Genomic DNA, 144,179 nt, shown 5'->3' with positions numbered 1-144,179 from the left:
ATCTCAAAAACTTTTTCAGATACACCATATGAAACAAGCTTATGGAGAAGACCAGCATGCCAAACTTTGTTTAAAACTTTAGATATGTCAAGAATAATAGCCCTAGCCTGTTGGAGTTAAACAAGATTCAGTCACTATGGAATAATAGAGTATATGGAGTTCACACTCTCCTTCATCTCAAGATTGCACTCTTTTCAATGTTTTTTCTGATCAAATTGACTGAGCCCTTTCTCTTTATCCTCCAGAATATTGTTGTTGTTGTTGTTGACTTTAATGCTTATCAAAATTAGTTAAATATATAATATATAATAGTTAAGAGAGAACTGATGAGAGAACAATTTTGTAATACTATGTCAGGAATCTTGTCAGACCACAAGTCATAGAAGAGTATTATTGAGATATAACTTTAGCAACAGAAGCTTGAGTGATTTGAATGGTCTAACAATAGGTTAACCTGTTTAATTGGAATGGAAAGAAAAGAATCGCCATAAGATATAAGAGTTGAATTAGAAGAAAAGTTTTTAGCAAATAGTTCTGCCTTATCCTTGGGAGAGGTAATAAGATCAGTCCCATGAATGAGAGATGGTATTTTAGACCTATTCTTGTTAACAACACTTGAAGATTTTCCTAAAGTCTCTAGAGCTTAACTTCTAAGATAAGATATGAGATTTAGTGAACTGAGAATAATGGACCTTAGCATCTGACAGCACCTTTTTACATTGATTTCTTGCAATAGTAAATAACTGTTTGTTCTCAAGAGAGTTGTTCTTTTGAAAAATATGAAAATAATGACAATGATTAAATATAGCAGCTGCACAAGAGGGTGAAAACCATGGAGTAGAATGAGGCTTGACTTGAAACTGATGAAAAGAAATAAAAGCTTCCATTCCTGCCTGATTTCAGGAGGTAACGTAGGAGGCACATTTTTCAGCTGAGAGAGTAAAGACAGTCCAAGGACTGATGTCTTTTCATTAAAAAAATCATGAAAAGAATCCCAGTCAGTTTTAGGGTAGTAGTAAGTATTGCGATGATAGGGTGAGTCCAAAAAGGAAGTACGAGATGAAAAATTTAAATAAATCATTGCATGATCACAACCACCTAAGGGAATAAAAGGAGAAACTAAACATAAGCTAGGATCAGAGACTACACAATGTGAATGGTTTGTTTTTAATGCCAAACCATCAAAGGATAGTACCTATCAACACTGAGATCTGAAAAAGGAATGGCAGAACTTAAATTAGTCTTACTAAGAGAAAGCAATCCTGGTAAATTTTGCAAGGGGTAAGATTCAACTGATGGCTGGTTGCTTTGCAGACTACAAATATTTGTAAAAGATATATTAAAATAATCAGATGTTAAGGTTGTTTTTTATGTTTAATATATGTATATTTTTTGGCATGATTTAAGTTTAAAGAGAACTTGACTCTTTCATAGATAAAGTACAGTCTCCTAAGCAATGAGCTGTGCAATTATTTTGCTCCTGTTGATTAACCCTAAGTCATAACATAGGGCTTTTTATGTTTCCTTGACAATGCGCACCAAATGCATTAACAGGGATACCATCCATGCACAACATGGCACTGTAAATACTCTGATATTTTGCAGCTGTTGATGGAATCAGCTTTTCTGAGAGCTACTACATAGTTCAGGAAACCTTACTACCAGCCACATAAGAACCATTAAACCATTGGATCTGTACCCTCATTAGGGAATAACAGGAAGAGTAGCATAGCCACTATAAAAGAGGCACAAACAAAAACCTATGAGTAGAATCAAGAAGATTAAGCATTCTTCATCCAAGGCAAGAAACAATATAACACAGGTTTTTATCTATGCCAGTCAATAGATAAAGAAGGGGTATGAGGCTGGTAAGGAGAATTATTCTGCTTACCCCTAAAGTCTTTGCCTAGGAGGCCTCCTACTAGACAATACCTGGATGGAGAGTAGTTAATATCTGCCTAAGATGAGTATTTTTATTGAGACACCATCACTAGCCTTTACGCAGCCAAGAGCCCTATGGCTCTTGCATAAAGAATATATATTGTTTCTCCAAGCCTTTGCCTAAAAAAGCACATCTTCCAAGGCAATAGGATATAGCACAATTAGTACTGAGTTACATGATACCAGTAGCAGGGTGATTGTGATGATCCTGAACCTGACTTGATCTGGCCTGGAATATATATATATATATATATATATATATATATATATATATATATATATATATATATATATATATATATATATATATATATATATATATATGTATATATATATATATATATATATATATATATATATATATGTATATATATATATATGTATATATATGTATATATATATATATATATATATATATATATATATATGTATATATATATATATATGTGTGTGTGTGTGTGTGTGTGTGTGTGTGTGTGTGTGTGTGTGTGTGTGTGTGTGTGTGTATATATATACACACTCCTATTCGGCGCTTATGGAGGCATGCTTCTTTTGTTCCCATTTTGTTGTTTTTTTTTTCCTTTTTCTATTCTATTTTTATCATAAATATAATTATTTTTTAATTTTTATCACAAAAAAACAATGCTTACGGAGACAAAAAATTAATGGGTACACTAAAATGTCCCTGATAATACTAATGTCCCTGTAAGTGTTCGTTTTTTTGTAAAATCTGTCCCCGTAAATAATACTATAGGTGTATACATACATATATTTATATATACATATATTTATATATATACATACATACATATATATACACATATATATATATACACATATATATATACACATATACATATATATATATATATATACACACATATATATACATATATGTATATATATATATATATATATATATATATATATATATATATATATATATATATATATATATATATATATATATACACACATGAAAGCTGTAATAAACATAATATATTTTATCAGATTATATATTATTTCAACAAAACTTAAAAATGAATATTTTGAATATTCAAACAAACATTTAAATAAGACAAACACTTTAAATAAGAAATTATTCACTAAATAAATAATTTAAATAAGAAATAAGTAAATAAGAAAATTAAAAAAAAAAATGCACGCTGTTGAACAAAGCAATTATAATGTTTAAGCATTAGAAAAAAACACCTCACTCAAGCGAGGCGTTTTTAAGGTCATGCGATGTTTGTTTACAAATAGTTGTTCATGTTATTTTTTAAATAGAAAACTAAAAATGAAAGTTGAATAAAAACTATTTCGATTTACAAAAAATTATTTTATAACTTTTAACTTTTGCTATATGCATATTAAAAGTTTGATAATATTGCATGTTTTACAAAATAAACATAATAAATAATTTATAATTAACTAACAAAAAAAAAACTTTTCCCTTAAAAAATTTTAAGACAAATGTTAAAGTTTTATAAAAATATGTGGTCAAATGACTTAAACTTAAAAATCAAGCAAATGCTATTTAAATTTTGTAACAAAGTCATGCAGTCTACCCATGATGGTTTTCAGCTTGTGTTTTTGAAGAATTTTCACCCCCCCCCCCCCCTAATTGGAATCCCGGTAGTTCATAAGCAAGATCTCGCCTTGGCAGATAATTTTACATATTTTACAGATTTAAAAGAGAGAGAGGTTTCTCTGTAGTTTTTCTATCCCGGTTAGGCAGATGATCTTCATCCATATGAACAGCCCCTTACTTATTTTACTTCAAAGTAATGCTATTGAAGAAAGTAATCATGTTTTCTTTAAATATCTTTGAAAATTTTAGTATTTTAGTGTTTTTTAGTATTTAATTGTTTTTTTATTATAAATATGTGTTTTTTATAATAAATAAAAAAAACTATCAATCACATGATTATTTTAAAAAAGTTGTTAATTAGTTATGTAAATAAAATGTTAAATAATATAATTTTAATTTTTAAAATATAAAATAAAATGTCTTGAATATATTTTTTTAAATAGGTATCTGAAAAAGCAATCATACATTGATCCAAATAGGTTTGCAATATGGGGATGGGTTAGTTAATTGTTTTTTTAATTTATTTTTCATACAAATTTTTGTTTTTGACTTTGATGTTTTTGATTTTGATTTGTTTTTGACTTTGATATTGCTTATTTTTAGTCATATGGAGGTTTTTATGCAGCAACTGTATTGGCAGATTCACATGGTGTAATTAATACTGCAGTCTCTGTCGCTCCTGTTACTGATTGGAGATATTATGGTATGATTACATTTTTATTTTAAGTTCATGTTTGATTTACTGGTTTGCAGAACCATCCAATAAATCTTAAAAATTTATTTTTCATTGTTGTAGTTTTTTTTGTTTATTATTTTTTAATAATTTCAAATTTTTTTTAAATAATGAACCTAATTGTTAGGTTAAAATTATAAATTCTTTTTTATTTTTAGTTATTTTTCAAAAAATTTATCAATTATTTCTTACTAACAAGGAAGCAACTAAAAATAGGATTATTAGTAAATATAAATTAATTATATGATATATAATTAAGATTCTTTTAGATTTAACATGTCATCTTAATCAACAATATAGTGTCTGAAATACATTATACAATATAAACTTAATCAATTAAGTTATGCTTGCTTACAGTGTTATATTGGCGTTAAGTTAACAATATAAAATAACTTCATAACATCAGTTGCAAAGTTCCTTTTTAAAATGAGTTATAATTTGTTATAATGTTTACCAAATAACTTCATCTATATAGTTATTTTGAAGAGTAGAAATTTTCGTATGAGTGTCATAGCATAGTCTAGCTTTAAGATCTAAATTTTTAATTAATTTAATTAAATAACCAATTTTTTAATTTGATATAATGAGGAAGGCTTACTTAAATAAATTAAACTGTTGAAAAACTTAATAAGAAACTTATTTTTTTCATTATGGTTGTCAGTCTCAATTTGATCAACGCATAAATAAATTTTTATATCTGCCTGTAGATGTTTAAGCAGTTCTTTATTGATTGATAATGAATCCACATTAGCTTGTGTTATTGGTTGATAATGAATCCACATTAGTGTGTGTTGTTGATTGATAATAAATCCATATTAGTGTGTGTTATTGATTGATAATGAATGCACACTAGTGTTTATTAAAATAATACATTGATCATAATTGTTTTGTTCAGCATCTCTGAATATCTTTTCAACAGTTGTTTTCCTTAACAATATACTGATTCTATGGTTTTTAGAAGATCATTCTTTGTGACAATCTTTATAAAGCAAACAAGAATGACATATATTATAAGTAGGTAAATATGACAGTTATTTCTCAGCCACTTTACATAAGAGTTTATAGGTTTTTTTTATATTGCCATTATCTGTAAAAATAATAAGAGCTTGTAGGGTTTTTTATATTGGTATCTGTAAATTGTGAAGCAGATTTTGTTTTGAATTGTTTTTAATTTTTAAAAAACTTGTTTTCAATATCTTTTTTTGTTCTTAATATCTTTCTTTTTTTATATTTTGTTGGTTAGTTTGCTTCTGCATTTTTTATCTTTGAGCAAACAAGTTTTATTTCTGACTGGAGTGTTAATCAAGATTTTTGTTATTAGTTGCCTACAATGAAATGTTATTTTTTCTAGCAGATGTTTTTAAGTAATGTTTTTAAAAATTTCAGGAAAGATAATAGAAGCAACGCTTGTTGCTTTGTTCGAAATAGTTGTTTTAACACTTGTTTATAGTAAATTGCTCACCATCTTTAAATATTTCGTTTTTGAATGGCTTTACTCTAGCTACTTGAAATCTAATCTTTATACTAGATAGTGAGAAAGCTTTTGTCTATGATTCTAGAATATTTCAAACAATACCATAGGTTTGGGGTTTGTGGCTATCCATTATTTTTATAAGAAGAGTATTTCATAAAATATTTTATTTATTTTATAAAAATCTTGGAGCTCATCCGAGCAGAAGGATTCGCAAATTCTTTTTATCTATTAGGACTTTCCTTTATTATGTATTGCAAAATTTTACCCGAAGAAAAACAGATAGTGAATGAGTAGAACTTTCAATTGCATTCAAAGTTTAACATGCAGTTACCAATGTTACCTCATTCTATAGGTTCTTCCCAATTGTTTACAATCTCTATCTGCTAAAACTTTTACAAGCTTTTGTACAATTGTTTAGTCAACATTATATAAACAGTGATGAAGAAATTTATCTTGACTTAAAACTTATTGTTTTAGGTTTTGAAAACATTTTCTTACAGAGTATTGGTTAAAAGCAGTTAATTGGGCTAATTGTTTCATGTTATAAATCCTAAAAAATCCAGTCAAATTTTGAAAATGAATATCTCTTGATCAGAGTTATCAATTTTAAAAGCATATTAACAAAAAGTTTGTATTTTACAAAATAAAATCAAAATTATTTGTTTATTAGTCCATTTGGCCAAACACAGTTATCTCTTGTAAAGGTATTTGCCCTAAGCCAAAATTGTATGCAATTTTGATCAAGTTTTTTCATATGATACTCTTCTTGACTTTTTAGTTAGTGGAGATTTTTACCTTGCCAATTGTCTGCTTACACCAATCTTTTAATTTCAAATCAATAATCCTCTATTGAACATAATTCAGGCTCATCAGCAGGGTTAATGTCTCGGCACATATTCAATATTTTAGCCTTTAAGGTAATCTTGTACTTTGTTTGAATAGTGTGCGGAGGCTAGATCAGGTCAGAACACAATTTTGTCATTTTTATGAACCTCATTGATGAACTTTTTTAATTTAACCAGACATTTGTAAATGTACGCATCCTGTCAACTGCTTGGCCAGTAGGAGCGATGTAATGTTTTGAGACCCTTTTCTCTGACAAGGCTATTCAAACTAATAATTTTGGCTCATATTTGCTTTTTCTTTTGAGCTTGACCTTATTAGGAGTTGCTTCGGGATCAGAATATATAGTAGCTTTGTGATGCACAAAGGAAAGTACGATTCGTTGTCAGTTATCACAATTTTTTTCCAGAAAAGTGCAACCAATTTTCAGCACTTAGAATGCACAACAGTCTTCTGAGCCAATGTTCTTTTTGGTGCTTAAGTTTTTTTATTATATCAAATGCTTGTCTTTTCATTGATAATTTTAAATACATACTGCTGGAAAACATTGAATTTTTTGGCTAAGCTCTGCTGTAAAACACAGACCTTATCTATCAATTTTTGTAGGCGATTTATCTGTTAATTTTGCAAAATTTTCCTAGCAAAAATGAATAAAAATAAACAATTTGTTCTCTTTTGGATGCAAATCCAAAAAAACATACACCCATTCATGGAGTGCCTCTTGATTATTCGATCTTTTAGACATGTTTAATTAAATTCTGAAGAAAAATAAGACTATGGTATATTATAGAAGAGTAAATTTGCAACAAAGTCGGTAAAATTATAAAACATTGTTAGACATAAATTGAAGCTACAAAGTTTGGATTTTTAGTTGTAACATTTTTTTAATTGTTATTATATAATTTGCAAACTAACATTAATATTGAAAACTATTATTTGTTTAAATATAAAATTAAATTTTCATATGTACACGTTGTATTTAAACATTTTAAGTCTTATATAGGGAAAGCAAATTTAAGAGGAGAGTATATTCCACATTTTTTCCGGATATTTTATCCAAACAATTTTTCAAATTTTTAAAATATGACCTGGATGATCTATGTTTAATCAATCATCCCTGTAATGATTAACATGCCTTCATAGCTATAGCTAAAATATTAATGCCAATAGCTTTTATGCGATCAAGTAATAAGTATATATATATATATATATATATATATATATATATATATATATATATATATATATATATATATATATATATATATATATATATATATATATATATATATGTGTGTGTGTGTATATATGTACATATATATATATATATATATATATATATATATATATATATATATATATATATATATATATATATATATATATATATGTATATATATGTATCTATGTATGTGTGTATATATATACACACACTTATAGAAAATATATTTATGCATAATATTATAATGTATATATAATATGATACACTCAATGCATATAAAATCATAATAAAATAGTTGTAAATTGTACAGGAATCTAATAATAAATTTATTAGTATTACTTTACTATTTAAAAAAAAATTGTGCTGGTGGTTAGAAACTGTATTTTCATTTCTTTTTTTTAATTATACTGGTGACCTTATGAAAAAATATTACAAATAAATAATTAAGGACAGTATAATGGTTTATTAAATTGCAACTTATCTTTATAAAAATGAGAGTATGAAAACTAAAAGATTATTGTTCCCCAGTTATTAATGGAACCCTATTTTTCGCTTAAACGATATTTATAAACCCTATTAATGCATTTAAACGATAAAAAATGTAATTGGAATTTTTATTTAAATTAAACTACTCTTAACTACTGTCTTTTTTTGCTACTATAATAATTTACTACTATAATAATTTGCAACTATAATTGTTGGTATAATAAAGCTGGTTGAGAAAAAAATATTTAAAAATACATTCATCATATAACAATAATTTAGCATCCCTGTTAGCAATTTTATTTAACATTTGAAAATGTCACTAAAACACAATACTTTTCAAACATTTGAAAATGGTACAAGAAAACATTCTTTTTTAACATTTGAAAATGTCATAAGAAAACTATTTTTTTTTTAACATTTGAAAATGTCACAAGAGAACAATTTTTGTCAATCAAAATCATTTCTTGCTTTGTCATTATGTCATGTCATGAAATGAGTTTTAACGAATGTCATGCTGTTTTTAACTCTGAACTCAATTAAGCCTGTCATGGCTTATTTGAGTTCAGAGTTAAAAAACTCAAATAAGCCTTTCATTGGCTTTTTTTTTTAACATCTTAACTTCCAACAAGGTTGCAAGCAACCACTATTAGAGTTGGAAGTTACTGGAAACAAATATATGAAGTTTATAAAGCAAGATAATAATTAACAGATGACTTGAAAGATTGCAAATTATATGAATCAGGAAAACAAGCTGAAGGAAGCGAATTCATAAAGAACTGATATTTAAGGAAAAAAAATAATGAAAAAGAATTTTTGGAGCACTTAGGAACTGTCACAGTAAAAAGATGAGACTTAATTGAATGACAAGTAACATGAGAATGAATTTTAGTAGATGATACATAAGATGCTAGCTCTTTAGAGCATTGCCCATCAGTATTTATAGAAATAAGTAAGAGAAGCAACATTACAACAATGTGATAATGGTTGAAGGTTGGCTGCAAGAGCAGGTCCAACTATGTTTACAATGCGTTTTTGCACCCTTAAAGAGAAAGGGCATAATTTGAAGATCTACTCCAGATATGGCAACAGTATTCCATATTTATAGAGATAAAGAATCTAATCAGGAGTAAACAAGTGGTGAGTACGATAAAGAGATGCAACCTTAGCAAATTTTGCAATGGATTTGATATATGGTTTCCAAAAAGATTGGAAGTAAGAGTTAATCCAAGAAGACAAATAGTAGATAACTCATCAAGTACATTACCGTTCATAAATATAACAAGATTTAGATTATTGCAATAATGATTAGCTAAAAAATTAAGTATATTAACTTGACTTATTTGGAGTCTTAATAAAATTGTTTAAATATGTAGTATTAGGTACTATGTATTTGAATACATAGTACCTAGTACTATGTATTTGTACATCCGAATACTTAGTACCCTTGTACTAAGTATTCGGGCAATTCAGATAAATTTTCAGGAAAGGTGGCTGTTTTTTTTAAATTTAAATATGGTAAAATCTCCTTGTGTATAAATTGTTTTCTCATTTCTTGTTATACATGTTTTTTGTTAACAATATTGATGATATTTTTACTACCTTTTTACATTGTTTGCTAAATTTTTTCTCTAGAATGGACTTGAAAGTTTATTAAATCTTTTTTTTTAATGTATCAACAAGATATTAGTCATTAACCATGGTCACATGCTTTTTTGTTGTTGTTGTTTTGTTTGTTTGTTTTACAATTTTATTTCAAAAAAAATAAAAATTTTCGTTTCTAAATAAAAAATTTTATTAATGATTTTATTTTTTATTTTTTTAATTCATTCATTTATTTAGATACTGTTTACAGTGAAAGATATATGGGACTACCTACTGTAGCTGATGATTTAAAAGGATATGAGGTAGTTTATGATGTTATTCCCTATGGTATTATATTTTTGTATCTTGAATTTAAAAACATCTCAAGCATTTATTTTAAAAAAGGAAAAAATATTTGACTTGTTATAAGCAGATTTCTAAATATTAGGAAACTGCATTGATGTCAAAAGCCTCTCGATTTAAAGACAAAAATTTTCTACTTATACATGGAACTGCAGATGGTAAGTAAATAAATATGAATAGATTTTTATTTTATAATCTTTATAGTATATCTAGTTAGAACAGCTGAACTCAGCAATTGTATTTGCAGTAATATGTTTGTGTGTTAAGTTCCAAAAACAACCTTTAGGTTTTCTAGGTATTATTATTACAAACACAATGGCTAATACATTTCAAATACATTAAAAAGAAGCCATCAATGTTTAACTTAAATATAAGCATAAACTCTAATATTATCATGGGAGTATTCAAAGGATTATTATATCATGCAAAAGGAATATTCTCTCAAAAACACATCCAATCAGAAATTAATTTTCTGATATACATATTTGTCAAAAAATGACTATGACTGTACAGTCCTAGTGATATTGTCAGAGACTATATAAAAGACGACTCAAAAAATACCATATCTTAACTATTGGATAAACAAACATTTATATAACTTCTGTGGATACCCATTGTTGGTCCCAAAATTATTATTTTAATTAGAAGTAGATTAACATCGGCGTCTAGTTTAAACTATTTTGCAACAAATAATTTTAACTTCTTCCTAACTCAAACCCAGGTATCGACCAGCTAAAATGCTCATACAGTTGCATTTGTATTGGTGAGACTAAAATGATTGTTATATCCAGATGTGTTGAGCTTCAGAAAAGTAGTAAAAAGGAAAACGGGCTAGTTTTTTTGTTACTGAACATGTCATGGTACCAGAATATAGAACTAGGAAAATTAGGGAGTCACTTAAAATAAGTAGAGTCAGAGTTTTCTAAGAGTTATGAAGTCGCAAGAATATTTTTAATTAAGATACCAGTGATAACATGACAATAAAAACATTTTTTGAGGGTCAATTTTTTACTAAATTTAACTGGCGTTGGCATTTGAAAAGTTTTTTACTTTTCAACGGTGCATTTGGAGCATAAAATAAGGTATAGCTGTATGCGAAGTGTGAAATCTATTTTAAATGCATACAATTACCACATAAACTACAACAAAATTTTCCACTAAAAATAATTGCAATAACAAGCATTCGTATAAAAAGCCTCTATTAAACCTTTGCTTTATAAAATCTCAAACAAAAAAAGGGGTATATCAACAAAATTTAAGCTCCAATGATCTTACTCATCTAATTTGGTGTAAATAATGACATCTTTTAAAGTTAGGCGTGCTAATCGTATAAAGTTTTTTTAACATTTTCATGTATAAAAAGGTTTGGAAATTAAAAAATAAAACTTGAAACTGTAACAAAATCATAAGTTATGCATAAGTAAAAAAAAAAATTTTTGGCTTTTTAAAAATTCAAATTTGATATCTAAAGAATGTGAAATAATATTTGTGCGCATTCTAAAAAAACTATTGTGTGTGTATGCACGTTTACATATAAATTTTAAATCAAGTTAGTTTAGTTGTTAATTTTATTCAAAAAATTTTTTATTTCCTTTAGACAATGTACATTTTCAAAATTCTGCACAACTTGCAGCTGCCCTTGTTAAAGAGAAAGTTAAGTTTACCACACAAGTAAGTTCTTATTTTTTCTAAATTTTTAAGTTTTTATTATTTTGTATTTTAAACCCAGCTAAATGATAAACATATTTTTAAACCTTTTAAATGATAAAAAGTATAAATAAAATAAACATAAATGTCAAATATCTAAACTCATAGAAATAGTAACAATATTAATAAACCTAGTTACAAAATGGTGGTAACAAGATTTGGTTACAATAAACCTGGTGACAAGATTTATGGTGTTAAAACAGTATTTTTTGAGGGTAAATGGATGTTCAATAAAAATCCGTGAAAATTATTAATTGCTATTACTTCCTAATGTCTAAAGCTACAAATTAAACAGAAATATATATATAGAGAGAGCAACTTATTCCTTTATTTGTTTGAATTTAAGTTTCTGTTAATATATTCTGATTTTCCCAATTTAAGGGTGAGTTGATTTAGCAAGATCTTTCGCAAGACTCTTGTTAACTTTCTTGAGGCAGCTATTTATCCTAATACAAATTTATATCAGATTTTTAGCCTGCCAATTCGTTGCTCACACCATTCCTTTAATACTCCAAAAATTCTTAATTAGGCGACATTCTAAGATGTTTACCAGACTTATCACTTTGGCCACATGATTAATGGAATTCTGTTCAAAGAATGTCATTGTTTAACTGTAATGCTATGAAGCTATGAAGTTAATCAAAGGGACAAGATGCAATTTTAACACCTTTTTATCAGAAATAAACAAGACAATTTTTACTTAATTTTGCAGTTTTATTTTGTTTTATCCAGACAGGAGTTTGTTCAATGTAAAAACCATCATTGCCATTGATTGAGCCAAAGTGAAATAAGACTTCCCCTCAATGATGCACAGCTTTTTTCAATGGATTTGCCCTTTCTCTTTAGGATACCTTAGGCAAAATCTTTCTTGACGGCTGTCATTTATCATGGTTATCTTTTTCATTTTATGGGAACTAATCCTTGTCTTCTTTTTTTTAACAGTTAGAGTTGTGATCAGGGATGTGAGTTGTGATCAGTGATGTGAGTTGTGCTACATTCAAATTTGCTAGCAGTCTGTCAGACTCAATTACAATCATCCAAAATAAATTTTTTTAATTATTTATTCATTTTTCTAGAGCACCACTTCCTTTAACTCTTTTATAATCAGAGCATTTTCAGCTTGCTAATGTTGAAGATTGTTTGTGTAGGTCTTGGCTTTTTATTTTAAAGTGATCTGATTATATTTTTTATTTTAAAGTGATCCAGGTTCAGTTTTTTTCATAAGATCAATGTGTTCAATAAAATTAGTAAATATTTTTTCTGTTTTTTTTTTTTTTCTTGTGAAATCATTTTCTTAAAAATGTGCAATTTTTGTACAAAACACATATTTTGTAACAAAATCAATAATATCTGAATTCAATAAAACTTGTTGTACTTTTTATTCTAAATTAAACTTGAAAAGTTATTTATTAAGTAACAATTTACCTATAATACAATATAATATTGTATTACAATACAGTATTACATACAATATAATATAATATTGTATTAAAATACAATATAATATTGTATTAATACAGTATTACAATACAATATAATATTGGATTACAATAATGATTATATTAACAAAACTGTTTTAAATCGCAAACATATTTCATTTATTTCATATATATTTCAAATATATATTTCATACATATATTTTAATTATAAATTTTAGTTTAAATTTATCAGGACATAATAGCTAGGATTAATCAAATCAATAAGTAGAATGAGTATTAATCTAAATATAAACAGGTTTCTTAGACATTAAAAAAAAAAGTTAAGATTATAAAGTTTTTTTATGTCACATTGTTGTTAAAACAGGAATAGAATATTTACTCATCACTAATATATATTATATACTCAAATACGAGCTGCAAAAATTAGTCTGATAATCAGACAGCAACAGAGATGAAGTTCTGTAAAGGACTTTGGTTTTAAAATTAACATAATTAACATAATTATTATTTTTAATCTTTGGTGTCTCTCAGGAGCTCAAAAAACGTTAAAAGACTTATTTAATAAACTTTAAAAAATTTAAGGCCATTAAGCCTTTAAACCCATTTTTTTTTGCCCAGTGTTCTGAAGTCTTTGAGTCCCAGGCTGCCATTATACACAAGGTCTCCAGGTTTAAAATTAATATGTTTCACTACTCTAAATACCCTAATTTTTTTCTACTTCCATAACGATATTTCACTCTTAAAGAACATAGAGGTTCTAATTTATTGCACTGATCATTTTTCTCATTCCAAACAGTTGAACAACGATTTTCACTTATAAATTTATTGCTCAAATTTTGTGCATAAATTAAAAATGTGCTTATCTTTTTTTTTTTTAAATCATGTATAAAAATAAATACGCAATAAAAATAATAATAAAATTAAAAGGTGTTGATTAAACTTTTTACTTACCAAAACTTTTAACATATAATTACCATTTTCACATATTTAACTAAAATTTTAAACATTTGACCAAAATTTTAAACATTTGACTAAAATTCTAAACTTTTAACTAAAAATTTACAACATTAAACTAAAATTTTATTCATTTAAACACAATTTTAAACATTGAATTAAAATTAAATATATAACTAAAATTTTAAACATTGTACTAAAATTTAAACAATCAACTAAAATTTTAAACATTCCACTAAAATTTTAAACATTCAACTAAAATTTTAAACATTGAAAAAAAAACAAATTGATCTTTTTATATTATGTTTAATCGCACGCTTTAGTTTTTTACTGAGAAAGATCACAACATTGATAGTGGTGACTATGTATATACGCTGATTTTGGACTATTTACTGAGCAAATTAAAATCTTAACGCAAGGTAGGTAACTTATTCTAATACCCTTTCCCTTACTACTTTGAACTTGGTCATCATTTCCATCAAATAATTATTATTCAAGTCTATATTTTTATTAACAATACTTTTTTAGTAAATTACAATAAAGCATATTTCTCATAAGCAATGATTTTTATTTTAACTTTCAGTTTTGTTTGTAATTGTTTTTCTCTTTTTCTTTTTTTAGTTTATTACATAAATATATTTATATTTTAAACAAAAGACAAATAATAATACATACATTTTAGACATAAAAGTACGTCATTAATAGGTACTTGAAATAAGAGGTTTTCTGTTTCCGCGTTGCATAATTTTTTTACAAAATGTATAAAAATGATTTGCATGTTTTTTATCAAATGCGCATTAAAAATTACATTCATGACCCAAGTAATTTGTTTTCAAAACACCTTAAACTACTCTAAATACGTATCTAATACACATTATATATGTATTTGTGCTATCTAGGTAAGTTCGGTTTTTCTCATAATGGCTAATGGCTACTAGAGGATGCTGAAGTTACCCTGATGTTCTGCTATGTATGTAGACATATTGGTAAAAAGCAGGTGTTAAATAAGATTGTAAAAGGTACCATGTAGTGGATAGCATTCACAAAATATTTTGGATTACCCATAGGTGATCAGGACAAAACTTGGGCCTTCATGTGATTGTAAAAACCTGCTAAACTACTCCAGCAGAATGGTTATGAGGTAGAAGAAAGGCAATGCTTTTTGTTGTTCCCAGAGTATAGAGAAAGTTAAAGAACCATCATTCTGACTGTTACTTTTATATGATTGATATTACGAAGTACAGATAAGCTAAAGGAAGATAACCTCTTTAATATCCAGACTCCCAATCAACTGCAGCACCTATTCCACATATTGGCAGCCTACCAGTACCACAACAAACAAAAAATGTAATATACTTTTATCATACCCTCAAAAAGTCTTCATTTAATTAAACATAAAGTATTTACTACATATTTATTTTGTAATGAAGTTTTGCTATTGTTTATTTATTTATTTAAATGCAGTGAGCATATGCTCACTGAGTAGTAAAATACTTTTGCAGCAAGTTTAAAAACAACAGTTTAACATTTCAAGTCACAAAATAAAGTTTTTCTTTCAAGTTCAATACTGATTTTATTTGACATCAAACGATTAATTGTTCCAAATTGGGATGACGCACTTATTAATACTATTTCTTCTAATTGAGAGTCTACTGTTCTCAGAAAATCTTTGATTATGGATATGTTCACAAATACTTTCAGCTAATTCTGTTGGTAGATGAAAGTTCCTTAAGAAAGACACCATTTTAAACCTGGTATAAATTATTAATACATTTAAAAAAGATAATTAAGTCACTTCTTTCTCTTCCCATTGATAAGATTGTTAAATTCATGAAATGGCTTTGAGTTTCCTGAAAAAAGCCTCGTTGCTCTATTCAACCCTCTATGCTCTATGCTGTACCGTTTCTATAAGAATATCTTTTTTCAGAAATGGATTCCAAATAGCAGAAGTATATTCAAAATACTAGCAAAATGCTATCAAAATTTAAAAAAAAAGGCGTACTAGCAAAATATATATCAGTTGAACTATATCAGCATTTAAAAATGAAAATGTGTGTTGAATAAGAGCTAAAACTCTATTTGCTTTAGAAACGCAAATATGATATACTTAATACACATGATATAAAAATGATTTATTGGAATCATATTCCAGATCGTTTTTTAACATGACACCATAATGTTTATTTATGTTGAAGTCGTTATTCAGTTCATTCTTTTACGATGGAAGTTGCAGTTAATATTTTATCTCAAGAGTTATGCAAATAAAAGTAGCAAAGACATGGAAAAAGCTTTTGTAACAATAACCACTTTTCAGTCTTCAAATCAGAGTAAGCTAAAAGATTTAATCAGAAATTTAGATCTTACCAAGTCAGGATCCTCTTTCATCAAGGCTGGTGGTATAGAAATTATTAGGCAAGAATTGCAGAACACTTGGTACAGAAGAAAGAAAGCTACGATGATCATCACAAGAAAGTTCATTGCCCACCATGATTGGAACTTAAGCCAGGATTATTTAATGTTCCTAAGCAGCCTCCAGTATATTATTACAAAGTCTTATTCTTACACCCATTTTTTATCAGACTAGAATTTGTAAAAAAGTTTGTAAAAGCATTATATTTTAGAGAAGTTTTACAAAAAATTTGTCTCAAGTTTCCAAAGATCTAAGGTAATATATTTGTTTAGCCCAAAATAAAAGCAATATTGAAGTCAGAGAAATAAAAGCAATATTGAAGAGCTTGAAAAAGCAATGACAGAAATTGAAAAAGAAGCTTAGTGTGCATTTTGTGATATAGTTCTTGGATTCTTAGGAAATTACCCTATTCACAAACAATTGGTTGCAAAGCATATTGAAAAATTCAAGGAGCTGGCTTGTTGTACGTGCATGAATATTCATGTTCCATTCACATCTAGATTTGTTCTCCAAAAATACGGGTGGTGTCAGTAAAGGGTATGTTAAGGGACTTTATCTGGACATTGCAAAAATGGAAAGTGGATATCAAGTACAATAGGATACTGTTATGATGGGAGATATGGTCTCTAGTCAGAAAAGATGAAAGTATGCGCTCAAAAAATGGCGATCATAAAAGCTCTTGCAAAGCTCACTAAACCTACTTGTTCTTTGTGAGACTAATTTAAATTCAGCTGTCTCATCTTGTGATCTTAGTGTTGATGGCTATTTTCCTTTAATTTTTAAAGATTCCAATAATCGCATGCTTGGTCGGGGCATCTACATTCATAAGAATTTACCTATTAGTTGGGAAACTAGGTTTGAACCCACAGACTATTCTTTTATTTTTGCTCAGTTTCTTCACATTTACCCTTAGGTGCTACTGATCACAGTTTGACCTCTCTAAAACTATTATCTCATTCTTCTTCATCATCTAAATCCCCCTATCATTGTACCTCTTAACTACCTTAAAGCTGATTGGGACTCTTTCCATGATTTTCTTCGTGATGGCCCTTGAGTAGAAATCTTTCGTCTTGGATTTAGGCCGGAATGGAATCTTTTACTGCCTCTTGACCATTCCAGGTCAAGCCTCATTCTTCTTCATGGTTTTCCTCACATTGTGCTACTGCAATTGCCAATCAAAAACGTTACTTCCATATCTATCAGCAAAATAATTCTCCAGAAAATAGACACCTGTTTATTACTGCTAGAAACCATTGTTAAAAGGTTTTGTCTAATACCAAAGCCCGCTATTTTCAAGTCATGATATCTCGTAACTCATCACAAATATTAGGCTCTTGTGACTTCTGGAGAATCTTTAACAGTATCTATAATAAGGGCAAATCTGTTGCTCCACCTCTCTTATATGGTTCAGACTTTGTCACCTCACTTAAAGACAAAGCTGAATTTTTTGCTAAGAACTTTTCATCAATATCATCTCTTGATTCCACTAGTTGTGTTCTATCTTATAGCGTCAACAAAGAGGTTGATCCATTGTTTGGCATTCGTATCACTCCAGCTTCTGTATCTAAAGTGAATTCCTGCTTAGACTCTTCCACAGCTTGTGGCCTGGACAACATACCTGTTATAGTCTTGCAGAAGTGTTCACCGGAGCTGTTGTCTATACTTTCAAAACTAGTGCTTATTCCCATTAGTCTTCTTCCTATCATAAGCAAGGTTTGTGAATCTTTAATTAACAAACACTTAATCTCTCATCTTGAATCTAAAAACTTTCTGATCATCAATATGGATTTCGATATCCTCATTCTATGGTTGATTTGCTAACAATAAAAACCTATAGGTTTTATTGTGCATTAGATAAAGGTGGAGAGGTTAAGGCCATTCCTCTTGACATTTCCATATGCTTTCTTCTTATGGTGTATCTGGTAACATCTTTAAGATTATTGAATCCTTCCTTTCCAATTATAGTATAAAACTTGTTCTTGACAGCATTCTTCTTCATATCCTGTAACTTCAGGGGTTCCTTAAGGTTCAATCCTTGGCCCTATACTCTTTTTAATTTATATTATTGATCTTCCAGATTTTTTCACATCTAAGGTGGCATTGTTCCCTGATGATACAACCATTTATTCTTGTCTTGATAAGAAGCTCTCTGATTGCTTGGAGGGGTATTTGAGCTTGAAAAGGATATCACTTCTGCTTCAGCATCGGGCTGGGGAACTCTAATCTCAGTGCCTGGTGAACTTTAATTCAGATAAAACCTAATTATTTTCAGCCAATTGTTATCGCAATAATTTAAATCTTCTTATATTTATGAACGGTAATGTAATTGATGAGTCATCTTCTCTTCATCTCCTAGGATTAACTTTTATATCCGATCTTTCCTGGAAATGTATATCAAATCTGTTGCAAAATTAGCATCCTAAGTTTGCATCTTTTTATCGAGCTCGACACTTTCTTACTGCGGATTCTATTCTCTATCTTTATAAATCTCAAATCCGGCCTTGTATAAAAAGCTGTTACCATATATGGGGCGGATCTTCTAATAATGTCCTTTTAGACAAGTTGCAAAACGCATTGTAAACATAGTTGGACCTGCTCTTGCAGCCAACTTCCAACTATTATCACATTGTCGTAATGTTGCTTCTCTTTCTCTTTTCTACAAATACTATAATCGGCACTGCTCTAAAAAGCTAGCGTCTCTTGTGCCATCTACTAAAATTCATTCTCGTTTTACTCGTCATTCAATTAAGTCTCATTCTTTATTTGTGACTGTTCCTAAGTGCTCCAAAAACTCTTATTCCTCTAGTTTTTTTCTTGAACATCAGTTCTTTGGAATTTCCTTCCTTTATCTTGCTTTCCTGAATCTTATTATTTCAATCCTTTAATACAGTTAAAGTTGTCTGTCAATCGTTATCTTGCTCTACAATCTTCATTTTTTCTCTTCCAGTAACTTCCAACTCCATTTTATTAGCCTTGTTGGAAGCGAAGATGTTCAAAAAAAAAAAAAAAAAGGCACTTCTAATCTTGACGAAAGAATTTATAGTAAAAAATTATATTGTAATATTAAGTTTAAAAACACTTATTATAATGAATAGTTTTTTTTTTTGATTATATGAAAAAGTGTTATGTAATTATCCTTTCAATATTAGAATACATTAATACAACATACTGATTTAGATTAAGATAATATGCGCTTATATCTAGAAAATATAAAGCATAATAAAACACTATCGATATTACGTAAAAGCGATTTTTGAGTTATTTATAATCATTGAAAAATCTAAATGGGCAAGACCTTTGTTACATTGTATTAATATTTTTTTAATAATGTTTTATTACAGCTCTTTCGAATTTTTTATAAAAAATATTTTGTAAAAGATGTTTTGCTGTTAACATTTTAAAAAAATACATTCAAATTCATAAAATCTCAAATCGCAAAATTTTTTTTTTTTTTATAGTTTTATACAGATAAAGATCACAGCATTAATCCACGCTATCATTTATACGTTACTTTAGCCACATTTTTGGAAGACAAACTAAAGTTAAAGACAATTTGAATGCTTATTTTCTCTTTGAAATAAAGAGAGTTTCTTCATTAAAACAGGTTTGCTCTTTCAGTTCTGCTTTAAAAATCTTAAATATAAAATTAAAAACAAAACTAGTTTAAAAATTTGTGTTTAAAAAAATGTGGCTTTTAAAAATCACAAATTGTAAATAGTTATTTTGAACTGTAATAATTTTTAACGCAAAATTATTTTATTGACTAAAATTTTTATTATTTTACTCCTTTGTTGAATCTTGAGAATATTTTATGTAATTGAATCGTATATACGAACTATTTTTATTAACTTATCTTTGTTACGTTTGCATATTTATTTGTATATTTTTTTTAATTTTGTACTATTTTTATTTTAAATTTGTATATTTTCATAATTTCGAAATATCTTTAAATTGTTTTACAAAGTTTGAGTTTTCATTAAGAAAATTGTTTCAGAAAACAGAAATTGGTTTTGAAATATTTAATATAATATATTATTATATATTATATTAATTACTCTCTATTTTCATGGTAACTTTTCTTGTTATGTTTTCAAAGGCCTTAAAAAAGCAAATAGTTTAAATTATTGATTAAATTAACTCTAAATATTGCGCTGAGCAAAATTTAGAATTTTTTAATGTAAAATAAATGGATTTAGAACATGATGAAATAAAGAGGAAATTTATATACGTAAAGACTTTTTAGGAAACTTTAAGGAATTTTTTTAAACCTAAAAAATCTAAATCTTTGACTGACAAATTTTCCCAAATTTCTCTCCTATTTAAAGGTATCAAAGTACAAAGCTTTGAAAAAAGCAATGTTTTTTCGGTGCATTGATTCCAGCTTTTAAATCTCCCATAGTGCTGTGGTGCATAGTGAGTGGTGGTAAAGTTGACATTTTATTGCTTTGTGCATAAAATTGATGTTTTAATCACAAGGCCCTCATAGTGACAATGATAAAATATGTTATAAGAAAAACGTTTAAATTAGATTTTGACAATACTTTCCATATATGGATGCAATTTGTTTAGCACAAATTCAGGTTTATCTAAAAATTTTTGACTGTATTTTAGCTTCCACTCTTCGAATAAAGTCATTGAAATCGTCTATGTGACTCGGGTTTTTTTCTATCTAATAATGGAACAAATTACAACATTAAGGTGCGATCAATATCTAAATATTTCAGTTTAATCTTGTTGATCAAAAACACTAATTTTCATACAGTAAAAAAAAAACATCAATAAATATCTTTAAAAAGTTCTTGATGGTTTGGTAGCTAAATTGTTTAAAAATTTTATTTGGAAATATTTAAGCATATATTATTTTTATATATATATATATATATATATATATATATATATATATATATATATATATATATATATATATAATTTACATACATACATATACATTTCGACTGTTTTGAGTATAATAAAAACCGAAACATAAAAAAAATTTTTACAAAGACTTATTTGAACAATATCTATAATAAGTTTACGGGAACAATACCTATATTAAATTAACCTACAAGAATTTACCTATTTATTAACCTACAAGAATTTACCTAAATTAACCTACAATTCATTCATCTTCCTTAATTTATTACATTTTAACCAATTTTAATAAGTGCTATAAAAACGTATTGTTAAAACAGATGTTTCAGATCACTTTCCTTACTTTTTATTTTTGTATAAATGCAAATTATAAATTAAATCTCCTGAGTAAAACAACTTTGAAAAAGCTAAAATAATTTAAGATCATTTAAGGAACATTTAAGGGTTTTGAATCAAAGCTGGAGCAGTATTAACTTTAATGGCGATATAAACCTGATCTACGATTCTTTTTTTAAAACATTTAAAACCATCTATGACGTAAACTTCCCTATTCGTGAAATAATCCTTAACGTTCTTGGATAGATAACTAAAGGATTTAAAAAATCATCGAAAGTGAAACAAAAACTGTATATTGAATATCTAAAATCTAAATTAGTCAATCATAAAAACAACTACTTAACTTATAAAAATAAATTCGAAAATCTCCACTAAAATGCGAAAATAAGTTACTACTCCGACTTGTTTGCAAAGCACAAATATAATTCAAAGCGTATTTGGCCATTAATGAATTAAATTAATGCCAAATGCACTAAAAATTAAAAATAAATTATTTAATGACCCTAATAAAATTGCCTTTGAATTTAATAAATTTTTTTCTTCAATTAGAACAAGCTTATCGAATAAAATTTGATAAACATCACCTAAATCAACTTTAATTTTTCAAACCTAACATACAACAAATTTGAAGCAGTGTTAAAATAATTAAAACAAAATAACTCAAATGGGGCTGATTGCTATAATGGAAATGTTGTAACAGACTCCTTTGACGTTTTGAAACATATACAATTTAAAATTTGTAAAGCATCTATTGCTCAACGATCATTTCCAGACTCTCTAAAAGTAGCAAAAATAACTCCGATTTTTAAATCAAATGGCCATACCAACATTAAAAACTATCGTCTTGTTTCAGTTCTTCCAGTTTTCTCTAAAATATTATAAAGAATAATATATAACATGGTCTACAATTATTTTGTTGATACTAAGCTTTTATATATTAATCAATTTGGCTTCCAGACAAACGATTCTACTGAACACTCCGAATAACATGCAGTATTTCTGATTCTTTTAAAAATTCTTATTATACACTGGGAGTATTCATAAAGTTGCTTAAAGCTCTTGATACTGTCGATCACCACATTCTATTAAATAAAATTAGAACTCTATGGCATTAAAGATAAATCCCTAAGCCGGTTCAAAAATCTTAGTAATCGTAAGCAGTTCATTAATATCCAAGACTCTTCTTTGCCGTTATTAATGAACGTAACATGTGGTGTCCCACAGGGATCCATAGCTTGGCCCCTATTATTTTTAATAATAATTTTAATAAATTTTTAATCATAATTTAGATAAATTTTGATAATTTTAATAATATTATTTTTAATAATAACTTTAATAAATGACCTTTACAAAGCCTCTAACTTAACCACTAGAATTTTTGCTGATGATACAAACCTATTCAAATCTCATGAAAACATAAATACATTTTTTATTTATATGACACAAGAATTAAATTAAATTACAGATTGTCCCTCAATATTGATAAAGAAATGGACCCTTTTTTACCCAATATCCACACAAAAAATGCTTGCCAAATATGATGCCCAACCTCTTTATTGAAAATACAACGTTAAAAGGGAAAGTTACAAAACTTCTTGTAGCTCTTGTGGACGAAAATTCATTCTGGAAATAACAAATTGATAACATCTCGAGAAAAGTTGCTAAAATTATTGGAATTATATATAAAGTTCGACATTTGTAAAATAAATAACATTTAAAACAAATATATCATTCCATTAACCACTGTCATTTAAATTATGCACTGCCATTTAAATTATGCATTGCTAGTTATGTTATGCAAATATTGTATGAGGAAGCGCGCACAAAACTAAACTGAAATCAGCATTAGAAACACGTAGCTCGCTTAATTAATTTTGTAACTCATTTTTAAAATTCGAAACCACTTCTGAGAGAAATGAAGCCTTAAATGTATAAATGTTTATAATATTTTATGTTTCATGTTTATATGTAAAAATCATTCATCTCCTAATGTATTTATAAACCTTATAATGTACAATTCATAAACAAATTCAATCTTCGTAATAAAAAAAGTTTCCAAGAATCTTTTTTCATTATGAAAAAAGATTCTTGGAAACGGTCCTTATTTATAGAATAAAATAGTTTTGCCTAATTTTAATTTAAAGTAAATAACTGTGTTTTTATTTCTAATACTGTTACTTATACTTTCAAAAAAATCTAGGTCTTATCTGGAGTAAATTATACTTTTGCAATACATTCACTGATTAATTAACAGATTCTTTGAAATTAATATTGAAAATACTCCTTTTTTTGTTGTTGTTGTTGTTGCTTTTTTACTAGTAAAATTGTTATTATAACTATGTTATCTTACGTCATAGATGTACCTAATATATTTTCAATATGTATATCCAATAGACGTTATTAAATCTCTTGTTTTATAGTGGCTATAAAACCATTTTATTAGATCAATTTTTAGTTTACTTAAAGGTCGTTCACCTTTTGAAGCAGGTACTTGCATTGCGTTAAAAAATCGAATTAGAATGTATATAGATTGGAAAATAGGCTGTTGACCCTTTGAGTGTACTTTGTTTAAGAAATTCTAAATTGTTTCTAGAAGTGAAAAATGAAGGCTACTTCAAACTAGAAAATATCTTCCATTTAATTGTCTTCTATTTTATGCTTTAACTTTAAGTCTTGATCCGCCACTGTAATACACCATTCTACAAGATTTTCCATAAACAACTTTGTTGTACCAAAATCTTATTCAAAACAGAGTTCTTATTCAATTCAACATTGTTGTCGAGAAGAATATTTCACTTAAATAGCCGTCCATAAATTACGTCACGCAATTTTTGACTGTTTCCAACCCCTCTCCCCCTCCCCCTTCCCCCCCTCCTCCTCCGTCATAACTTCATAATTCTTTAGTAACTAGTTTTGTATGAGTCGTCACAAAACACAACACCCAACCGCCCAAGAGCCTGACGTAATTTATGAATGACCCCTAATGAATTTAAAATTAAATCAGAGCGGTGTTTATTACTCACAAATTTTGATTTATCTTGTTTTAAGTGTTTCTTTTAAAATAGATCAATAAAATAAAATCATTTAAAACACTACATCCCAGGGCTGACGGTACGGGTTTCGAAGTAGAGGGGCACAATCGTAAAATTTAAAAAAAGTTCTCTTTATCTAGAATTTTCTTTAAAAAAAAAAAAGTTCCGTCAAAAAAATGTGTGTGTGGGGTGGGATGTGGGCACGTTCTTCCACGGTGTCGTCGGCTCTGACATCAACTAAAAAAGTAACTTATTTGATTTATGTTAATCTTAAATTTGATTAGCCTCTAAGTTCAAAAATTAAATTAAATAATTACTTACATTAATCATTATCATTAACCGCCTTTTTTTACACTTTTTAGTTTTTTCCTTTTTTTTTTAAAAATTTTTTGTTTGTTTGTTTGCTTTGTTTTTGTTTTATCGAATTTATTTATTGTATTACCTATTAATTAAGACGATCTTATTTTAATGTTAATATTTTTGTAAACATCTACTTAGTTTATACTCTATGCTCTTGGAAAAAATGTTGTAAAAAACATATATTGTAACACGGTGCTGGGCGATAAGACAAAAATATTATCTTCTCCTTGCTCCGGCTATTAATTTTATTTGTAAATTTATTTAGATTGTAACATTTCTTCAACGGCAAAATATAATGTCCAAAAAAAATTGCAACGCATATTATCAAATAAATTTTCTTTTATACCTCATCAATAAAAACAATTTTTTTACTATTTTGTAAATATGATTTTTTTTCTGTCTTTTGTCTTCTGGCGCCCCTAATATCTTGACGCCCAGAGTATCTATGCCTTTTTTGCCTCTTCCTCTCGGCGGCACTCGAAGGCTTAACGCAGGGCCGGCGCGATAAGGTGTCTTGTGGGGAGAGGGGGTGCCATTACAATTTTGCCAACAACAACAACAAAAAATCTACAACCTGCCTAATATTAGACTGGCGATCTTTATATTTTTGATAGAAAATGTTTTTTTAAAAAGGATAGTAAATTAAACTTACACAGTGAATTTTTTTTTTTTCCATATTTATTTATTAAAGTCGTAAACCATAATATAAATACAAATAGCAGGGGCAAGAAGAAGACATAATTGATCTTATCACCAAGCCCCTTAGTCTATACCGTAAATATAAAACAACAAAAATTAAAAAACGTTACACTATATAATATATCGTTTTTCTAAAGACTTTATAAAATAAAAATCATCGATTCTAAAGTCCTACTCAACGCGGTTAATGCATGTACTGGAAAATACACGAATTTTGCGTTTTTATAATAAGGTTATGTTTCGCTGCATTTTTTTAACCCAAAAAACTTTTAGAAAAAAAAGTTTTTTTTCTCCTAGCGCTTTAGTTGGTCTAAAATCAAACAAAGTTAGATTTTTTTTTAATTACTCAATTAGATATAAAATTTTGCTTTATAGTTGATGGACCATATCTTGGTATAAAATAGTGCTGCTCTCAATGAAGATAAAACATTAAACTGAGAAAACAACAAACAAGTTTTCAAACAAGTATTAAGTTATATGTTTAATTTCTAACCAGTCATATGTCTGCAAATATATCAAAGGTCGAAAAAAATTAGTTATTTCAAGTTTAAAATCTGTTTTTTCCATTTTATATGAAAGTTTTTATTAGTATGAGTGTGAAGAACACACAAATTGACATACGACTAGTTAGACTTTTAAAGTTAAACCTCTTAAGGTTTATTTAAAAGTCTAAGCTCAAAATTCAAACACTACTGTGATATGAGCCATCCCTATTTTATAATGCCATAAAACAATTTAACTAAAATTCCGGTCTTTAAATTATCATAGAATAATATATATTTTTTATTTGAATATACATATTTTTTATTTTTATGTAGAAAATATATATACATATTTTCATACTCCATCGCAAAAGATATGTTAAGTTTTAAACAATATATATAGATATTGTTTAAACTTAACATATCTTTTAAAGCTTAACATATCATATTGTTTAAAAACAAATGTTGCAGACCGGAAAAAAAATATGTTTGTTATCACCAAGAACAAACAAGACAAAAAAGTTTGAGAACTTGCATTAACGGCGTTGAGTACTTTAACTTTTTGTTTTTGGTATTGGTTAAGAAAAATTTAAAAAAAAATAGAAAAAAAGAGTAATTAGTACAAAGAAACTATATTACTAAAAAGCATGCAAGCAAATACGCATGATCCTGAAGCTTTCCTTTTACATCAGTATACGCCTTGAAATATGTGAATAATTCTTATAAATCATAATTTTTTATATATATTTAAAATAAATTAAAAAAAATGAATTGAAGCAATAACAAGTGGCACAATCCTTTTCTAAGATCGTCAAGCCGATAATGACTAACCTCTAATTGTTGGGTAAGTTTAACAGTAGCAATCATTATAACTTCAGAAAAAGCTGAGCGCTATGAAGTTTATCAATAGTCGTTCATCAGTAGTTTTTGCTTCAATTTGTTCTTAAACTCATTAAGCGTAGCAATTGTTTTAAGTTCATTAGTTAATATGTTATTCCATTATTTTGGCCCTCTAGTAAAATTGAAAAGTCATTCGCCGCAATTTACTGCAGGATATCTTTAAAAAGTATACTTTTGATAGTTTAGATACGTGGCTAAATATCATGATTTACTTTTTACTTTTGGTTTTTCAAAATATATTTTGTTTTAACAGTAGAGTTCGTTTAGCTCTAGTTTTTATTCTCAAAAACATTTTCAAGGAGTCAAGTGTAAAAATGTTAAAAGAAGCCCAAACTGGGAAGCTCTTTGCGGACCTCATGTTCGACTTTCATTAGAGGTTTATAATAAACGGGAGAGTGTGTAGAAGCAATTTATTTTATAAAATTGTGAACAAAAAGTTTCGTTTTTTCAAAATATTTTTTTCAGATTTGAAAGTGTTGTAGTTGATTGAAGTTCGGTATTTTACTTAGGCAAACTATGTTTGTATCTTCAACCAGTTCAGTTTAGTACAGTATAAAAAACTGAGAGTAAAAGTGGAACCTGAGCTGATCAACTTGACGCCTTTTTTATTGAAAGAATTTCTAGAAAATTACAATGAAGATAAAATTCTATCAAAGCACCGTCGTTGTACAGCTCAAAAAATGACCAAGCTGGCTAGTAAGAACACCTAGATAGTGCCAATTTTGAGTTTGAGCCCTATTTGTCAAAAAACATAATTTTCTACACATTTCTGTTGTATATAAACATAGCAATCAAAATTTTTTATAATGCTTACATTTTTTACTTGCGTATTCATATTACAAGATGCGGACTAGTGCTACTTATAGTAAAGTACCGGAAGAGCGGTAACGGTTTCTGGTTACCAAAGATGCGGAAGGTAGCGCTTTCAAACATTTGGTAGTGATGTCAAGCGATGCAAGTATTAAATATTGCATTGAACTTACTTAGTGTTGAATGAATGAAAATGCCAAGAAGAAAGCATGATTTTCAGCCAAATGTTGAAGCAAGTCAACATTTTTCAAAGGCTTTCAAGAGTCACTTTCTTTAAACTGCACTCTATGAAATGAATTTTCGTCAATGTTTACCATTTTTGGCATTCTGTTGTTGTTGGTCAGATAAGACTAAAGTTTTTGAAAAAGTGGTTTACCACACCATGAAGCAAGTGAAGCTCCATGGGTGGAATGAAGTCTATAAGCTTCTTAGATGAAGGAGAGTAATTCTACGTTTCTTAGTTTAGAGTTCCTCGAGAGACTTTCAAAAAACCATTACTTTCATCCAATACTTTAATTTATATTTTTAACTTTAATTATATTATTTGATTCTGTGCCCCTCTTCTCATCATTTGGAAGTCGTCATCATTTCTCTTTTCTTTTTCTTTTTTTTATTGTATCAATTACTAAATATACAGATTTTCTTCTATCGGTTGCCGACATCTTTGTCAATTAGAGGGAAGTTATCAGTCATGGCGAAAGCTTATAATTATAATTTTAAAAAATTATAATTATAAGCATTCGGCATCAGTCTTTCTTATATAAGAGAGATTGATGGCGAAAAAGAAGTAAAAGAATTTTATCTGACTCTTGCAACCAACGATTCTTGCTTTTATCTCTTGGTCAAGTTTTCTTTTCATACATTAGTTTCAAAGTTGCAAGAGTGGTTCATATTTGTCAATGGTTCTCTTAATACATTCTGCCCTGAATACTTTTGTGGAGAGTTTCTTCTGCTTTTTAAATGATTTAGAGTCTCGTTCTCGTTAATTCTCGTTAAATCTCGATGTTCTCATTAATGTTTCCAAGCAAAATTTCTCGTTTAGGTGGAAACTTTGCAAGCACGCATATTTCTCCAACAACACTCAAGGTATCACGCACAATGTCACTTTTTGTAGTCAGCAACTTCACGGCTAACTAAGGGAATGCCATTGACAGTGTATGGCAACAGCTTTTGGCTGTTAAGCAAGAATTTGAGCCGATACTCCATATTTCTTTCCCATCATATTATATGCACCATCATAGATTTTACCGAAAATTAAAGTTAATTCTAATGAGAATATCTTTGATAAAGTACAATAGTATCGCTTTTAGTAGTTTTCAACTGGTAAAATTCTATGAAGTCTTCAAAAGGGTTCAATCTTTATCTACCGTTCAAATAAAAAAGGTACCTTCATCGACAATAACAGAAAAAAAAATTCTGTTCTCGCATGGTATCTTTATAATCTTAGAGTAGCTAGTATATCTTAAATCTCATTTAGCACTTCGTTATGTGTATACTTGTAACCAATTTCTCCATCAAGACATTCTACAGTTTTGTTGTTGTTTGTACCAAGCAGGCGCAATAGTTAAATAAAAATGTCATTCCTATCGTGACCTTGCAAAGCTATTCCTTAACGTCCAAAGTAACGTAAGAATCGAACGACTTTCAAATAATATTTTTGTTCTTTAGATCTCTTATTGGAAATCTGCTTATCCATTAACTCCACATATCTTGACATTGGACAACGTTAAGCTGATATAATGAGACTGTTTTGTGACATGCCGAATCTTGGTTAATCTGAAAACATTTTGGAGCTTTTTTGCATAAAAAGAAACCTTTGGTAATATAAGCATCTTCTTTATTTCTCTGATTTCAGGTTTCCCTTTTTCTCTTAAATAACACAATAGTAGCAGAAGACACTGTCAGTTCTAAATAAAATGCGATCATTTTATCGAAGAGTTAGGGTAAAATAGCAGTTTTTAAATAATTTGGATTCTTTAAACTTGACAAACAAATCAAAAGTTTATGTATCTTACCTTTCATCATAATGTAACCATAGAAAATCCTTGAACCAATTTCGCTGGCATGAGCGATCATGACTTCCCGTTTTTATTTTGAGAAAACCATAATGTTTGGGCGGATGAAAAAGTTCATTTTCGGTGTGGCAAGTTTCTTCTTGTTGAACTTCATTTATAAAAGAAGATTTTTCAGGTAGTTCACCAATAGTTGCTTCACTAGAAGCATTTTTATGAGTTCGCTTTTCAGGTAGTTCACTAATTGTTTCTTCACTAGACGTGTATGGTACATATGGTTTCCGCTTGAAATAATATGCAATTGTCTTATTCATGTTGTTCGGATTGTTGAATAGTAAGAAAGTATTTGACAAACTAATTTTATTTAGATCATAGGTATATAAGAGATCTTATGATATAATGTAATATATAAATATAATATATAATCTTTTACGTCCATGGTTAAATCAAGTGTTAAATAAGATATTTTTCATACAGTAAATTGGCTTCAAATAATTTATCTTTTTTAATTAAGACTTACTTGCACGGACTTTAAAACAAGCGTTTTTAAATCCGTGCAAATAAATTTTTTGTTTTGTGAATTATAAGCTTTATCGTCAGTCAATTCTTTTACATTTTATTCGACTCTTGCTCAGTCAAAGCAGTGACGGATCCAGGATTTTTTGGAGTTTGAGATAGCAAACTTCCAGACATGGAGAAAAATCCAAACATTTCAATCGTGAGGGGAACAAGTTTATAAAATACTATTTATACTTAACTAGTATTACATTCATCAATAAATTTTAAGTTGCATAGTATTATCTCTCAGCGTTAAAAAACATGACCATATAAATTTTGCAACGCCCTCAATTTGAGGGTTTACAAATTTTATATGGTAATAATTATTGAACGCTGAAAGATTATACTATGAAACTTAAAATATATATATATATTTTTTTTAAATATTTTAATAACCATCGATAAATAAAATTCTAGTTAAGAATAGTAAAAAATATATTTTATCAACTTGTTGCTCTCACGCTTGGGGCTGGAAGAACAAAAAATTTTCGTTCCCAGGCTCCAATCATTGCATTTTTTTGCTAAGCATCATTATTTGAAATAAGTATAAGCATAAAAATGTTTGGAGTTTGCTCTATGTCTGGAAGTTAACAACCTTAAAGATTAAAAAATGCTGGATTTGTTTTTGCTAATCGGCACACATGAATAAAACTAGATGATAATGGGCACACATGAATAAAACAAGGTGCAAAATCGTATATTTGAAAAAAAACAACAAAAATAAACAGAAACGCCTAAAAATTGAAATCAAAAATTGCTTCAGAAGCTAACTCTAATGTCTTAAAGTAATTTACAAAATAATTGCTGTTTATTGAATGACATTTAATAAATAATTTAAAAAAATAAAACATTGTTCGTTGGATGGTGTTTAATAAATAATTTCTAAGATAAAATGTGTATTGGAAAGGATTTTATAATTTTTTATAATAATTTAGCTCTTAGAATAATCAAATTTTTTTATAGTTTATTTTACATTATTATATAATACTTAAATTTTACAAATATGTTTTTTGAGTGCACTTGATGAACATTATCAAATACTTCATTATACACTTTTTCACAATCTAGTAAAAAAGTGTATAAGGAAATTTTATTTCTCTATACAACTTTAATACACATATATTATTTATCACTTCGTAGTATTTAAAATGCTATAAGACAATGAAGTCATACACCAACTAATGCCAATGTTATTTTTACCTATTCTTATTGTAGTAAAGTTATACTTTGAATGGATCATTTTATAAAGATATCAACATACTAGAGCTTATTTTGTCATTTTCCAGAACTTATTTATTTTCTCAAATTAGTTAGTTTTCTCGATGCATTTTTGACAAGAACAGCTTTCAAAATACGGCACGTTTGTTACAGTTTTACGTATTTCGTTTCCAGCTTCATCTTTACAATCTAAGACTACTTCAATCATTTTTCGATTTGGTTTGCAAATCCGACATCCGTATTGCTTTGGTTCTAATGAACTATATACAAAAAACGAGCTGCACATTCCTTGACATTCGTTATTTTTTATTTTTTTAGTAACACAACCGGGTTGTGAGACTTCCATTTCAACTTCTTTTAGTTCACATACCTCCTTTTCTTTAATGTTGTTTGGTAAAGAATAAAATCGATTGACACCAAATATCAACAGCGCAAACAATGTAAAAAATAGCTTAACCATCTAAAAAGCAAATCTAATTGAATATTGATTTATACACTTTATATATTCATAGTTTATTTTTATTTTACTTTTTATTAAACAACTGTGTCCATAATCATTTAACACTAAAAATACGTAAATCCGAATAAAAAGTATAAACTAACCGTGGTAACCAAATTTTAGACGAGACTTCCGAGTGTTTTAAAACTCACGTAGTAACTTCAAGTACTATTCAAAAAATAATGATTTCTCGTTAGCAGTCATTTGATTGTCAATAAAACTTTTGAAGTAGTATTAAAAAATGCATTCAATTTTTATTTACACTGTTTTAAGTATCCACTTAATAAAGACGTTGGTTTTTGTTACTTTGCTGAGCACAGCTAAATTTTTTTTTTAACTAATTTTTTAATTAAATTCTGTCTTCATACTACTTTATTAACAATACAATTTAGTTTTAGTTATAAATTGTTTTCTAAAACACAATTTTATAGAAGCACAGTCAATTTGAAACATTTTTATAGAGATAAAACAATTGTTTTACTCGATTATTATGCTTATTTATTTTTCAATGACAAACAATTTAAACAAGGTAACTGAAATGAGATCACAAAGATCTAGTAATCAGAACCTTATATAAGCCGTTTTTTTAAAATGCAGTAATAAATTTCTTAAATATATAAATATAAAAGATAAAGATATAAATATAAAAGATAAAAAAATAAAGATAAAAGAAAATAAACTTTACATAGGTTAATACAAAAAATAAGGTAAACTGACTTTATATAAACAGTAAAATATAATATTTCTTAGTCATAATAGAATAATTCTTAGTCATAATAGAAAGTTAACAATTTAAAAATGCTTCTATTAGTAGTATATAAGTACCATGTCCATGGAAAGTTGTCTATGGAAAGTTGTCCATGGAAAGTTGTCCACGGAAAGAATAAGACTTTTAAGTTTAGCTTTAAAAACAGCGAAAGATAATGGTAAATCATAATTTTGCAAAGTAATTTTTTTCAAAAATTTTCAAACATAATTGTTTTACTCATTTATTATACGCATTTATTTTAAGTCAAACATTTGTTTCGAGAACTTTGTTTTTTTTTATGTTTTCAAGGTTTATTTGGAGTTGTAATGTATTTCAGGTGACAAATTTGATTTTAACTATTAATAGTTATAATCAAACTGGACGCACCTACCGATAGGCCACAGTTAGAAGATCACAGTAAGTTATTAAATTGACCACATTTACTAAAGATCATAATTAGTAAGATCATGTACAAAGCTTACCAAAATGAATTAGTAACATTTCTAATAGTTGCAAAATGGTAAATACTACATTTTGCACTCATTGTTTCGGTATCATTTTAGGTATTAACATTTAGGCATCCGATTGAATTTTGTATTTCTAAAAATACGGTACATAATAAATTTTTAATAACTTAACATTTGTTGGCTGGGTTTACTTTTAAATAACTTTCAATTTAATGAAAAAAAATGAAATAGCTCAAACCGTTACGCAATAAAAGTTTATCTTTTTTCTTAGTTTATTTATTTAATATCAATACTTAATTGCCATTAATATGGCGTCAAAAATCTTCAACAAACAGTCGATGCACTTTCACTATTTTTTTAATCTCTAACTAAGCTTGTTGACAAAATATTATCATTTGTTCTGGTTAACTTCAAATGCAATGCCATTTCATGGACAACGACACGGGTTTTGAAGTGGAGAGGCACAATCGTCAATTTCTAAAAAAGTCCTCTATATCTAAAATTTTCTTTAAAAAAAAATAAGGTTCTATAGAAAAAAATTGGGAAGGGGGAAGGGTAGGTGCCCTCTGACCCCTCCCCTCCTCCTCAGATGGCGTCGGCCCTGAATTTTCAATTTGATTTTGTTGCTGCTGACAAAGTGCCAAGTAATATGTTCCATTTTGAAAACCTTACAAAGAGTTTTTTTCTGTTGCAAAGTAAACAATGTTTTTGTAGTATTTTTCATTCTGATTTTTGTTATTCAATCCTTTTTTCTCTATCGCATATCCAGACCTTTTCTCTATCGCATATATTTAGACCTTTTCTCTCTCGCATAGAGTTCCAAATATATTTTGGTTTAAGTCTTTAACATTTAGAATGAAAATCCCTTATACTTTTTTTTTTAATTGAGTCCAATAAAGGCGATTTTTATAGAAAGTTAAAAAAAAAAGCGGTGTTTGTTCGTAAGAAAAATTTTGAAACATTGAAAAAAGTTGTTTTAGTACTTTCTAGTATCTAGAGCTTTTTCTTTTTTTTGTCAACAAATTTTAGATAAAAGCGTTAATGTTTTTTAAAAATTCTATTAAAAAAAAAACACGCTATTTTTAATACCCAGGTTGACAAATAATTAAATAAAACTTTTTTGACAATATTAAGAATTCTACTTCAAATATTATAGACTTGAAATCTTTAGTACTTGACGTTAAAAATAAGACGGCATTTTTGAAACCAGATTGAGAAATACTATATAAAAAAGCATATTGTTTGCTCGTTAATATAAAAAATTTCTTTTTTCTTTTATTGACCTGTGATATTAATGTATCATTTGCTGTGTTATTTGTGTTATCAATGTATTAGTATATCACATAAGTAAAATAAACTTTAAACTCTTCTGTCTAATTCCGTTTAAATTAAAAAATATTTTCAAATACTCTGCTTAATCGAGTTTAAATCAAGAATAAACATCGTTTTAAATACTAGAAATAGCAATAAACTAAAAACCGACAAGACTTTATTTTTCAAAACCCTAATCTAATTAAAACTGTGCTTAAATTATGAATCTGCCAGCGCAAAAAACATATCTATTACGTATTCACCTAAGTATTCACGATAAGTAACACCGTTGCATTACAACTTTAATAATATGTACGCGATGAAAACGGCGCAGGCTAAAACGATTAAAGACTTATTTTGAAAATGATATTTAAGCAAACCTCAGGTTTTGCAATTTCACCGACAAACTATTATTTAATCCGACTGAATTCTTTTACAGGATATAAAGTTTGTCTAATAACTGACAAAATTATTCTAAAAGTTTTAGTAAAAGATGGATTTCCACTTAAAATTTCAGCGGAATAGAACCGAAAGGAAACTGTTTAATTATAAATTTTTAAAATTGTGCATCTATTGTGACATAACTCAATAACATTCTTTTTTAAAAATTTCTAATCAGTGGAAATCCGCCTTAAGTAGCTTAACCTACTTTATTTAGTTATGTAAGTTGTGGCTCTGGGTGTATAATAAACGGGGTACACACTTTGTATTTTTGTGAGACGAAATTTTTATATAAAAGTTGCTAGTTATATATGTTTTAGCTTTAGTTGAAAAAACAATTCTCTTTTGCTTCTGAAGCAAGCGCGCTACCCACTGCGCTACGGCAGCTTTTTCGGAAATATGAAACCGATGCATTCCATCTAGTGCAACTCATATATTTGTTAGGGCACTATATAGAAATCGAAATGAATAAAATGTAAATTGCGATTGTTTTCAAGTTTTACTTAGAAACCTGTACAAACTATAAATTTACAAAACAGCGATAGCGATTGCAATACCGATTTATTGGGGAAGACGGGGCAAAATGGCGAACATTTTGAAAACCCTGAGTTTTTAAAAAAAAAGTTTGATAAATTTGTCATTGGTCACGTGACCGGGGCAAAATGACTTATTATGCAACTTCTGTCTCTAACTTTATAAATTTTTTAAAACTACTAACTACTCTAACTAAAGTTACACAAAAAAAACTCGCATAACAAAAAAATGTTTCTATAAAAGTAACACCCGAAGCACACCGTCAATTAGCAATAACCAAAACCAAGGTTGTTTTTTTTTAAGGCTTTTAATTGCCCCTATTTTCCATATCAAAAAACCGTACAATACAAAATCATTTCCTGTTTTGTTCGCCGTTCATCTTGCCTCGTTCGCCGTCTTGCCCTTTTTTAAGCTCTTTAATTGCCCTTATTTCCCCTATTGAAAAGTCATTTAACATTCTTTTTAAACAAATAAAATAATAATTTAAAAATTAGTATAATAAATGGAGGAGTATTAATAAGCTCTGGGTACGGGGAGGAATAACAAAAAAATTAAGAAACGAAAAATAAAGAATTCGGCAGGTGAGAGCAAGTACCAAGGACATTTGGATGTCGTAAATTTTGAAGCGCATGATTCAATTAATTTGAATAGGTTTTAAAAAACAGCGTTTAATTTACTAAAATTAAGCTATAAAGATCAAATATTTTATTGTTACGGCTTAAATCATTCGTTAAAAACACCATCAGCTTAACTTATTTAAAATATTCAAGTTCATTTTTATATGTTCGAGTTACAAACTAGTACCCAGTACTAGTTTGTAGTTAGTGTCAAAAAAAACTAGTAACTAGTACTAGTTTTTTTTGACACTAATTTTAAGGACTTTGGAATTGCAATTCTTTTTTATTCGATTAGTTTTGTTTTTTCAATAATTATAAGTTTTTGCGATATTAAAATATCACAAAAAATGCTATGCTGTATGATGCAAAGATTGATGATATTGTTGCGATTCCTTTTTTTTTTTCTTCATTCAGTAATCAATAAACAGAACTAATACAGTAAATCTATATATAGTTTAATGAAGAGGTGCTACACCAGGCACCTCTATGCTAACGAAAAAAAATAAAAATAGATGCAACAAACAAAAAAACAATTGTTCCCCTAAAAGTAACTTTTTTATGCTGTCACTGAAAGCATTGATTGATATAACTCAATATAAATACTTCCAGTAACTTCCAACTCTAATAAGTGGTTGCATGCAGCCTTATAAGAAGCAAAGAAAAAAAAAATTTCGATATATTGCGATACAACTCGACGTAATATTAGCAACATTAGTATTAATGCTGCGAATATACCACCCTTAGTGATTTCATCTAAAATCATACTGAAAACCATGCTGTTTTCAGTTTGATTTTAGATAAAATCACTATGGGATAATCGTATAATTTTCCCACATATTTCCAAAATTTCCACATTCCCACATATTTAATTTTATTCCCACATATTTAGATAAAATTACTATTCCACATTTTTAGATGAAATCACTAAGCGTGGGATGATCCTAAAGGTGGGATAATCACGTCTTCAGTATGATTTTAGATGAAATCAATAAGGGCGGGATAAATGAATTTTTTAAAAGAAGCCTTATTAATTGAAACTACAATCATTGTTGTTTCAATTAATAAAGTTTATTTAATAAAATTTAGTTTTAAAACTTAAAGCTTAGCAAAACATAGTTAAGTATTTACATAAGGTTTATAACACGAAACATCCTGTAAAAATATTCGTCAATAAATATTTTGGAAACATGACGTACACTAAATTGATACATTACATGATTTTAAGTTGAAATTATTTCGTTTATTAAAGAAATTTTACATTTTAAAATTGCTTCTAAACTCACTTTTAAAACACTATAAAATATATGACTTGTTCATGTGCGTGTACGCGCGTGTGTGTTCGTCTGTGTAAAAATGAATACAAGTTTTTTAAAAATATTTTTTTATATATTAAAAAAATCCAATTAATTTTGCTTTTAAAACTTTTTTGAATATGTATCTTAATGTTGGTGTACGTGCGTCTCTGTAAAAGTAAATATGAGGGTTATTATTTAAAAGTAGAAAACAATTAATAAGGAAGTTAAAATCCATGAATTACTAATACTAATATAAAACCTTTCGATTTCGGTTTATATTTATGTTATACTTCACAATAACGAACCGTCAGCAATTAATTTAACAACATATTTTCATTATGTTTGTTTTGATATAGTTTACCGCGTATATTTAGATTTAAAAAATGACATTAAGGGAAAAAGATGACAAATATGACCTCATGATTAAATTGTTATAAGACCCATGACGTTAATTGCTTTTGAAGATTAAATTATGTAATAACACTTTATTAAAAAATTAACACTTGTACACGGAATCTTTAAAATTTAATACTTAAATTAGTATGTGTTATATTTACTATGCAAACTTAATAACATTTCAAGAAAACGTTATTTCTTGTTAAGTTTTGATAAACCGCTGATATCTGTTCATTTATTTTGAATAAATTGCTACTTCACAGATATCAGTTTACTAGCATCCGACACGTGTGTTGCGTCGAACCATAAAAGTCGTCAATTAGTTCAAAACACGCTCTCATTCAAATAAAAATATTTTATGTTGCTGGTTTATCAATTCCAGTATAGACAATGAACAAAAGGTATATTTTTGCGTCATAAAATATTTTTTATTTATTAAAGTGATTTTTTTACTACTTTAAATTTCAACTAACTCAGTTCAACTACAATGTGTTTTAAATAAATTTCAAGTGATACCTTGTCTAAATAATAAAATTTTAATATATTATATGAACTATAAGCTTAAAATAAATATAAAACGACCATTTTCTCTACTCCCAAAGTCATTATTTTTAAAATTGTTGAAATTCGCTATTTTTTTTTCTTTTCTATTTTTTTATTGCTATTAAAAATTGACGTGACAACATAACTAGTTTGAATTCCCGAATATTTAAAAAACGTCATTTAAATTTGGTGCTATTTAATATTTAAATTTGTTGCTATTTATTATTGACATATTTGCTATTACCTAAATTACCTAACACCTGCCTTTAGGTACGGATATTAATTGCCTTCAGATATTCAATACATTAAATCTAAACTTGATAACCTTATCTTTATTTATTCAATGTATTATTTTATAATACTTTCCTTTTTACCTTTTTAGAAAGTTAAGTCAAAGTAACCAATCTTTGCAAGAAATGACTGAAAGTATAAGTAAAAAGCGTTTCCAAGTGCCCATTGTTCCCTTAGAAACACATTCCGGAATAAACGCAGATATTGTGAATAAAGTAACAACAGTGGTTATTGTTGATAAAAATAAAAACAGATATTTTGCTTTATTTCATGGTAACTTGAAAGGGGACTCTCAAAATCTAGCTATTGTGGAACTCTTGCAACAAACAGAGACACCTAGTATATTCCGTCAAAAAGAGGGAAGAAGAAAACTGATTGTAGTTTCAATGTTGGAAGTGTTAGGTTTTATAGACTTAAATATTATTAAAGAAAATAAGGTGAACCTCGATACTTAGTTACAAGAAACAGCTTATTCATTTTCTGCAGTTTTATTAACCATATTGCATTTTTTATTATAAAACGTAAAAGGCGTAAAAACACCAAAAATATAACATAATAATAATTTAAACTCAAAGAATGTTAAAATTAATATTTATGATGTAATTAAAGAATCGTGTTTTGTACTTGATATTTATGTATATATATATATATAATAATTTATAGATATATTGTTATAGAAAATTTTTTTTTTTTTCATATTTGAAAATAAAAAAAACATGTTTAAAAATATGCTTCAATAATACAAAATAGTTATGCAACAAGGTTCCTAATTTAGCAGAAAGACAAGTAATTTATTAACTGTGGCCAGTATTTCTGCGTAGCGTTGAAACCTTTTCTATCCCTTGAATAAACCGCTTTTAAGGCGAGTTTCCACTCATCCGTTTTTTCACGGGAACGGGAAAGGAAATGAAAAAATAATCACTTGGGCATGCGTGTTATAAGTTTCAATTTGACAGAAGTAAAACAACGCATGCTCATGTGATTATTTTTCCCCTTCCTATCCCGTTTCCATAGAAAAACGGATGAGTGGAAGCTCACCTTTAAATTAGTTCAGATGTTTATTAATAGATCTGGTACTGCTACTAAGTATCAGGTTATCCTGCTACTGGTAACATATAATCCAGTACAATCTGCTTCATGCCCCGCTGCCTTGTACAATACGCCTTTTTAGACAAAGGCTAGAAGATGCCAACTCCAACTTAAAACACCTCCTGCCTCGAGGCTATTGGTTGAGTAAAGGCTAGAGATGGTGTCTCGATAAAAATACTCATCTTAGGCAGATGTTAAATGCATCCGGCTACTGTCTTGTAGAAGGCCTCCTAGGCAAAGACATAAGGGGTAAACAGATTCTATCTGTTGACCAGCCTCGCACCCCTTCTTAATCTATTAGGCTGGCGCAGATGTATTTTTAAAACATTGTTTCCAGTTTAGGATGTTGAATGCTGGATCTTCTTGACTCAATGCATGGTTTTTGCTTGTGTCTCTGTTTTTATGACTAGGCAACTCATTCTATTATCTCCTAATGAGGGTACAGCTCTAAAACTCAGTTTTATGGTTTTGAGGCTGGCTGGTAGTCAGCTTTCCCGAACTCTATTATAGCTCTCAGAGAGGCTGATTCCATCAACAGCTGAAAAATATCAAAGTATTAACAGTGCCATGTTGCACATGGATGGTATCCCTCATAGTAATGAGTCAATTGTTTGGGCTATTAAGCAGTGTTCCGAGTGCTATCTATGCTTTGAGTCAAATTCTTCAACAAATTTGAAAATGAATAAAGTACCAAAAACTTTAAAACACAAAAAACCATCATCATCACCAAGTTCTCTAAACTTATCATTCACTAATATTCGTGGTCTTCGAGGTAACTTTTGTTCTGTTAAGTCTTATCTCTTGAAAAGTTTACCAGACCTACTTGCTCTTTGTGAGACTAATTTGAGATCAGCTATTTTATCTTGCGATCTTAGTGTTAATGGTTATCTTTTTTTAATTCGTAAAGACTCCAATTGTCACATGCTTGGCCTGGGCATTTACATTCGTAAGAGTTCACCCATTTGTCGTGAAACTAGGTTTAAATCCACAGACTATTCTTTCATGTGCTTTCGTTTAGCACCAATTCACTCTATCGCCTTTCTATTTGTTCTATATCGCTCTCCTTCATCTCAAGGCTGCACTCTTTTTGATGTTATTTCTGATCAAATTGACCAAGCCCTCTCTTTTTATTCATCAGCCTATATTGTTGTTGTTTTTGACTGCAATGCTTACCACTCTGAATGGCTTGGCTCTAGTGTCAGTGACTCTGCAGGCATTAAAGCACACAACGTTTGCCTTTCTTAATCCCTAACTCAAACAGTCAACTTTCCAACTCGCTTTTCAGACAACCCGAATCATTTTCCTTCTCTACTCAACTTATGTCTTGTTTCTGATCCTAGCCAGTGCTCAGTTTCTCCACATTCACCTTAAGGCGCGTCTGATCACAATTTGATCTCTCTAAAACTAATATCTCATTCTTCTTTTTCACCTGAATCCCCCTATCATCTAACCTCTTACAACTACCTTAAAGCTGACTGGGACTCTTTCCGTGATTTTGTTCGTGATGGCCCTTGCATATAAATATTTCGTCTTCCTGTTGACAAATGTGCTTCCTACATAACTTTGTGGATTTAGGCTGACATGTAATCTTTTGTTCCCTCTAGACAATTCCAGGTCAAGCCTCACTCTCCTCCATGGTTTTCCTCACACTTTGCTGCTGCAATTGCCAATCTAAACCGTTACTTCTATATCTATCAGCAGAACAACTCTCCAGAATACAGACGTCTGCTTATTACTGCTATAAACCATTATAAAAAGGTTTTGTCTAACGCCAAAGCCCGCAATTCTCAGGTCATGAAATATCTCATCTCAAAAATTAGGCTCTCGTGACCTCTGGAGAATCTTTAATAGTATTAATAATAAGAGCAAATCTTTAATTCCACCTCTCTTGTATGGTTCAGACTTTGTCACCTCACCTAAAGACAAAGCTGAATTGTTTGCTAAAAACTTATATCATTATTATCTCTTGATTCCACTAGTAGCGTTTTACTTGATATTGCCGACAAACAGGTTGATCCATTGCTTGGCATTCGTATCACTCCAGCTTCTGTATTTAAATTGATTTCCTGCCTACACTCTTCTACACCTTGTGGCCCAGGCAACATACCTGTTATTGTCTTGCAGAAGTGTTTTCTGGAGCTGTCGTGTAAACTCTCAAAACTATTCAACAAGTGCTTATCAGAGTCTTGTTTTCCAGCCTGCTGGAAAGCGGCATCTGTTATCCCTATCTTCAAAAATTCTGTTGAGCGATCTGATTCATCTAACTACAGTCCCATTAGTCTTCTTCCTATCATAAGCAAGTTTTTTGAATCTTTAATTAGCAAACACTTAATCTCACATCTTGAATCTAATAACTTACTTTCTGACCATCAATATGGATTTCGATCTTCTCGTTCTACAGCCGATTTGTTAACAGTAATAACCGATAGGTTTTATCGTGCATTAGATAAAGGTGGAGAGGTAAAGGCCATTGCTCTTGACATTTCAAAAACTTTTGATAAAGTTTGGCATGGTGGTCTTCTCCATAAGCTTTCTTCTTATGGTGTATCTGGCAACATCTTTAAGATTATTGAATCCTTCCCTTCCAATCGTAGTATAAAAGTTTTCCTCGATGGACAGCTCTCTTATTCTTATTTTATAACTTCAGGGGTTCCTCAAGGCTCTATACTCTTTTTAATTTACATTAACGATCTTCCAAATATTCTCACATTTAAGGTGGCATTGTTTGCAGATGATACTACCAACGCTCTCTAATTGCTTGGGGAGGGGGAATTTGAGCTTGAAAAGGATCTCACTTCTACAACAGCATGGGGCCCACAGTTGCTGGTGAACTTCAATACAAATAAAACACAATTTTTTTCAGCCAATCGTTATTGCAATAAGTTAGATCTTCCTATATTTATGAACGGTGATGTACTCGATGAGTCATCTACTCTTCATCTTCTAGGATTAACTCTTACTTCCGATCTTTCTTGGAAACCATATATCAAATCAGTTGCAAAATTTGCATCTGCTAAGGTTGCGTCTCTTTTTTGAGCTCGACACTTTCTTAATTCGGATTCTACTCTCTATCTCTATAAATCTAAAATCCGTGCTTATATGAAATACTGCTGCCATATCTAGGGTGGATCTTCTAATGATGCCCTTTTTCTTTTAGACAAGGTACAAAAACGCATTGTAAGCATAGTTGGACCTGCTCTTGCAGCGAGCCTCCAACCATTATCACATTGCGTAATGTTGCTTCACTTTCTCTTTTCTACAAATACTATAATGGCCACTGTTCTAAAGAGCAAGCGCCTCTTGTGCCATTTACTAAAATTCATTCTCGTGTTACTCGTCATTCAATTAAGTTTGATCCTTTTTCTGTGAATGTTCCTAAGTGCTCCAAAAACGCTTATTCGTCTAGTTTTGTTCCTCGAACATCAGTTCTTTGGAATTCGCTTCCCTATTCTTACTTTCCTGATTTATATAATTGCAATCCTTTAAGTTGTCCGTCAATCGTTATCTTGCTCTACAATCTTCGTCTTTTCTCTTCCAGTAACTTCTAACTTTATTTAGTGGGTGGTTGCAGCCTTGTTGAAATCGAAGATGTTTAAAAATTTAAAAATTTAAAAAAAATGCAGATTTATATTTTTCGTTAAGACGTAACACTTTTTTTAAACTTACCAAATCGGACACCAAGCTAAAAATATTCTTTTTTCAAGGTGTTTAATTTTTTTGTTTGATGTCTAATTTGGTAAGTTTAAAAAAAAAGTGCTTAAAAATGATTGTTGTAAAAAAAGTTGACAGCCCTTAAACCGTTATTGTTTTATATTCTTCGTAGAAACTAGACATAGATTAAATTATGGAGATACTTTAAAATTAAATTGCTTTTACCTGTAAGAAAATTTTTTTAATAGATATAAAATTTTCCATATGTTGTTATATAGTCAATATTTATAAACAGGATGAAAGCAGTGACAAATGCATTTCCTTAATGTTAAAAAATTTAGTTAACAAGTTATTGATATTTTTTTTTGATAAAACTAAAACAATTCGGTCATTAAGAAATAGAAGTTTTTTCAAATCTTTACCGAATAAATCAAGTAAACTAAAAATTTTTTTTTCATAAAATATGTGTCTTCAGCATCATGAAAAGATGACCTGTTAGCATTAAAAAATCAAGAGTATCTGCAATAAAACCACTTAGTGTACTTAACAAAGCATGCAATTATCCAACTTGTAAATGAAATTTCAAAACCTTTTGAACAATTAAGATATACATTAAGTATCTTTATCGTACTCTTGAAGGCTGTCAATACGGTTGACCATAATATTTTACTCAAAAAGCTGAAATACTATGGAATAAATAAACAAGGGGTAAAGTGGTTTATAAGTTACTTATCAAATTAAAAATGGTAATGACGCCTATCAAAACAATTGCCTAAATATTTCCTCAAGTTCCACAAGATTCAATCCTTGGACCCCTACCTTTCTAAATCTATATAAACAATCTAAATAAAATAACTAGCCTGATTAGCAAGATGGTTGCAAATGCTACTAATTTATTCATCTCCAATAGTGATACAAAAGAACTTTTTGCCACCATAAAATAATTTATCCTACAGGTTCAAATCCAATAAGTTAACACTAAGTACTGACAAATCAAATAAAAATCTTTTTCATTTGAACAGGAAAAAAAATTTTAACTTCAAACTTGTCTCAAATTTTTTATGAAAATTTGATGAAATTGAAAAAAAAGAAGATTCCATCACATAATTTACAAAAATTGTTATTCCATAGTATATACGCGGTTTGCCTGAAGAGAAAAATAACAAATAAAAAAAAAAGTTTTTAATTGCGAATGCAAAGTGAACTTGTTAAAGAAGTTTGTGTAAACGCGTATTTTACGCGTGTTTTACTAAAAATTGTTTAACGTACTCTTAGAAGTACGTTAAAGAATTTTTATTCGAGTAATTGCAAACCTGCGAAAAGCGTAAATTTGTTCCAGAACTTGCGTAACAATCTGCATAGGTGCTTATTAGCGTACTTACACTGACATAAAATGCGACCTATTAAATTAAACAACATAACAGGTTTTTTTAATGGTATTTTTTACTCAGATACGCAATCCCGCAACGAGTTTGTATTTACGCCAGAGTCTGTAAAATTGTTATTCAGTCTCCCCAATAAAATCACGACATGTCGTACAACTAACCACTTTAAAAACTATTAGACTTTATGGCTTTTAATATCTTTTATATAATTTATTATACTTTAAAAACAATTTTTACTGCCATAGTTAATATTTTGTTATAAGCATAGTTACTTATACATCACTCATCAGGATACCATTTTTTTAAACATTTTTTATGAGATTCGAAACCAAGTTGATCGTCACACTAGAAAATAATGAGAAAACAAAAAATTAATCATTAATTAAGCACAACAATGTTTTAACTTAAAACCTTTTTTTCTTTTTTTTTTTCATATGCAAAGTTATTTCTTTATTAAGTTTTACTAGCAAACTATATTAAATAATAGTTTATTTTGATGTTTGATAATAAATATGAGATTTTTTGACACGATTTAAAGGACCGTGACGTGCCTTTATAGTTACATAGCTTTTCCCGTTTTACAAATTCAAACCAGATTTTATACACTTATTTTTTTAATTCTATCTAAAGATTATGTGAACATTATACATAGTTCAAAAATACATGTTATGGATAATTTTTTAATATTATTTAGAGGGTAAAAAAACTAAATAACTAAATGAAACTGGTGAAAAATGTTATTGCCAGTTTTTTACATTGGAACTTAAATTTTTACTTTGAAACATTTGATAATGATTTTAATGCACCCCCAAAAGCGGATCCCTAAGTTAAGGAGGAGGAGGTAGGGGGGTCTAAATGCCCTATATAAAAAAAGCATACCTTGTCAACAAAAGTATCAAAATATTTTAAGTAATTTTATTGAAATTATATTTAAAAATAACTATTTGACGAAGATTAGATATTTAGTTGTTTGACTCAAAATTTATTTAAAAACTTGACTCGTTGATTATTTAGACAACTTAAATTTGTTTATTTGTTTGGTTTCTTCATGGTCAACAAAATTTTTAAGTTATTGATATAGAGTGGCACACCAGGCCACTCTGTGATGAAAATACAGTTTTTAGATTCAGCTGTAGTTTAGACGCCGGCGCAAAGAAAGTTCGTATTTTAAATTGTTTAGGTTCTTTGAGTCCACCGCGTTTTGGGTTAAAGTATTTCATGGTTTGATAACACGGTTGGTGTTAAATTTGTTTCTTTATGCGCAGCTTCGTACAAGTTGCGTTTTCGGAAACTCTTTCAGGTGTTGTGCATGACAGCTGATGAAGTTTGCATGCCAAGTCATTTAAATAGTAAATTTCAGTCATTTTTTTGGTGTTGCTGCGCTCAGTGTGGATAATTTTGCACTTATCGATATTAAAAGAATTGAGCAATAGGTGCAACCACTTCACTGCTTTGTTTATATCAGCTTGGGGTTTTATGATGCCATGGTTTGATTTGATAACTCTGATTATTTTACAGTCATCAGCATATATTTTAAAGTGGTGTAGTATTTTGTCAGGTAAATCGTTATATGTAGATAAGGAAAAGGAGTGGTCCACTAAAAGTCTTGCATTTTTTTTTATAGGAACAAGTAAACAATTACAACGCACATGTTTTAGAAGATCATGATTATACAACATAATGACTTATGACATTAACAAATCCAAGTTGATTGTGATTTTTCAAGTTGAAAGAGAAAAATTATAATACTGAAAAAATCTGTGTCTCAGAACAGAGTACTTTTGACTTATGACATTAACCAACACCAAAAACCAACAGCTCTTTGAAAATTCATTTTGTCTTACCGGGATCGGGTATCGGGTATCTTGTATCGGGTATAACGGAACTTAGTCAAGTCAAAAAAGTTGAAGTTGCTGATAAATTGTTTGGAAACATTTCAAATGAGTCCTTCTCAAATGAGGAGAGTGTATATACAATAAGCGATGACATATTGGTCGCAAAGAGGGGACATTAATTTTATTCATATTAAAATATTATAACTTTGATTTTTTGTAAATCTTAAACACTGTTATATATTTTTTAAAGTAAATGTTATTTATGAGTAGAAAAGTCTTTATAACTTTTTCTTAACCTTAAAATTTGATCAACAAGTTAATTTAGTGATTTGCATTGTTTTATTGAATAACTTGTATGTTTATTGTCAAAATATTCTTATTAGATGTATTTAAAAATTATTTTAAAGCAGTATAAAGAAATTTAATACAAAGAAATTAAAAGTTACCCTTAATGCAAGTATAACTTTGAACCCTTACTTAAACTAGCAAATTAAGAAAACTGATAAAAATCTTAAAAAAGGAGATCGTCAGAACACCCTTTATACAAAAGTACACTTGTTATCTGGTTTGTAAAAAATTTTACGAAGAGTTCAATCTTGCGCAAAACATACAATACCCGGAATGACTGCATCTAAAACATCGTAAACAAACCACCATAAGGGTAGCAACTTTTTTTTTATGAAAAAAGATTGATTTTAATTTGCATAACCAATAATAACATAAGTTTGAGTAAAAAACTGTGTTCCATAAATGAAAATAAAGAAAATAGAATTTTTTTTTCTGAGATTAAACCAAAATCAATTATAAAGATTGACTTTGATGGTAAATATTGGAATGACGCAGTACAAGTATCTCAAAATTAGGTAGAGCCTCTTACTACAATTAGTTTTTTATCTGTTGATCTGATGAACACAAAAGAATCTGGAGAGGTTTTACCACTTACGTATCTTCCTTTCAACTCTTGATCAATTGAACGTGCTGTAAAGTTTGTAAGCGAAGCATCTAAGCTATGAACTCAAAAAAAGGCACAACTTTATTCTCACTAAAGATCAGAATAGAAAAAAATCACAAAAATGTTAACAAAACCAATTATTTTATCTCTAGAAAATGATAAATTGATTGGTAATTAAAATAATAATAAAAAAAATTAAAATGTTCTTAGACTGATGTTTTGTTTTTATTTCATCAATGACATAAACTCCTAAAGTTTACACTTTTTTAACATGCATTGATCTGAGAGTTAGTCTCTTTTAGCACCTCCATTAGACCCATATTTTATAGGTGACATCCAAAAAGATTTAACCTTTTATATTTGTATTAATTCTTTACATTTTAGCCAATTTTTGCAACATGCCATATTCACGTGTGAAGTATATATGTTTGAACAATTACCCCCAATTTTATCAGATTTTAAATGTTGAAGCACAAATCATTTTTATTTTTTTTTTAATTATTTATTATAAAAATGTGTTTGGTTTTGCATAAAATATTCCACACCCGTACCAATTTTTCTTTTCAAAAAATTTTGCTTGGTTGAATTGCCCTAATGGCTAGTGGCCATGTTATGTTTGGGTCACCGGCAGATTTACGAGGAGAGTGGCGGAAGCAAACAAAGCACTTGTCTTTGTCAGCACCAATAAGGTCGAGCACTTTGTTAATTTCAGTTTAATCGTGTTGCTTTTGGTTATTCTGGTCGGATGAGGTTAATTTGCTTATTCCTTCAATGACGATATTCTTTGATCGGTTTTCGCGTTCTTTTGATTCTTTAGCAATGGTGCCAATCATGTCAATTTGTTGTGGGAATTTTTTGGGAGTTTTAGAGCTCTTGCTGACTACCTAATTCCATATTGTGGCTGTTATTGTTGTGGAATTAATGATGGAGTTCAAGTTTTCTAGTTCAGTCTCCTGGTTGCCTATCTGACGTTCAGCGGCAATGACTTTTGCGATGATTGACTCTTATGTTAATCTCAAAACAAATAGACACTATTTTTATTGAGAGCTCTTTTTTTTTTGTTTACTGTTGTATTGGCCATAGCAGTGAGTTTACACTTTTTTTTGTTTTTTTAATACGCTAGCAATTTCTGCAGGAATGGTTTTGTTTTGTATTTTTAAGATAATTGAATATTAAAAATTTAATTTAAAATTTCCCAATTGAAAACGTCAATCACGTTTTCAACATTTAATGAAATTTCTCTTTGCAAATTAAGTAAGGCTAATCCGACTAATCTGTCATTTGTTTTCTCTGCCAATTTTTAATTCTTTAGAGGATTGAGAAACTACGTTCAGCACTAGTGACAAGTGCAGGACATGACTTAAAAAAACTAACTAAGTCCAAGAATGACGCTATACATATTACTGATATCAGAAACATTTCCATCTTTATGATTCAGTGTAATAATATTTTTTAGCATCAAAAAATAGATTTAAAGACATTGTAAGTTTTCACTAAAAAAACGTGTATTAATATCCAATATTATCACATCAGTAAACTGACCACCTGAAATATTTTTCAATTGTATCAGAAGATATATTTTCACGACAACTCTGTTGTTGCACTATTTTTTTGTAGAAAACAACCATCTTTTTCAATTATTCAAAAGTTTCTTGTATTTAATGAAGATGTTTTGCCATTCCATTTAGATATATTTTCTAGTGCACCAATTATTTGCAAGATCTCAACACTAAACGTCAGCAAATCGTCATATCTCTCAATTCATCGCGTTTCGCAGAGTGAAAGCAGTTGAGAATTTTCCATATTTTTTATAATAAAATTTTTCTATGCAAAAGCATTGAAAAAAGCATAAATTTCGCTAATAACTCCTAAACAATTTCTTATTGCTTGTACGTTCGAACTCTTGGATAAAATTAAATTTAATGCATAACTATAACAAGGACACCAAACAGGATTTGATGCAACTTGTTGGATTTTAACTTCCACTCCTTTTCACAATCATGATATTACACTACTGCCATCGTGTGGCATTGAGACAAATAAAAAATACTAGTACGACATTTGGGATCAACAGTTGAAAAAATATATATTTTAGAATGACGCCATTATGTGCCGACATAATTATTCAAATTATAATCATCTTTTGTTTATTTAACCTGAAACGTTTGGTACAAGCGAAATGATTTCAGTTAATGTCTTTAATAATTGTAGCAACACAGAACCAACGACACTTGGGGTTAGGGTGCACGTCCCCCCCCCCCCCGAATTTTTTTTATTAAGGACCTTTTTTTTTCTTTTTTTTTGTTGAAGAAATTTCTAGATATAGCTGACTTATTTTAGAAATTTACTTTATAATTAGAAAGGTGAAGTTCATGATATTAATAGTTATAAAAGTATTAATACAATATCTCCATTAATACAATATCTCCATGAATACAATATCTCCATTAATGCAATATCTCCATTAATACAATATCTCCATAAATACATTATCTCCATTAATACAATATCTTCATTAACGAAAGTATTTGAACAAATAATTGCGAAAACAATAATTGTATGCTTTAAACAAAATGATTTATTTAATGATGCCCAACTCGGCTTCAGATGCAATCATTTATGTAAAACCGCGTTGCACATTCTTATCTCTAAAGTAAAACTAAGCAACTCTAAAAAACTATTTACACAACTAATATTTATTGGTTTCAGAAAAGTTTTTGACATTTAGTAGATTTCAAACTACCGATTTTGAAGCTAAAATATTATGGTTTTTCAACTGATACTTGGAGTTTAATAAGCAACTGTTTTTTATAATAGAAAAATATTTAAAAGTTAACGATGCATAAAACGAATACCAAGTTAATATCGGTATACTACAGGGTTCCATTTTAGGACCTTTTTTTTGTTTTTCATCAAAGATATACATAAATATCTAATGCTATTTAAATCAACATTATATGCAGATGACACAATCTAAACCATATAATAACAAAGAGTGAAAATTTAATGAGTGGTAATATGCTAATAACGCTAATAAACTATGCTATGCTAATAAATGCGCCGTCAATTTGGATAACTCAACCAATGATCTTAACAAATAAGGGTAAAACAAAAAAAAAGTATTGCCAACTTCAATCATATTAGGTAATAAGACCGAAATTGAATTATTTAACAAATTTTTTTTAGCTTGGTATCATTAATAACAACAAATTACATTAAACCAAACACCTAAAAAAGATAACAGCAAAAATAAAAAATTGTTCTCAATAACTGATATACTTGTTCTAGCCTTTAAAGTTCGTTTACAGTTCTTCAAAACATTCATACTACCTAACTTTTTACCTTACTGCTTATGTCTAACAACTAGTAAACACTAGAAAATACATACAAAGCCTTAGCAATGCATATTGCATGATTTTATTTTTACAACTCAAATTTAATATTTAAAACAAATACATGTTTCAAATCAATCAACGACCTAAAGAATACAACCTACGAAGTTTTCATCATCAATTTTCGGTAGAGCACTACAACTATGCCATAAAATAATTTATTACCAGAAACCAATAAACTCATTCAAACAATGCGACTTTGTTAACCTTTAACCTTATGCTAATCCTTAACATCAAGCACGATACTAAAAATAAAAACTTTTTAAACATCAAAGTATCCAATAAACTGAACAGTCATTTAATACCTTCATACCTTCATACCTTCATAGCTTCATACCTTCATACCTTCATACCTTCATACCTTCATACCTTCATACCTTCATACCTTCATACCTTCATACCTTCATACCTTCATACCCTCATACCTTCATACCCTCATACCTTCATACCTTCATACCTTCATACCTTCATACCTTCATACCTTCATACCTTCATACCTTCATACCCTCATACCTTCATACCCTCATACCTTCATACCTTCATACCTTCATACCCTCATACCATCATACCTTCATACCCTCATACCTTCATACCTTCATACCTTCATACCTTCATACCCTCATACCTTCATACCCTCATACCCTCATACCTTCATACCTTCATACCTTCATACCCTCGTACCTTCATACCCTCATACCTTCATACCTTTATACCTTCATACCCTCATACCTTCATACCCTCATATCTTCATACCTTCATACCTTCAGCGATATAATGAATAAGCATTGCAAAAACAACATCAAATTAGCACCAAATGAGTTTAATGATCTATTTTTATTTAACAAAATCAACTCAGTTATAATACCTACAATTATTAACTACATAATTCATTAAATATCTCGAAGTTTTTTTATTTGTAATACCGCACTTTTACATAGTTTTTTTACTTATGTTTTAGGCAATTTTGTTTTAAAACTTTAATCTTATTTACTTACCTTTTTATGATATTTGTAAGATGTCATTAAGCAGGTGATGTAAAACTTTCTGCATTGTTCTGATATTTTGAGTGTATTTTTGATGCAAACATCGTATTCATTAAAACACTTAAAAAATCAATAAATATTTGAAATTATTCCTTCGATTTATTGTTCTATATTACTTATATATTATTGTTATCTAAATATTAATACACTAATTTAATAGTAGTAGTAGTAGTAGTAGTAGTAGTAGTAGTAGTAGTAGTAGTAGTAGTAGTAGTAGTAGTAGTAGTAGTAGTAGTAGTTGTAGTAGTAGTAGTAGTAGTAGTAGTAGTAGTAGTAGTAGTAGTAGTAGTAGTAGTAGTAGTAGTAGTAGTAGTAGTAGTAGTAGTAGTAGTAGTAGTAGCGGTAGTAAGGTCGTTTTACTTTCGTTTTTAAAGTAGTTTCTTGGCATTTCAAAACGCGGTATTTCAAGCAAGGTCTGTAAGCAAACTAGAGCTGATAAATTGATGTTGTTCAAGAATCGATGTTGTTCATTGTTTAAAAACTAAAATAAAAATTTAAATAATTGTTTGTTTGTTGTTGGTTATTCTTATTTTTCTAATTTTATAGCCTGTTTTCTTTTTTTAGAACTAAAATGACTGGTGAATTATTTTTTTAGTACGTTTCTTTTTTAGTAAAGTGTTTCAGCTTAGTCTTTAGTCTTTTTTGAACATTTTAAGCAAGTATTGCTTTATTTTTTCGAGCAGTTAGAAGGAGCTGAAGGCCTTTTTAGTAAGTTCAATTCATTTTCTTATTTATACGTTAAGATTTGTAAAAGTTTGTAGAAGGATTAATAAGAATACAATTTTATTTATGTATTAAACATGAAAAGTTGAATAAAATAAGACTGTTATTTGTGCACATGTAAGTTTATATACATAAATTTGCATATATTTCAGTATATTTTATATTTCTCTATATCTGTATGTACATTTTCTCTTACAAAAAATAATAAGGAATAGATAAAAAATAATAAGAAAAAATTCTGCTGGAAGTTGTCAAAAGAATATGCTTCATTTTAAAGTGTCTGAACATATATTTATTAGAAATGTTTAATTTTTTTTTAAATGGTTTAATCTTTTTCATTACTTTGGATAAATATTTACTGACTGACATAACTTCATTTTTATTTACGATGTTGTGTATTGTAGTCTGCATTCTTTTTTACATTAATGATAATTGATTCTAATAAATGTTGTTTTATATATTAAATTTAAGTTCATATCATAAACAGTTTGTATTTTTTATTTAGTAATTTATATATACTTATATATCTATATAAACTTATAAAAAGCTATGGATTTCAATAAATCTTAAATATAATGTTATAGGTTGTTCTTTTAAAAATTGTTATTTAATATTGTTTAATAATAAAATTATTTTAATTTTTGTTTTTTAATTTTTGACCTCAATGGTAAACCATTTATACTAAGTCGCTACCAACTTTTCTACACCTTTTTTTTCGCCGAAAATAACAAAAAATTATTATTATTATTATTATTTTTTTTTATTTTGTAGAAGTTTTTGTGTTTGTATTTTCGTTTTGTAGTTTTTGTGTTTTGCCTTTTCTTATGTGAAAAGTTTGTTTTTATTTGTGCTGTTTTGCTAATTGTTTTTAGTTTTGTTTGCTGTTGTAATTAATTGAGTGTTTTCATATTTTTTGTCTTATTATTTGATTTATTATAGCTTTATCGTAATTATTATTATTTTTAAATTAATTTATTTTACTCAAGCTTTTATTATTTATTATTATTTTTTTTGTTTGTTTATTTTATTTAGGTGTCACTCCAATGACTAGTTTTTAACTATATGAGTGACACCTAACCTAATTTTGTAAAATTATAAAAAAACTTGTAATTTTTCAATTTTTGGTTGAATAAATGGATAAAAAAAACAAAAAACAAAAAAACTAAATGTTAAAAAAACCATTGGTTAAACTAATGAGTTAAATTGGTGAGGTTTTTTTTTTTTAGGTTATTTAGGTGCTCCCAGAAGTCCGGTCTTATCACGGAGTACCGCGGTCGAGCATTTACCTAGAAGTTCACGCCTCCTTCCTTACCAATGTCGCTTATTGGGCTTGAGCCGGCGTCGACCTCGGACCTCTGGGTTCTGAGCCAGAACTCTAACCACTGCGCCACGGCTGCTCGGTTTATATATCATATATATTCTAAAACAATTAGATTTGATTTTTTTTTTTAATATATTGCTTTACATAAAGCCTTTTGATTTTTATATTTTTGCTCTTTTTAAATAACTTTAAATAGTTAAATAAAACTCTTTCATAAATAAGAATTCAACATGGTGATTTTGTTTTATCACCAAATAATATCTTTTTTATTAGGATTGCAGGTTTTTGTTGATTTTTACTTGAATATTATCTCTTTTGGATACGTTTTCACAATTTTAGAAAATAAATAACTTGAAATTTCTATTTCATTTCTTTTCTTTTAAATAACAGCAATTTATCAAAGTTGTTTATTTTATTCTTATGTCTGCTTAAGATAGTAGTAAATAATTTTAAAGAAAAGATCATAATTCTTAAGATTCTTTTGCGTTTTTTACGTTATCAAAGTAGTAATACTACTAATATATATTTAATATGTTTATTGATAATATTGAAATGGATGATACTAGGCTTAAATAAGTTATTAAAAGAAGTACTATCAGGGCCATTCCATATCAAATCATTTTTACCTCTCTTGCAGTCCATTTTAAAAAAATAATAACTGAAAAAATTTTATTTAAAAATGAACACGCTTTTCAGAGATATCGTCAGTTGAAATAATGCTGACTCAGCATTTTTAGTGGTTATCTGAAGCGACTTCAAAGCAACTTTGACATATAGTATCTTCACAATGGCTTGGGGAAATTTCCTAAAATTTGGTACCCCAATAGATTTTTACTTGAGGAATCTAAAAATAGCACCCATAAGACTCGATTGTCTCAGGAAATGTTTATCCAACTTTGTTCAAAATTATTGACTTAAAAATTCCTGACTTTTGGAGGTAAAATGAAGACTGTGACCCAATATTCCGAGTAAAAAGTTTATTTGTATATCATCATTTTATTTTAGGTCTACTAAAAAAAATTAGATTCAACAATTGTCTCTCTAATACTTGATCAAAATTTGCGTTTAAAAATTCGTCTTTTTAAAAAAAATTTAAATTTTGCAACGAAAGCAATTGAAATGTTTTTTAAAACATTTGTTTGAATAAAACATCAAATAGTGTTATTTATTGACTAGCTTAGGAAATTTGTAGTCATGGGCCAAGGGAGGGCTAGGGGGCCTTTATCCAACTCTGCAAACAACCCTCTCCCCTCACCCCATCCCACCCCCGATCTCTCTGGATTTTTGAATCAATAATAAATAGTTATTAAAGTTCAATTAAAAAAAATATTTTTTTTTTTTAGTTTAAGTTTGAGAAACAATTTAATTTCATTTTTTCAATTCCAATTGGTGAATGCTTACCTCTTATAGTATCAAAAACAGAATTGATATGGAAATTAAAAAAAAAAAAATTTATTGTTTAAAAATTTTTTTATATTTTCAGTTAATTTAAAAACTTAAAACTAAATTTGTTTCTTAGGTAGTATAGAGATTTCACTAGACTTTCCATAAATTTTGCAAGAAAATAATATTTATGTAACCCCAGGTTGGAAATTCTGCAGTAAATGTTACAAAAAAGCAGTAGAAATTGATGAAGATTTAAATTCACAGGAGGAATGGGAATCAAAAAGTGAGAAAAAAAATAAGTTAGATACCACTCTAGGATTGCTTAGAATTTCACCTGTCAAACTAAAAATTCTTTCAAAACACAGCAAATTGTCTGCAGCAAAATAAAAGTTTAAGAACACTATTGATAGAGTTGCAAAAATGGTCTCATTAGCATATAACATTAAAGAAACTTCTTTAAGAATATAAATAAAAAGCCCCATTTTAAACAACAACATTAAAAATAACCAAGATCTAGACATTTTAATGTATAAAATTAAAAAAAAATTTTCTGAGACTGACTCTTATTGCCATAATGTACAAATGTTAACACTCACACCAAAATCATAGACACTTACAAAGATATCAAGCTACTTTAAAGTGTCTGAGTATCTTGTTCAAACTGTAAGAAAAGTTAAAAATGAGCATGGAATATTATCGTTGCTCGAAAAAAACAACTGGAAACCCACTTTCACTAGACACAATTATTTTTTATCAAAGTGATTAACTTTTATCAAAGTGATGAACTTTCTAGAATGATGCCAGGACCAAAATACAAAATTTCTAATTGATAATTAATTGATGCCATTAGGTGTTATAAAAATAATAAAGATTTCATGGCATTGATTGTTTGTTCTCTTGAAAATGCAGAATGTATGTTGCATCGATGTAACCAATGCCCTGGTATTAAAGCATTAAAATGTTTTTTAGTGCAGAAGTTTATGGATCATGAGCTCGAAGAAGATGTAGCATTCAAGCAATGGCAGAGTACCAATCGTGCAACACTACTATTACAATCATTGCCACTAGATGAATTTAGTGATTTTTTATGTGACAGCATTGAGAACCTTACCACTCATTTACATATTGCTAAAACACAAAATACTTCAAAAATTGTAAAAAAAATCTTAACCAAAACGAATGCTTAATTTTAGGAGATTTTGCTGAAAATTATCAATATGTTGTTCAGGATGAAGTTCAAAGTTATCATTTGAGCAAAAGCCAATGCTCACTCTTTACAATTGTACTTTATTTTTTATAGAAAAAAGATCTCAAACATAAATATTTTTGTTACCTTTCAGAAGATGTTGATCATGACACAGGATTTATTTACAAGACTCAGGAAGATATAACTAGATACATCAAAGAAAATCTACCTGATCTATCAAGTGTGAAATACTTTTCCGAAAGTTGTGCGGCACAATTTCAAAATTTTAAAAACTTTATCAATCTTTGCCATCACAGTAAAGACTTTGATTTAATTGCTGAATAGGTATTTTTGCTACCAGTCATGATAAATCCCTCTGTGATGGTGTTGGTGGGACTGCTAAAAGAGTAGTATGTCAAGAAAGTCTAAAACAAATAACTACTGGGCAGATTTTAGATGTTAGTTTAATGTAGCTCTTTTGTAAAGCTTAGATAAATTTCTTCTAAAGATGAAATCGACCAAACACAAGCACAATTAGAAAAAAGATATTTAGGTGGAAGAACAGTTCCTAGCACAATGATGCAGGGCCGTCCAGAACGGAGGATATAGGGGTGTCCATCCTCCGCCCAAAATCAGTCATATAAGCATTTTAGATGGCACATTGAGTAAGTTTTGAACTATAGTTGGCAAATTGCGAATATTGAAGACAGCCCTGCAACATTGTATCATCATTTTATTACATTGCTTCAAACACTTTAAGTTTTAAAAAAACAAGTATTGATACATGAATTGAAATATTTGATATCATTCCAAAAAGCAAACATAATAAAGAGATTTCATTAAATATTAAAAAGATGGATTATATTGCATGTTTTTATGACGAATTTTAGTGGGTAGGGATTGCTGCAGATGTGAGTGAGCTTGATATAAAAGTCAGATTCATACATCCACATGGACCAAGTAAAAACTTCTTTTTGGCCAATGAGAAATGACGAGTGTTGGGTGCTCAATTCTGAAGTTATATGCCTAATTTCTAAAAAGAAATTATGTTTTTAAATTGAATTTTAATAATTGTTTATTATTAATTCATATTATGTATTTAAAAAAATAAAAAATAAAAAAATAAAACCCAGGGAGATTGGAAGGAGGGGGGGCGGAGTTGGTCAAAGACCCCTGGCCCACCCTTAGCCCATGACTATAAATTTCTTAAGCTAGTCAATAAATAAAACTATTTGATTTTTTATTAAAATAAATGCTTTAAAAAACATTTCAATTGCTTTCGTTACAAAATTTAAATTTTTCTAAAAAGACGAATTTTTAAACGCAAATTTTGATCAAGTATTAGAGAGACAATTGTTGAATCTAATTTTTTTTAGTAGACCTAAAATAAAATAATGATATACAATTAAAATTTTTACTCGGAATTTTGGGTCACAGTCTTCATTTTACCTCCAAAAGTCAGGAATTTACAAGTCAATAATTTAAACAAAGTTGGATAAACATTTCCTGAGACAATCGAGTCTTATGGGTGCTATTTTTAGATTCCTCAAGTAAAAATCTATTGGGGTACCAAATTTTAGGAAATTTCCCCAAGCCATTGTGAAGATACTATATGTCAAAGTTGCTTTGAAGTCGCTTCAGATAACCACTAAAATGCTGAGTCAGCATTATTTCAACTGACGATATCTCTGAAAAGCGTGTTCATTTTTAAATAAAATTTTTTGAGTTATTATTTTTTTAAAATGGACTGCAAGAGAGGTAAAAATGAACAAATTCTGAGATGTAAGGGTGTCAAAAATGTTTTTTTTTGGAATGATTTCATATGGAATTACCCACCTAACTAAAAAATAATTGATACTTGAAATAATTAGTACTACGCAAGCTGAAATCAATTGTTGTCAAAATGCAAGAAACGCTGCTTGGCATGAAGAAATTAATTTATACCTAAATTAGTACATTATGGTTAGGCAAATTTGATTAAATACATTTTTTATGTTGCATTAATGGAAAGGTAGTTATGCTTATTTTTACTATTTCCGCAAGCTTTATAAGATTAACAGGAAGTTATATATATCATAACTCCAATATCAATTTTTTTTAAATATATTAGAATTTATAATGCCTGTTTTTTTTGCTTTATTTACTGATAATGTGGTTTAATCTATGAATCATAGCCATGTTTTAAAACATGTGGTCAAATATTTCCATTAGGTAGTTAATCTTAGGCTAGATCAAGATATTCCCCCAACATTTTCAACTGTATATATCTGACCCACTTGCAGCAGTAAACTTTAGAAAACAGTAATATAACGATCAACTTTGTTTGTATAATTTAATATTTTATTTGCAAAATATAGTGAAGTTGCAGTAGTATTTGTTGGAGATGGTGCTCCACCTGCTTCTAGGGAAGTTATTTACCCAAAAGGTCATTTAAAAGTTATATTGAGTATGACAGCTAATTTAGATCCTATGGTTTATTCACTTTTTTTCCAAGAGATGGCATAACTGGTTTGCAACCCTGAACATGAAACATTGGTTAGAAATCATGTTAAATTATCTCAGTTTTACAATTATGGTCCTTCAGTATGATAAATCTTCTGTTCGATAATTTATGGCAAGAAACTATTTTAGTAATACGCTGCTGATGCATATGCTAAAATTAAAGAGCAATGTCTTGCTTTCATAGAAATAGCTATAACAAGTTGAGAAGCATGCAATATGATGTCTTACATAAAGATGTAAGCAGCTTTGGTAACAATCATAATGTTAGACCATGCGTTATAGTTTTCTATTTACTTAGGAAGTCTATGAAAATGCTATGGTTATAATTGAAAACTAAAAAGTTAAAGTAATAAAAAGATCTGGTTAACCAAATCTTTTTATTACTTTCGCCAGCAACCCAATATAGTGGTGTGTGGTAAAAAAATACACAAATTTATTTTCAAATTTTAGTTAATAGTTTATGATAGATATGTTTTCATGTGTAATAGAGTAAATGTTAATAGTTTATAAAATATAATATGTTCAAAGTTTATATATGTTTATATTCTGTTTTTTTATTTTAATGTTTTAAAATTCGTGTTACTTAGCAGTGCGAAAAGCAAGATTTTTATCCTTGCCAGTCAGGAGTAACTAAGTTGTGGTATTACTTGGCACTATATAGTGTTGGGTGGTCTTAATTTCTGTTAATTATTTTTTACTTAAGACACTTTAGAACTAAGGCTAAGTATAAATCTTATTAAAATCAGTATCAAAATAATAATAATATAAATAATAATTAATATAATATGTTAAGCTACATATCTTTTTCTTTTTTTTTCTTTTTTCAAAGTTACCAATTGTAATTTCTTGGACCCATCAGATAAGTGTTAATATTTATATTTTAATTGAAATTCAACCTTACGTATATTTACTTTTTACTATACTCAACTTTGTTTCTCATTACTTTCAGATATTCTTCGATATCACCACTGATAAGTTAAAGATTATAATAATAACTTAGTTTTTATGACTGTAATTAATTAGATTATTATCAGATTTGTTGTATATATTTCAGTTCTAATATAAGTCACCGCATTTTTTTACGAATCAAATTTTATTAAATTTTCAAATAACTGATTATTATTATCCTAAAATAAAATGGTTTCGTATATTTTATTTTATTATACCAGACTCAACACTAAAAATCGAACATTTAAAGATATTAAAGACAAAGGAAAATAAATTGCTTTATAATTGCTATAAAGCTAGTTAGTCGCTCGCTATTCGCTAGCTCATTTCCCACCGGGGGAGGTCAAAATCTGAAGTAACTTTTTAAACTGAGTTTTAGAAAGTTGTTGTAAACAAGTTTTATCATTAAAGAATATATATATATATATATATGTATATATATATATATATATATATATATATATATATATATATATATATATATATATATATATATATATTAGGCTTATTTTTCGATAGATATACTTTCCAATAAGGGTGTACCAATTATTCAACTAATGCATCGGCATCTACATTGGTAACCATTGGGCAATATAATCAATTTTAAGTACGTTTATTTCTATTTTGTATACAAACATAAAATAGTACCATAAATAAATTAAATGCAACGAATAAGCCTAATTTTTATACAAGCACATGTGCAGCAACGGAGCTTTTTAACATACTTATTAAACAAGGTTCTATCAGGAGCTACCCACTTTTATAGTTTGATTAAATCTTTGTTTCACCTATCAAACCTTTACAAAAAGAAAGGTTTCATAAAGTGAGGGCAAATGTCAAGCAAATAATTAGAATTAAAAAATAATGCTACAGTTTCATTTGATGCCCATTTCATATGCCATATTAATTATGTTTTCAATATTAAGCTGATGCTGAGTCTATGCAATGCTATTGATACCACACTCTTTTTTTTTTTTTTTTTTCTTCACTATATCCATTAACAGATTTTTTTATCTTCAAAATTTAATTTTTTTTAAATATTTTAAATCTTATTTTCTGAAAAACTTTTAAATGTTATGCTTTCTTAACTCCTCTTTAATCAGATTTTTTACCGGATGTATTTTCAGTTGATATTTTTCTTTTTCAAAATTTAAAAAATGCTTTTAAACGATTATTTTCTTCAATATCAAAAAATCACAGATTAGACTTGTAGTTGCTTAGCTCATCATTGATTTCTAGCTATATCCCAGTGGGCACAGTACGTTTTTAAAACGTTCTTCGGACGTTTTTATTAGGTTTTAAACCTTATAAAAACGTTAAAAAAAACGTTTTAAAAACGTATTAAAAACGTACCGTGCCCACTGGGATTATCTCAAAATTTCTAGCCATATTATCTCTAAATTTCTAGCTATATTATCTCTAAATTTCTTGTTATATTATCTATAAATTTAGTTTTTAAAATATAATTGCAAAGTTAGAACAGAAATAACCTAAAAAATCCTTTTGAGTTGTAATCAGTTACTACTAGATGTATTGTTTAACGTATAATTCAAATCAGAATGTCAATAAAACTGTGAGAGGTTTAAATTTGTGTTTTTTCCGTTGCAAAGTAATTTATAAAATTTTGGAATTGTTGCGTTTTATTGTGTTTTGTTAACTGTATTCTTTGAAAAGTGCCTTTATTTTGTAAACTATATTTCATGAGCTCTTCAGTGTGACAAAGACATTTAATAAAATAATTTTTAAAAAAACAAAAAACCAGTCATCTTATTTTATCAGAATGTATGAGGTACCATGAAACAGTTTTAGTGGGGCACCATGAAACTATATTAATCTACCGATTTGTAAATTACTATATAGTCAAGCATATTTTAATTATTCCCCAATAGAAAATATTGACTTCTAATTTAATGTTTTACCTAACTTGTTAACAAATTTGGTGGATCATTAGTCAAAGTTTATTTAATGGTCCATGGTTAGTGTTCTTGAGAATGATCCAAAGTAAGATTTTGACTTTTTAATAAAAAACAGACTTAAGAATTCTTTATCTTTTTATACAAATTAAAGTATTTACTGGTCTGCGTTTTATTAAAAATTCAAAAACTTATTTTTATTTATCCTAAAGAACGTTAAACAAAGTTTATGAAGTGAAAATATTATTGTTATGCACTTATTTAGTATTATGCATGTTATGATGTACTTATGTAGTAAAAAAATTAATTTTGTCCCATAAACATATGTTACACAAGTTTACATAAACATAAGTTTGCTTTATTATACTAATATCAAGATATTTATGAACTCTTTTTTGTTGAAGGACTAACATTTATTTAATTTATAATGTTTTTATACTGATTTTTATTAATAATATAAAATCTATTTATGTAAATTAAAGCTCATTGTGGCATCGAATCATGAAATGACCATGAATTAAATTTTTATACAAGTCCAGCCTCTTTGTTATTGTTTTAATATTTTTAGACGAGAATAAAGAGCTATGCAAGAAAACCTAGTAAAAGAACCTTCTTGAGTAGTTTAATAGAGGCACCAATAAATATTTGTCCTACTTAGTAAATGAAACTTGAACAAGTTTGTAACTAAAAGCAAATTCTCAATGTTTTTTTATGTATACAGATATGTTAACAAAAGAAAGGTATAAAAGAAGGAGAAATCATTACTATGAAATTTAATTTTTCTACAAGAAGAGTACTTACTGAAGAGCAAGAAAATCTTTTGAAGTAGTATATTGTTACCTGCTCTCGAATGTGTTATTGACAATCTGTTGCAAATTTAAGATCTATTGAACTTGATATGGCTATAACAAATAATATAAAAGTTCCCAGAACTGGATTAAAAAGAAAAAAGCTGAAATAGAATGGATGCACTTTTTTTTAAAGTGGAATTCTTTGACCATTTAAATGCCACAAGATGTTCTTTGTCAAGAATGACATCTTATAACAATTACAATGTACAAAAGTTTTTTTATTAAATTAGAGGCATTGTACTTAAGAGAAACAAAATTTGGTGATGGATTGCATTTAGAGCGTGGATTTTTGATGACAAGCTATTTTTTTATAAGTACCTAAGGTACTATCATTTCACCTGCAATTATATTCCGGACAAAAAATTTTAAGCAAAATATGCTTAATAATGCACCATCTGGATATCTTGGTCTTGCAAATCCAACTGGATGAATGAATACAGAACTATCTGCAGAAGTAGTTCAACATTTTATACTAAAAAAATTCTCATTAAAGCAAAATCCATCTCTACTTATATTTTATAATTACGAGAGCCATTTATCTACAAAAGCTCTTTATCTTGCAAAGAGTAATGGTGTTACTATTTTTACTATACCACCACATAGTAGCCACAAAATGCAGCCCTTAGATATCTCTGTATTTTCTCCTTTCAAAGTTTATTATAATGAAGCAGTAAAACTTTAGCTTCTAAATTATCCTAGAGTGCCAATCAATATTTACAAAATTGCATCTTGTTATAACATTGCATATGAAAAAATTTTTACTTTCACAAACTTTCAAAGTGGATTAAGGAAAAGTGGAATATTTCCTCTTGACGAGAATCTATTTTTAGAAGCAGGTTTTTATGCAGTGTTGTTACTGATAGAAACAATCCCAATACATATCAAACAAACACTGGAGAAACTCTCCAGTGATTATTTGATATGTCCAAATACTAAAAATTTGTTACTCTCACCAGAAAAGCTTCAAAAGGTTTTTGTCATTTCCGAGTCAAGTACAGGTTAATCCAATGATTCTGAAATTGTTAACTTTGTAAGCTCTTCTCAGTTTAAAAGATTTCTAAAGGTCACTGAAAGAAAAAATAAAATAAAACCTCGTGAAAAAGTACCAGTATAATAGCAACAGACCAACAAAAACTGTGCTGATTGTAAATGTAAAAAAAAGCAAGACAAAAACTATTTTTTCATTAAAAAAATAAATCTTGTTTCTAAAAGAAATTTTTTAGGTGATGAACATGATTCCTAACCTTAAATTTAACAAGTTTATTAAGAGTCTTTAAAAAACGTTGTTTCTTTTTTTATATAAATTTTTTATGTTCTTTGCCTATATTTTATAATTTTTTTATTGTTCTGTTTCATGCTGCCATAAAGTCGTTGAATAACATTTAAAAAAAACTGAAGCTTAAATGCAACACGAATTGGCATCGTTAAACAATAGAATAAATATGAGTTGCAAGAGACATAGAAAGCACACTAATATCAAAAAAAATTTTTACAGACATATTTCTTTTCCCTTCATTTTGCTCCCATTATCATTACACTCTTACTATTATCATGGTACTCTATAGTATCACGTTATCCTCCTGAGTCTTTAATTGACAATAAAACGTTTTTCAGGTTATTGATCAGAACGTGGCTCCATACTTCACCTGTGGCTTCTGTTAGTTTTACAAATCTCGAAAAGTGTTCTTTTACTTGTGTGCTACTTTCGAAGAATTTTTAATCATCTGACCACAAATCTAACCATCATGGTCATTTGTTATGTGCGGCTAATTTCTAATGGGCAAAAAATGATAGAAAAATACTTTGCCTTTTTAACCAATGAAATGATTTTGTCTTTGATAGCACTTAAATAAGTTCATTTTGAATGTTGTTACCCAAATAGTAAATATGTCTTTTACCATCATTTTATATACTTCTGAAATGTTCATTAGTGATGATCAAACACTGAAAAGAATTCTATAATTTTAAGATTTTCCATTGTCATAAAAAAGAAGTTCATCAGTGCTGCTACGAAAGGTCAAGTTTTGCACACCTAGAACTTATACAAGAGTTGTAACTCGCTCTAAGATCTGATTTCAAATCTTTTCTTCTTTAAGCTTTTTTGTATTTACACTATCAACTATTGATAGAGTTAATACAAAAAAACTTTGAAATTAGATCTTAAAGCGAGTTATAACTCTTAAGTTCTAGGTGTGCAAAACTTGCAAAGGTGTGGAAAACACAACAATTATTGCTGTCTTTTGTTTTAGATTTGGTGTTTTTTGAGTGCATTTCCGACTTCATCACTCCAGGTAACGATGTCGGAAATGTGGTCAAAACCTTTTTCATGTGCAGAGAAATACTGATATGATATGCTAAACACTGCATCCATTCCGATCAACACTTGTGCTTGAATTCAATTTTCCTCCGAAAAGATTGCAGCAAAAACAGAAAACCTTATCAGTAGATACAGAATACTGGATATATTCCTAAAAAAAATTCTTCAACATTTGGAAGTTTTCTTTCACTGCTGAAAATTTTTTTCCTCATCTAAGAGAAAATGTTTGCAATCTTTTTTCGGATCATTTTCAACCAAAAGCGCTCTTTATTTTTCTCTGATTCTTAGGTTTTCCCAAGAAACCTCAGAAATTTTTACACTTTCTTTTGTTATTTTAAGCAATTTACTTTGAGTATTGTCTTTAGTTATAAGGATATCTTTTGCAGTTTCGACTGTTTTTGTTTTCCGTTAGCTATTAACACCGTCATAGCCTGCAAAGCTTATATTGTCATCCTTTTCTAATCTTGAAGTTGATACTTTAAAATTTTTGCAAAATCTCTCTTGAGGACGTAAAAATCATAGATAGGCTTACTCAATTTGGTTAGTTCTATTTCTTATTCTAATTTACTTTTTCTAAACTGTGCATTTGAGAGCTTTGTCCTGAGTGCCATTTTCATTTCTTTCAAGTTTAAAAAAATAAGGCGAGTTCAGCGTATGTAAAAACTCTTTACGGCTAAGATATTAATTGAAAAACATCCATCCAAAAACAACGAAAACTATTTTTAAAACTCAAAATGAACCTAACTCCAAAACATTTTTAAACTACTGCTTTAGGTCTCGAAAAGCCTTCTTGTACCTGCCAAATATCAGGTTGCCAGCTGATGCAGCCGTGTGTACTTGTTTTTTAATTTTGAGATTTTTAGTCATAAAAACGCCTAGATCTTGTTCAGATGACGTGCATGATAGCTGGTGAAGTTATTCATTGTGTAAATTGCAGTCGATTTTTGTTGTTGCTGCACCCTGTATGCATGACTTTGCACTTGTCAACATCATATGACATGAGCCATGTGTGCGACCAATTCACCGCTTCGTTGATGTCGGCTTGGAGTTTTATGATGTTATGGTTCGATTCGATAACTCCGACTAGTTTACAGTCATCTGCATACATTTTAAATTAGTGTTGTATTTTGTCTGACAAATTGTAAATGTAGATAATTAAAATGAGTGGTCCAGGAACAGATCCTCTTGGCATACCGCTAGGGACTGTTTTCCGATCAAATTTATTATTACCAATGGTCACGCGTTATTGGCGTTTGGTTTTTGTTTTTTTTAATTTTATTTAAGTTCACGCCTCCTTCCGAAACAATGTTGCAAAACTTGCCAGTGGTGGGGTTTGAAACAGGGATCCTTTGATTCTGAGACAAGTGCAATACTGCTGCACAACGGTTGCATAAGGTTAGCCAGTTCTTGATCTATTTGTGCAAGTTGTTGGTTACTCATTAAGATCTCAGCTTATGCAGCAGATGACGGTGCGAAACATTGTAGAATGCTGAAGCAAAATCTGTGAATATGGTATCTGTTGGACAACCTTTGCGGGCAGCTTCAGTCAGGATGTTTCAAGTTTCGAGTAAGTTTGTGACGCAAACTTTTCCCTTTCAGAACCCGTGTTGAGCAGAGCTGATGAATTTTTGTTCAAGTGGTCAGTAATGTAACTGTGTACAAGGGTTTTCATTACCTTACAAGGGACTGAAGTGCGTGAGATAGGTCAATAGTTTGAGGGGTTCAACTTGCAGCTTTTTTTGAAGAGTAATTTTAGTTTTCTTTAATTGAGGCGGTACTTCCCCAGCTTTAAGTGATTCATAGAATATAATGCTTAGTGGTAAAGCAAAGCCTGAAGCACAGTATTTGAGTATGCGTGGGTGAATGCCGTTGAAGCCGATTGATTTGGTTTTGTTCAGGCCCAAACATTTTTTTTTGACGGATTTGTATGATGCAAGTGTGGTCGGTTGGTTTATGCTTGTGAAACGAGGGTTGAATGTTGGAATAGGTCCTAGCGGCTAAATTTCGAAAACTGATTGAAAGTATTCGTTTAGTGTGTTGCAGATTACTTTAGGATCTGTTGTCGTTTGTTTCTTATTTGGTTTTGAAATACGAGTGGATAGTTTTTTGGGTCATGTCTGCTATTGGTTACCAGTTCTATTTTGGAGGCAAGAACTACTGGTTTAACTAGTTTTTTTTACTACTTTGCTTGCTTTTTTATGCTGTTCGCATAGAGTTGGCTTGTTTGTTCGGCTAGCTGCAATAAATTTGCCGAAGAGCTTGCTTTTCAATTTGACACCGTTTGCATTATCTTTGGTCACCCATGTTTTGTGCTTATTAGTGTAAGGTATAGTCGTTGACGGAACGTGTGATGAGGTTGCTTCGTTGTATTCGTCGATAAATATTTGATATTTTTCGGAAATTTTCAAGCCGTCAAGAGTCAAATGCCAGTCGAATGTTTCAATATGTGTAGAAATTGAGTTGTAGTTGGCTTTGTCCCAGATAATACGTTTCTTAAAGAGGTTAGAGAAATTGGTTATTTTGGGTTCTATAATTTTTAGGTGGGAGAGACCTATATTTCCCTCATTAAGACAGTGTGCTTGACCTTTAACGGTATAGTCGAGAGGATTAGGTTTGTTTATGTTAATTAATCGGTCTGGTTTGTTGGTCAGGATCAAGTCAATAATATTTTTTTAAGGCTCCTCACTAGTACTGCAATAGGTTGTATAAGTTATAAGCTGGGTCAAATGTTTTTTTCAAGACAGTCTTGAAATTTTCTATCTATTGGCCAATCGTTTTGTACATATGCAAAAGTTGTGATGCCACCTTTACGTTGACATTTGAATACACAGTGTTGCTGAAATTAAAGTCGCCGTACGCAAGTAAAGTTGAGCAACCAGTTGAGTTGCACTTTTCAAAGGCAGTGCTTATTGAGTTTATTATTTCATCCTTAAGTTGTTTAAGTCATGAGGACGGTATTAGAATCGATTTGTAGTGAAAATTTTAACTTGATCCAGACTTGCTTAATAGTGATGCGGTTGATTTGGTTAATTTTGGTGATAGAATAATTGAGGCTTTCTTTTGTGTAGATGGTCACTCCTCTTCCTCTTCCAATTCTATTTTTATTGAACAGTCGGTACCCTGCCATTTTTATTTCAAATGAATTGGTAAACCGAGTTTCCGTAATCGAATTTGCTATTGTTAATTCCTGGGAGTTTATGGAGTTCATATTTGCTCGTTTGGTCTTCTGGTAGCTTATCTGAAGTTCAGCGGCTATGACTCTTGTGGTGAGTGCGTTTATTTGTTTTGTGAGCTCGTCACAGAGGGCTGCTACCTGGGAGATTTTATGTATACTGACAAATAAACTTTTGTTCTCGTAAAAAGCATTAAAAAAAAAAAAGAAAAAAAAGAAAAGCTCGTAGATCTGAAAACTTTAATCCGAGAGTAATTAAAGAGAGTTTTAATAAATGTGTTAATTAAAAAATGTTTTAATAAAGGTATTCATTAAAAAATTCGTAAAAAATTTTTTTAATAAATAAGCTTTCTATTTCTATATAATTTAATAAACTGTTATCAATTAGCTTTAGAGTTATCTTTAATCTTAATGATTTTTAAGATCCCAAATGCTTTGTTGAGAATAAATATCAATACCTTTAAAAAAGTTAATATTAAAGTTTTCCGCCCCAAAAATCTTGCCGCCCAAGGCGACTGCTTAGTCTCACCTAATTCTGTTTTGAAGGATTTCTTTTCTTTTCTTAATACTTCAATTTAATCTTTGCCTTAAGTTATTGATGAAGTTTTTAAAAAACCAAATAAGAATAAAATAAAACAAAACAATTAAATAGTTATTTACTTTTACATATAAAAAAACTATTTATATGGTTATTTACTACAACACCTATTGCACAATAGGACAGGTCGATATTGGAATCATAAGTTTGGTAATATAGAGATTTGTTTGTCAAATGAAAAAAAAATTGTTTAGGCAAATTATTAACAACCCAGCAAACAATTTTTAGCGGAATTTCAGTGGACCTATATAGGCATTTTGAGCGGACCACTGTAGTTGTGCTCATCTGTGACTTCTTAGTGGGCACGGTACGTTTTTAAAACGTTTTTTAGACGTTTTTTAGACGTTTTTATAAGGTTTAAACCTAATAAAAACGTCCAAAGAACGTTTTAAAAACGTACTGTGCCCACTGGGTTAGTGGACCATTAGTGGCAGCCCTTAAAAGTCTCTAGCCTATAACTAGCCACTATTAACATATTGGAAAGTTGTTGGCTTGCTATTTATAGCGGCTGTCACTTATGGTCCACTAACTAACCATTGAGCGAAACTCCAATGAACCGCAACAATGTTTGCTGGGAAGTGTTTAACTTTTATTTGTATAGTTCAAGTTTGAAAAATTAAAGATTGTGTTATTACGTGTTTTACGTTTGTTTAACAAGCGTAAAACGCGTAATAACACAAAAATCAAGTTTGGTGGAAGTCCTAACCTTTTTTTAATTACAGAACCACCACTCGCAGACAGATTATTCAAAATTTTTACTCTGTTGAGCAATAGTTATCCAAGTTACAGTTTCAGTTTCAATTGTAAAACAAATAGTAGAAAAAAATAGTTAAAGTATAGAAACAAGTTTATTTTTGGTTACACTTATCGTATAAAGAAAAGTTTGGAGTACTTCTAAATATATTCAGACTAATAAACCAAAGTAAATGTAAAGTAGCAACAGAAACAAACACTTCTAAAAAACTGAATGGACTTTTTTATGTCACTTCCTGCTCATGTTGTTCTCTGTGATGATAAAAATAACAAGTGCAAAAAAGAAAATTGTTCTGATACTCATATTCAATCCACGCGCAGCCCAAGTAAAAAGGTGCAATATTTTTTTTTTTAATAATTATTATATAAAATAAAAATACTTTTAAATAAAATAAATACTAGTGTATTACCATAGAAACTAGTTACTAGATTTGTTAGCAAAACTAGTAACCAAAAAACTAAAACGAAACTAGTCTAGTTTCAAACTAGTTGTATGTGATCAAGTATGATGAACTTCATATGCATCTGCTTATTATTACCACTTAACATTTAGATTCCTGTAGATGACAGATTATACTTAAAAGACCAAAAAGTTTGGTCCAAAAGAATCATTTTAACTGGGTTCAATAAGTATGAATGGTCTAGAAACAGATTTTCCAGAAAAAATAAAATTAAAAAATAAATATTTTAAACAATCGCTGCAATAGGGAATATCTAGAAATGTTGTTATCAGAGACGGGTTCAGAATCTATCAACTCTACCTCTATTGAGGTAACTAAAATATTGAAATTTAGTTTATCATTACTTTTCTTCTGATTGATTTACAACATTCAAAAAATTTCATAGGTAAATGTAAATAACTTAAATGTACTTTAGCAAAATGATAACTATTACTGGTAATTTAAAAAACAGATGCTCGAGTTTTTATTTTTAGCCAATTTTTCAAATCAAACTTTGTAATTTTTTTAAATATAACTTTTATTTCATGAATAGAATTATTTTTAAATAACTTTATAATCTTTCTTATAGATATGGGAGCCTGAAAGAAAACCATTAGGAGTTTATAATCTTTAGATATTTCCAAAGTCTGCTATTGATTTAATTAAAAATAATATAGGAAGTTCAATTTGTGCTGCAGAAGGAAACGCACTTGGTCTTTTAAAGCTGTTTAATGATCCAACATTTACATCAATTTTAGTTTTGGACATGTCTAAAATAGACAAGCAAAAGAAGATGGTTAAAGTTTTATCGGATTTAATATCTTTATCGGACTTGATATCTATTAAAAACAACAAAGAATTTGTTGGCATTGATGTTGATGGTAAAATCAATAATAAAACTTTAGTTGTTAGAGAACCAAAAAACAGAAAATGGTGAAGTCGTATTAAAGAAATCAACAGAAAAAGAATATCAAATGACTGTGACTAAAGAAATTTTAAATAATCTTTATGCTGAAGAATATCTTACAAAGTTTTATCTTTGGTCCAGCAACAGGAAAAAAACAAGCTCAGAGCCTGTGGGAAGTTCTTAAACACTCTCAAAGATATAGTAGACAATAATTTAACCAACACAGGTCACAAAGCAGAATTGGTTGCAAAATTAGTTAAAAAATTGGACAAAAACTTCATGCTGTAAGATGTAATTTTCACGCTGACGTAATTTTCACGCTGATGTAATTTTCACGCTGATGTAATTTTCATCAAAGTGAGTCCTTTTAGATCTTTGTTTAAAACAATTGATAGAAGCAAATAAGTCTCTAAATGATATGCTAATGATATTAATAAGCTTCATTTAGTTGTTAATTATAGTGTTATTAAACCACCAAATACTGAATTGTTTTAGAAAATGAAAGTTTAGGTGATTTAAGTAGTCCAGAGACGTTTTTACGAATATTGCTTAGGTTTTGCCTCAGGAAATATGAGTGTTAAATATCCATTTGCGCAAATTGATCCTTTTAACTATTTTCGTTGGTTAACATTGACAATAAAATTGATGTCTCTGTATGTGCAAATATTAGTTATAGACTCTGGTCTAATTATTTTGGTAACTTACATGGCTGCTTGTATATGGTATGAGCTCATAGACATTTTCGATCAAGACACCAATGAATCAGCAACAACTGAAGTTTTTTACTGATTGTAGAAAAGTTATTTTTTGGAAAAAAAAATAGACTTCAGAGATCTTCCTACCCATTCACAGAATGTTGAGAGATCTGTACAGCTTGTTTCAAAGGCTTCTTGAACTGTTTTTGAAAAGGAAGCAATTCATAAACATATTGTTGCAAAAATTCTATGAAGAAAGCATTGAAAGAGTTTTATGTCTAAATATTATTGCAGTGGGATATACGCTGATATATTTAATTAGTTTGAAATGTAACTTAGTGCTACTTGTTCATATAATATGAAGTAAAAAAGTTTTAAATAAATTATGAGTTATTCGTTGCATCACGTGGTAAAAAGATAGACCATGAGATAAATAATTTAAAAACCATTTTCGAACCTCATATTATTCTTACTACAAAAGTTATTCCAAAGGTTTTTAAAAAAAGATTGACTTAAGTTTCTTGTAGTTTTCTGAAAGGTTTTTGGCTATGGTCACTAACAGTTGCTACTTGACACTATCTTCTAGAGATGTGGAACCAGTTAGGGTTGTCGTCTTTTAATATGCAGTCTGTGTGTGCCTCCATCAATCCCAATTTTGGTGATGCTGCTTGATTCAAAAATTCCTTATTTTTCAGATACCATAGCAACAAACTTAAACAGACTGATGCAATGCACGGCCTCGGTTGTGGAATTGTCCTTTTTTTGAAGCATCATAAAAAGTTGATGAAGTCAAAAAAAACTTTAAGTTCTTTCAAACTCAATTTTTGTCCCTGAAGTTTGACTCCACCAACTTAGCTCCAAATGTTGAATGTTGATGCAATCCCTTTGATTTTTTTTTGAAAAGATCAGTGTTGATTTAAACCTCGACCATTTTGATTGTAGAGAGCCTGGGGTTTTGAGTTTTGTCAAATTAATAAATTTTGAATCTTTGTGCAGTGGTAATAAAACCTCTTTTTAAACGTTTTCAGGTAAAGAGAGCACAGTTTTTCATGTTCCTGAGAAGAGCTTTGCGGACTATTGCTTTGTGCACATGATGCAACTGGGGAAGTCCGATTGCACTTTGATCTGCTAACTTGACAAATGAAGCATGAACATTCAGTTTTAGTTGTGATCTTAATTGCTTTGAAAGTTGTATAGCTGGGGGAGCTCACCACTGATTTGACCACTGTCTTGTTTTTAAAAGCTTGTTTTTCAAATATAGCAAATTCCTGATCGAACCTTTGGATAGGTAAAGTCAACCTCTTGTTTGAGTAGGGTTTTAATTGTCTCCTTCATGAAATCTGTAAATTGTCTGGCATATTTTTTCATACACAGAAAGCAGTCAGTTCTTCTGCAGTCTTCATGAGTTTTTGGAAAGTTGGGCATTTTTCCTGTAATGGTGCACAAAAACTATTCAATACATAGTACTTGCTCTGAATAACAACAGTGTGTAACCTTCTACTTATACTTAAACATATACTATTTACTTGATTCAGATTAAATCTAACCAATTAATAAGAATTCAGCAGAACTTATTTCTATTAAGTAATCAAGTATTTTAACTAATTTATCCAGTTGGATAATTAGTACTGTAATAAAATTTTAATGTATTGAGTTTTTTGAGTTTTTAAAATTGAATTATTTTTAAAATTGAATTACGTCAAAAAGTTATTCAAAGGAGTTTTAAGTAATAGCGAGTTTTAAATACGTTAACATTTTGACAAACTTTATCACAAGTAAAGAAATCTAAAACTCTGCTTTGTTTGTTTTAGAAATCCTGTTTCCCCAAAGCAGGAAACTATTTAAATTTTGGGAACTTTTTGAGATTTATCTATGAAAATAAATGCATCTTGAAATTTATTTCATATTTCTTCAAAATTCAGTATGCGTAGAATACAAGATATAAAAAAGTCCTTAGAAAAGATAAAGAATAGACAAAGAAAACATGAAGTTAGCTCTGAATGACGTTTTAAAAGGTAAAAATATTTTTAAAACTAATAAAGCTAGCAAATTTTTAATTCAAAGTGAAAATTCTCAATTCTAATTGAGTCTCTCAAAAGGTATGTGCAAAAAAAGAAATTCTACTAGTGAAATTAAATATGTTACAAATTCTAGACTGTCAAAAGTATTTTCTAATAATGTAGAGTTATAGGTTACTGACAAATTGAAAGTGACACGTACACTTTATTGTAAATTAGCCCCAAAAACAGTAAGAAAACTTGCATACTATTATGCATGTGCCTTTACTCGGCATAATGTAGACTACTTTTTTGAAGAACAGAGGGAGCTCCACACTTTAGGAAGCTCCACCCCCTAGGGAGCTTTACACCTTAGTTCTAGTTATAATAAACTGTGAGAGATGCAGCAAAGATTCCGCTAGACTTATTTAGTTTTTAATAATCATGATCCATATCTAAAAATTGAATCAATTAAATTTTGTAAAGGTTTCATGTTTCGACTATTCCGCCTACTCATACGTTTCATAAACTACATCTTTTGGACCGTATAATAATTAGGACAATGAAATTATAACACAGCATTTAATAATCTGAGTCTTCTATCCTTCCACTAACTATATATGATTTAAATTTGGCTAAAAAGATGCCTTGTAAAAGATGTTGTGTTATATTGACATTTTGAAACTTTAAAACTCGCCGCCGATTAAAAACTACTAATCAATTTAAAATATAATATTTATATTTTATTATGGTTTTTTTTTAAAGCATATAAAATATAATTACTATTGTTTCTTTGGTCTTTTTATTTGTTATGTATGTTGTGGCATTTAAATATTTTATTCGTCACGGGACACCTAAAACTTTGTGGCATTGCGTGTCACCAAGAGCGACACATCACATTTATTTCTTTATATGTGGAGTGAAAAATTGGGTTTAGTGACATGCGACCGATAGTGTTTTCAATGTCCCGTTACAAATAAAAAATTTAAATGTCACGCTATACTTAATTTAAAAAAAGTCGCGTTAATAATTTAATTATAAATGCCACGCCAAACCTAAAATCTTAAAATGCTTGACAATTTTAATTCTAAATGTCGCGTGTTTAATCGGGTTTTTGACATAGCAGTTTTATTAGACAATATGGCGTGACATTTTTTTTACAATATATAATCCCTAAGCTAATAGAAATAACACTTAGGCGATTTATTTTTTCAAAGGTTATTCAGACATTTGTAGCAAGCTAAGAACTTTGCGATAGCAAACCTTATCGAAATTACTTTTAAATTTGTCATTAAAAAAAGTTATAATTTAGTTGAAAACTTTTGCTTAATGACGAATGAAAGGAAAAAATTAATCAACAAAGCATTTCTTATAAAGTAACATCGGTGCTTTAAACCAAGGCATATGTAAGATATAGATGTATCAGATATAATGCAACAACAAAATCTTATATCCTACACAAAAATACAAAATTATTACTATAAAGTTTATGCTATCATACAGCATAAATACTTTATCAAGTTGTAAAATAATGATGAGAACCAATTGGGACGCTTGTTGTTAGATAGAAGTATTCAAATAGAATTCTAGAGATACATAAACACTCAGCAAAATATATTATATATATTATCCAAATTAAAATAGTTAGTGATAAACATCATAAGTTGTAATAAAGTTTTTCAATAAGTTGACAAAATTGCCACTAAAATTATGCTTTGATAAAATCATAAAAAAAGTTAATTTGGAGTTACTTTTTTTTAGTCATAGGGAGCCAGGAGCGAACTGAAACTGTCATCAATATAAAATAGCTAGAATGATGCAACATCTTATCATCAAATACATTTATACTAAACATGTAAGACACATAGATAAACCAGTTCAACTTGTATTTGGGGTGTAAACTTTTTTATTAACTTGTTGTTATATTTCTTTACTTTAGCCTATATTTTTAACTGTTTAATTTTATAACTATAAATTTGAATTTTTATTGTTTAAATATGCATTTGATTTGTTTTATTATCAGTAAAGTATTTTTAAAGCCATTTCAAGACCACAACTTAAAAAACAGAAACAATAAAAAAGATTAGCTTAAACAATATATTTCTGGTGTAAAGCTCGAGAGGCTTAAAATGTTATTAAAAAGTTGCGAATATTAACCAAATGGATGACTGGGGTTGACAATGGGAACTTATTATGAAATGCAAAACATGAACATATTTGATGGTTGTTATAAAAATAACTACGGCATAGTTAGACTAAATAATTGGATATCTTCATGGTTGTTGAAAATGAATATAAAGTGTAGAAACAGACCATTAATTATTTCAACAAAAAAAATTTAGTTCTTGTAATAAATGTAAAAGTGATTAAGACTTAAAAAATATATTATATAATATAATAACATATGATATATAATACCATAATATATAACACAGGTCTACAAAAAAAAAAAAAATTTTTTCTGCTGCATAAGATATTTAAACTGATTTTTAAGTATTTGGTAATGCTGATTTCAAATCTGAACTTTGTGTTTGTTGGCAAACTCTAATTTTTTTGCGATTTCCGATTTCTCAATTTTTTTTAAAGTAAAATTTTTTATAGACATTTTATGAAACCTTGGCGACCAAGATGAAATGTGGGCACCACATACTTTGTGTCATATTTGTAAAGAGAGTCTTTGAGATTGGACAAAAGGTAAATGAAATTTTTGAAAAGAAGATTTGAAAATTTTGAAAAGAAAACTTTTGGAATTTCCTTGGCATGGTAAGAACCGTTAAACCAAATTGACCGCTTCTATTTTTGTCTTGTCAATACCTCTGGAATTAAAAACATAAAACGGCAAAAAATAACTTATTCCAACATTCCATCTGCTATTAGACCAATTCAACATTCTGAAAAGATTCCAATTCCAATTTTTAAAGGTTTATTTGTATCAGATGATGAACAAAGCATGTCTCATACAGAAACGGAAGAACTTATACTAGATTTGGAAGACTTCTCTAATATGAAACGTTTCAAATTGCCTCAGCGATTTAGTCAGAATGAATTGCGTGATTTAGGACTTTCTAAGCTAGCAGCAAAATTATTAATCTCTCAATTAAAGGAAAAAGATCTTTTTGACAATTTTGCAAATATTTTCTACTTTAGAACAAGTGAGATAACATTTGTTAATTAAGTTTCTTTCAGAAGTCTATTTGTTTATTTGACGTAATGATATTTCAGGACTTCTCTTACAATTATGTTTTTCTGTATGTAATCATACAGAATAGAGACTTATAATATTATAAATGCATATTTAGAAAAGAATATGCGTAATGAAACAAGAAGTCTAAAAACCACAGGGCCGACGACACCAGAAGCCAAGGTAGTTCTATCCCCCCCCCCCCTCCATTACCCTACTTTTTTTTCTATATATGAGGTATATATATATATATATATATATATATATATATATATATATATATATATATATATATATATATATATATATATATATATATATATATTTGTATATATATATATATATATATATATGTATATACATATATATATATATATATATATATGTTTGTATATATATATGTATGTATATATATATATATATATATATATATATATATATATATATATATATATATATATATATATATATATATATATATATATATATATATATATATATATATACACCTTACATTAATATCTTATCTAATATAGTATAACTATTAAAAATAGGTTAAAGTGAAAGTAGTAAACTGCTACAAATTCATATAAAAAAAAAGCAAAAGTTATAACAAAGTTCTACGTTCAAATTTGTTTAATTTAAATAACAAGTCATCACTAAATTCCCATTATTGCGATACAAAACACTCGTAAAAACTTGAGCATTGTAAAAAAATTGAATTGAGACAAAATGAAATTAAGTTTCCCGTCAATATGTTTTCTGAAAATGGATAATCATTTAAACAATTTTGGAGTGTCTCAAGGATTTATAATTGACTCCGAATTATTTGTAGTTTTCAAAATGATTTGCCAAACATTTACGAGAATAAATCAAAATTTTTGCAGATAACAAAAAATTACTTTCAGAAACTAATGTTTTAAAACCAAATTATAATATTAGCTTACAAAGGAAATTATACATCAGAATGGTAAAAAATGGTTTTTTTAAAAGAAAATGTGCAATTATGCGTTATGAAAATAAATATCCAAAATTAAAATATGCTTTGAATGAAACAGAAATTAAAGAATAGGTAAGTGAAAGGTGTAGTTTTTGCAACCAACCTAAAATCGAAACAAAAAATTATTTTGTGCTTATCACAATGAAGTCAACTTCTTTTAAATTTAATGTAAAATTATAGAAAACTTTAAACAAAGCATTATCATGCCTTGCAGTTTCTGCAGGGCCGCTGAGAGGGAGGAGCAAAAGGGGCATATGTTCCCCAGGCGCTAAGGTAAGTCACGTCAACCCTCAAAAAAAAAAAAATTCAAGGCTTATAATTACAAGCTGGTTTCTCTCACCTCTGTGCAAAACGTACTGTGCAAAGTGATTGAGAGAATTGTTATAGACAGGATTATAAAACACTGTGCACAATCTAATTTCAAAGTCTCAACATGGATTTGTACCTTACAAAGGGTGCTTTAAAACCTAACTGATTCCCGCAACGTTTTATCGAAGGTTTACTGATGACAGCTAGTTGAATTAGTTTTTATTGATTTTGCCAAAGCATTTAATACAGTACCATACAACAACTTCTTAATAAAATTCTTGTTTAGGCCATTAGGCCAGCTTTGAAACTGAATCACTGGTTGACTAACTAACAGGCAACAATAAATGGTAATTGAAGAATAAACGTTTGAGTGAAAAAGGGCGACAAATAGTGTCCTCAAGGATCAGTTCTCGCATCAGTGCTATTTTGTTCTTTATCTAACTTACCAGACTGCATTTATAACCATTCCAAATTATACGTTATCGGTATTAATCAATTTTTCTCTGATTATGAAAAACTGCAAGCAGACATTGACAGCGCTAAAAATTAGTCACATCACTGGTGAATTTCAACTTTGAGAAGTGCTAAGAAATGTAGGTTGTCATTAAGAGTTGTGTGCAAGCCTGGTCATCCTGTTCTATCGCAATAACCTTCCATGTTGAAAAGATATAGACTGGTCTATATAATATAGCTATAGCGGATGCTACTAACAGTTCACTAAGTAACTGATGAGCAAAACTCTATTTAACTGCTAAAAATGTCTGTATAGTCCCATTGCAAGTCCACTACAAAAATGATTGTTGGGACAACTACTCTCTGTTATGACAAAAGATTTGTAAAACAATACACTAAAGTTTTGTAAAGTAATATACAAAAGCAATTAAAGTATACATTTACAATGCTAAACTTCACATTAAAAAGTCATTAAAATCACAACAATTATAATTTAGTGATAACTTGCTTTGGCTGTTTTTCAATGCTTTAAAAAATGGGAAGAAATAATTTTATACAAATATCAATACCTTATCTTTGGACTTTAAATTAGGAGAATCAAGACAATCAGATACATAAAATGTGATCACTAATGCTAAAAGAATATGAACAAACTTTTGCGGAATACTGAAGTTCATTATATGTACCGTAAAATCGCTTAAGTTTGGCCACCATGTAACTTCGGTCATTTAAGAAAAAAAATATAAAAAAAACCTTTTCTTTCTCAAATAATATTTGTAATTAGTTTGTAAATATAAATCTATAAAAAAAATAACGTTTAAATGCAATCTGCTAAAATAATTCTTTAGCAAAACATCAATTTGAAAAAATGCATGCTATTAAAATCCAAAATAAGCAAATTATTAAAATAAATGCTATTAAAATCACATTTAATCTCTGTATTATTAAGAATCACCAAATTAATTATATTTACAAAAAAAAATTATTATTTTTTGAAAATAAACTACTTTTTTTATTAATATTAGTGAAATTTTGAAATACTCTAACTTCGGTCATTCATGGACAAACAACGAAGGAGACAATTAGCAGTAATATTGTGAAATGTTGATAAGTGTTGCAAATGTAAAATTTACCGGTAACTTGACCTGTAAATTTACCAATAAATTTTGACATTTTTATGATCGATACACACCATGGTATTTTATTTAAATAACAAATTTGTTTATAATTTCAAAATTAACTGACGGTTCTTTGATTTCTAAAAAATATTAAGCTTGTGACATTTTTTTTTTGGAGATAAAGTAACAACTCCATGACAATTATGGATGCATTGCGAATCCTGTGACCATTGGTTCTGTGGATCTTACTGTTCTACTATGGTCAACAATACGTGCAAGAATTGCCAATAAACATACAAAGCTCATTTAAAGCAAAGTAGTGTTTTTTTATTAATTGAAAAAACCTTTTTAAATTTATTGAAAAATATTTTTTCAATTTTATTACCCGGTGACGTAGCAAATGTGATAATAGCCAAAGTAATAAAATAGTTGACTAATTACAATAAAAATTAAAAATACTTCTGTTTATATTTAAAAAGGCCTTTTTTTTATGTGCTCCTTCTTGTTTTCTTTGGTGGCCCAAAAGAATTTTTTTTTTTTAGCCCGAGGCGACGTTCTCCTTAATTACTGGTATCACCTGAATTTTTATCATAATTTTAAAATAAAACAACATTTAAGAATTAGTTTTCATTATTTGTAACGTTAAGTTTGTGACGTTATTTATATATATATTTAAATAGCGACCAAACTTATGAGATGGTATTGAAAGTTCGGTCAAAGTAGATGTTTTCATTTTACGTTAAATATTGAGTAATAGTTTTTATTTTTCACATTTTTATTTTTACTATACCAATTTTCAGTATAATTTTCTGTATGTTTGAGGGGAAAAAATTAAAAAATTTTTATTTATGCGTGATAAATAAATGTTCAAAGTGACCGAACTTAGGCGATTTTACGGTATATATGTTATTTAAAAATTATAAAACAAACTAACACACGAAAAACTTTAATGGCCAGAAGAAAGTTTTGTTTTAATTAACCTTTAAATCATTAATTTTTTGTCTCATTAATAATTTTAATTAGTGTAAAATATTGTGCAATAAACATTCAAAGAAAATCAGCAGAAAAAATTTTTTCATCATTATTATTTACCTAAAGAGTTGTTATAGAGTTTCAAATTGACTTGTAGGTTTTAACTTTCTGCTAAAACAAAATGATATTTCTTATATTTTAAATTCTTTTTATAAAATGTTAATAAAGAAACGTTTTATTAAAAAAGATGTTATTATAGTAACAATTTGTAAATGTTACGAAAGTAATATTTTGAATAAAAAATTTAAGTACAAAAAAATTAACTTTGTTTTAGTAGAAAGTAAAAAGCATTAATTATAATTTAATATTATACTTAATTTTGAAAAGTTAAATATTTAAAAAATTTGATAGCTTAAGAAGAAACTTGTTAAATAAAATAATTAAAAATTAGATTAAACAATTAAAAAAAAAATTCACTGCCCTCGGACGTGTTTTGAGTTGCTCGTAAAATCACTTACGCTTTAAGAAAATTTTTACAAAAAGTTAAAATAACAAAATAAAAGTAATGGATAATGTAATATCATTAGAAAATATAAATACAATGGTAGCTGGTATGTTAGAACAACTTTTGAAAGAACCTGAAAAGAGCAATGGATCATCCAGCAATGGTGAAACTTCAAGTAGAAGAAAAAAGTTAGATAAGCATTTTTTATTAAATTATATATATATATATATATATATATTAGGTATATGACAAAGAAACTTTTTTCAAAATTTTAATTTTCCTGATGCTGCATTTGATGAACTTTTACCAATAGATCACTGTTTTGAGGTTTATTTCATTGGATCACAAAAAACCTCTCGCACCTAGCACTTCACCACTTTTAACTTTTTCAATTTTTCACTTGATTTTGTTCCCAGTTCTTACTTCCTTATGCTTGACTTTGATTTTTAAAAATGTAAATATATAATATTGTATATTGTATAGTTGTTCATATCATTGAAACAATTTTTGTTTATTTGCAGTATTAATTTGCAAGATCTGCTGTTTAGTGCTTCTTTTTAAAAATATGTCCTTTAAAAGTAAAAAGTCAAAATCAGCAGTGGAAGCAGCTGTTGAAATGTGGACACAAAATTTGAAATCTAGCACGAAGCGCCGTCCTAATATACCACAGGTATAACAGGACATGAGCGACAAATTGTGTAAAATGCCTTCCAACAGAGATATCGTTGGAAGATTCTTGGGACTCTTTGATGAATTGAAAGGACGACATGATCGATTAACTAAAATATCCGAGGAATTGATGAATCTTTGGCAGAAGTTTAATTTTACTGTTCTTTCCAAACGACAAGTGTCTGCAAATGTTGACAAACTTATCACATCATTTGAGAAACACAGAAAGCGACCAAACGCAGTATTTGAAGAAAATCTTGCTCATCTGTTCGATATAACAAAACCAGATGGAAATTGGCTTTGAAGTGAGGACAAACAACTGTACAAAGTACAAATTTATTCAGATTACAGGGTGGGATATACAACTATGAAAGTGGCTCCTATGTCAACAATCCATCCATCAAAAAGGGCCAAAAGCACATCAGAACCCTCGACAAACCAAGCGGTTATCTCCGTACCACTTTCCTGCGATAGTAAGGATTCTGAGGAAGGAAGCAGTAGTGGTGACTCGGAGGCAGTTCCAGGAGAATCTCCCAGAAAGCGTGCAACACGCCAGTCAACTAAGTCTGCTGCCAAACTAGTGTCTAGTCACTCTTTGTCAACCAGAAAAACGTCATGAGTGCTTCAAAGTCTGGCTGAGGATGGAGTTTGTGTCCCAACACCATCACAGTCTGGAGTCTGGCGTCGAACAATCATAGATGCAGAACAAGTTAAGAACCGCCTTATGGAAATGATCTCTAAAGAGAAATTTTCTTTGCATTTTGATGGTAAGAAAATTGACAAGACTGAGTACCAAGTTGTGTGTTTGAAAAATGACAAAAGAACATTAAAACTTGGCATTTTAGTTTGTGACAGTGGATCCTCTGCAAACATATATAAAGCACTACAGGACCTACTTGATGATTACAATGCATGGAACAGTATTCAGATGATCATCTCTGACACAACAGCTGTAAATACTGGTGGCAAGAATGGAGTTGTAGCCAAGCTTCAAAAAACATTTCGAGACAAGGGATTCGATGAACCTCATTACATCGGCTGCCAACACCACATTCTTGATCTTGTTCTACAACATGTGTTGGATTTCTTTTTTCCTATACAGTCACAGTCGCCTAACATTAACTACAAATTTATTGATGAGATTATGGAGCATTATGATGATTTAAAAAATACCTACGAGGGCACAGCAGTGGTAGCAGAGTATGAGAACCTTGGCTGGAGAGATGACTTTAAATTTCTTTTTCAGCTTTGTGAAGCATACAAGTTTTACAAAAATGAGGCAAAATGGCCTCGTATCAAGTGGCACAAGCTGCCATCACTGCACAGTGCCAGGTGGAACTCAAGAGGCATTTTTGCGAATATTGCATTTTTCATTCTTCCAAACTGGTGAGAACAGCTGAGGATAACTTGCGATTTTGTTGCAACTACATGGTCGCGGGCCTGGTTTTCAAACCAGCACTATGCAGAGGCGGCTTATGAAGACCTGCTGTCAGCAATATCCCAACTTAAGTGTTCCAAAGCTGTGAAATGCTTCTCTAACCACTGGAAGAAGGAATCATCAGTGCTTGATGTGCCTCGATCCAACATAGTAGCCGAGAGAGCTGTAAAGTTGATGGAGGACACTCATTCTTCTTGCAGAACAAACTAATATCTTAACTGTAAATATATTAATACTAATACACAAATCTGAAAGATTAATAACATCACTACAAATTCTGTAGGACAGTGTAGGTACTCATTCTCATGTATTTCTTGCTGACATATAATAATTAATAGCCTTTGGGCCGCTATGTGTTGTATGGTTAAATATGAAACTGTCTTAGGTGCGGGAAGTTTTTTCAAGGTATGGTGAAATCAATGTCATTTCTGTGATTTATAGGCAAAAGTTCATCATTTAGAGCCCCAGGCTAACTGATTTAAAATTTATCATATACCTAATATATATATATATATATATATATATATATATATATATATATATATATATATATATATATATATATATATATATATATATTATTCTGAACTGATAGAAAAATCTAAAGATAATTCACAACAAATATGGAATGCAATTAAAGAAATAATTGTTCAAAATAAATATAAAAATAACGCCTTGTCAAAGAAACTTTTAATTGACGGTAATTTAATTTGTGATAAAGTGCTAATAGCAGAAAAATTGAATAGCTTTTTTTGTTAATGTTAGCTCTAATTTGGTACGATATATTCCTCTAACTTCACTAACATTTGATTCCTATCTAAAAACTTCTAATAAAAAAAATGAAAAAATCAAAGCTAGATAGAATTGAGTTGCGATTTGCCTTATTAAGTCAAAAAAAGTGTCAATACATTAAAATTAGTCCATGATATGATTGAACTATCCTTAATTTATATTTTCAATCTATCTTTTAAATCAGGTATAGTTCCGGATAATTTAAAAATTGCACGAGTCACTCCAATATTTAGGGTTGGAGATGAGTCAGACCCATCAAATTACAGGTCTATTTTTATCTTATCGTGTTTTTCTAAATTGCTTGAACGAATAATGTATAATAGACTGTATAATTATTTAATTTAAATGATATTTTGTACAGTAAGCAATTTGGTTTCAAAAAAAAAAGCATTTGACTGATCACACAATAGTAGAATTAGTTAACCATTTATCTAATGCGTTTGAAGAAGCCTGTTTCACATTAGGAGTTTTCATTGATCTGTCCAAAGCTTTTAATGCCGTAAATCGTTCCATTCTAATTTAAAAAAATGGAACATTACGGAATAAACGATTCAAACTTACACTGGTTTGAAAACTACTTGTCGAACAGAAAACAATATGTACAATGTGATTATATAGAAACAACAAATCCTATAACTTGTGGAGTTCCACAGAGTTCTATATTAGAGCCTTTACTTTTCTTACTATATATTAATGATTTATCTTCAACATCAAAATTATTAAACTTTATTTTATTTGCAGATGACTCTAATCTTTTTATTCTCATAAAGATGTTGAAACACTTTTTAAACTAGTAGTTTTAATGACAAACTAAACAAAGTAAATGAATGATTTTTTGTGAAACAAACTGTCTTTGAATGTTCGAAAAAAAAAACTTTTCCTTTTCCACAAACCAAGCAAATCAAAAGAAATACCTCTTATTTAACCTAATCTCCAAATTAATAAAAATGATATCAAAAGGCAAACATTTGTTCCTTTTTTAGGAGTGATTTTTGATGAAAAATGGAAACAATATATAAACTCCATTGAAAAAAAATTTCATTAAACATTCGCACAATCTGTAGAGCAAAGACATTTTTAAATTTTAGGCCCTTAAAAATTTATATTCTTCGTTTATACATAGTTATATAACTTACGGCAATATCGTATGGGCAAGTATAAACATTCTCAAACTTACCGTCTATCTAATTTTACGGTAACCGTCCATCTAATTTTACGGTAACCGTCCATCTAATTTTACAGTTTATGTATAAAACCAAAATGTAGACTATCTCCCAAAAGTTTTAAAACTTATTTTGAAGAAATACACCATAAGTATTCAAAAACATTTTCCATAAACAACTTTGTTGTACCAAAATCTTATTTAAAACTGAACTCTTATTCAATTCAGAATCGGGGGTCATTTTTGTGGAAAAGTTTTCCAAACATTGTTGGCGAGAAGAATATTTTACTTAATCAGCTTAAAATTAAATCTAAGCGGATGTTTATTACACACAAATGTTGATTTATTATGTTTCTTTTAAAATAGATCAATAAAATCACCTAAAACACTTAAAATCAACTAAAAAACAATGTAATTAATTAAAGATAATCTTAAATTTAATTACCTTGTAAGTTCAAAAACTAAATTAAATAATTACTCAGGTAAGTCATTATCATTAATCGCATTTTTTTTGTTTTATTGTTTTTGTTTTTTGTTTTATCTAATTTATTAATTGTATTACTTTTAATTACGACGATCTTATTTTAATGTTAATATTTTTGTAAACATTTTTCTTATTTCTTAAATTTACTTTATACTCTTGTAAAAAATTTTGTAAAAAGTATATATTGTAACACGTTGCTCGGTGATAAGGCAAAAATAATGTCTTGCTCCGGCCAATAATTAGTAAATTTATGAAGGTTGTAAATTTCTTCAACGACGAAATATAATGTTCGAAAAACTAATAATAATAATTTTTAATCACATAAGTATTTACTTTATCGAATTATGGACGAAATCCTCGTTTAAGAAAGAGTGGAATATTCGTTAAAAATAATATAAGTGTAGCTATTATAGCGTTCTATCTCCGATAAAACGCTATAATAGCTATAAACTAACTTATTGTAGTCAACGTTTATACGACGTTGTGATTCCGATAAAAAAACAACGTTATTACAATGTTATAATTCTGATAAAAAATAACGTTGATGTAACCAAGGTTATTATTGCGTTGAAGTTCTGATGAAAAATAACGTTCGGGCAACCAATGTTATTACAACGTTTTAATTCTGATGAAAAATACCGTTAGTGTAACCAACGTTATTACAACGTTGGGTTTAGTTGGTTGATGTCGCCCAACATAACCCAACATAAATCTAACGTTGGATCGACGTCATGTGCCCAACGAGTTAGCACTTTCTTTGATTCACGACAAAGCATTTGGCAAATTTTTAACAATATGGATAAAAGTCCAAAATTATTTTATATCAATTCTAATTCTCCAACAAATGCTAAAAAATAGTCAAATTGGTTTAAAACTTTTTCTAACTTTATAAAAAAAATCAAATGAAAGATAAATTAGATGACTTTATTAACTATTTGTCACCTTCCTGTTCCGCTAAACTGCAGACATTATTCTACGCTGTTATTACAAAATTATTAAATTCTTTTGTCAAGCCTAAAAATGAATTGTTTACCAGCTATGCATTAACTTCATGATAACAACCATTTGATGAATTTAATGACTAGTTTTTTGGAATGGTTCTATGCTGTTATTAAAAGTTTCAACATTAAAAATAAATGTGCTTCACAATATTGTGAAGAACACATTCGAACTTCTTAACCCGGGCATATGGGTACAGATGCACCTGGTCCACTAAAAACGGTATCCCACCGGGTGTCTCCAATTTGTTAATTATATATGCTACAGCAATTATGAGTTTATTGGAGTCTCTATATCACTACTGCAAGAATATAAAAATATATTTTGACAGAGCGGGATAAAAAAAAGTACGCATGTTAGATGAAAATTTTAAAACTGGTTTTGATGACTGGTCAAATATACAGTATTTTATACAAAAGTGCAAACAAAGCAAACACCACACTGATATAGTTCAGTACCATTTAAAAAAAGTCACGATAAAAGAAAAAATTGATGCCTATTTGAAACAGCAGGGGGAGGATGAAAAGCATTACTGGAATGATGTTGTGAGAAGAATTGTTGAAAGTTTGAAGTTTTTGTGCAGTCGAAATCTAACTCCTAGAGATAACTTAGAAGAAACAGGTAGCTTTAGTCATAAAACTTTTTTGGGGCCTTGGAATTCCTTTCAAAGTTTGACACATTATTTGCTTGCACCTAGAAAATTAAGGAAATTAGGATAGAAAAATTATTTTATAAATATCATCGACAACTTATGAGGAAATTAACTTCCTAATGACAAAAACAGTTTTTCAATTCATTTTTAGTGAAGTATCTAAAGCTAAATACTTTTCACTGATTGTTGAATCGTGACCTGAACTTGTAATAATCATTCGGTATGTGAGCGAGAAAACTATAGTGGAAAAAAGATTTATTGTTTTAGTCTTCTTTTTGGCCATAATTAAAAAGCTATGTCAGATGCAGTCAGGAAAAGGTTAGACAAGCTTGCCTTAAGCATTAATGATGCTTGTTGCCAGTCAATGACAATTCATCTAATATGTCTGCTAACACAGCTTAAAAATAAGAATCAAACATTGGTTCTATTTCTTGTGGAGAATAATTTTTAAATTTAGTTAGGAGTAAATATTGTTGACACAGGTGGGACTGCACTCAATTTCAATTAGTTTTTTTCAATGCGTGTATAATACCTTTGATTCTTTAATTCGCAATGGCAAATAATTTGTTATGGTCTTGTAAGTGGTGCAGGGAAGGGCAGAAAACTTGCGATCAAAATCCTGAATGGGAAAAGGTGGTGAGCAAGAGTACTTTCTACTAAAATTTTACATGCAAATTATAATAATATCCTTGAGACCCTAGAATTAATTGTTCTAAAAACATCAGAAACAAACTGTCGGATATTTTTTAGATGTTTAAAGATGTTTTTCATCTTTATCCAGAATTGTGGTAAGAAAGGAGATTTTGAGTAAGTTTGCAACCAAATTAAGATTTTCATCATGCTTGTCCCTGTTAACTTCTAAGCACCAAGTTTAGTCTATATTACTCGCTTTTCTATCAACTCACATATTTTTCTTGCTTATATCCTTATTGCTGGAGCCAAGGAGAGAGCTCTTGTTTACAGGTTAAGCCCTGATACATTTACAAGCAAATTATTAAGTTAATTAATCTTAATACATTTATAAGCATATCACTTGACTGATTAAAACCTGACTGTGGGTGACTCATCTTTGTCTCGTCAAGGTAAATTAATTACTGGCTTTACTTTGTTTAATATTGAGTACTCTGAATTTTTTTTTTTGTTTATTGTAGAAAAATTTGTAGTTGTTCAAGATTTCTATAGATGCATTAAAGTCTTTATATTAAATTTATTGGTAAATGGATTCTTTAAAATTGTATTCCTTAACAAGTGTTAAAATGATGACTAGCACTCCTTTCCCTTTTTCTATCTCTTGTTGACTAATTGTTTTATCTTCCATTCAATATTACTCTACAAACAAAAATTTTATTAAACAACAAACTAGAAAACTCTGGGAACTAGTTAATTGAATAAGATAACTGAACCCAGTAGCTCTTCTTTGTAGTCACAACTTGTTGTTACTATTAGAAATAAGATAAATAAAAAACGAATGGCTATTAAATACTCAAAAACCATAAACCGCTTTGTTACTTAATGCTTACAATTAATTAACATCAATGAATTAGTTAACTCTGTTGCAAATAATTTTAATGTACCACATTTTATTTAAAATGTGCTTAATACTAAATACCTAGAATCTACTATGTTTTACACCGCCTTTGAATAGAACAAAAAGTTTTTTTAGTTTAAAGGAATTTCTTTCAACCTCTCTAATGTTGTTGCAAAATTTCAATGAATCACAAATAACTTTAGAAAAGTTAATTAAAAATTTTTATTTTATCTAGGTAACTTACTCGTATGTGGTCAGGGCCGTCTCTGTGTGTGGGATGGCCCTGTACGTGGTATGTCAAAAGATAATCGATTTAAAGAAATTTTTAGAAGCTTTTAAGAAAGCTATGTTTACGCTCAAAGAAGTCAATATTATCTTCTTCATATATAAAGTTTTTTGGTTTTGTTATTAAAAGGAGCTCTTTTTCTCCAAATTTTGTTTGATCAAGATCTTTAACGTAAATGCCAAAATTTTCTACCTTTTCAATTAATGCTGAAGCAATTGAGTTTTAAGGAAATGAAAGAATTGATCTCTCAACCAGCTTTAAAAACAATTGGTTAAAAGTTTGAAGTTGAAACAAATGTTTCTGCTATAGCTGCTCTCAGGAGCGCCCAAAGCATTTTTTGGTCTTTGAGATTTTCCGGACATGGAGCAAACTCTAAACATTTATATGTTTATACTTATGTCAAATAAGGATGCTTTGCAAAAAATTGCGATGATTGGAGCTTGGGAACAAAAGTGCCCCAAAATTTTGGCCCCCAAACGTGAGAGCAACAAGTTGATAAAATATTTTTTGTGCTATTTTCAACTAGACTTATATTCATTGATAGATTTTAAGTTGTATAGTATTATCTCTCAGCATTCAAAAATTATGACAATATTCAACTTGCAACCTCCTCAAATTGAGGGGGGTTTAAACTTTATATGGTCATAATTTTTAAACACTAAAATATTTTACTATAAATTTAAAATTTATCGATGAATATAAGTCTAGTTGAAAATATTACAAAAAATTTTTGATCAACTTGTTGCTCGCACGTTTGGGGCAGGGGGGGCCAAAATTTTGGGGCATTTTTGTTCCCATGCTCCGATCATCGCACCTTTTTGCAAAGCATCCTTATTTAACATAAGTATAAACATATTAATGTTTGGAGTTTGCTCCATGTCTGGAAGTTATCTATCTCAAAGACCAAAAAATGCTTTAGGCGCTCCTGGCTGCTCTTCTCAATCGCTCTGGAAAAACGATTGCATTTTTTCCTAGCAAACTTTCCCTAACTAATAAGGTACATTTTCTAAATTTATTTTATGGAGTAAATATAGATATGTATAAAGCTATATTTATTTATCATTGTTTATCAAAAACATTTCAGTGTTTGTTGTCATTTCACGCTAATCACTCGTCAGCGTTTGTCAGTTCCTTACTTAACAGTAATAAGTGTGCAAAAATTAGGAATGAAAAAATCCAAAGTCGGAGAATAGCAATTTTTAACTAAGACATATTTTATTGTCCGGAATGTAACAACTATTTTATTATCCGGACATATTTTATTGTCCGGTGTAACAACTATTTTGCTTCACTCTATAAAATTCAAGAAGGTTTTTCAACTAATAATGCAAAAAAAACAACAACTATATTTTGTTAAGTTTGTGCTGAATTCTAAATAATATAAACAAAACTCTAGCAAAATCTAAGATCAACTAAGCATAGAATTCAAAGAACCTATTCCATCATTATGTGTTGCATTATTGCATTGGTTTATGTATATATTAAAAATAACTGTCTGAGCGTTTTTCAACCTTCTGTTCTATTACATAAAATCGTATATTAATACAAAGTTATAATTCCCATGACAATTATAAAACTACAATAATCATTAAAATAATAATCATAAATAAATGCCTTAAGTGACTTTCATCGCGTTTATCTACGTGACTTTTACCGCGTTTACGTAACAATTTTAATTCACCAACTTTAATAGAACATTATGTAAATAAATATTTTTTAATGATTTTTAATAAATTTTTTGAATTCTTTTTTGATTTCCTTGCCGTGATATCTCTACCCTAACCATAATTATATTTTTACCTCTTTATTTGGTATGTCAGCTTTTACACGTTCAAATCAAAGCTTTATGTCGACTGAGTACATATTCTTACCTTTCAAAGTGTCAATGTAAGTACTACTACTTCTTATTAAGCTTGAGTAAATGGCCAGTGATAGATAAAACGGGAATACTTGGAAAAAAGTTTTTATTTTTTTTTAAACCAAAGAAATTACAAACTATGAACTGGGAAAATGTTTTAAATAATGCCCTTGATTTGATCCGTTCGTTACTTTACACTTCTATTAAGGCGACACCTCACGAACGATTATTTAGTTTTAGTTGACATTCTTCTAACGGAAACTCTGTTCCTTCATGGTTGGCAAATTCCGGTCCTGCTTTTTAAATAGGGATGTTTGATACAGGAAATATGAGCTTCTGGTAGATGAGATTAAGCTCTTAAAAGCTAATAGTTAATATTCACACACAGTTGTCCAAAAAGGGGTTCTAACCTTTTTTGGAAATGACCCAAAAAATCCTTAGGAGGGTTGATTCTATAGATAATGGTGATTACTTTGAAACAAAAATTAAAATCCTTTAATTACGTCCGCAGGAGAAAATTGCATTTAAAGTTTTTGCCTAATTTGCACTAAGAAATTTAATTTTCAAGATGCATTTCCACTCCTAAAAATCACTAAAAAAACCTTTTGTTTTGTCTTAAATGTTGCAAATATCTCTAAACAACATTGTATTAACTTAGCGTTTAACTTTTTTTTCCTTCTTTATTAAAATTTAAATTTAAAGGCAATAACATTGAAATATATTAGCGCCAAATTTTTGCTGCTGAAATAATGTAAACAAATAAATTGGCATTTCTGTTTAAAATTAATTTATCTTTGTCAAAAAATGCCCAATTCAGAAAAAACTCGCAGTGTATAATTTGTAGGGTGGCCAAATCAAAGCTCAAAGAAAATCTGCCGCAAATTGAGCTTGATATATTGAATCAAAAAATAGAAGTCTACCCTTCATCATCACAGCCAGCTGAAAAAAGATGCAATATTCGTTTTTCAGTACTTGCAAAAGGACATCCACACTTTTTTACTATAGGTACAAGGCGGGAAGATGTACAGAAACTTGCTGTAGTGTGCTGAACAAATAGCATCTGATTTAATCTCTGAAAAAACCTCTCCAGGAGGTACAGTCAAATTTAGTTTGGCAAGTGGAGGTAAATCTTTAAAAGTTCTCCAAGGACATTCAGCGAAGTACAAGTAGCAACTATTTACTGCTGAAGCATTGGTCCAAGTTTAAGACAAACGAATCTATTCAATGTTGATGTGAAAAGGCTTGCAACAGCTCTAAACAACTCAATGGAAGAAAGACCTGTGATGACAAACGTGAAGCGAAAACTTGACAACCTCTGAAAAAAATTAGCAGATTTTTTCATGATGTCAAATGTTGTCATTCTGGACGAAGAAATGAAAAACCAAGTTCGAAAAGTTGTTCACTACAAGAACTTGAATGCCTTAATTAACCATATTCTCTCAGTAAGAGTACTTACATCACATCAATTTAGTTAAACTTTGAATTAACGGAAGTGGTTCATTTTTGAAAATTACCCTCAGCGCAATTGACACGTATTTCAAGCAAAGTTATACTCAAGGATTATTATGTCTCCAATCAAATTCTTCTGCCCAGGATGGTGGTGTAGAAAAACAGCAAATTGTTGCTGCAGCAGTAGGTATCCTGAAACATATGAAAATCTTGGGACACTATTAAGCCTCATACAAATTGAAGATGTGTCTTACATAATTTCATATGACATGAAAGTAGCTAACATTTTATGTGGAATCCAGTCTCGCTCTAGCAAACACTCGTGTTGCTTGTGTGATGTCGAGTCTAACAACCGTACAAACTCTGGCCAATCAAGTACATTTAGTTCTTTATGCAACAGCTATGGTGGATTTCTCTCTTCAGACACAAATTTTATCGGCTAAGAATTATGCAAATGTTGTCCATCCTCCATTAATTAACCCCAACTGGCAATCTGAGCTTATTCTTGATGTAATTCCTCCTATCGAACTCTGTCTTTTTCTTTAACCATATTTTCAAGCAACTCCTTGAAATATGAGATCAAGAACAAGAATGGCCGAATCTCTAGCACCTTCAAATGCAAGCATATCATTGGGGACAGTTAAATGGAAATGAATGCAACAAACTGTTGAAGAATGATGACATTCTTCAGAGTCTTGCCCAAAAGTATTGTGCATTGCAAGCAATGCCTTTTGTTGATTGCTTCAGAAAGTTTCAATCTGTTAAAAAGCTTGCTTTGAAAAGATTTTGGAGGCAGGATTCTGTCAAAATATTTCAGAATTCAAGCATTCTTACCTAGCTCTTGGAATTTCAGTTACTCCCAAAGAAATTATTCATCACATTAAAGAATATGCTAAAAAAATGAAACTGGGCTCGGAATTTTTAGTGAGCAAACCACTGAATCAATGCATACCAAATTCAAGATCCACTGACAAAGGTTTAAAAGGCAACCTATCCTAAATATGGGGACAAACTTCTGAGTTTTTTTATTGATATTAACAGCAAATACAATTGAAATTTAATTATTGTGGATTGAAGACTCTAAGGAGAAAAATCTCAGTCAGAGTATATTTTTGTGTGCGTAATTACTTATTTTTGTCAGAAGATCAACAGTCTCAAATTTGTATTGGTTTAAGCTTCTTTGTAATTCAGTGTATATATATTTAGAAACATATCCACATTCTTTTGAAAAAAGTTGTTTTGAATATAACCATGCTTAATAATAAAATTTTAATAATAGTTTCTTTTGATTTTTTATCTTATTTTAAATCAAAAGAAATTTGATATCTATGTTGTATATTGATATACTAGTATTAGAATGTATATACAAATATACTATATCAAAACTTAGTTTTGAATCTAAAGGATATTAGTTTGTGATATTTTTATAATTTAAGGCAAAAAAAAACAAAACTGTGCAAACACTTTTTGATATTAAAGGTTTTCGGTGTATTTAGGCGGAAAATTTAAACGCAATTTTCTGCTGCAGACATAGTTAAAAGATTTTAATTTTTTCTTCAAAGTGATCTCTATTACTAATAGAATTACCCCTCCAAAGGATTTTTTGGGTCATTTCTGAAGAGGTTAGGACTTCTTTTTGGACAACTGTGCAAATGAAAGAATTTTGATGGAAGTAAAGCTACTGGTACTAAAAACACGTTTTATCAACGATTGCTATCAACACTAACAATGACAATAAAGATTCCATCAATAAACTTGATACTATTTCTTTACCTGATTTAATGGAATTAATATTTAACTTGAATCCACTTCAACCTGAAAGATCTCAACATATTTCTATGCTCTTAATTTTAATTGAAGACCCATCCCTTGTCATTCTGGAAGATCATTGAACTATTCGTAAACAAGTTATTTCTTTTATCGCATTTTATTGTGCTTAAAAGATAAAACGTATTGTAGATTGAAGCGTAAGTTTGGTGGCTGGTGAAAATTGACTATGCGTGCTTCAAATTGCCATACATGGGCTCCGTGTAAAAACATGATACGATGCCACTTTTTAAATGCCAAATGTTGTGTTCTTTGCAAAAATGGAGCCAATTTTAAATTTTTTTGTGGGAAAAGTTATTATGATATAGCATGGCATATTCGAAGGTTGAAGTTGTTGGCAAAATGAACTTCAAATTATATAAATCCTAGCATTAAAACTTAGAGGCAGTTGAGTAATTATTTTGTGAGCTTTAAATCTTCAGATCCTTCTCAGCCAAAAAGTGTATTATTTTTTTGGTTTTTAGACTGAAGTCCTCAGTCTCTTACATGATTTTACTGTATTGATGCAACCTGTTGACTTGATGTGCTGAATCATATATGAGACTGCGTGAGTATAATAAGCTGTACTTGATGCCTCACTAATAATTTTTTATGTAACGTTCGACATATTGTGTGCGTTGGGAATACTTGAAATCTTTGTGGTGTCAACAAAGCGAGAGGTTTGTTGGGTTAGTAACATCTTGGTTGCTGGTTGTTCATGAATCTTTTTCTAATCAATAATATCAATCCAGTCACTAGGATTAAAATCAATGTTTGAAGTTTTGAATTGTCTTACAGTGTTGGTACTTGCTGTGGGCCTACAGTGAAGAATTCTTTTAACAGCTCTTTGGTGGTTTTGTTTATTACAATTTGCTAGCATTGCAATCGAAATGCTTTCTTCATGTGCAAAATAAGCATTACGACTGATATATGGCTCAGCAACTGCACGTATGTCACAGGAAATATAAATGTGTATCTAGCAGTGCGTTAACACTTTGAATTGTACTTTCTGAGAAGTGAAGGCAATGATTAAAACTATTGCTTTGTAATTTTATTAAAACTTATATTTTCAATTAAAAAATAGACTAAGCAATATGTTAACAACCATTATTGTAAAAGCAATGATTTTTGTCCAATACAACTTTTGGCATCGGTTTATATATATATATATATATATATATATATATATATATATATATATATATATATATATATATATATATATATATATATAAATATATATAAATATATATATATATATATATATATATATATATATATATATATATATATATATATTTATAAAGTTAGATACGTGAGTAAATTAATAATTTCCTAACAAATATGTCACATATTATATGTCATAAATGATTTTGCAATGGTTTATTACGGGTTCTCAAAGCTATTGATAGCAAAGTATAAGGTGTAATATATGTATTATCTCAACTATTGCACAGAATAAAAGTTATAAAATCTGATTACGGGTCATTTTTTCAGACTAAAAGCAATACAAAAATCTGAACAAATTGCAGCAGTCAACAGCAAATTTTCAGAAAAAAAAATTGTTAATAACTTTTTATTAAATGTTTAAATGAGAAAATTTGTTAATTCAATTTAAACTATTCAGTTGATTTGAAAGATACAAAACAACTTTTTTTATAAGAGATCTTGACATAAAAACATACTTCTTACTTTTTAAAACAATTTTTATTTGGAGTAGCTCTTTGAGTTATCGGTTTTGTGGCCCAAGAAAAAGTTCTTAAATAGTATTTAAATATATTTTTTTTCATGCGAATGATGAAATGCATAACCATGGAGTATTGTTGAATGAAAATATTATTAAATTTAAATTAATGTCTTCTGGAAAATATATACAGTTGTTAAAAAAAAGCTAGAAAAAAGAGATTTTGGAGAAAACATAAAAATTCATATTAATTTGTAATAATAAGTGAAATACTTTTATTTTATAGCAAAAAATACTTTTACTTTGTAGCAAAAAAGATTTTATCCAATTGTGTTAATAGAAAACAAGCACTGACCATTCACTGTGGAACAATTTATATCCGCTAAAAGCTTTGTGATATCTTTAATTTTTTGAAAAAGATAGATTTATTTAATTGTAATACTCTCTCTGAACGTTTAAAATTATTAGTAATAAACTTGGGTTTCAACACAAAACGACCTCTTTAAACTATTTCAAAGAAACATGTTGGCTAATTTCAAAATTATATAGCTCCTATTTAAACAAGAAAAACAAAAATACTCCACGACAACCAAAAACATCGAATTTTTGTCTTACATTAAACTGTCATTTTTGTGAAAAATATCTGATTCAACTAAAAAAAGACTGATTTCAATTGCTAAAAGATATTGCCATTCTGCAAATGTTAAATTAGTATTTACCTCACTAAAAAATTTTAAATTCTTTTCATCTAAAGGTTCTATTCTTCTAGAGATCAAATCATTTGTGGTGTATAAATTTGTTTATGCAGGATATAACTCCTGTTATATAGGCAAAGCTACTTGCGGTCTAAAGACGCGGATACCTTAACATTAAAAGACGCAAAAAAGTCTCATATCTATAAACATCTCCTTGCTAATGAAAACTGTCTAACGCAATTAAATAATAATGTTTTTCCGTTTTTGATTCGGCAACTAATAAATTTGAGTTGAAATTTAAAGAAGTATGTATAGAAAGTAGTAGGTTAACAGAAAACATTTTCTGTTAAGCTACTACTTTCTATACATACCTCGTATTTTTTTAACATATTTTTTTACTATTTCTTATTTATTTAGTATAACTCTATGTCAAACTTTTTAATCGATTTTGTTGTATTTTTGTAATTACATTTTTATTAGTTTGTGCACAAGTTATGTGCAAAAAAGTCGTTTAAAAAAAGTTTTTTTTTTTTAAATTAGTAAAAAATTACTTTACAAAGTTTTTCATCAATAAAGACTCACCAGAAATTAATGATCAAATTAATAAAAATTTTTCCTATGTAATTGGAAACATTTTTGCTTTAATGAAGGCAAAACAAATTATGTTTTTAGTTCTATTTCGCTCTTTCTTATTCTTTTTTTTCAGGATCACCCAATGGGCTTGGGACCTGAAAAATACGTCTTTTGAAAGTTTAACGTCTTTTTTTACGTCGCGTCCCCATTGGGCAGTTTTTAGTTCTTAATTTGAAATCCACTTTTTTAAAGGGCATCTTCGTAAATACATATAATGGAACTGAATAAATTTTCATCAGAGAAGTTACGTAGTTTTAGTTAAACCTGTTATTAATTGAAAATGGGATTTGTTTTGAAATTCAGGGTTGTTGATTGGAGATAATAGTAATATACAATAATTCACCATTTTGTTTTTTTGTTAGGTTTATATAAAGTTTTAGAGAGGTTAAATGTGACATCAAGAAAATTTATAATTTTTAAATTTATGCTTATTTCATTTATTAACCAATATTTTAAATAAATTTTATAATTGTTTTCTTAATTTTATTGTGGACCAGATCCTTTTACGTAAAACTATTAAAGCATGTTGTGCAAAACACATTATAAAATTATGAGTCATACACGATCGGAACTTTAAAGTTGAGGCTTTATAAAATGTTTACAATAAAAATATTTTTCCTTGGCAAATATTAATTAATAGATATAAAAAACTGATTTATTGATAAATCATTATAAATCAATTATAAAAAAAATTGTAACAATTATGGTATCTATAAAGAATAAAATGTAAATAAAATCAGATGACTAAAAGGCAAAAAAAAAAGTAATAGTTGCAAAAACTTTATTGATTAAAAAAAAGTTTGCAATGATATAGGAGCACCATTATTAATTTTTTTTTTTTGGGTTGCCACAGCTTGGTAAATAATATCAAGGGGTTGTGGCATTGGAAAGGTTAGGAATTGCTTGTTTACATTGCGTGTGTTTGTTTTTAAGATTTAAAAAAATGTGCTTTCCAAAAATGTCTTTTTGTAAAATGTTCAACTTTTACAATCTAAAAAATAGTATAACTTTTTTTAACTAGTAGAGATGTTTTTCAACGAGTAAGTAAAACTATTAGTTTACATTTTTACCTAAAATATTTAAATACAATTATAAGTGCTCAACAAATGTTAATAAAAACCTCAATATATATAAAATAATTTTAAATTCTACACAATAGAGCGCTCAATGTTTTAGAGCAATAATAAGGATCAGTAATTTTTACTGATTTATCTTTTTCACGTATATATATATATATATATATATATATATATATATATATATATATATATATATATATATATATATATATATATATATATATATATATTTATATATACATGTATATATGTATACTTCATGTATATATATATATCTATATATATATATATATATATATATATATATATATATATATATATATATATATATATATATATATATATATATATGTATATATATATATATATATATATATATATATATATATATATATATATATATATATATATATATATATATATATATATATATGTGTGTCCCAAAAAAAAAAATTTTAATACAACATTGTGCCCTATGGCAATCCTCTTTATTTGGTCCCCGTAGACCACCAGAAAAATATTTTGGCCTCAAAGCCATTGATAAGCTTAGAAGGTGTTTTAAAAAAAAATTCATATACATTTTAATGACTTTGCAGAGTTTTTTTTGCATTTAATTGATGATTAAAACTCTGTAAATATATTTAGAAAAGAAATATATATTTTTTAAACTATTAGTTATTAGGATGTTGAAAAACAGTATATATTGTATACTGCTACTTAATTCTAATTTAAGTAATATAAACTTAATTACTTAATGACAATTACATATATGTAAAATGTATATAAAAACTTAAATTTTGTGAACAATACTGTTGTATTTTCTAATATAGAAAATAATATTAAATATGGCTAGTGCAGGAAATATCGCAAAGGCTAGTGGAAGCAGAATTCTTTATCTGTAGCGGTACCTTCTTCAGATATTTCCTCTAAACAGACTTCAAACCTGTGTGGAAGTTTGGCGCAGAATTAACTAGATTAACTCGAGTCATGCAACTGCAATCAAAACATTGTTATCCAAAATCGGATGTCCTCTGGCAAGTACAGGCAAGCTGGTGATATTTGTTATGCTGATAGTAGAAACGAAATATCAAATGTGTGCATTTTGGAGGAGCTGGTTAATATTTGGAACAAGACATTGATGAAAATCTTATCCTCAGTGAACGGTCAACTAAGTAAGCAACTAAATATAAAAATCTTTTGTCATAAAAATTAAGTATTCTGTGAAACTTATTCGTGAAATATATTTACAAATAAATTTTTATGGTATATATTAAAATGTTAACATTTTTGGGTGTTGTAACTGTTTAATTTAGGACAAGAATCATTGCTCTGTATACCTAGTAGGTTTTAAAGAAGAGAACATTAGAGATGAGCGAAGAAACCACGAGTCAACACACTCAAGAGCTATTATACAAGGCCAATGTTTTGTTTTCTATACACATGAAAGATATTTTAAAGTTAATTAGCCAGGATCCTAGAAGGAGTAAAGAGTCTGTAGAAGAGGATTCTATTTTTTGAAGAGATTTTTAAAAGGAGACATGATCAAGATGTCATAGAAAAATGACAAAATATTTGCTGAAATAGTTGTTGAAGGTGAGGAAAAGATGAAAAACCTGTTGAGGCAGATGGTTGAAGACGAGCAACTAAAAAGAAAGCCAATTACTGGAAAAAGCAGCAAAAGAAGCTTTGAGAAATTTTGAGCAGGAGTTCTCGAGTTATTGTAGTGGAACAAATAATAATTCAGACTTTGAGACTCCTACTGCATTAAAAAAAAAAAGTCGAATGATTCAACCAAGATTTGCCTTCAACTCAGTCTGAATGATGTTTTAGATAAGTGGGTTTCATTAATGGCTAGGTAAATAAGTTTATGTATAAAAAAGTAAAGTATATTATATATTATATACAAATATTTATAAATAAAAAACCTTCTAATTAAAACAACTTAAATGTTACATAATTTAAAAAATGATAATGCTCTGTTTTTTTAGATATCAATCTAATTTGAGAGCTAAAAAGCAATTTTGTCTTCCTTATTCTGAGCTGGGAGAGTAGATGTTGACATTTCTAAGTTGCAGACGGCAAGAACAAATCATGAAATTATAGAGAATGAAGCACTTATAGAAAGAGAGCAGAATCTAGATAAGATTAGGGGTTTAAAACTTGTTCTTCACTTTAACACAAAGTTAGTCAAACAGTACAGCACAGAGGTCAAGATTCTATAAAAAGTAGAAAGGTTGGCAATTAGTGCTTTTTCTTCAGAGCCCGGTTCACTTAACTTTCTTCTTGGAGTCTTTGAAGCTCCCTCCCTTAAAGGGAAAAATCAAGCGCTGGCTATCCAAAGTCTTGTGAAATATTATAACTTAACAGACCAGATTATCGCTTGTTGTGCTAACAACTCTTTTGAACACTAGAAAATATAATTCAATTAGAAATATTGCAGTTAGATTAAACTTTAGTTATTAAATCTTTACCTTCTCCAATTCTTTGGCTAATGTGCAGGTATGATGTATTACTATATAAATTACAGGCTTTTTTTTACTTTTATTTTTCTGAAAGTAATGTCAAAAAATGATAATATTAAATTTAGGCACCATAAAATAGAACGACATGTTTATCATGTTATGATGGAACTACCGGGAGAAATGAAGGTACCCAGTCAATCTTTATAAAAAAATATCAAGATCTTTGACCTAAGATTGAAAAAGATGTAATTACACTGCCCAACATTAAGAAATTTGATTGGAACAGACCAGAGTTTGCTCTTGGAACCCTCTTTTACAATCTTGTAAATGAAACAATGCAGTTCTGTACAACAGCTCTTAAAACAAATATTTTTTACTGAGATGATTACAAGTATTTATTTCAACTGGTAGTTTTTTACCTTGGAACAGATTCGTTGAATTGCATGTTTTTACAATCTGATGCACATCAAGAAGCAAGACATATGGCTGATTCATTGTATCTGTTAGCAATGCAAATGACCAAGAAATAAGACCAGCAACTCAGTATCAATGAGATTAGGATGATACAAGATGCAACAGATTATATAGTGATCTTTCTTTGTTTATTCTTTTTGAAGAGCTCAATGGCAGCTCAGGCTCCATTCATCAATCTTAAAGCATTCAAAATTTGATTGCAGATCATGATAGATCCACTTTACTCCAAGAAGTATGGAAAAATTGGCAAAGCTCATAATCTTAGTACTCTCATTCACACTTGGCATTTTACACCACAGTTTGTTATCTTCGCTTATGCTGACCAGGGCTTAGAGGATAAAGAGAGGATGGATATTCTTGTGAAGTTGTTAAAATATGATGTTCCAGAGATAAACAGCTTTGATAAAGAACAACTAGAACCTTTTACACAGGTCTGTCCTCTCTCAAAGCTATCAGACTTCGTTTCTCAGGAGTTTTGTCTATTTTTTCTCCATAATGGTATAACCAAAGATGACATTCTCTTATGGAAAGAAGAAGGCGTGTCAAATTTGGAGGATAATCTCAGCAAGATCTTTCAAGACATTTGTATCCAGAGTACGTTAATTAACAGTTGTTAATAACAGGACAAATTGGTTCATGATTTCATGGTAGGACACATTCCAAAGACAGGCTCCGAGACATGTAGATGGTGGTTTTAGACAACCAGCGGAAGGTGTGTAAACGCATCACTAAATAAGACTCAAATAACCTTTATGGTTATATTTTCGTTTCGAAAATATATATTTTTTTAACCAAAGTTTAATAATTCTTTCGCCACATAATTTTTTTTTTGCATTTTCGTAATATTTCATTTAAAAAAACATTTCGAAACAATGCAATTATAATAAAGAATAAAATAAATCTTAATAATTTTTTCAAAGCTGCAGTAAGTATAGCAGTCAGAATTAATGCATTAGATGATTATCTTTAAGTTAATTTGATTATTTTATAAAAATATTTAATACTACTGGAGTTCAAATCAATAAATTCAAAATAAACTTATTAAAATTTATATGCAACTTTTTTCTAAAACACCTTTTTCAGTTAAACAGTGACTTTTAGCCCAGATATTTATTTTTGTGGTCTACTGGGACCAAATAAGGAGGGTATTTTTTTTCTGGGACACCCTAATATATATATGTATATAAATATAAATATATATATATATATATATATATATATATATATATATATATATATATATATATATATTTATATATATATATATATATATATATATAAATATATATATATATATATATATATATATATATACATATATATATATATATATATACATATATATATATATATATATATATATATATATATATATATATATATATACATATATATATGTTAAATACGTTGTATACGGTTATATAAAAATGAACACTAAATATATTCTTCGTTGTAAAATCTCTTTGTTATAATTAGCACTTTATATATATATATATATATATATATATATATATATATATATATATATATATATATATATATATATATATATATATATATATATATATATATATATATTATGTATATATTATATACATAAATCAGTTCTGGAAAACCGCCATCTTGCTTTTAGCACGTTTTTCCGCTGATCTGTAGTGGCGTATTCAGAAAATGTTTTATCTTACGAAATGTCGTGTTACAATAGGGCCGCAAACACAACAATATATATATATATATATATATATATATATATATATATATATATATATATATATATATATATATATATATATATATATATATAAACAGAGCCGTACCGAGCCAATTTTTCGCTTCGGGCAAGAAAAGAAAAGTGCGCCCCCCCTCCCCCACAAAAAAAAAAAAAAAAAGAAAATTAAACGAAAAAAACGATTTATTGATCACAAAAATTATCATATCAAGTTATAAGTAAAATTTGTCATTAAGGTTGCACAAACTTTAGTTCAATATCACTTTTCTGGCTTTTCTTGAGGCAAATTTACTAATGACAACATCAAAATCAATGTTGTTTGCCACTTCATTTTTAATTGAAATTATAGCCAAACTAGACAAACGTTCTTGTCCCATTGTTGACCTCATATAGTTTTTTATGAGCTTAAGTTTACTGAAACTTCCCTCACACGTAGCAACTGTGACTGGTATGGTGAGGAAGATACGAATAGCAATTGCCGTGTTGGGATAAGCATCAGTCAAAGAATATTTATGAATGAGCAGCAAAATGTCGATCGGGCTAGATTTTTCAAAGTTGTCCATCATTACAGCAGCTTGATATCTAAAGCTTGCCATTTCTGACTGGAAATCGGAGAATCTAAATCTGCCTTGTAAATTTGAAATAAATTTGCAGCTTTTTTTTTGAGTTCATCCACTGAACTTTTAGAGAGTGAATGCCCACTGAGGAAGTCAAAATCAGAGGATACAGCAGACATAGCCTTAAACTGCCACTCAATTTGTGTAAAAATGCTGTCAAACACAAGGTTACACTGAGATCCGAATTCTGTTTTTGCTGTGAGAAGGTGAGAGTCATCTTCAGCTTCATAAAGTGCCATCCGCTTCACTTTGCACTTCCTCTTGATTGGAAAGCAACCATCAATTCTACTCTGGTTAGCTTTTTCTGTGGCAACTTTGATAATGTTGTCCACCTCAACATCTCGAATATTCTGAATGGAAGCCTTCAATCCTTTCATTTTTTTTTGCGGCAATGTCAATTGAAATGGTTTTTGACTGAAGCAGTTTGTTTTCCCGGTCAATTAGAGAAAGAATTTGACACCAGAAATCCAACAAATACAAAAAACTGAAATCAATTTGAATGAGAAGTTCTTTTGCACTGCTAACTGTGACAGCATTTGTCATGGGATTGTGGATAATGGATTCCAAAACTTGAAGAACATCTTTGATTTGTCTGTGCAATGGTGTGATTGCTTCTTTTTTGGCAGACCATCTTGTGTCACTGTTTCCCTTTAATGAGATGGCCAACTTTTTCATCAGTTTTTTCCATCTTGACGTGAAGCTTGAAAAAAAGTTAAAGATGGCTTGAACCTTTCCAAAAAACGTAATCATGAGTGGGGAAACCTCAGCAGTATAAACACCAACAAGATTTAAAGTGTGAGCTGCGCATGGAAAAAATCTTGCTGATTCATTAAGAGAATGGATGCGAACTTTGACGCTATTTTTTTTTCCAGACATATTGGCTCCATTGTCATAGCTTTGGCCCCGGCAATCGGAAATGGTTAGACCATCCTTCTTCAATTTATCAGTTATCTCTGTTGCAAGACCTTTTCCGGTTTTTTGGTGAGATTCAATAAAGTCCACAAAGCTTTCCTAAATTGTGCAGGTTTCATTACTGATGTGGACATACCTGATGATCTGAGTCATCTGCTCTTTGTGGGAGGCATTTGGAAAGCAGTCAAACAGAATAGAGTAGTATTTAGCTTCTTTGATGTTTGACAAAATTTCGTTCCTGACTTTCTGCCCAAGTAACTCAATCAGCTCATTTTCAATTCAAGGAGAAAAGTAGGATGTTGTGGGTTTTTTTGCTTTGACGGACACAATGTGTTCAGCCACTAATGGATAATAATGGCTAATCAACTCAATTAAGCTCAGAAAAATGCCACTGTTTGTTGACCGATGTCTTCTGTTGTTCCCCGAAGGGCAAGATTGTTCTTGGCACAGAACAAAATTGCATCAAAAATCACTTTCAAGATGTCTCTCCACTTTTTCATCTCTCCACTGATAACTCTCTGCAGATCAGAATCCAGGGTATTTTCTTCTTTGAGGCTTTTTTCAAGAGTTTTCCAATCAGAATAGCATCTTTGGTGTTTATTGCTGTTTTCATGGTCAGGAATTCTTGGGTTTAGTTTTTTCCAGTCACAAAACCCTTTGTAAATTTCTGAGAAATTGTTGGTTTTTGTTGTTGAAAATAACAAACAGCAAAAACAAAATAAAGAATCTTTTTTGTTGCTGTATTGCAGCCAAGTGCAAACAAATTTTTCACCATTGGAATAAATTTTTTCATATTATTTTGAGCTGAAGTGTCGCATTCTGTTTTCAAAATTACACAGCGTGTTCAAAATTCTCTTCTGTCTTGCTCTGGCCCATACTCAATCAAAAAGCATCTTGTTTTGTCCGTTATTTTAGGCTATGTTGCTGGATCCCTGTGTTGAAAATTTTCTTCCGAGACCACTGGAATTTCTGAGATTTCTGAATGAAGTTCATCCTCGTCCATTTCAACTGGGCCTGAAAGCTGGGCATTTCCATTTTCCCTTGTTGGTTCTGAATCAGTTGTGCAAAATTCTTATTAACTTTTGCTGATAAAAATCTCCTCTTCAATTAACTCCAAATGATGATCTGAACTTAAGTCAATTAAAGGATCTGTTGAATTGTCATTAACTTCAATACAAATATCCTCTGAAATAATTTGTTTTTCCACTGAGTTTGTTATCAACCACTTTTTGAAACAGTTTTGTAGTTTCTCGTCACTTTCTTGGCGCTGTTTTCTTTTCTTCTTATATTCAGCACCAGATAATTTTTTGGTTCGATTCATAATAGAATCATAATGTTCAAAAGTTATCAAAGGTATGTTAGTGTTAAAGGACGCTCTTTTGTTCAGTAAATGAGCTTTAATATTTAGGAGTTTGTGTCAAGAGGTGGAATTTTAATTAATTTTCTTATCAACAGCAGCAACGCCGTGAAAATTTTTTTCTTAAACTGATTATTGTTTTTTTAATTTATTAAAATTTGCGCCCTCCCAATTTTGGCGCCTCAGGCCGCGGCCCGGCCGGCCCCGCCCTTGGTACGGCCCTGTATATATATATATATATATATATATATATATATATATATATATATATATATATATATATATATATATATATATATATTAGTTTTAAGGCATCCCATCAGTAAATTGGTGCAGAAAAAAAGTTATAGATTTCTTAAAAGAAATTAAAAAAAATTGAAAGTAACTACGTTGGAATTTGCAGCATTCACTCTTTCCTTACTATGCGGCCGTATACGAAATGTAAATATGAAATCAGAAAAAGAATTGATTTCTTTAGTTCTTACTTGTAAACCAGAGTAGATTCAAAACATATTTCTGACTTTGTAGTGATCCCATGCACACTTAATTTTTCGAAAACGTTTTTAAGCATGGAAACTGAAGATAATTATGCATGGAAATGAAGGATATAAAACTTTCAACTGGTTTTTAAGCATGGAAACTGAAGATAATTATGCATGGAAATGAAGGATATAAAACTTTCAACTGGTTTTTAAGCATGGAAACTGAAGATAATTATGCATGGAAATGAAGGATATAAAACTTTCAACTGGTTTTTAAGCATGGAAACTGAAGATAATTATGCATGGAAATGAAGGATATAAAACTTTCAACTGGTTTTTAAGCATGGAAACTGAAGATAATTATGCATGGAAATGAAGGATATAAAACTTTCAACTGGTTTTTAAGCATGGAAATTGAAGATAATTATGCATGGAAATGAAAGATATAAAACTTTCAACGGGTTTTTAAGCATGGAAACTGAAGATAATTATGCATGGAAATGAAAGATATAAAACTTTCAACGGGTTTTTAAGCATGGAAATTGAAGATAATTATGCATGGAAATGAAGGATATAAAACTTTCAACTGGTTTTTAAGCATGGAAACTGAAGATAATTATGCATGGAAATGAAGGATATAAAACTTTCAACGGGTTTTTAAGCATGGAAACTGAAGATAATTATGCATGGAAATGAAGGATATAAAACTTTCGGTTTGCCATATGGTAAAATGTAGCACTGAACAGAGTTCGTCAATAAGCAGGATCAACGACGATTTAGAAATATTTGGCAAATTTGATTTTATAATAATAAATTTGATTATTTGTCTTCGGGTCTTTTTTTCGGTCTGGTCTTGATAAAGTCTGAATCTGTACTTTTTTTGACTTCTTCATTATGAGATAGGAATGTGGGAATTAAATTTTATTTCATTAGGGCTTTTATTTTCATGACGTTAAACTTTTCTTTTCTTTTCTTTACTTAATTATCTTTTCTTATACTGTTGTGTTTTTATTTCTATTTACTTATTTTTTTTGTTTTTGCTTGATTCATGAACTAGGTTTTTTTAAAGTTTTTTATTTTAAACTGCTGTTAAAAGACCAGAAGGCCTAAAATTTCTTTCTTAAATCGGTCCAGAATTTTTTTTTGTAAACTGTCTTTATTTTTTACAACTATAGCAATTCTAAGTTTTTATAGCAGTAGCTAATTGATTTTTTATATATTTTTGCTTATTTAAAACAATTTTATATATTATCTACTTGTTTATCTACGTTTTTACATAACAACATTTATAAATTACGACTTATTAAAAGAAGATAAACAAAAAAGTCTTACTCTTGTAATTTATTTTATTGCATATATGTACATAGCAACTTGTTTAATTGTATATATATTGGTGCAACTTTATGGGGTAGTTCATAATGTTGCACTAATAGAAAAAAGTATACAAGAAAATTACCAATAGAAAAAAGTATATAAAAACATTATAATAATGAAAACACATTAAGAAAATGTTAGTCGGGTCTTGGTATAACGGGATATAATCTAGACTCAGATCCGATCCGACCCAATTCGTCAGTCTGGTCTGGGCCTCATTTTTGGACCCTAAACCCGCCAGACCCAGACCCGTTAGACCCGTTAATCAAACTGATCTAGTATGGATCTTATAATGTCCAGAACCGTTATACCCAGACCCAACTGACATCTTCCTTATTAATATTTGTTCATTATTATAATTTTCTTCTATACTTTTTTCATTAAATCTTATTTAATATTAGGCGTATTCCAATGAAAACCAACAATGGTTTCTGAAATATTCAAAAAGGTTTATAAAAAATCACATCTAATGGTGACTTTCGAAAAATATGTAAACCCGATCGTTTGTAAAAATTCGTCTCATCAAAAAATCTTCTCATAAAAGCTATATTTTTAGTTTCAAAAAATTCATTACGTCAAATTAAAAGACTAAAGAAGTACGTAAGTTATAAAAGGTTCAAAACCATTCTTTTTCTTTAGATACCTATTTCTTTATTTCATTTGTTTTTTACAGATATGTTAGAGGTAGAAAACGTAAATCCTATCACTCCAATTATTGATATCAAACAGCCATTTTCATCTGAGTTAAGAGTATTAACAAATATTAAAAAAAGAAATTTACCTCAAAAGTTTGGGCATCTTATAATAGGTTTTAATCAATTGTCAACATGAAGCAAAGTGTAACTATTGTTCGCATTCTTTATCGGCAAGACCTACAGATGGAACTAGTCACCTTGTCAAACTTTTGAGGACTAAACACCCACAAGTTTGTTTCCCAATAAAAGGTCAAACCTTTTTACAGAGTGGTAAAGTAACAGTCGGTGGTATTTTGGAGTCTAAAAGTTTCAAATTTAATCAAGAAACAAGCAGAAACGACTTGGCCCGCACGATAGTACTTCACGAATATCTTTTTTCAATTGTTGAACATTGCGGTTTGAGAGAGTAAAATAAAAACCTACAACCAATTTTTAAAATGGTTAGTCAACGTACAATTACAAACGATTGTCTGAAAATCTTTAAGGATAAAAAGGAAAGGTTATATGGTGCATTGGAAAAGCTACAATTTCGAATTAATTTTACAAGTGGTTTGTGGACGTCTATCCAAAATAAATCCTACATTGCCCTTACCTGCCACTATATTGATAGTATTTGGATACTAAATAAGCATATACTTAATTTTATTGATACTGATGCGCCTCATACAGCAATAGCACTACATAAAACTTTACTTGAGAAGTTTTACAAATGGAACTTTAATAAAAAGAATCATGTGTGTTGTTCAAGATAATTGTTCAGCTGAGTACAAGAAATTTATGGTGCCGTTAAAGTGAACTCCTGAGTCAGTCTTTAGCACAGGTGGTAGAATTCGTGATAAACATTGTAGTTCTATAATTCCAAGCATATTGGAAGCCATTGTATGCTCACAAGATTGGCTAAAATCTGAACTTCGAGGTATTTTAGTTTTAAAAATTCTTCATTTAATTTTAATTTACTTTGATTTATTTACTAATTTTAATTTTTCAATTAAAAGATAAAAACTGCAATCTCCATTAATGAAAACGAAAACGAAGCTGCTTTAATTTCTTAGGAAAAAAAGAAAAATACTAGTGACCTTTGATAATATGAAGATTTGTGCAAGATTTTGTTCGGAATTTACATAAAATCTAAGACTGTTGTTAACAAAAACACATACTGGATTGAATTCTTTGTTTGGTTTTTACGTAAATCTTCCTAAAATCTGATATTGGTTTTCATTTACATAGAAAGTATTATCTCTGCATTTGCGAGCTTATGATACCAATGATATGCAAAATAAAGCAATTAATAGTAAAACCTATATTAATTGCTTTATAATCAAAGGCCATTAAATTTTTCATCAAACAATGTGTTTTTGTATAATAAATAACGTAAAATGAGTGTTTAAATACGTGACAACTAAAATACTTATTTTATTGTAAACTGCTAATAAATTTGAATACTGGGAGACCAACAGGGGTAAGACGGTGTAAAATGCAAAGACGCCAAGAAGCACTTAAATCGGCCATCAAAACGATTAGATATTAGCTATACAGAAAACAATGAAATAGTGAGTGAAATATATAACATCATTTCAAAACTTTGTTTTATGTAATATTTTTTGTTTTTTATTTACTTATTTATTATTTATTTTGTCACTCAGGGGTGGATCTAGGGGTATTCTGTGTTGCCTAGGATTCACCAATAATATTCTAAGAAATTATAAAAAATTTCGTTTCATAATATAAAAAATACTAAACTTAAATTTACAGTATACTAATACGTATATATGAGTTCTTTAAAAAAATAAATATTGCCTTTATAAAAAAACATACACGGCTATAACAGTATTTCAAAGGCTTAGCTCTCCCCCGTCATGTTTCAAAACGCCGCTATTAATCAGGATTCTTTATTTAAAGTAAACGGAAGCAATAAAACCCTTTTAATCAATTATTGTTGCAATGTATTTATTTTGGTTACTGTAAATAAGGCCAAAAAAATCCCTATTGTTTCAGGATTCATTTGACCTGAATTTCCTGTAGACAACTAAAAAAAATTGCAGAAACGTTTGATCAGGGTTTTCTCAATTCCGTTTATATTTAAAAATAAATCCTTAATTATTTGAATAACGCCTTAATTATTTGAATAAAGCCTTCAGTATTAAAATAAATTGCCTTAATTATTTACACCTTAATTATAAACGCCTTAATTATTAGAATAAATTATAAAAGCCTTCAGTATTAGAATAAATTGAAGTTCAAAAATTAACTTAAAGTAATTTTTAATGCAATTTTTTTTTTGTTTGCAATTATGGATTTGTTGCTATCCAATGTCATTAAACCCAAGCATTTACCTAATATTACGACTTACAAAGCAAACTTTGTAATAATCTTAAACTTTTGAGTCAAAGAATTAAATTCAAAGTTTCCTGTTGTAAACAAAGATCTTCTTTCTAGGTATGTGGATAAAAATTTCAAACTGTTTTAATACTATACTGTTATATATCATTGGAAAGAAGATCAATACAGTATTTTAATTGTGAAAGATTTATCAAAATTAAACCATTCGTTCAAATGTTATGACGGTTTAGGTACCGATTTTTCGATATATGGATTTGTTGAAGAAACTGTGGTCAAAATTATGTTTTTTTCACTTAAATTGTCATAACTTTGTCAATTCTTATCTAAATACAAATATCTTAGTATCAAATGATAGGTGTAAGATTGGGCTACAAGTTCATGTTAAACTCTAACCACCGAACGTATAGGGTGGACAAAGGAGGCGCCAAACCACCACCTACCCGTTTGAAACTAAACATTTGTTTAGTACAAAAAGTGATTATAATTTTTTAACAGACAATTAACCTAAATGAGAGGTGTATGTAAGAGTTAGAGGTTAATATGGTGGTGATGACTTTACACACCCTAGTATCAAAAATTGTTTTTTTTTACACATGTTTTTATCATTACTAACATAAGTATCTCAGCTCAAATTTTAGAATGATGCAGTCGATTTCGAATGTGATGATGATGTTTTTCACAACACTTGAATCAACTTGAATCAACAATCAACTTTTTTCGAAAACCTTTTACAATATGGGGTAATGCAACTTGTGCTTATATGGATCACAATTATAATTTTCAACTTCATCAAATGTCAGTGCATTGTCTTAACATGCTGCGATCTAGATTTAATTCAAAAATAAATCTGATTGAAGTTGGCATCGATAATCTTAGAAAAAAAATTTATTATAAGTAATCGAAATAAATTAATTCCAATTTGAAGACAATTATTTTTCTTGGCCGCAACAATATTGATTTTCGAGGTCATCGTGATGACGATCTCTGTATGATACTAATATCATACAGTGTTCAGAGAAACATGTACAGACAACATTGGTATAGGTAACTTTGTAAAGCTTTTAAATTTTCATTTTCAAGCAGGTGATAAAGTTCTTGAGCACCATATTCGTTCTGCTCCTAAAAATGCAATCTATATATCTAAAACCGCACAAAACGAACTTATTGAATGCTGTGGAAAAACAATCGAAAAAGTTCTAATTAAGAAAATTAAAAAGTCAGGTTATTTTTTCTATTTTGTGTGATGGAGCCTCTGATTGTTTTAATGTTGAACAGCTCTCTCTAGTTATAAGAGTGACTGTGATAATGTTATTTGTGAAGACTTTCTACGGTGTATTGAATGTAAATCTGGTACAACTGGTCTTAGTCTTGCGCAAAACATAGTTTCTGCAATTGATGATCTTGGTCTTGATATCCAAAAATATAGAGGTTAAAAATATGATGGTGCTGGGGTAATGTCTGGTAAATTAAATGGTATTTCATCTAGAACTAAATTTATTAATTCAAAGGCAATTTTAGTTCACTGTGCATGCCATAAATTGAATTTAGTTGCTACTAAATCATGCAATATTCAGAGCGTTAGAAATGTTCTTGATCAAATCAAAGATTTATCTTTTTTTTTTAACTTATCACCTAAACGTTCAGCTATCTCAATAAATTATCAGAAACTTAGAGGTCTGAATGTTTTTTTTGATAACTACATATCCGTTTTTCATTCAATGGAAGAAATGGCGTACAACGATGGTAAGAGTTATAATATTGATACTTCTTCAAAAGCTTCATGTTTTTTATACCTTATGACAAACTTTTCTTTTATTGTAAGTTTAGTTTTAATAAAACAAATAATGGACTATTTCTATATCATCACTGTTGCTCTCTAAAATAAAACGTTTAATATATCACAACAGTGTAATAAAATAAATTGTTTAAAAACTCAAATTTTACATTTAAAAAAAAATATTGATGTCTATCATAACGAATGGTATTTAATTGCTCTTGATCTAGCTAAGACTCTTGATGTTTCAAAAGTTAAACCAAGGCTCTGTGGCAGACAAATTTATAGAGATAATTATCCCTCTGACACAGTTTCAGATTATTTCAAATATTCCACCACATGTCCTCTTTTGGATCATTTAATTTATGAATTAAAAGATAGATTTGATAAAGGTAAGACGGTTGTTTACAAAAGTTTATCTGGTATTCTTGCAACTGCTGTAAAAAAACTAAAGAAAAATGTTTTTATTTTTATATATCCGATATGCCTCATCCTACACCATTCATGGTGGTTAGATTTGTGGGAAACATTTTAGAACAATCAATCTGTGATCCCATCCACTGTTACAGAGACTTTAAGTTCTATTGATATGAGAGGTATCCCAAACATTAGGGAAGGTTTTATAATGGGAACAATTTCAATTACTACATGTGAATGCGAGAGGAGCATTTCTGTTATACGCAGACTAAAAACTTACATGCGAAGCCACCTGGCAGGTTCAAGGTTTAATTCTTTAGCTTTGATCAAGAAATAATCCATGACGTAGAAAGAGTTTTAAATATTTTTTCTGTTTTAGGGAAACGACGCTTAGAGATGGTTTTTACCTAATATTAATTTATTAATTTCTTTTTTGTATATTGGCTATAATCGTGTATTTTATTTTATATTTAAGTTTATCTTATATATAATGAAAATTCGAAAACCAAGATAAAAAATTAAAAAAAAAATATTAAAATAATTTTGCATAACTGCCTATCAAGAAAAGGTCAGAATCCAGAAATGGAGGGCTAACCTAAGGGAACAATACAAATACTTCACACTAACTACCTATCAAGAAAAAGAAAGAATCCAGAAATGGAAGGCTAACCTAAGGACACATGACAGTTTACAGATGGAAATGTTTAATTTATGAACAGGATAGCCAAAGCAACATTTTTATCAGTTTTGTTTTATATGGGTAATTGAGAACAATTCCAAGTAAGTAATAATAAAGTACTGATGTCTCTTTGATGACAATTGCCAAAATATAGTCGGCGATATTTTTTTGCAACCTTTCCCCCCCCCCCCCCTCACTGGACCGGGGGGAAGGGGGTCACAAAAAAATATCGCCGACTATATTTTGGCAATTCACAAGGTTCTGCTTAACTAGCTAAATATGGAATTCAAAATGTTTTTGTTTACTGTTAAACTTTTTTAGTTAGATTTAAGATATGTGTACAGTATTATAAGAAAACATCAATAAAATCAAAATATAAACATTTTAGTGGTTTATAATCACAAAAAGGTTTAGCTTAATAAATCATACCAATACTTTTTTTAAAGACTGAAAATTCTATAGTAAATTTTCATCCAACTTTAAACCCTAATCGTTACCTGACGACTCCTTTTTAATAGTTTTATTTATAATAAGATTTGTGTATAGTAAAACAAAAACATATTATCGTACACCTAATTAATAACAACTTACTAAGTCAACATGGGTTTCGCCCAGGTCATACATGTTTACTAAATTAACTTGATTTTAGGACGCGATCACTAGACAATGAAGTTATTGAAAAAGAGTTTTTGTAAATGATACTTATTAAACACGGGTAACCGTTGAAAGTTGAGTTCTTTAAGGCTTTACACTTTTACGTTACTTATTATAGTGTATATAAACAATATCCCAGACGCAATCTAATAAAATTCTGCACTTTTCGGTGACAAAATCTTTCGGTCTCTTGAAAACATTCTCAACAAAAATTGAAGCTCTCCTTATATGGTATCAAAAATGGGGAATGAAATCTAACATTGAAAAATGTTATGAACTACACGTATGGCATAATATATGATTAATAACTAAATACAGATTAATTATTAAATCTAAAAATTACGAACAAGATTTAGGTGTTCATGTAGACTCAAATTTATAATTTTAAAAGCACTGAACTACTGAAATTAACAAAGCAACACAATTAATAGGTCTATTAAAAAGAACATTTTCATTGTATCCAGATTTAAATTCGTTTAAAAAGTTATAATTAGATTTAGTACGCCCTTATTTGGAATACTTTAGATCAATTCGACAGTGGCTTTTTGAAGACTAACGCCAAATAGAAAAAGTATTTTTAAAATCTTCCAAAAGAATTAAAGGATTATATTATCTTTCGTATAAAACAAAGATTGTTGGCGCTAAATATGACAAACGTAAAATACAGGCGTGGAGATCAAATAAAAGTCTTTAAGTGGTGAAAAAAATGATAAATATGATAAAGTCTATTTGAAATCATATATTCTAACTAAAAAAAATATATTTTCATGTTCAAGTCTTCGTCAAAATATTTCCTCACTAAGAGTGAATAACTAATAAGACGTTCTTCCTAATGACGTAGTAACTGCATCATCTATAAAAGAGTTTTAAGTTAAGGTTATCATCTTAAAAACGAGTGCCATTTTAATGACTGATGAGCATTTAATTTTTTTTTTAGTTTATGTAAACTCTGCCGCTATTAATATTTTTAAATCAGGTTCACAGGCATTTTTTATTTTTTATAGCATTTATTTCTTGTAAACCTAATTAATAATAATAATAATAATAACAATAATAATAATAATAATAATAAGATAATGGAGAAAGATAAAATTTCTTACAAACCATTATCTTTATCTAATTGGTTATAAACAATTTGAAAAAGTTTTTGATCTGGTGTATAAATTAGATGGAGTCATCTACAAATAGAATAAAAATCTTAAAGATTTCAAGATAAGTATTTTTGAGTCATCTAAAAATAGAATAAAGTTTATAAGATTTGATAATAAAGTATAAGACTTGAAGATAATTCCTTTATGTAGGAACAACAGAGACCTAAAAATAGAACCCTTGTTAACTTTTTTTATTATTATTGTTATTTTTATTTTATATATATTTGTAAAAATTAACTAATATTAATTAAAAATATTTTCTACTGCCTCATTGTGAAAAGCAACTAAATTTTACTACGCAGGTATCTAAACGTTTTTTTCTTTCTATTTTTTATATGGAGTCGCGTATAATCATCAAAATATATATGGAGTCGCTTATAATTATCAATATATATGGAGTTGCCTATAATTATCAATATATATGGAGTCGCTTATAATCATCAATATATATAGAGTTGGTTATCATCATTCATACGTGGAATCGGTTATAATCATCAATATATATATAATCAGTCAGTATTAATCGTTTTTCGAGCATCTTTAAAAAATAAAATTGTATAAACATTTAAACACATATTTTCTGAATTCTCAAAGTCAAACTTTTTAAAATTCATTAAAACAAAAAAATAAGTGTTTTACATTCTAAAATAATTTAAAAAAATGATAACATTGAAATGATAATGTTAAAATGATAACAATAAAATGATAACATTAAAATAACATTAAAATGATAACATTAAAATAATAACATTAAAAAGATAACATTAAAATAATAACATTAAAATGATAAAATTAAAATGATAACATTTAGTATTAAAATTAACCCTTAGAACAGTATTTTTTCGTCCATTAAAAGGTCACATGATACATTGATTCAGATAAATTTTGTTTCGTTTTTATCGTATGGGAATATTTGGGTAAAGATTTCGATATTTTTGACTAAATATAATTGTTTATAATCCTTTATTTTAGGACATATTTGCTTTGCATACAATAAAGTCCGAGGCGTACTATATTTGTTGTGGCGTTCTATAAAGTAAATCAGAGCGTTAAGTTAGACGCTCAATAGAGTTTTTGTTGTTTTAAACATTTTAATCTGTGAGAATTCCAAAAATGAAAAAACCATTAAAATTTCTCTATTTCTCATTTAAGAATCGATATACGTCTTTCGTCTAGTTTAGTTTAATCGTAATTGCTGGAGATATTGATGCATACAGATCTTTTATGGGTTTTTATAGGGCCGGAACGTAACTGTTTTTATTTTAATAAATAACAATTAGTTAATCAAATAGGTTCTTCAAAGATTTTGTCATATTTTATTTAATTCGTATATATTTTTCGTCAGCATTTTTTTTTTTTTTTATGTTTTTTTTTTGTTTTTTTTATAAATTTACGGCAATATTATTGGTTGAATCGCCTTTTTCAAACCAAAGTATAAATCAAAAATAGGTGTTGCGCTTGGACTTTGAAGAGAACAAAAGCGTTTTAAAAAGTTATATTTTATTTTTGGAGTTGACACTGTAAAGTCTGAAAAAATGAAAAAATTTAACGACTTGCAAATAAAAGACATATTAGGTGCAAAGTTTTTAAATTTCCAAGAAGAAAATTGACAATTAAAAAAAGAAACCGAGGAACTAAAAAAATCGGTAGAATTTGTTAGTGAGAAATACGGTACAATTCTTGACGAGCTATCCAAAATAAAAACCTAAAAAACCATAAAAGCTTAACTCAACATGGCTAAACAAGACGAAAAAAGAAAGAAAGAAAGAAAAGATAGCTGGAGGAATATGTAATAAGGATAAAAAACGATTTTGTGACTATTGAGGGAAATTCAATAAATATACATGAAAAATTGAATATCGAATGCGATAGTTCCAACGCATATGAAGACTTAAATGGCAATACCAATTTAAAAAATAGCAATATCATATTAAAAGTTAATGAAATTAGAAGTGAAGCATTGTTTAGTCGAACTGCGGAACGAAAATAATGATTTAAAGAAATTAGTATCTAAGCACGATGAAATGGTAAGTGAATTAATCTCAAATTTAAAAACAGCAAAATCACCTTTTAAATCAAGTTTTGCTAATAAACAAAAATTTAATAACAACGGCGCTTCTTTAGATTTTGATCTGATACTAATAAAAAAACTAGAAGAAGTCTATTTTTTAAGAAAAGAGAATAATATTAAGTCTGATATTATTTAATCACTCACGAACGGTTTACTGAACCATGACGAAACCGATTTTGCTAACAAGGTTACAAAAAATAATTTTTGCACTAATAGCTCTTGCAGGAAACAAAAATCAGATAATTCATTTTAGCTACATAATAGTAAAAGTAATAATAAAGCAAACATAATCCATATCAATAACTTATGCTCGGAGAATGCTATTATCAGTCCACAAAAAGGAAGTTTTAAAGATTCATATATAAAAAATAAGAAATTATCGAATACAAACAATGCTTTAAATCAACGATTAAAAAATCTTGCAAATTACAACCAAAATCCATCAATTAGTGATAATCAATCAAAGAATAATAAACAAAATAATATAAAAAATAATATCATTATTGTCGGGGCCCCTTTGCCTAATCTTAATAATAACTACAACGAAAATAATAATCAAGACTTAGCCTTTGTTACCCAAACTTTATCAAAAATTGACCTAAACGTTAATTCGATTATGAAAATACACCGCTATCCAAAATCAAATTCTAACTTTAACCAATCTTCCTTATCGACTTTTCTGTCAGTTGAACTAAAAACAAAAGAAGATTATCATTTAGCTATCAGAAACTCTCGTATCTTACAAACTGATAGTATTTTTATACGCCCAGAAAGAAGTTCACCCGATCAAACAAAATTTAACAAATTATAAAAAGAAAAAAAAAGATTAAATGATCTTCTTCAAAATAATAACACTCTTGATCAGCCCTTTCGTTTTGTCATCCGAGGCTACAGAGTCCGTTGCCTCAACCACCCAAGAAGTTCCGAAGCTAAAAAAACATTTACGCCAATTGGTATTAACCCATTATGGCAATTAAATGTCATTGCTCCTAATAATACCACTTCAAACCCGAATCAGTTAGACCTTCATTCTGTTAAAACTAAAATAACAATCGGTCATATAAACATTAATTCAGTCAGAAATAAATTTGAACCTTAAAAGGAAATATCTCAAGGCAAAATTGATATACGAATGATATCTGAAACTAAAATCGACCACTCCTTTCCCTCAACACAATTCCTCATTGAAGGTTATACCAAACCGTATAGATTAGATCGATCAAAACTTGGAGGTGGAATAATGCTATTTGTTAGAGAAGATATATCCTCTAAGATACTAACCTTCTAAGATACTAACCTTCTAAGATACTAACAAAAACTAATGATAATTGTAATTATGAATGCTTCTTTGCAGAAATAAATCTAAGAAACAGAAAATGATTGATTGCCTGGTGCTATAATCCTAAAACCTCGTCAATCAATCAGTTTCTTATAATTCTCGGAAAAAATCTCGATTATTCTTAAGGAAAATATGAATATTTAATAGGCATGGGCGATTTTAATGCTGAGATGAAAAATGAACTTATGGAAGAGTTTTGTATTACGTATAAACTAAAATCTCTTATAAAAGTACCAACATGTTTTAAAAACATAAACCAAAAGTAATTAACCTTATCCTAACAAATGCTCTAAAATATTTCTGTCAATCAAATGCAATTTAAATAGGTTTAACCGACTTTCATAAACTCGTAATCTCGGTCTTGAGATGTAATTTCCCTAAGCAAAAACGAAGAATTATTACATACAGATGCTTCAAACACTATAATAACGAAGATTTTCAAAATGAGCTAATAAAGGAAATAAATAAAAAAAACGTACAAAACTTGAATTTTTTGGATTTAAAGATACCGTGATAGTCACTCTAAATAAGCATGCACCACAAAAAAAAAGGTATGTACAAAAAAACCAAGCAGTAAGTATGACTAAAGAACTGAACAAAGCTGTAATGAATCGGTCCAGACTACTAAACCGTTATCGTTTGAATAAAACGGAGTCTAGTAAAAAAGCATACAACCGTCAAAGAAATTACTGTGTTGGACTCCTAAGAAATACTAAAAAGTTATTTTTTGAAAATCTTCAAACTAAAAATGTTACCGACAATAAAACCTTTTGGAAAACAGTGAAACTATGTTTTAAGAAAAACTTACATCTTAATGAAAAAATTGTTTTAGTGGAAAATAATTTTATAATATCAGATGATAAACTTGTGGCCGATATTTTTAACGCATATTATAAAGACACTATATTGCAGTTGTGCATCAAACCGATCCCTGAAACTAACGCAACACTTATCCATGACCCCATAGAAAATTCAATCTTAAAATACAAATCATATCCAAGTATAGTTGCAATTAAGAATTTAATAAGAAATCCAATTCCCTTTTCTTTCCAACATACAACCGTCAAAAAGGTATCCAACCATATTTCTCAACTAAATAAAACTAAAGCACAACAAAAGGGCGACATACAAACTAGAATAATCAAGGATAACATTATTATTTTTTGTAATTTTATATGTAAAGACTATAACTACGCTATTTCAAACAACGTTTTTCCAGACCTATTAAAAAACGCTGATATTACTTCAATACACAAAAAAAGGCTCCAAAGCAGATAAACACAACTGCAGGCCAATCAGTATTCTATCCAAACTATCTGAGGTATATGAAAGATGTATGTACGAGGATATAGCTAACTTCTTTGAAACAATTTTGTCTAAACATCAATACGGTTTTCGTAAAGGTTATAGTGCTCAACAATGTTTAATTATAATAACCGAAAAATGGAGAAAAGCCCTAGATCAGAACGGATGCTTTGACGCATTACTTACTGATCTCTCAGCTTTTGATTGCATATCCGATGCGTTACTAATCGCCAAACTAGACGCCTATGGTTTTAGTCAGAACAGTTTAATGGATATGTCTTTCTACCTAATGAATAGAAAACATAGAGTAATAATAAATGATGAATTCAGCTGTCACACTGATATGCAATATGGAGTTCCGCAAGGCTCGGTTCTCGGACCTCTGTTATTTAACATTTTTAAATGTGATTTATTTTTTTTCCTTCCTGACGTTGAAGTTGCTATATATGCAGATGACAAAACTCCATACTGCACAAGAAAAGACGTTACTTCTGTAACTACCAACCTCCAAAAAGCCACAATCCAAATGTTAGAATGGTTCAAAAATAATGGTATGAAGGCAAAACCTGAAAAGTATCACTTTATTATTAGCAAACATAGTAACCTTAAAGTTACTATTTCTAAGTTAACAATTAAAACATCCGAAAATGTTAAATTACTCGGAATAAAACTCAACAACAAACTTTCCTTCGATGAGCATGTGAACACTTTATGCAAATATGCTAGCAGAAAAATAAACGCACTTTCAAGAATCGCATCATATATGTCTTTCAAACAACGTAAGCTTACACTTTCTGAATTTATAACTTCAAACTTCTCATACTGTCCACTTATATGGATGTTTCACAGTAAGAAACTAAATAATCGCATAAATCGAATCAATGAGAGAGCTCTTAGAATTATCTTCAGAGACCATGAATCTTCATTTGAAACTCTCCTACTAAACAGCGGCACTTTAACTGTACACCAAAAAAAGTATTGTTTAGTCACTGAGATTTTCAAAGTAAAATTACAAATTGCGCCTATATCTATGAATAAAGTTTTTAAGTTTTTCGAATTAAATCTAAGATACGAAAAGTCAAACTCCACCAATATTTGAACAACAAAATATGGATTGGAATCTCATCTTACCTATGACCAAAAATTTGGAAACTAATCCAGAGTGATTATAAAACATCTTCATCTTTGAAGGAATTTATACTTAAAATAAAAAACTGGATTCCCAAGCAATGCCCATGCAAATTATGCATGGTTTTTATAAAAGATGTTGGATACATTAATAAGGTAATTTAAAATGAAATCTTTATACTTTTGTTGGTTTTTATCACTCTAGATGGCTTTTTTTTCTAGTTGGCTTTTATCACTCCAGTTAGCGTTTTTTTTTTCTTTTTTTTTTTTTTGTTAATGTATTTATTGGTTATCTTACAATTTATAACTACATTTATTTTTGAAGGATAAGTGTCAGTTGATTAAAATTAGCCAATTATAGAGCTATCAATGTAACAACCATATGTGCCAACTATAAATAAATTATAAATAAATAAATGAGCCATTTTCAGAAATGTTGGAGATGTAGCTAGACGAAAGAGTCTACAAAAGCTGTATAAATGATATGTTGTTAATAAGATTAATTTTTTTAAAACAAGGTTACAAGTTTTTTAGGTTAGTTAAATTAAAAAACAAGGTAATAGCTTAGTTAAGTTATAGGTTATATATAGGTTATATATAGGTTATATATAGGTTATATATAGGTTATTTATAGGTTATATATATAGGTTACAGGTAACAGGTTAGTTAGGTTTTGCTCAGAAAAAAGCACGTTTAGCGCGATTTTTTTTTAAGCAAAACTACGGATTATTGTATCAAAGTCTATAAATTTTTCAAAGTTAAAAGCTTTATTTAATCTAGCAAAATTGTTAAAGCAACCCTTTAATTAATATTTTTTTAACAATTCTAAGCTTGCAAAAGTTGCTTTCTGCTTATGCTACTGTTTCTGGTGCTGTAAGGAATATCCTCAAACTGATGAGGTTTGGAAATAAACTTTTTAGTTTGCACTCTGAGAAAGCATTTAACATTTATAGCACACCCAACTTTTTGTGTCAAAAACTGGGGTTGTCAATCATTGTTATGTAGACCATTTCTTGCACAAGGTCCTCACTAACGGTATATTTAGTATACTTCTACGCAAAGTCAACTGCTTAATAAATTAATTTTACCACAAACGTTTATTGGTAGATCCAAAGAGAGCTGAAGTTTTCAGCAATATGTTTTACGGTGTTTAAACAAACTGTATATCCTTAAAACCATCATCCAATACTAAGTTTAAAGTTTGTTTTCGAAATTGAGATTCAGGGATTTGGTTTCGAAATTGAGATTCATGGGTATTTTCCCAGCTCTTTGAGCTTAAACTGAATAAGTTGTATATTGTTTGGATAGTTCCAAAATTATGGCTTATGAAATACATTTATATTATTAATACGTAAGTTAAGTGTGTGGCAGCTACAACGAAAAAGTATAGCAGTAGGACACTTTTTATTAAAGTGTGCTCCTATATATTTGCCTGATACTTACGGCTCATTGTCAAAACGTGTGAAAACGTTTAAGTAATTATTTAAGCAATTCCAGAACCATTTTTGTTTCTACAATCTACAAATTTAAAAATATTTTCACAACTTCATATTGCGATTGGTCCCGAACTAGATAACCCAAAATTAACGTTTAGTTTATAACTATTAAATGTGTCCATTTTATTTTTAAGGTTTTTTTTCATTTTGTTCTCATTTTATGCAATTAGATATTTTTTGTACGCAGAACCTTTAAAAAATTTTCTACAAGAGTTGATAAACTTCTGAAAATATTAAAACTCATTTTCTAGAATGAATTTTAAAACATTCTAATTTTTTTTAAGTTTGCATCAATCCAACACAACTACAATATGATTAAAAATTCAAAAATAAACAAAAAAAGTAAAAAATTGCGAAAACGAAAAAATATAAAAAAATTGAAAATTAAGCAAAGAAAAGGTTTATTTTAAAACATCAATGTTATGTTACATAAATCAGTTAACTTACTCTCATTCCAACACTTCACAAATATTCATTCCAACACTTTACAAATATTCATTCCAACATTTTACAAATATTTATTCCAATTAATTTGATATTGTAAAATTGCTTTTAATTCTTTTTCTCTTTAACTCGTTTGATTTCGATTTCGAAAGAAATGAAAAACTTTTTTATTTTATTTAAAGATAAATAACACACATCTTAGAGTAAAAATGTCATGTCCAGTTTTCGGAAGCATGATTCAGGGTCCCAAGGCGGAAAAAAAGCTGTAGAAAAAGTTGCAAAAGAATATAAAAACAAACGTACACTGAAAGAGTGTGGCATCGATGAAGCTCAAAAAAAAACATCTACTAACTCTACGTCCAACCAAGTAGTCAAGGTATAAGTTAACAACTTTATTTTTTATTCACAATCTTAGTTTTATAATTTTATTCTAAAACTGTAAAAACAGTTTTGGAATAAATTTTTTTTTAGACGGACTATGCCAGCAGCGTTGATGAACCCTTTAGTTCAAGAAAGCCATCTTTCCCTTCAAATTTTTCATTGGTCTCTGTAGAAGAAAATGATAATCATGTTATTTTGGGACGCATTCTTATTTTATGAAAAACCTGCAGATATTAAAAATATATAATTTATCTGCAAATTCTAAAAACATGTCATTTAATATCTGCATATTCTGAAAACATTATTTAACATTTGCAAGTGTTTAAAACATCCCACAATTCTCAAATGCTTTTTTTAATTTAAGATCGAGAGGCGATTCAACTAGGTGATCAAGCAGAAACAACCCTGCTTTGTGGAAGAGGGTTTAATCCAAAGTCGAACGCGATCTATTCATACCATATGGACCACCGCAAAATCCGGCACTTTTTCCTAGAGATTCTACAAATAAAAAAGTTCTTGCCTCCGTTTTTTACGAAACTTCTCTCAACGGAGAGAAGATTAATAGAGACTGGCTTTCTGGGTTAGAACTGCAAAAGCTTTCGTTTGTTTTCCCTGCTCAATTTTTGGACAAAAGCATAATTTTAGCCCTGGATTTCAGTCTTTCCACTTGATGTGGAATAGCGGAATAAAGATAATTAGCGAAAGCTAGGAAAAAATTTAAAAGCTTTTTAGCTTCGATAAATCTAAGTTTTCGAGGTGTGTTAGCAGTTTATGTTCATAAATATAGTTTTAATATTGCTTGGAATATTAATCTGGAATATTAATCGATGTAATCTATTTTTCAATATTATGCCAATATTTGTGTAGGTTCATCAAATATGCGGGACGAGTATGAAAATGATAATTTTTTAGCCGCCCTTGAGCTGTAAGGGAAACAAAATAGAACACTTTAGTTCCATTTAGAAGAAGGTTCTCGACACCAAAAACAAAGAACAAAAATGCAAGCGCACTATTTGAGCTGGAGAATTCAAAATGAGTTCATTATATCATGTGATGAAACTGTTTTCGCTGCTATTATCGAAGAGGTCCACACAACCATTTATTTTTCTATTATTATTAATGAACATTACGGAACAAATCACTTTCGTTCTTCGATTTGTCCGCCTAGAATCTGACAACCATTGGATAGTGAAAGAGCGTTTTCTGGAGGTAGAAAATCTGGGGAGAAAAAAGGGTTCTGACATTATGAAGTTGATTAAAACCGTTTTGGATCAAAACCGAATTGATTTAAAGAACTGAAAAAAAGCGAGGGCTATGATAACGGGGCTAATATATCCGGTGTATACAAAGGAGTGCAGGTCATCATTCTTGAGAAAAATCCTAAAGCTTTTTTTATGCCTTGCAGTGCGCATAGTCTCAATCTAGCTGGCATTCATTCTGCAGAATCCTCTACAGTAGCCAAGAACTGTTTTGACAACATTCAATCGTTGTATAACCTTTTTAGTAGTAGCCCCATGCGCTGAAAAATCTAATGGAAAAAGAAGCAACTGAGCAATCCCTTCAACAAACGTCCTATACAAGATGGAATGTGCGCATAGAGGCTGTCCGGTCATTGTCAAAACGACCAAAAGAAATACTGAAGTCCTTGAAACATCTTGAAGAACTTGATTTAGAAGATCATCAACTGACTTTAGTTAAGGCACTCAAAAAGTGGATTCAATCATTTGAATTCATTGTCTTGACTTTTTTCTGGTTCAACGCTCTCCTATGTGTCAACGATGTCTGCCTCCTTCAACCAGAAACTATTTCTTTGGATAATGAGACAAAGTTTTTAAAGACTCTAAATGATGATCTTGACCAACTAAGTTCTTCTTGACCCTAAATCCTCTAAGAAGCAAAACTGTTTGCATCTGGGTTAGCTTCGTTTGGGTATCAAAATAATTTTGTTAAGAAGAGGATGAGGAAAAGGAAAACACTTCACGGCGAGTCAATAAACACAGCCCATTTCCACGAAGACAAATCAAATGGTTTGAGATAAACGTATTTAATGTTGCTCTTGACCCGCTGCTCCAGCAGATAAGATACAGAACGGATACAGCTCAAAGGACGACAAATATGTTTTCATTCATGTGTTGTTCTCTATCTAGTGATGAAGAAAAACTTAGTCAGAAAGAAAAATACAAAGTCCTGGCAAATCTCTACGTAAATGATGTAAAAAAAAAGAAGTTGATTGAAGAAATCCGTTAACAAGATGTTCTGAAGCAATCAAATACTTTTGGACCAATAGAATCTCTTTCTTCTATCAAGTTGTTCAACAGAATCTACCAGAAAGTTCTTCAGTCAATATTTCCTTCGATCTGCATTTTGCTTTGCATTTTTATTACAATCCCGGTTTCAGTGGCAGAAGGAGAGCGCTCTTCCAGGACGCTTGCTCTTATCAAACCCAAATTGCGATCAACAATGACTGAAGAACGCCTTACTAACCTTATGGCGATTTTAATTGAAAACGACCTTGCCAAGACTTTATTCTACGAAAATGAGATCTCTTGTTTCGCAAAGAAGAAAGCCCGTAAAGTGAATCTAGCGTGATCTGACTTTTCTTCATAGTTAACATTTTATTGATGAAATATATAATTCCATTCATTTTAAATTGGATTTGTATTTTCCGAGTCTTTATGTGCAGCGATAGTTAATACAAAAATGTTGTTTTCATTAAATTGTAATGTGATAGTAGACATACGAACAATAAACAGTGAAATTCATGCTTAATTCAATAAACCCAGGAATCCAAAGTTTGGGGCACCGTACAAAAATTGACTCTGGGCACCTCAAAGTCTCTGTACGGACCTGATCATCCATGAAGAGAATTAAGTTTTTCATTTTATATTTGAAAATGGAAAAAGTATAAGGCATACTGATATTGGATAAAAACATCCAAGATATGGTGCACGGTATCTAATACAAAACTGATTAAACTTAATTCGAAAAAAAGCATTCTTGTATAAAATCATTATTTCTAAGTGTTTAAATATATATAAAGTGTTTAAATAATATAAAGTGTTTAAATAATAAAAATAAGAAATAATAACTTTATATAACAATTTATCTGTTTTAAACTAAAGAGATCTTTAAAAATGGATAAAAGTCATTTTTTATAAAGGAAGCGCTGCATGTTTGGAATACCAGTTAGTTTTTTCAAATATAAAGGAAGCGCTGCATGTTTGGAATACCAGTTGGTTTTTGGGTAATAAATAGGAATAATAATAGGTTAGTTCAATAAAAAAGATCAATAAAGTTTCTTAACAATTTAATAGATTGAAAGAAGGATTTTGAATATATTAATAATTATGAATGACTACATTCTTACCGAAAAAAATTTCAAAATTGACGTTTCTTTGACTTATAACGTGGCTCCCAGCAAAAATATTATGATGGTGCATTGTTTTTTTATAATTTACCTCATGTGCTATTTGACTTTGTAATTTTTTTTATAATTTACCTCATGTGCTATTTGACTTTGTGTTTCCGAAAAAAACAACACAAATGGCATTTATGTTAATTGAGATATTTGACTATTCCAAATTACCTGCGGTATTCGAAATTGATACACTTCCTATATATAAAGCATAAAAACATTAGACTCATATAATAAGAACTTTTATTTTAACAAAAAAAGGACGTCCCCTGGACGATGCGTGTCCACTAAACCAGTCCAGATAACAACTTATACACTAGGGTGCATTGAAATATTAGGTGAAAAAACAAATCATAAAAATTTTAACAGCAACAAAAATTGCTTTTTAGTTTAAAATCATCAAATTCCCAAAAAAATTTATGCAATTATGCTTTTATATATATATAAAATTGAAGACATCTTATTATACAAAAAATTAAAGACATTTTGGCCATTATTTTAATTAAAGACCTTTTTTTTTTTTAATTAAGGACGTTTTAAATTTTTTTTTTTTTTTGAGTTTTAAAATTCTTTTTATTTTTTTTTTAAACTATTAGCTAATTGCTAATTGTTAATTGTGTAAACTATTAGCAATGCTAATTGTTAATTGTGTAAACTATTAGCAATGCTAATTGTTAATTGTGTAAACTATTAGCAATGCTAATTGTTAATTGTGTAAACTATTAGCAATGCTAATTGTTAATTGTGTAAACTATTAGCAATGCTAATTGTTAATTGTGTAAACTATTAGCAATGCTAATTGTTAATTGTGTAAACTATTAGCAATGCTAATTGTTAATTGTGAAAACTATTAGCAATGCTAATTATTAATTGTGTAAACTATTAGCAATGCTAATTGTTAATTGTGTAAACTATTAGCAATGCTAATCATTAATTGTGTAAACTATTAGCAATGCTAATTGTTAATTGTGTAAAAAATTAAAGGGCTTTTGGCTATTTTACCCCCTTTGAACACCTAAAGACCAAAATTTTTTTTCTTGGGAATTCAATTATTTTAAACAAAAATAATAACTGAAGCTAAATTAGTATAAAGTTGCGATATAGTTTTTTTATTTTTTTTATTTTACTTTATTTTAATATGTTTATTTCACCTTCTACAATAAATATAATTTTCATATATATATATACAACAAAATAAGAAATGGCTGGAGCAAGAAGATGACATAATTCTGTCTTATCGCCGAGCCTTAATTTTATAAAATCGTGATTTATAAATATCATATTATATTGGCATAAATATAATTCTAAATTCACATTGGGAATATTTATTGATTTAACGAAAGCGTTTTATACCATTGATCATAAAATTCTTGCTAAAAAATTAAAATATTATGGTATGGTAACAGGCAATGTTTTAAAATGGTTACCAATCAACATGCCTCATCTTGTTATTGACAATATACAAATTAAACAAGTAACAGTAGCCCAACTTTCTAGGTGTTTGTAAGATGAAAATCTTATATGGAAAAATCACATTAAAAACTTATCAAGTAAAATTTCAAAAAGCATAAGAATGTTTTACAAAGATATATTTTAAATAAACCTTAGTACAATTATGTCACTGATTTATTCATTGTCACATAAACTATGCAAACATTGCTTGGGGTAGTACAAATAAAAATAAAACTAAACCTCTTTATTGTCAGCAGAAGCATGTAGCACGTCTTATATATTTTAAAGACCGTTATACTCATGCCAAGCTTCTATTATTTGAGTTAAAAGTTTTTAATGTTTATGAGCTTAATTTTTAATATTCCTTGTTTTATGTTTAAATGTAAAACCAATTCATCCCTGATTTCTTTCCATAATTTGGACTCATCAAAAGATAAAAATAAATACATTTTACGCAATGATAATTTTATTAAGCAATCTATTTTTCAAACAAATCTTTTTAAATTTTGTATTGATTATCGCCGACCATTCTTATGGAACAAAATAGCTTTAAAAAATTTTACAGCAGATTTTATTCATCAAAGTAACTACTTTTCTTTTAAACGAAAGCTTAAAGAACTCATTTTTACAATCGAAGATTTAACAATATACTTTTGATATTTTTTAGTGATCTTCCTTTTTATCCTCTATTTAAACATGACTTTAAAAAATTATATATATATCATTAACAACTGTAATATATAATAATGTATCTTGTTTTTGTAACGGAATATTCTAAGTTTCTTACTTCATTAACTAATTTTTTATCTTGAAATATCTTATAAATTTTAACACGAACATTTCTTAGCGATACTCAATGACAAGACCGTTGGTCTTCTACGTTGGTCTTTTGTTATTGCATATTTGTAACTATGAGCGAGACTAGGTTTTTTCAAACCAAGAGGAGACCGTAACGAGATGTTAGTACTTCTCGTGAGACCGAGAACGAGACGAGACGAGAAATTTAACAATTTTTGAAAACAAATTTATTAAAATCCAAGTAAAAAAAAAAAATGTAAACATGGTTTTGACAAATAGACACAAATGACATTTGTCAAATGTCATTTGTGTCTATTTGTCAAAACAACATTTGTCAGAACAACTTTTTCAAATATTAATTCAGAATTTTTTTGCCAAACTTTTCCAACAAGACAATGTTTTCTCTGATTACGATGATTTGTTCTACTTTTTCTGGGTGTAAGTTGTGTCTGGATGATCGGACGACATTTCCACCTGAGCTAAAAACTCTCTCTGATTTAGTTGAACTTGCTGGAATAGCTAAAATTTGTCTAGCTAATGAAGAGAGTTCTGGCAATGTATTTGAATGCAATTTCCACCAATCAAGAATCGGAAAGTCTTTTTTGGCATCAGGGAGATATTCATACTGGCACATTTCGCTCAAAATAGGATTCAGTTCAGATGTTGGCTCTTGTGTTTCAAGTCTGACGTTTAACTTGCGCTTCAGTTTTGAATAAGGGGACAAATCTGCTGAAAGGACTCTGGCAACAGGTTGGCACTCAACATTATCCTTAACATAATCCTGTGAGGCTAACCAATCTTTTGTTGTTTGAAATTTTTTGAAGAGCTTCAAGTGAAGTCCCTTTAAAGCAGGATTTAAGTAGTTTGCTGCAGTACTCAATATGTTTCCAGTGTGACAAAGAGGAAATCTTTTCTCAATGCAGCTTTTCAAGTTTTTTGCATACAAGACACCGTAGCCATTTTTTCCATCCGTCTTAATAAATTGATCAATTTTGTCATGGATTAAATAAAGAAAATCGGCGACAGTGTTAATTGATGGAATAGACTCAGCCGACCACGTTTCTGTAGCTTCTTTAAGTGGTGCCAAAATTTCTACTGCTTCCTCGATTGATTTGCACTGTGATGCACTGATGGTCTTTGAAGAAAAAATATCTTCATTTGCACATAAGCTGATAATTGCACTCTTTAGATGTAGGACAGAAGCCATGCAATCCTGTTCACTATTCCATCTTGTGTTAACAGATTGGCGTAACTGTCTAAAATTGATTCCTTGAGCGTCTGATTCTGATTCAACAAACTCAGCTGCAACTGTTGACTGGTGAGTTAAAGAAGCCAAATCTTTGCATGTTTGCAACGCATCATCCATTCCAGCAGTCATTCCAAATGAGTCTCGAACTGCACATTGCAAAATATGATTGTTGCACAAGTATTGGTCAAGGCGCTTTGACAATTTGACTGCAAGTTTCATGTTTCTTGCCTGGTCGTTCACGCAGTACATTGGCAAATCAGCAGGCAAACTTAGTTCTTCTAAGAAAGAACCCAGCTTTCCTTCAATTAAGATACCTGTGTGTCTGCCTGGGAACTGTTGGACATGGGGTGTCCAGTGATGTAGTCTCCAATTTTCGTCAATAACATGAAAAGTCCGAGAGATGTAGCTGTCCTGAGCTCTAGAAGTCCAAAGGTCAGAAGTAAATGCAGCACTTTTTAGATTTGGCGTAATCTCCGTTATTATGCTCTTCATTCCAGCTTGAACTTCTCTTGACCGAATTGAAAGCTTTCTTGAATATGCTGTTCTGTGATGAAGGCTCAGTTTAGGGTTTGCAATGTCAAACAATTTCTTGAAACCTTTTCCTTCGACTGCAGAAAAGGATGCTCAGTGCAGTGAACTGAAAAGGATGATCAGTGCAAAAGTGATTACTTTTGCATTGCAGAGTCAAACTGTTTTTGAACGGAATTGTCTTTGTCATATTTGGACTTTGTTTCAAGCGTTTCGACCATGGTTCGTTGTTTCTTCTTAGGAGGAGGAAGAAGAGAGTCGTCAGTTTTTTCAGAATACTCAACGTAATCTTGGCTGTGTTTTTTTTCGAGGTGACGATAAAGTCCACTTGTGCTTCCATCTTTTGTTTTCAAAGACTTTTTGCACGCCTTGCATTCAGCACCGTCACTTGTTTTTTGAAAATATCTCCAGATTTTGTTTTTTCTTGGTGACATTTTTGATCGTTAAAATGAGGCAAGAATATTTCTTTTCAATATGAACAAAATGTGTGAAGTTGAATTCCACTGGTAAACTAATGAAATTAAGTCGAAAGTGCACCATTTTATACAAAAAGTTTTTGTATTTAAAATCGAATTAAAATTTTTTAATTAGATTTTTTTTAAAAATCTAATTAAAAAATTTAATTAAAAATCTAGTTAAAATCACGGAGTCAAAATATTAATTAATTAAAAAAACAAATTAATAAGCATTTTGTAAATTATAAAAATTTTTAATTTGGAAAATAATATAATATTTAAGTCTCGTTCTACGTCTCGCGAGAATTTTCTATTTCTCGTTTCTAACGAGAAGTCCCATTTCTCACGAGAAACGAGAACGAGACGAGATCTCGCTCATGGTTATATATTTGCATTAGTAACTGCTAAAATAACTTTGCAATTACAAATTAAAAGTAATTAACTTTTATAACTTTGCAATTTGTTCTATAGTATTTTAGTTTTATGAGGAAAATTTCATGATTGACAAAATCGATAGCTTTCGATAGGTCGACGAAAGCACCTAGTGTATATTTCGATTTTTCAAATGCATTCGAGATTGTAGAAATTGAATAATTACAAGCTCAGTAGAATTATTTTATTAAAGGCGAACAGATGGTTGTATAAAAAATTATTAGAATGAAAATAACTGTATAATCTATTGTACATAAAACATTCTAATATTTTTGAAAGTGTAGAGAAAACAGAGATACGGCAATAATTACTGATATTTTTTTGGTCACCTTCTTTTTTGGTCACCTTCTTTTTTGGTCACCTTCTTTTAAAATTGAGGTAACTATAGCTATTTTAAATTGTACAGGACACTAACTTTTTGGTGGATAGATGCTCAACAAACTTTGAAAAAGATGTCCTCTGAGTGCTTAAAGCATCCTATGACTGTATTACCGTTTATTTTATCTGCTCCCAGTTGATTTTTAAAACTTTTTTCAAACTCTTGAAAAAGTAATTTTTTGGAACCAATGCAATTTGTTGGAACCAATGCAATGGTTGGAACCAACCATTTTTTCAACCAAAATTATCCGTTTATACTTAAAAATCTCTAAAACATCGGTTTAAGGAACTTTATTAGCTAGTTTACGATCAATGTCAACAAAGAATTTAATAATTTCATGATCTATAGCTTTTGAATTGAATATATATTTGTTATCAACTATAATTATCTGGGCAGGGAACCTGAGCATCTTTTTCGTCTATCTTTATTCATTTGAAAATTGACGTTTTGAGTTGTTTTTTAAATTTATCTTTGAGTCTTGAGTAGTAATTTTTGTCAAGTTTTTACAAATAGATATTTTTTTTCTTTATATATGTCTCATTTGCAGATAATTTTGTTTTAAAATCTAAGATATTGTTAAAGTATCATAAAAAATTATGTAAACTAAAGAAAAAAGTAAAACTTAATATTTATTTTATTTTAGATTCCCTTATTATTAAGTTTTTTTAATTTTTGATATGCTTTAATATTGCTTTAGCGAGTTACCACAGCTTAAGCGAAAGTTTAACCAATAACAAGTTGATGTAATGTCTTCATTTCTTTCAGTAACTTACCTCTAAATCTCATTTATAAAACCAACAAATTTCGAATTTACATTAACCTCAAATAAAAGTAAGAATAATTCAACGAAAATAACAATAACAAAAAAAACTCTATTTAATTTAAAAAAAAAGTTCTTCGTGAGCCCCTTAACTCTTTTGGGCTATTGTTCGGCGCACAGACTGCACTCCTTCGTGAAAGAGGGTGCACGCCCTCTGAGACTTTTATTAAAGAGTGTGAAATAAGCATATGTGTTTTATATATCACGATTAGAAATGTTCTTAAAATTTATAGATCCTATAATTATATACTAGAAAAACTCAAATATTTAAGTTAAATATATTATGTTAGGCCGGGTGAATAAAAATGAGCAATTGCTTTTACTCAGTAATTGGTCACGTGAATAAAAACTTCAGCAATTTTGCTTAAGTTTTTGTGCACGTAAAGCTGAGCAATTACTGATTAAATTGCTTAACTTTAGGTGAATAAAAGTTTGAGTTAAGCTGCTGAAGTTTTTATTTGCGTAAAGCTGAGCAATTACTGAGTAAAAGCAATTGCTCATTTCTATTCACCTGGCCTGTTATGTATATACCGTTCACGTATTAATTTTTTTCAATTTCTATGTTCAAAATTAATAAAACTATTATTCCTGAAACTTTTAACCCCGTTACTTAAAATAAAACAGAACAAATACTTACCCAGATTCAAATAAAAGTTATATACAGCCCTAACGTTATTTTTCCCTAATGAGTTCTAAATCTCTGATAAAGGACCGAGAGTACATTTAAAAAAAAAACAAATTAACCTAAACGCTTAATGAATTTAAGGACAACTAATAAGCAATATAGTGCAAAACTATTTTTGAAGTTGTACGGGTAATAAATTAAAAACATTTTTTAATCATCTGGTAGTTGATCGTTCTTAACTTTGGGGAAGGTAAGGCTCTATTTATTTCAAGTTTCTGGTCATAGATTAAACTTTGTATTTACTTAAAGTGTTTTATATATATAAAAGCCTTTTACATGTATAAAAAAAGTTTTAAGGTATATTCTGTTTTAAAAGTAAAATCAGAAGCGCTCTCATGCAGCAGAGAATCACTTGTAAACTATGTTGAATAAATCAAAAGTTCAAAGTTAGTTTTAAAAAAAATTTTAAAGTCTTTAAATTAATACTCAGTGTGACCAACGTTCATTCTTTGTGACAATATTTTGTGACATATTTTTTATATATTAAATTGAAACAAATAAGCTTAAGAGTATTTGTTTGTTAATTTTATCATGCCCAAGACTTTATAGAACTATATGAACTTTTTGTAAATATAAACAATATTGCTAGAGTATAAAATGAACTATCAAAGTTGTTTTCTATTTGTGAAAAGATACAGATTTGACGAGAATTATGGCAATCTAATTCTTGATGGGCAGAAAATTAAATGTTTAAATCTTAAAGTGTTTATTCTAGCTCATCATTAAAACGTTTTTTTTAATTCTATTTTGCATTGTATAGTATCTATAAACCTTAGAAAATTCTGAAGATATAGAGGACTCGATATTTCGAAAAACTTCGAAACCCGTATCGTATGCCCTGAATATATATATATATATATATATATATATATATATATATATATATATATATATATATATATATATATATATATATATATATATATATATATATAAATTAGTAAAAACACTTATTTAATTTTTGATTACTTCAACACTATGTTTCACCATCAGTAGGTTCATCAGGAAGAATACATACATACATACATACATACATACATACATACATACATACATATATATATATATATATATATATATATATATATATATATATATATATAAAATATATATATATATATATACATATATATATATATATATATATATATATATATATATATAATATATATATATACATATACATATATATATATATATATATAATATATATATATATATATATATATATATATATATATACATATACATATATATGTTTATATATATATATATATATATATATATATATATATATATATATATATATATATATATATATATATATATATATATATATATATATATATATATATATATATATATATATATATATATAATATTATAAAATAATCAAAGACTTTGTTTAAAAAAGTACTCCAAAAAGCCCGTCAGAAACATTTATAAATAAACAACTTACACAAGACGAATAAATAGTGAAGAAGTGAAGTTTTCAAAAACATGGCTGATATGTTAAGAACGTTTTAATCTGAAGAAAATAAAGTGTATGATCTTATTTCAAAATAAATAAAACGACAATTTTTATCTTTTTTTTAAATTAGAAATTTTGATTATATATTCGTTTCTTATTATTTTTTAAACTTCTATTGAAAATTAAAACTGTTTATTCAAAGTTTGCAAATAATAACGATAAATGTTACCTAAGTATTCCTTCAAACAAACAAAAAAAGTTTCACTCTTTCTAAAAATATCTTATTAAAACCGAAATTCTTTTTCAAAATTTTGAAGAAAGAACTGCACTTGCAAAAATGGTATTTGACAAAAAGGCGGGAATAAAATAAGCACTTTTTTAAACCAAATAAATATGTTTTTATTTCTTGATAATATTTATTCTTTTTGTTTGCATAACAATAATAATTTTATATATAAGAATTTATTTTTAAAAGTTAGCGGATAGATAAGCAGTTAAAAATATTTAACATGTTTTTGAATTGGGAATTTTTTTAAATTAACGTTAATTTAAGATTTTTTTTTTTTTTTTTTTTTTGCGATTAACATAACCCTCTGCGATTAACACAGTTAATACGCAAAAACATCTTGAAATCCAAAATGTGCGACGTAGTTTGTCAAGTCCAAAATAAATAAAAGCAAAAATTTTAATGTTGCTAATTTTATATCTAACTTATGCTAATTTTATATCTACTTTATGCTAATTTAATTTATTGATTATTTAAAGTTTTTTTTGATTAAGTTGTTTTTTTAAGTCTGTTTTTTTTTTTACTTCAATATTATTAAATTAGGAGTATAACATACACGGACTCACTTGTGAGAGGGGTTCTTTTGTAAGAGGGGATACACTTGGATAGCTAGGAAATAGATACCTTTACAAAATACTGGTAAAAAATTCCTATTTTTGGAACGGCAAGTAAAATCAGTATAAAGTTTACATTGTCATCAAGTCATCAACAGATAGATTCATTAGAACAATAATATTTATTAAAAAACAATAGAAAAGTATTATTTATTTTACTCCTTAACCCGAAAAATTTGAGTGGATACCAAAGATTTCTTAAACTGAACTAATAGGAAAAAACACTTTTTATGCGTAAACATATATAACTTGTATAACTTGTGCGTAAAATAATATAATTTATGCGTAAAATAATATAACTTATGCATAAATTAAAAGGTAACTTAAACGTTAATAATAGCTTAATACTTCATTTTACTTTTTTAATACTGTTGTTAAAATTTGCAGACTTAAATCTTTAAAACTAATTCTTTTAAAACTTAATTTTAAAAAAGTAAATCTTGAATATTTTGGTACTGGATGATGAAGATGGTACTCGACATTTTTTGGTACTGGCACTCAACATTTCCAAACATTTATTTAATCTGTTTTAATATTGATATAATCCTTCAAATTGTTTTTAAAGTTTTTTTTAACTTGCTTTTTAAAGTCTATAATAATTATAGAAACAATGATAAAATATTAATTGTTAATAATAAAACTAAATGAACAATTAATTTTTGTTGATTGTCATTTGATTTCCTAAAACAAAAATGTCTTTACAAGTTTAGTGTCAACAACCTTTACTAAAACCGCATCTCAAAATTCTACAATTTCCTCTTAATTTATCTACATTGTAATAGTAAGTTTTTCAACAGTGAATACTTTACAATAGTGAACGCTTATCTGTAACAACATACAGCATACTACCGTTAGAGGATTGTGATTGACATTTCAAAGTGTGGGTCGATCTTTTATAAATGGCAACACGTAATTTGTTTTTAAAGAAATCAGTTCTACTTGACTGTAAAGAGGTTCACACAAAATTTTAAGGTGAGTTTAACATATACTTTAAAAAAAAATGAAAAATGAAAAAATAAAGCGTTATACATATTTAAATATTTCAATTGTATAAGTAAGAATTTTATAATTATATCTTATACAGTTTTTCATTTTCATTGATTTTTCTTTGAATAGTTTTTAGTTTCTGTTACGGTTGTTATGGTGATGTTTTATGATATACAAATTTTTTTTATTTTAGAGATGACTCTAAAATTCACTTTTGTTTTGTTTTTCTTTCACATCAATGGTATGATCAAATGTTTTCCAGTTTTTACCGGCAAATCTAACGACTGCTTGACTGTGCCGTATAATGTAACAGTTACCACAAAGGGGTGTGATGATTATATATTACTGAGCAGCATGTGCACAGGCTTTTGCACTTCGTTGTACAAGTATGATCCGATTGCGGAAAAGAAAGAATCTATATGTATAGTATGTAAACCAGTTACATCGCAAAAAAAAATTTTTCTAACTTGTGCAGGAGAAGTAAAGATAAAACAGGTAGAAGTGTATGACGTTTGTCAGTGTGAAACTTGCATTTCCAACAAAAACTAAATTTGTATTCCAACTTAGAATATAAAGAGGAAAAACCAATATAATCAATATAAGGAGGAAGAATCAGAAAAGTCTTTTTAGCATCAATTTCTTTATCAGTTTTTTTTAGAAAGCTATAAAGAAAAATGAAAAAGAAAACTATCAAAATGGCGTAATACTTTTACACCCAACTCTGTAAATATACAAATATGCAAGCGTGTATATATTAACATATATGTTATGTAAAATAACAGTTTTTTTACGTAATACAGTTTTTAACATAAAGATTCAAGTTGAAAAAAATATATTAATATTTATGTTAACCTCTTTTTTTTATATAATAGATTTCATTTTCTCTATTTGTCTGGGTAAGTTTTAAAAATATATGACTGTGACTTTACAGATGGAAATTAAAGTCGCAACTCCTACTTTATTCTTCATTCCCATTTTTTTCTAAAATTAATCAACGTCCAAACATTGTGAGTTTTTCTGACAGTACCAATTTTCCAAGCGGAAAATTGATACTGTCACAACACGTTAGGCGAACATTGAGACAAACCTTGCTCAACAAGTCTGACTTTTTTTTGACGTTGGCACAACATATGCTCAGGATATGTCATAAATTTTTTAATAATAAAAACTTATTTTATACTTTATATAAATATTATGTGATATTTACACTTTAGTGTTTGTAGGCCTGCAATAAACAATTTTATAGATAAAAAAAATGACAATGTATTTATTTTTTGATTGTAATAAGTTTATGTTTTTTAATCTTACTTTAAAGTTTTTTTTTATTTTAAATTTATAAACCTTCAAAGTTTAATTACTTTTCTATTGGTTTTACTAAATTATTTAGGTGGTCAATTAAATTTACACTTAACAATAATAAAACCTAGTATCCAGTTTCTTTCTATTGTTCATACGCTCTATAGATTATACTGATGAAATTATACGTGTAGATCTTAAACATGTACTGCAAGCTTAGTTTAGAATGCATGAAGCAATCTAAATTATATTTGTAATGTATCATGTAATAGATTGCATCAAGTAAATTATAGCAGTAGCTCATCTTAAAGTGTGAGAACATGTGGTTAAAGTGTGAGAACATGAGAACAGTGGTTGAGAACATTAGCGTGACACCTCTAGATGCTTTGCGTGCTTACGCGTTGATTTGTTTTAAATAAAAAACCACAACTAAAAAAGTTAAAATAAAAAGTTTAACTAAAAAAAAAAGTGTAGCATACTTTTGTATACAAGATAAATAAATAACAAAGAAATTTGAAATAAATAACAAAGAAAGAAAACATTCTACAAATAATTTACTTTATTGAGCCAATGCAAATATTGTCAGATGCTTTCTTTTTTGGTACTAAATATTTTTTAAGTAATAGAATAACCATATGTGATCGGGGCAAAAGAAAAGCCTTTTATATTAGGTTAATTTTAAACGTCACTTAATCTGAACCTAAATGCCTGGTGCTTTTGTGACAAAAGATAAAGGGAAAAATGTTATTCTCTACATAATCAAGATTAAATAATTAGTCAAAGATTAATTATACTTTTTCCTTTTTTTTTAACACTCTTTATTCCAGCGTTTTTCAACATCTCAAGCAACTTTTTATGTTGTTTTAAAGTTAGAATTTTATTATGTGCGTTTGTTTACATTTGCGTAGATTTTTTGTTGTTGTTGTTGTTGCTGTTGCAGGAGTAGCTAAATTGCTGTTTGGAACTGGGAAGGGGAGAAAAGAGGAGGCAAACTTAGGGCTGGTCACAATTACTACTACTTTTAGCAAAACAATTTATTTCAGAGTAGTATGGTATTTTTACATAATAAAATCTTTTTTTTTATCTTGACCAGCAAAACTGCAGATTTAAAACACGTACAAAAAGCAGCGGTAGTGCAGTGGTAAGAGTGTCCTGGCTGAGAACCAAAAGGTTCGAGGTTCAATGTGGGTTCTGGCAAAATAAGTAGAATAAAATGGAAGAATGCGTGAGTTTCCCAATCTGATAAGATCATTAGGTCTTGTTAGAGCACCTAAATGATTAATTAAAAAAAAAAAGTTATATGTATGTTACATAATGCATTTATTAGCCATGTATACTCACGTTTATGTTAGGGTGTTAGGATATACTCACGTTTATGTTAAGGTGGTTTCTAAATGTTAAGGTGATTTAAAACAAAATCAAAAGATTTTCATGTTTTAACAGTTTGAAAAGTTTTTTTGTTTATTAAATTTGCCATTTAATAAACAATTAAATATATTATTATTATTTCTAGTGTTGTTTTATCTATTTTGTTTATCTTTTTATTTACTTATTATAATTATTACATTTACTTATTTATTTACATGTAAGACTAAATCTACTTTACTTTATGATTTTTGTGTGTTTTTCTAATTTTAATATATGTTTTTGAATAAATTCAGTTATTATTTTTGTCTGGACTACTTTCTAAAAATGCTAAGCAGTTACATTTGAGTTCAAAAAATTTGTGTTAGATTTTTAAGAGAACAAAAGTTGCTATGTAGTTGCTATGTAAAGATGTAGGACTAAGCAGCTCCGTAGTTGAAAGCAGCTCCGTAATTGAAAGAAATTAGACCAAGCAGTTACTAATCTTCATGATTGAGTAAGTATTATTGAAATGGTTGTGGAGAGTAATTGTTTCCTGATAAAACATTCAAATGCTTTAGTTTTATCAGGAAGTAATCACTTTCTACAAAAAAAAGAGTAGCTTTTTTATCTTGACGTAATTTCATGTAAATTACAGTCTTTTATGACGTATATTTTACGGCTTATCATAAAACTGCGTACTTTCATGAGTGCAAACGAAGTCGACAGGGTGAGGCGGGGCAATATAAGACATTTAAGAAACAAATATTTGTTTTAAATATGCTTAATTTTTTTTTTCATGTAAATTTTAAAGTTGATTCTTCAAAGCCACATTCATAAAATTACAAATACACCATAAATTTTTGTTTCTGCATCAGAGGATGCAAAGAATGCAACAAGAACATCATAGGGCAAAAAAAACCTTGTGGTACATATATATATATTTGTTTCAAATTTATGTATTTTGGTAATTTACACGTTTTTACAATGATGTCTCATGGGTTGTCTGTGCCCACTCTGGTTCAAGTTTTAATTTTACTATATATATATATATATATATATATATATATATATATATATATATATATATATATATATATATATATATATATATATATATAAATACATATATATATATATATATATATATATATATATATATATATATATATATATATATATATTATTATTATTATTATTATTATTATTATTATTATTATTATTATTTGCCGTATATTAAAATTTACAATAAAATAAATCGTGTTAATAAATAAGAGAGCTGGAGCAAACTGTCTTATCATCGAGCCCCATTTACATTGAAAAAATCGTCGGTTTATTTACAAAAATTAAAAGTAGCTAAGTACATAATAAGAATTTTACACACGTAAGTTAAAATATAAATATTAATATAATATAAATATTAGTATTGAAATATAACGCAATATATCAAAGATTAACAACAATATAAAAGTATTAAAGTTTTTTAACAAAAAAAACTAAATAAAAATAAAACTGCAACAAAAGAGAAGTACTGTCAATAACTATTTTTTTAGATTTATATTTATATTATTTATGTATTTATTTTAAAAGAGATATTTTTAATCAAAGTCATTTTGTGATAAGAGACTCTTAGATTCTTTCCTGAATTGTTTCAAAGAGATGTTTTGGATACTATTTTTTTTTTTTGTAATAAATTTTGAAAAGTGTTTCCATAGAAAAGGTATTGGATTTCTATGAATTTAGTTTTAAATTAGTTTTTGGTACAATAAATTTGTTAATTGAAAATTTAGTAGGATACTTGTGTGAGATTTTACTAAAGTAAGACTGGAATACAATAGGGGAAAGCCCATGTTTTATTTTAAACATGAGTTGTAGAACTTGGTGTATATTAAGTTTATAGATACTTAGGGCACCAAGCTTCCTTAAAAGAGGTTCGCAATGAAAAGTTCTGTGTGCACCAAATACAATCCTGCATGCGTGTTTTTGTTTACTATAAATTTTTTTTTAATTTACTATAATTAGTACTACCCCATACAATATTACAGTAAGAGATAAAACTATGAATAAATAAAAAGAAAATTTTTCTTCAAGCAAGCAGTGTTAAGATATGGTTTAGTTTTATATAATATGGAAATATTTATTGAGATTTTATTTTCTAAGTATTTTATATGTGGTTTCCATGACAAATTTTTATCTAGTATTACTCCTAAAAAATTAACGATTGGTTCCCTTTTAATAATGTTTTATTGATTAAAAGATTAGGTAATTTTAGAGGAACATCATCACTTTTACTTGGTTTGGAGAATAAAATAAAATTAGTTTTTTCTACATTTAACGAAAGCCTATTACTTGTAAACCACTCGTTTATTTTTAATAGTTCTTCATTAAATATATGAAAGAGAACCTTTATGTTTTTGTTGGAATAAAAAAGATTGGAGTTGTCTGCAAACAATATAACATTTAAAATATTTGATGCTAGGTATAAATCATTTATATGCAATAAAAATAATAATGGTCCTAAGATTGAACCTTGGGGCACACCATATGTAATGTGTTTTTCTTTTTCAATTTATTTATAAATAATACATTGAGACCTGTACGCCTGGTAATCTTCAAACCAAAGTAAGTTTTTATTTTATACTCCATAGAGTTCCAGTTTTTTTATAATATATATATATATATATATATATATATATATATATATATATATATATATATATATATATATATATATATATATATATACATTGATTTTTAATATATATATAAAATGTATACTTTTATTGCTTGGTTTGTACCAACCAAGTATTTGAGAAAAACAAAAAAAAAGTTCCAATTTTTTTTTACAATTCTAAAATCAAAAGTTTTTTAATAAAATTTCTTAGTAATTTAATTTTTAACAAAGGAATAAAGCTTTTAACTGAGTCATCATCAGTGTAAACTTATTCAAGTAAACCGCAGATTGTAAACAGTTGTTAGCAATAGATACATTATTATACATTAGCTAAGCTGTTATTCGCTTTTATAAATTTAATGCATATATTAGCCTATGTTTTGCTTTTATAAGCTTAACTTTACCAAAGCACTTTAAAAATCCCAAGAGCAATCCTGTTGCTCTTGACGTAGCAGGGCTGACGACACGTGTTTTGAAGTGTCAATTTCTAAAATTGAATTAAAAAAAAACCCAATTGACAATTTCTGAAAAAAGTCCTCAATATCTTTATATTTCTAAAAAATAAAAAAATAAAAAATCAAAATTTTTTTGAAATTTTAAAAATAGGGTCCTTTAAAAAAAAGTGGCAGCGCAAGGCGCTTTTTTTTTTACAATTATTTTCGTTCAATTAATTTTTTTTATAATTAATTTCGTTCTTTTACAATTCAAGTTCGTAGTTTAAAAAACTTATATACATTCAAAAATAAACAAGTTACATATATGTGAACTAAAAAGGAATTTAACGTATAAAAGTTAATAATTACAATTTTTCATAAAATAACAGTGTTATAGCTGAAAAAAAAGCGGAAAACTCGCATAAGAAGAGAATAATAATAATAGTTATTATTATTTAAACTTATTGAACACCTAATGTATTAATATTTATAAGGTAAAAAAAAAGGAAGTTTTTTCCAATGATTTTTACTTAATAATTCTTTCGTCAGGAATTTGTTTAAAAATGTCTCTTTGCTTTTTTGCATTCTTGCACTCTACTGCAAATT

At 28.6% G+C, this 144,179-nt stretch overlaps 2 protein-coding genes and 2 long non-coding RNA genes across 18 annotated transcripts in view; 2 read left to right on the top strand and 2 right to left on the bottom strand.

Moving 5' to 3' along the window:
- The window catches only part of LOC100201649 (prolyl endopeptidase FAP), a 104,805-nt gene extending 84,098 nt beyond the window's left edge, over window positions 1–20,707 (top strand). For 10 of the 14 annotated variants that reach the window (XM_065799357.1, XM_065799352.1, XM_065799353.1 and 7 more), the window contains 7 exons: window positions 3,976–4,030; window positions 4,136–4,235; window positions 10,130–10,194; window positions 10,320–10,392; window positions 11,832–11,905; window positions 14,658–14,753; window positions 20,203–20,707. In XM_065799357.1, coding sequence (XP_065655429.1) covers window positions 3,976–4,030; window positions 4,136–4,235; window positions 10,130–10,194; window positions 10,320–10,392; window positions 11,832–11,905; window positions 14,658–14,747 — 457 coding nt within the window. In that variant the 3' untranslated portion in view covers window positions 14,748–14,753; window positions 20,203–20,707. The remainder of the gene's footprint in view (window positions 1–3,975; window positions 4,031–4,135; window positions 4,236–10,129; window positions 10,195–10,319; window positions 10,393–11,831; window positions 11,906–14,657; window positions 14,754–20,202) is intronic. The other 4 variants (XM_065799346.1, XM_065799345.1, XM_065799354.1 and 1 more) reach the window with 1 other exon arrangement.
- Window positions 20,708–31,711: 11,004 nt separating this feature from the next.
- Window positions 31,712–32,765, bottom strand: LOC101236257 (uncharacterized). Its single transcript, XR_010639004.1, has 2 exons — window positions 32,627–32,765; window positions 31,712–32,483 (listed from the first exon to the last, which is right to left on the bottom strand). It is a non-coding gene; the product is annotated as an uncharacterized LOC101236257 (long non-coding RNA).
- A 12,706-nt stretch (window positions 32,766–45,471) lies between these two features.
- LOC136080970 (uncharacterized) lies at window positions 45,472–136,422 on the bottom strand. 2 transcript variants are annotated; one of them, XM_065798320.1, is made up of 5 exons: window positions 136,168–136,422; window positions 135,927–135,995; window positions 79,734–79,882; window positions 52,465–52,572; window positions 45,472–45,635 (listed from the first exon to the last, which is right to left on the bottom strand). In XM_065798320.1, exons 2-5 carry the CDS (start codon window positions 135,967–135,969, stop codon window positions 45,570–45,572), a joined length of 366 nt encoding a protein of 121 aa, XP_065654392.1. In that variant the 5' UTR covers window positions 135,970–135,995; window positions 136,168–136,422; the 3' UTR covers window positions 45,472–45,569. The 2 variants fall into 2 exon arrangements, with proteins under 2 accessions (XP_065654392.1, XP_065654393.1); XM_065798321.1 differs by having other exon boundaries at window positions 79,734–79,798; window positions 136,168–136,407.
- A 1,246-nt stretch (window positions 136,423–137,668) lies between these two features.
- Window positions 137,669–138,676, top strand: LOC105846467 (uncharacterized). The gene is made up of 2 exons (XR_010639003.1): window positions 137,669–137,810; window positions 138,019–138,676. It is a non-coding gene; the product is annotated as an uncharacterized LOC105846467 (long non-coding RNA).
- The last annotated feature ends 5,503 nt before the right edge of the window (window positions 138,677–144,179 follow it).

Source organism: Hydra vulgaris, chromosome 06 (genome assembly GCF_038396675.1).
Source record: "Hydra vulgaris chromosome 06, alternate assembly HydraT2T_AEP".
NCBI classification, from domain to species: Eukaryota; Metazoa; Cnidaria; class Hydrozoa; order Anthoathecata; family Hydridae; genus Hydra; species Hydra vulgaris.
The sequence above is the reverse complement of the archived record's forward strand: the minus strand, read 5'-3'. Positions and strand labels throughout refer to the sequence as shown.

Excerpts from the sequence above, each read along its gene's own strand:
- LOC136080970 (XM_065798320.1), bottom strand. The coding sequence starts at position 135,969 with ATGTTTTTGAAAACTTCACTTCTTCACTATTTATTCGTCTTGT. Across the intron at positions 52,573-79,733 it reads ATTTAAAGTCCAAAGATAAG|TGTTTTAATGAATACGATGT; the intron begins GTATTGATATTT and ends TGATTTTTTAAG. Across the intron at positions 45,636-52,464 it reads CTTACAAATATCATAAAAAG|TGTGACGATCAACTTGGTTT; the intron begins GTAAGTAAATAA and ends ATTATTTTCTAG.